Consider the following 129,211-nt stretch of genomic DNA (forward strand, 5'->3'; position numbering starts at 1 on the left):
GGGAGGGGGAGAGAGAGAGGGGAGAAAGAGAGGGAGAAGAAGGAGAGGGAGAGAAGAGAGAGAGGGAGGGAGACAGAGACAGAGAGACAGAGAGCAGACAAGAGACCGACAGACAGAAGACAGACAGACAGACAGACGACAGACAAACAGAGCAGACAAACAGACGCAGACAACAGACAGACAGACAGACGGACAAGACGGACAGAGAGAGAGGAGAGAGAGCTACAGCCGGTATGATCGGGGCCCAAACCGTCTGGCGGTCCGGTCGCCGGCTGTGAAATCTGTCGAGGAATCGAGGAATCGTCGCGCGTAGTAACAGGATGATCGGCGAAAGAGGAAGATTTTTTATGTCATCCATTGTTCGTCCGGCCGCAATCTCCCGGTCCTCACCCAATCATGACGCATCCAGTGCCGTGGTGGACCACCGAAGTGAGAACAGGTTATGGCACATCGGAACGTGTCTCCGCTGTTGTCGACGCCATCATGAGGATCCTGATCCCCTGCCCGAAATTATCAACGTGCTCGAGCTCGGTGAATTGTATGGAATGTGAAGCACCATTGTTGAAAAACGAGTATTCTGCATATCACTTCTGCTGCTACTCCGGGCCGACTATGGGGAATAGTTCGAGCCACTTTCCAGAAAATGGCCTTCCTTTTTATTGCCCATAATACGCATCAATAGCCAAGTTATGCCGACAATGCCTCTAAATCATTGTTCTGCTGTGGCTCTTGCTCAGTGTAGCCCTTTCGGAAAATGTCATGCGGGCCATCGTGGATCTTGCGAAACATTTTTTTTTTTCTTTTATATGCTAATTGCTTTGTTTCCAACAATACAGAAGAGCATTATGCTGATAAGCTAATGAAGCTCCAAAGTACAATTCGATCTGCCGGGTGACATCTCGGAAGACAATATCAATTGCACTCATCGATTGATATCGTCAGTGAGAAGTGCAATCGACAATCATTGAACCTATCGTTCCATTCCGTTCTCATGTCCCCCAGGAAGCTATTTAAACATATGATAGTCAAGCGAATTTCATGGTTAGTGGAGCGAGACCACAATTAAGGACACTACTTTTTAAGAGATTTATTCTTTCCAAACATCAATGTGGATTTCGACGCAATCTCAGTACAGCTGTACCAGAAAGAATCACCTGACTGGTCGGACAACAGAATCTGCCATAAATAAGAGAAATAAGTTTGCTGTGAGCACGAACAACGCTGCAAACACACCATCGAGTACTCACTGAGTCAGCTGATGGCAACCGGCTTCTTGATCCCTGCTCGGCAGCGACTGGAGCCGACTGCCGGCGTTGATGAACGTCATGTGCGACCGGCGCATGCGCCGCCTGCAGACCGTAAAGCGCGGGCGACGTGCTTGCAAAACGTCACGACTCGACCGCCCCCAGGTGGAGGGTTTTGCGTCATCTGAGGATCAGTTGTTTTGTTCTTTCAGTGTGATTCTAACGCTGAGGGCCCCAGTGTATTTTCCTGGTAATTTGTCCTGCTATCTCTCCTTTTTCACTTCGTGAATCTATCTCTCGTCGTCGTTGTAAGCGTCACAGACAACCTAGTTGGCATTTACCGAAAGGTCGCGGTCGCTGTCGCTGAGGTCACAGGGGTGAAGTCCCCCTCAGTCTGGAGCGCTCCTCACTAATGTGCTTATAGCGCACCAGGTTTTCTGAATGTTGCGCCTCCGAGCACTCTCTGGCCTTGGCTGAGAAAGTGCGAACACTTGCCCAGCTGACCCTTGACTTGATTGATGACGTTGAGAGTTTATAAGCGCGTAAACTACGCGACCATTTGGCGCATTTCTGAAGCTGTCAGCTGCATGCCAATGGTCAGTACTGTGTCACCAATATATTACTGCGCACCTTGTCTGCGTACCCTATGCAGTTGCACGGTCGGAAATGGTTCTGAAGACAAAATGGGTTAAGAGGGTGAAGATGCCACAGGTTCAACATCACAGCACGGGTTCAACATCACAGCACGGGTTCCGCCCCCGGCACAGGAAAAGGGCGCTTGAACGAAGCAGCGCAGACGACCCGTGGCACAGCCGCGGCACTAGGTCAGGAAGTGTTCAACATTTAGACGCACAGAGGTAAAAAGCATCTGCTCGATCACGAGCCTGGGAAACTCATACCAATCACTCCCCTTTTTGAAAAAAGACTAAAACACCCTCATTGTTCAAAGCTCTATTCAACATATTCTACGAAACGTCGGTTCGATGCTGCTGAGCGCATTACAACACTGAAAGATGAAAATATGTTTTTATGGCCAAGAGTTTTCTCATGACTGCCGTGTGGTGATACAAGTTGTGGACGACTTGTGACGACTCCGCTGTCTCCCAATTTTTGTAAGGGTTGTTTTAGTTCAGTTTGTAAGATGCTGCTCGTATTTACTGCGCTCTTTTTTCTCGGCGTAAAATTGACCAATCATTGAAGACTTAAACTCATTTTATAAACTTTATATGACGTCAGGTAAGTGTAAGCTGAGATTATGCAACAGTTTTTATCGGAGGAGTCATTTAAGTAGCTCATTTCATTAGCAGAAATTTGAATTATTTACCATTGACATAAGCGGCGTGATGCAGTAATGTTGACTTAATCCTAATGACGTCATTATTATCTTTACGCATCACTCCCTTCTCGTTGGCGCGACTTGCTTCAAATGCGCCATGACAGCATTGGGCATTGCCAATCATCTGGGTTTGATGTTTGGTGTTTATTTTCGATTATGGACATGAAGTAGTACATAATATGATGAGTGGATTGGCGCATAAGCGGAACGCTTAAATCTAAGCGCCTCTCCTAACAATACAACATATCACCACCACAGAGCCCACGACCCACCGCCCATTCGTCCGATCTGTAAGCCGACAAGGGCCAGGCGTCCGCCGCCGCTCCGGTCTACACATATAGCCGTCTCGGGCCGGCGGCGGACGCCCGGCCCGGCAACGCCACCCAGTGACCCGTCCGCTGCCCGCGCCCGCTGGAAGTTTTAGGCGAACCGTTTGGTCTGAAAATGAAATGCTTGGAAAATATTTGCTATCTGCTGCCTATCGCGACCTTGTAAATCGTTACCTCTGAGATAGATACTTAGTTGTTCGTTGTTCGTGAGTTGAGAAAAGTTTTGAATGATACGATCTGTTTTACGCAGCATCGAAATTCGGATTGCATGATAGCGTTGCAATTCGTTGGCCATCAAATGACAGTTGCGGTGGGTTACGTGTGTTACTGTGGTGAATGTTTGTTTAATTGTTTTCGTGGCATTAAACGTGATGAGCCAGTCTTTGCCGTACTCTGAATGATATATAAGTTGTGGTGGAGTGCCGCTTGTACGGTAACTTGGTAGTGTGTATAGCGTACTATCTTCAGCAAAGAACAATACGTCATTATCAGTCTTGTCGGCTAGGTCGTTAAGATATATAAGCTCAAGGACCCAGAACGCAGACCCCTGCGGGAATCCAGCATGTATGGTCCTAGGCGTACTGAAACTGTTGCCTACCTTAACTATCTACTTACGGTCTGATAGATTCCAGCCAAGTTCCATCACAGTTTCCAGCCCAATTTACGAGAGTTCGCGACAAACCACAATAGTGCTTGCACTTGAGTAGGAGGCCCTTATGCCATATTTTGTCAAAATATTTACTAATGTCCAAGTAAATGACTGTAAAGTCATGGTCTCGGTCAAAAAGCTGCACAAAGATTGCTAATTATTATACCGGCTGAATTTGTGTGCTTCGTTTTAGACGGTATCCACTTTGTTTCTCAGAGAGCAGCCCATTCTCAGTTTTATCCATTATTTCTTACTGATCTTAATTTGGGGGCTCAGTCCCCAAAAACTGATTCTAAGAAACTGGACCCCTGCTGCCAGCTGCAAAAATTGCGTCAAATCTTGGGAGAAAAGTGTTTACGTGCATTTCGGAGGCAGGTTTCAGTCATTTTTCTGCCCCCCCCCCCCCCCCTCCTTCCCCTTACATCCCTTATCATCTACATTTCCCTACATTTCCCGATAGCAAGGTTCTACAAGCACCTGAAACAATATCACTTTTGTTCTCGTGACGTCATCGTACAATCAGCTGAAAGCGTAAGCGGCCTTCATTACCTTGGCATAATAATTGCTGGTGCGGAACTCGCATTTCCTAACGTGATCCCGATTATACAGAGCAAACCCATACAACATTGGTATCAGCAGATGGAAACGACATCTTTGAACAACTCTAGCACGTTCATTTAGCTTTATATACATAAAATGACAACTGAAAGCGAAAGCGCGTATTTCATGCTGTCCAGCGATCAGTGCAGTGATCAGATCAGATCAGATCAGCGATCGTAACAGCGATAAGTCTGCGATGAAGCGGGCTATGTAAGAGGCCTGCACAAGCGATGCTCGGCCCTCCTACCTCAAAGCGCTGTTCCTCTCAATAGTACGAAGCCAGGATGAATCCTTGGCATGTGTCGCTCAACAACCTCCGTTATTTTTGAAGCTACAGCTCAGGTATCCACAAATAATAATCCTAGATCGTCCGGGCTTTTTAACGCTATTTCATTAAAAACTGACGATTAGCTACGTCCTTATAGCCAGTCAGCTTCTCACGACATGAACAGCAGCCTTCAGTCTTGCACTGAACCCAACGCATTACCACGCGGCGAGCAATCAAACCCATCTGTCGTTTTCGTGTTCGAAACGGTCCGATAAAGCGCTGCCGACTCAACCGCTAAAGTACCTCCTCTCTAGAAAACTCTGAATGTAAGCACTCCTAAGGCCACATATACCACATGTCTTGACCTTCTCAGCATCAAGTAGCACTGCTACGGCGTGTCGTTTTGTAAAAAATTATCGAACAGCGGTGTCTAACGACTCCAGGCAGTCCATTGTGCTTCGGTTCTTATGGGAACCGCACTGGATGTTCGAAAGGTGTCCACGTTTTCAAGAAAGCAAATCAGTCGAGTACTCACCATTTTTCCAAAAGCTTGTACAATGCTGATGCTAAAGAGATTGGCCGAAAATGTAAGAGATCCGAAACTGTATTTTCCGGCGTTCAAAATTGCAACGACAGTTGATTATACCACGTGTTGGGAAAATTATCCCTCATTCAGATTAAGTTGAAAAGTGAACTATAACATGTCTGCAATACATGTCTAACCAAACTGACATAACATTATGAATAGCGTCGGGCGAGGGGAAACGGTCTTTGTCAGTTTTAGAGTTGGAGGTAGTTCTGCTATAGTAAAAGCAGCGTGATGCATTTAAGAACTGTTTCAGGTGATTTAACGCCCACCCGGGTGACCCTTCGCTCGGGTTGGGGGTCAGTTTGATCTTCCGAGATCTAAAAATAAATTTAAGAAAGCTAGAGACGGCAAATTTGCTGGTTGAATTACGCGGCATATGAACTCACTTATATCAAAATTTGACGTCCATAGGTCATGATCATCAGGTCAAATAAGGTCCAACAAGAGCGAACTTTTGATTGGTGCCCCAGACCACCTCAAGCAATTGCCTTGCACGTGGACACCTGTTCTTCGCAAAGGGCCGTTGGTGTTTATTCCCGATCAGTGACTGTGCATGACCTCTTGAACGTCATGGAAACCAAAACCTACGAGCAATCCTAAATTAAATGGTTCGATCGCCTGGAAAACTACTTCAGAGATTATGGCTTCGTCTTACACTCAGTTGTTGCAACAGATTGAACGATTCCCTATTTGGAATTGTATTTGCTGACAGCCATGGCCTGGATTTTACCTCCCATATGACAGGGATATTACAAGGCACATATATCTCATTTTGCACACAAAAAGATCCGCTATTCAAGAGCCTACAGATATGCAAAATTTGGCGCGGCTTCGCTGCGCCTCCCCATTTTTGTTGTAAAAACGTTTTGGGAGGGGGCTAACTTGACCCCCCCCCGACCCGTCCTCGTGTTAAAGCTGATTGGAGCAAACTCGCAATCCTGTTTGTGAGGTTAAACCTGGGGTTAGTGGAATCTACTTTGCAACGCTCGGGCAGCACCAAGTCTATATAATTTTCCACTTCCTAATGTCTTGATTATATCAAGAGCTTCCTGTAACCTTCAGCACCGGGACTGCACTCGGACACATGTTTGCAACATACGCCTCACCCGCTGTCATACTGCAGCGTGGGACCTTTGGTGGTTCAGACCACTGACGCACTCTGCTCATAAAGGACGCCTCGCCTCGCGCGCGGTAAGCTTCACGAGTGCTCCGGCCCGTTTAAGCGCTATGAGATTCTCTACCGTGGCTGGACGAGCAAAACCCTTAAACGCTCGTATTCGGCTAATGATGCTCTCGCGACATGTATCCGACCACCAGGAACTAGAATCCTACGTGGTTTAGATGATATCATGTTAGGGCAGTTTGTGCCGTAGCTAAAACAGAAGTATTCACGTGTGAGGTATAAGTGGGTGCATCCTCGCCCAAGACATGCTCGATCGCAAACGTACATTCCTCGTTAAGACGCGATTAGTCAGCTTTTTGACGCTCATTCGTCACAGCATTTCACGAAATATCTCGATTTCTCCCTTATCGCGAGATTTTTTTTCTAGATTTCTGTTGGTCGTGGCTCATCTGGGTTTAATCAACAAAGGCTCGAGCGATCAACCAGCAACATTTTGACCACCCAAAAATGTGGCATTCCATCCCTTTTTTTGTAAAGTGATGTTTCAGCGTGATTTTGCACAGACTGACTAATGGATGGGTGGCAAATGAACCTGGGCATGGGGTCGCGTAGGTCTTGTCACGACCATGGCTGCAGTTTCGACAGCAGTGTGTCGTATTCGAAGTAGTTTTCCGTTATGCCGCTATTCCCAGCCTGTCCTACGATTACTGGCGTAACCGTGCATCGAACAAATCCGTGCCGGTGACATCCATTGCGGACAGCACGTTAGCCGACGCTTTGGAATTGTATTCCCTCGTCCACCCGGTCTGGCTGCCGATTTATGACACAAAACGTGAAAAGGTGTAAAAACGCGCGAGTCCACATTGACGGCTTGTATGCCCGTGGAGGGCGGCATGTGCAATCGCCCCCGTCACACGATGAGATTCATCGATCAATTTCAGGTTGAACGGTGCTATTTCCTCGTCGATCCGACGCCGGGTTACCGTGATGGGGTATCGTGCACCATGTGCTCCGACCACCGGTGTTAGTATTCAAGGGGCATAACATTGCCTTTCTGGCACGCCCCACACCTGAACCATGGACTGCACAGGCTCGTGACCTACTTGTGAACACTGCCTCCCGCTCCGGCGGGTCGTGTCCAAATATCAACAGTCAGCGAACCACCGTTCGGCTCGGGCACTGTGCAACGTGAAATGGGACAGACAGACAGGCAGACGGACGCACCCCAAGCAAATAGTGCATAGATTTCAAACACCTGCCGGCTGCAGCCACCTTCCGTAAATAGCATTTTTACCTCATTTGCCGGAACAAAATAAACATTATCTATATACATATATACATATGCATTTAGTTTTATCGTTAGTTTGTTTTCTGCTAGAAAACCGGTATTGTGCGATACGCATTTTTTTCAAGTGCCTTTTGGTTTTTGAAGTGATTTTTGCCCTGAACTTTAAGTTACCTCTTTCTTCCCTTATTTCCGAGACTGTTATGCCAACTTTATGCACCTCATATGCTGTTATTTTGCTTAAGCTGATCCATCCATATTTCCTTTTCAGTCACCCCCGGTCGAAATGATTTAAGTACCAATATCTTGGATGGAGATTGGTTGCCGTGAGCCGGCCTTTGTACCAGTGTCATTTTCATGGGCCCGGGATGACTTAGGCTCCAGGCGCCAGCGTGTCCTGCTTAGACGCCAGCGAGTTTGCAATCGAGATTGTTTAGAAAATCCGACCTGGGCGACTCCCGGTCAACTCATGGCATCGTTATAAGTCTGACGGCGTTACGGCAGCTGAGTGATTTGTTTGCAGTGTACGCGCCTGCACGGTGTCGTTGGGTTTGCGTCGTTATCTGCACGGTTGTTGAGGTCTGATGTCACTCGTGAAGAACGCTCGAAACACTGTCGAGTCTGCGGTTTGCGCACGAGCGCACGTGCGCGTCAACACGCGTCGATTCGTGCCTTTGCCTGCACGATTGCCTGTTCCTTCCCGCGAGTAAGTGTGTCGATTCCCCAAGTGACGTGACGCTGACCCAGTAGCCGTGAAGAGGTCCCGAAGTCGCCTCTGGGTGGCGGCGCTCGAGGCGACCTCCCGCCGGATCCGTTACCTCTATGTGACCCCGTTCCGGCGCTACACGTTGCCCACGTCGCTCTCACCACCCGTCGTGCTTTCCCCAAGCCGCTGATGGATGCCAGCTAATAGTGACATCCCGCCATGGACCTGGCGAATTAAAGAACGTTCTCACAATGTGTCGTCCGGCGGACACTCGATCTATCTCCATGCTGACCGACGTCCGTTCTGAGCATTCGTGTCTGCTTCTGCGCACGACAAACAACAATCACGTGCTTCGCATGTGCCGACCGCTTCATAGTTGTGGGAACGAGTCTAGGCCGAGGGTCTCTTAGTTTAGCAGCGCTTCAGGCTCGGGCTGAGAGGACGGCAAGGGGAGTATGTAGGGCGGCTTGTAGGCAACACATACCTGTCTAACCTTGTTCACGTGCATTTGGTACGCTTTCGGAAAAGTTGGATGCACTTTACGACTGCATGGCTTCACGACTCGTCACGTTAGCACAACGTCACGACTCGTGGGACGCTGAGGCTGTGCACCTTAAGCAACTCTGCTCGGAAAAGTCATGTGTGCGCCGTGAGTACGGCCGCCAGCCGGTCAGTGACGTCCTGGCGTCCCCTCCGCTGTTGTCGCCCGGCTGTCCCAGAGAGACCGTGTCGCCCCAGCTAAGGGGACTATCGGCCGGGGCCCTAGGCCCGAGAGTGTTGTCAGACGGTCTGGAATGCAGCGGGGCTCCCATGGACGCCAGAACGACTGGGGAGACTCGGAGAGAGAAGGTCGTTCTCTGCGTATTCCACGGTGCGAGGGGAGACTCGGAGAGAGGAGACTGTTCTCTGTGTACTTAACAGTACGAGGGGGGAAACTCAGAGAGAGGAGGCAGTTCTTTGCGTATTCCACAGTACGGGGGGTGACCGGGGAGAGGAGCCCGCTCTGTGTCTTTCACAGAACGAATTGGAGGCTCGGCGAGAGAATACCGTTCTCTTTGTATTCCACAGTGCGAGGTGGAGACTCGAAGAGAGGAGATCGTTCTCTGTGTATTTCACAGCACGAGGGAAGGCTGCAACCAAGACTGATCAAACATCCAATCTTGAGGGGTCAACTCAAATGTTTCTGCAGTGTCCGAGACCGTGCGGAGTTCGGAGGCCGTTCCGCGCCCCGCGATGCGCGGCCGGAGCCGGCGGATGTGCTCGGCGGCACAGCGTGCTGCAGGGGAGCACCGTCATACTGAGCCAGTGAGCGGGCCGCCAGCGTATGGGTGACCAGTGGGGCGGAGCGAGCTGGGTTGGTCTGGGGCGAGTCGTGGGTGGGCCGAGGGCCGAGGAGGTGCGAGGTAGCGTGTTAAGTGTTGCTGTGTTTCTTTTGCTATACATTACGCTAAGATGTCGCGCGCCATGTCAAGCTGTTGCGTTTAGCTGAGGCATGGGAGGACGCGGAGCTGGACGAGGAAACACTACGTAAACTGGCGACAAGGACCAAGGTTAACTGCTCCCGCGGCTGTCATGGAGGGCATTCGGCCGCCATCTACCTTTGCGGCCGTTCCTGGCAAACCGCTGGCGCCGTGGTCTGTTTGGCTGGCGGACTTTGAAGTGTATGGCATGGCCATGGGCTTGTCGGAGTGAGGAGAGCAGGAGTGTCAGGCCCAGCTTCTACATTGTGTTGATCACGAGGCCAGACGGCTGCTCAGGGTGGAGTGTCCCACTGGAGTGCCCACGTCGGGAGGCGGGGACGAGTGTCCCACTGGAGTGCCCACGTAGGGAGGCGGGGACGAGTGTCCCACTGGAGTGCCCACGTAGGGAGGCGGGGACCCGAGGCCGTAGGGAGAACCAAGATCGTCATTGGTGCATGTATCATTGCCACTCTGGAACGTTTATTTGATCAGAAGGCAGATATCATCTCTGGAAATATGATCTCATGGAAGTGTCGACAAAAACGGGTAACAACTTGTACATGTTTGGCCAACTCGCGCGAGCGGAGTCACGTGGGTTCGGTTTCCTGGAGGATGAAATGATCAAGGGTCAGTCTTTGATTGCTGTTGGTCGGGTTGCTTACGTGAGCGTCTGTGCTTCAAACAAGGTCTGATCCTACATCGGCTGCAGACCATCTCCTTTGCATCGGCTTCGAACCATTGAGAGAAAGCGGTCACAGAGAGAGGTGCTTCCCTTTATCAGCTCAACAGCATTGAAATTCTCAACTGGAGGTAAAGCAGTTTGTGACTTAAAAAATGTATAAAGGTCTTGAGAATGTATTCGACTGTAAGGAATAGTGCTATAAACATATAATGGGAATTCAGGGTCGGATCAAGGATTTTGTTTGGGGGGGGGGGGTCGGTGGGGTATGCAACATTATTGGTCCCCTTGAGCTTAGGTCCCCAAAGCGTTCTTGCATTTTGGCCATTAGATTGTAAGTTTCCTAGTATTTTGATTGGGGACCTGTCTTATTGTGCGTAGTCCTATAAAACAGGCGCGCCTACGCATGAATATACATAGAGTCTATCCATCTTGTCCACATCATGGTGAATCTCGTTATTTTGACGCTACGTTCTTCGGAAATACGGCAAAATTAACTAGAGTTGGCTGCTAGATACCATAAATAAACTAAGAGCTTGATTTCTGGCTTATTTACAGCTAACCGGCTGGTCGATGTGATCAGCGGTGGCTGACGATTAGTGCAGTGTTGTTGTTGCAGTGCAGTTTTCTTTCACAATGTGCTTCTGACTAAGTTTCTTTTATTGGGTGTAGCTGTGGGGCAAAGCTATCTCACTCATACAAATTTCATTTAAGCATGACCTTAAAGTCAGCTGAGCTTAACTTAGGTCAAATTCATAAGCTATCCAAATTGAGAAAAAAAGTGCTAACTCGGTCTAAGTGACCATTATAATGATTTTATGTGGTCAGAAATGGTGTGCTGTACACCTACAGGTGCACATGCTCTCATAGCCCTTGTTTACATTATACATAGTTCCTTCGACACTGGACAATGCGTTCATAACATACTGAGAACAGGCAAGCTGATACATGAAATAAGGTGCCATCAGCTTTACGAATACCATGCAGAGGTGATTACAGGCGTCGCACCCATTCACCTAGCCTCTCCGCCGCATCGATGGTCACGTCAGAGGTCATTGACCCTGGATAACTTCACATGATGTCACCATGCATGTTTCACGTGATCATTATGATTTCATTATGCGTTGAAATAAGATCACAATATGTTGTCAGATGATAGTTCGAATTCTACGCCTAAACCTATTATAACTGCCGATTTTGAGCTGAACATGTGTCTTGTAGAACACACCCAAAGAAGTAGGTCATGACCGATGCCAATGACATGTTCTCCGTGTTCATACAATGGTTGCACATGTGAATTAGTACTCCTTTCTTCATGTACATACACCAAGACTACAAAATATGTATAAATTTGCATTATTTACGTAAAATAGCAAAAGCTTTCCCTCACCTCGGATCGCTGACCTTGCCTGTTTCAAAAAGTCTGAATGATGCAAACTGCAGGTGCCATCGTGCTTTTACCAAAGTAAGTTTAAACAATGATAAATAACACGCAAAAAAGTTAAGCGTGGTCAAAGTTTTTAGAAGTTGACCTCTCACTCGACCTAGGCCACTGACCTTTGCAGTTCAAAACTTTAAGCCTGCACAAAAGATGCCAAATGGATAGATGGACAGGTACTAAAATTTCGTGCTGCTGCGAGCGTTCACTTTCTAGCTGAACCCGAAACACCGTAGAGGGGAAGTTAACCCCTTCCCCTCCCCCTCCCCCCCCCCCCGTCCGGCCGGAGACAGGTTAATCAGTAATGTGCACAACAAACAATCCTATCCGGCTCGTAGATGCAGATCAGTGCTCTGGAACAATCAATTGCACACCACAAACGAAGATAAATGGCACCTCACCACGAAAACAAAGCGGAATAAGGCTATCACTTCCGTCTGATGTGTTTAAATAATGTTCCTCGCAGATGCCCTGAACAATTTTCGAAAGTGAAAAGGCTTTAAAAGAAGGTACTGGAACCGCACCACGAAAAAAAGCGCGTCACTTCATTTCACGTGAACATGCCCGCAGTGAAGGTGGCTCACGCCTCCACATCAGCGTCCACTGTCACCGAGATGTCGCCGATCAGCACTCATCGGAGTCTTTGAGCTGAGTGACATTGAGCCGCGCCTGGCGCAGATGCCCCACCAGAGAATATTCTACCTTAGAGTAGCCTGTCGGCACGATCACATCTCCGCCGGCCAGGAAGGCCGACATGTAGCCGAATGTGCCGTAGGTGACGATCGTGTGGTTGCACATGCCGAGCGTGGCCATGTCGAACGCCTCCGACGCGTCGGAGCCGACGAACATCACGTCGTCGCCGACGATGTGTGTCCGACACCAGGCCATGTCGTCACTCGACACGAGGAAGGCGGGGCGCGGGTAAGTACGCCGCGCGTGCCTCAGCGCGCACCGCAGATACGCGGGCGAAACCAGGTGGCCGTGTATCTTATCCCGCAGCCACTCGGCATAGTCGGTGCGTCTCACGTGCACGCCGATGTACGTGCGCGTGCCGTTCGGCGCGCGAGCGAGCCGCCGCTCGGCCTCACGTGACACGTTGGCGCGCCACACCAGCTGCGCCAGCGCCTCTTCGCGCCGCGCGTAGAAGCGCGACACCGGGCACGGTCCGCCCGTCACGTGCAGCGACTCGCCCGCCGCCAGTCGCGCTCCAAACGTCTTTTCATCACCCATTGACACTTTTTGCCAAGAGATGGCAGCACTACACCGATCCGACAATAGAGAAACCTGCCGCCGATCCTCAAAGTGGCGCCGCAGTTCTTCGTACATCGGTGACAGGATGCGCGCCTGGACGCCGGTGATTGCTTCAGACAGCACCCAGAGTGTGAGGTACTGGCAAATTTTATTGCCCAGCCGGCCACGGGGGTTCACGACGAGCAGTGGACCTTGCGGGCAGCCGGCTAGTGGCAACTTCGTGGAAGTGCTGTTGTGCGATTCCGTGGAGGTTTCTCTTGGTGGCGAAGGCTGCACGAGCTGAACGCCTTTGTATCCTACAGAGGGCACAGGCCGTTCGCCAAACCACTGGGTGTTCGTAAGCCTGTCACTCAGTGGCATGCACCATATCAGCAATAAAGCAGTCGCTGATAGCACCATCAGTGTCTGAAAAGGAAGAAAAGCTGCGTCTGGGGCACGCCCTTGGCACGACTACGGCGGCAATCCATGACGCTTCCCATGCATGGTAAGCGTCATGGCTACGTCAGATTAGTTTCATCTACTAGTTCATCAGCAAATTGCTTTTCATCAACCAAACGTCAAATTAGCTTCATCAACTAGTTCATAAAAAATCAGGTTCATCAGACTAAACGTCAAATTAGCTTCATGAATTAGAGCATAATGGCAAATAGCTGGTTTCTTGCGCACTAGACCAAATTATTTCTGGAGCTGTTTTTATTATCTTGTATAGTGCATGCATTCTATCTCTATTTTTTTCATCGCTTTCTGTAGGATGGACTAGTAAACTAACATCTTGATGGCCATGTGATACCCATTGTTGCTAAGCTTGTTAGCCTGAAATACAGTTTATACATAAATGAACACACTGGCACGCTGGGAGCGTCATGACATGTGACACCATAGAAAAGTTATAACACGTGACACCCTGGGAACGTCATGACACGTGACACTGGGAAGGTCATGACACGTGACACTCTGGGAAGGTCATGACACGTGACACCCTGGGAAAGTCATGACACGTGACACTCTGGGAAGGTCACGACATGTGACACTCTGGGAAGGTCATGACGCAATTATGTACAGCGGACGTAGGGAAGTATTCAATCATGACAACAAATTATGCTGAAAACGGGCCTTGCTGGCACAGAATATAGCATGGGTAAATCGTGTTAGCCAACTTTCGAATCTAAAAAGCTGGCTAAGGCTCTGAACAAATTTAAACACACGGACTATCTTCGTTTCCATGCCGTCCCGCAAAATAAGCCGGCGGCCGAAGCACTATTGTCCGTCGTGTTTGTCAAAGGTTTGTTTTATGTTTTCTCTCGGAAATTGGGAAGCATGGTCAAAACCCCAAATTCCGGAGAGCTAGGGAGAGCCAGAGAGCTGTCAAGCTGTTTCGGCAGAACCGCGAGGCACAGTCACCATTACAGACTGTGTTCACGGCACCAGTGCTGGTGCTTCTCGCGTGCTCTATATGAGGTAGGCAAAAAGCGTGCAGAAACATAAGCATGTAAGGGTGCATACAGAACTTCCGATATAGCGAATCAGTCCATTGTTTCCTGTTTTGAGAAAATTTTAGTGTTGGCTTGATTTTGCGCTTTTTCATCGCGGGCACCCCTCGCCTCTTGCCCCCTTGTTGCAATACATGTGTATCCGCGAGGGGACTAGTGGCTTGACGCTTAAGTAGGGAGCCTGATGTCCTCCGCCGGATGTTACCTTGCGTCGAGTTTGCATTGTCGTATCTTTCGTTTTTCAACGTCAGTTGTGCATCTTCAAATTTGTTGCACACACGCTGACGGATAGATCTCTGAAAACAAAAGACAGGGAGTTAGCTTTGTTGCCTCTTCACATCAGACTGGAACCATAAATGTTGGAGCCTCAGTTATACGCGAGGAAATTCTCCCCACGTACTTTGTGTCAGAGAGTGAATGGCTCATGGGTGAGCATACGATGAGGTTCCGGCCAGCGAAAGGTTTGATATTTGCCTACGATGCCATCAAATCGTCCAGTTTCAAAATGGTTCAAGTGGTGAAGTTAGACACCTTTGGACGGCAGTCATTCTTGAGCAGAATGGTTTTCGCGCTACGCGAAAAAATCACGAGCACGTGAAAAAGCGCGATAACCAGTAGACACGGAATCTGTAAAGGCAGAAATGGGAACAACGGATAAAATCCCAACGCATGTTTAAGACAGCTGATCGACGTGCCAATCCTAGATCTAGCAGTCGTTCACGTCTGCCGTTGGAACAAAACAGCAGATCTGCTTGTGCGGTTGAGGGCATCTAGCACACCGCCACCGTGTTCGTCGAACCGCGGTGCCTCTGCTCTGCGGATAGGCAGATCTCTTATCAGATCCAGCCTCGGATATAGGAGGCGCTCCGAATGGTGAAGCGTGGCGAATGTCCAGGGACGTGACAATCTAGCACGACAACTGTAGTAGCAGACAACTCATGCAACTTGGCAATTTGTTCATTCAATGGTTGTGTTGCCTAAGAAAGTATCTCAGTGATATGTATGGCTTCGTCTAACACTCCGTTGTTGCATCAGATTGAACGATTCCCTAGAAACTGACTTCGCTAAATGCAAAGCCTGATTTTGAACTGTTGTGGGTCAGTGGCTTTTCGAAAACCATTCCCAAAAAACCTTCGGGGGTCAAATTGCCCTTCACCCGAGCGTGTGTTAATACAAATCCATTGGTGTTATCCGCTAAGATATATCTTCGTTACTTTGGAAACGCTGGGGATTCACGTCCTCCCCCCCCCCCCCCCGTGTCAGTCCGCGTCATAGAAAATGGCGAATCAGGGCGAGCACTAATTAGGAGCCAAAGGAACATATTTTTAGGCTACATGCCTTCGTCGATGCAGTACAATACATGGATGATGATGTGACCGAAAAATGTAATGCCCATCCATTTATTGCACTGGTTCTACAGCGGTCTGCGGCCGAAAGTTCAACATCGGGTCATTTTGTCACGTTCTGTTCACGTTTGTCACGTTTACTTAAAAGAGCGAAAGAGGCCAAAACATTGTTTGCACGTGCATGGAATCTTCCTCGCAGCTGTAAGGAACAGCAGCAGGCTAAACCTTATAGGTTAAGATCTCGGTTCCAAAGCACAAACCAAATCCGGTGTATAACATTGCTTTGCAAAATCCAAACCATTTCCGCACGTGCTAAAACTGTATGGGATAAAAATATAAGGATTTGAGGGGTTGTCGTTGGCGAGATTTTGGCATTAAGAATATATATTTTGGGACTTCCATCTAAGTTGCGCATTTCAGGCTCTTTCGCCACCACTGTTCCTCCTAGGAACATACTAGGCGACCACTTCCCTCCCTCCTCCCCTTGGCTACGCTGGGTACGAATCGTAACGTAGGGTACGAATCGTAATCGAGATATTTGAGGCAAGTTTTGATCCTGGCTCAAATGGAACAGTTCACTTTTCTGCTTGGGTGAGGGGCTTATGATAATTTATGAGCTGGGCAGTCTTCAAAAATTTGTGAATGATCCAATTTTCTCTTACGGATGTAGCAATTAGTCCTGCTGCTCCAGTAAGGGTGTGTCGCAAGCGTACTGAATTAATGATTCAACATTCTGAAGTACGCAGAAATGTTGCCACATCTCAAACATTTAAGAATTAATCTAACATTGGACAATGTCAACATGATCTCGTGGCTGTGAAGCCACCATGCTGACACTGGCCTACCTATTGTCTGTTGTTCGTGGCTGAATTATCAGTTTAGCCAAGAAGTGGAAGCTGGCATGGGCAAAATTTCATTCACGCTTGCCAAGATTTTTTGTTGCCTGATCACCTGAATTGAATTAGTGGAACTCTGACTGCATGGTGGCAAGTTGTGTGAGCAGCCACGTCCAGAGCCAAATTACATTTGTGATATATGGCTCTTTTAATGCAACAATGGGCTTATGTCCATCGATTTTACACCTCCTTACATAAAACTGCTTTACTGCTGGACCCAGGCTTGTTTGGTGGAGCTCATTCTGAATTTACGATTCCATGTTTTGCTTTACAGCTTTGTTACTAAATTTACAGCGTTCGGAAATACATCCAACATATTGTCATTCAGGCCATGCAATACTGTTGATTTGAAGCTGCTGCAGGTTTTCCAGCCTATTTGGGTCACTGTTTTATCGGACCATTTCAGTTAAATTGGGGATATTAGCTGCAGCGTAAATGCATGGGGTGCAGCTGCATAAAGGGCCGGGCAGAATGATATGGGAATGGTAAGATAGCCAATATGCAGGTAAGACAATTACCCTCTGGGTAGCCATCAGGCTGTGGCTGTTTCAATCAATTGTCACTTTCGTTTTGCATGCAACCGGGTGAGTTTTCTGGTGCTGCATGATCTGTGCTCCAGCTTAGCACCTGCACCTAGGTGCCATACATTGCTTACAAATTATGAGAGCCAAGCCAGCTGTGAGGAATTCATGCTCCAAACTTAGATGCCAAGCATGAATGGTCAACATTAGGCATGCAACTGCCTATCATTCAGGTCTGTCACTGAGATAACATTTCATGCTCAGATGGTGCCAGAAAAACTTGCGTTGTTGCAATGTTAGAAATCCTGTCCACAGCACACAGTACACAAATGCAGCAACTCATTGCATTTGTTACAACTTTTGGTTTTCAGTGATGTGTTAGCCAGCTTCCATTGTGAATGGCTTGCCTAGGTACGCATGAGGGGCATCCCAAGAGAATGGTCTGGTCTTTAGATGATTCACTAACACTTTAAAAATTGTCAATAATTTAGTATCATGTAGCATAGGACGGATGCCATGGAGATGCGTGTCCATGTTTGCCATGATTCCATGTTTTCATGAAATCCATTACTGTAATTTTCCGATTACACAGTTTTGTGCACACAGTAGTTCTTTCACCCAGGAGATCACGGAAGTCCTAGGAATTGCATTTTCTTAAATGATGACAGCCATTGTTGCCGTCAGTCTTGGCACTTGGAGCAGGGTTGTGTGCCCGAGGTTAAGGGCCTGTGTGCCTCAGTAGCCCCGTTTACATTGGAAAATAAATGGTTGCCAGATTGAAACAAAAGTGCACCAATGATGGTGATCTCGGTTATTCTCCTGCGCAAGTGTCAGAAATCATCCGAATTTGTGTTAAAAGTGCGTTTGTGCCTTTTGCTTTACAACCAGGCTACGCAGCTGACTGCAAAAACTTAAACGCCATGTACTATATTGCTAAATATGGAGAATATGGTAGCTTGAAACGAACCTGTGCCAAGCTACCATATTTGATATTGTAGTCTGGCCGTCCCAGGATAAACGGCCTCGCCGCCATTTTTATCGATCTTGATCTTTGAAAGCTCTTCGCTGATTGGTCAGGTTTAGTTTTCGCTGACAGGAGGTTGCTGGAAGCTGTGTTTGCACGAGGATTAAGCCGCAAAAGTACCACGTTTAAAGTGACGCCGGCTATTACTTTGTTGCTGTTGGTATTATTGTGGTGTGCCATAGTATTGCTGAAGTTGTAGCTGAGAACATAAAATCGACACGGATTTCCCAGAAGACAGGTAAGGTTTTTATTATAGGTACTTCAATGCGAAAACAAAACGCTGCACAGCTTGACTCAAGAGTGCCACGTTATCAGCACCGCGGATGCACAAAAATTAAAAAAAAACCTTGCAGCTGATCAGCTTTGGTGCCAATCTGGCAGCGTTTCCAATTATCTATGTGAACGGGGCTAACAAGCGCTTGCACGCTTGCTTCGCTGCACTTAATGAAAAATTGAAAATTTTAATTGTGTATTTTTGGCAGTTTAAATCACGCTTTTAGGTGCCCTGGTTGCCGAAATATCGCGCAAAATATGAAAAAGACTCGGCCACGGGCCGCGCGGTGTTAGCGACCTCTGGCGGCTTGCGGCAGGAGAGAGCGCATTTCGCCTGCGCTCTCTGCAACACAGCCGAACCTATCCCATGGGATCGGCGATTCATCGCGGGGCATGGCCGGTGATTTTGCCCCTTCTACCAACGGTCAGACTTTTGAATGATGGCAGCACGCACTGCCTTGTATTAAACAGCATTGTACTGAATCGAACAGCGAAAAACGGTCGGTGGCGGCCAAATCAATTTTCCTGGCTCGCGCACACGTGACACTACAATCTATACCACGTGATTTTCCCCTCGATTTCCCATCAATGCATGCTTCTCCCAAGTGCACCCCGTGCCCCGGATGTAGCGATGTGACACAAAACGTGTAGAACTGTGGAAAAGAGCAAAATCCAGTATTCTAAGTAACATCCGTCCATCATCACGCTTTTGAGTGCCCTGGTGGCCGAGATGTGGCGCAAAATGTGAAAAACCGCCAGTAATGGCCAAATCTATATTGCTTGCTCGTGCACGCCTTATACGTATTCAAATATTTTGCGGCGTCCCGTGGCTGATATCACGTCCCGTCAGGGGCGTGTGAAGACGGGGGCGGAGAGGGCTCAGCGGCAGGAGCGCGTCACACTCCTAGCCTCACAAATCGGGACCATAGGCGGATCGGAGAGGTGTGTTTTACCGGAAATGCAAACGTGATGTGGTCAAAATTGAAAATGCTCACTGGTGTGCAATGCTACGTCTCGTCCCGCCACCCCTGGCTGGTCAGCCACCTAGTACCTTCCGAGCCGCAACGCAAGGCTGTCCCAACCCCCCGCCTCCTCCATCTCCCTCTCCACAGTCAACAGTCAAGTTCTATTCCCCAGAAATGCGCATTGCGTGGTCACCCGTCTCTACCCGCAAACGCCGGAACCCCGGCTGGTCACCAGTCGGAATCGTGTCAGTCGCTCCCACCTCCATCCCCCCCCCCCCCCCAACCTTTCTTACCATGTGATTGTCCAATCCCCCCCCCCCAAACGGCCCGCTTGATCCACCCCTGCTGGCGGGCACACACTGGCTTGTTAATCCGCCAGGCAGCAACACTGCGATTTATTCTAGACAACTTGTCGATTGAGCTGCCGTGGAACGCCGATGACGGTTGTTCGCGTGCGACCGGCTCCTTACTATGATAAATCTCCCGCTAGATGGCAGAAGGTTCGCACACGGTCCCTGGGAACAATAGCTGAACCCGGGAGTCGCCAATTTCGAAGTAAGTTGATCCCTGGTACTACAATAGGACACTTCCACCGGCTGAGAGCAAGTTGCGCCATTTCAAGCTAAGAGGGGGAGGCTGATAGCCATTTGGGTCACTTATTTCCGGTTAACGCCCACACGGGCAAGGATATCATTTCGGAGAACGCCAGTTATTAGACGCGTCATCTCTAATTCATTTTTAGCTCAAATGTTATGAAGATCTCCCGACCTCCTCCCACCTCTCCTACCAAAAATTTTGGGTTTTTGGTGACGCTACTACGACTGATGTAAAGACGGATGTAAAAAGTAATAATCCAATATAATATGATAATGCCTTATCCAAAGCAGGATGTTTCCGATAAGGGGTCGGGAACTATATTTAAGTTGTCAGGGGGTGGAGGGGGGACTCCAAAAATGTCACCAAGGGCCGATGTGATAGCGGACCCCTACGAGCCTCAATGGTCACCAAACAAATCTCTTTGGGGGCAAAATTGCAGCCGACATGTGGCAAAATTCACGGCGTAACCAGCCATGGGCGTAGCCAAGCACGAGAGGCCCGTGCCCCACCTCAGACCTCGTTCTTACTTGATAAAGAAGACACCACTCCTACTTGACTAGATTTTACAATCTTTCACTTCTACACCACAACCGCAGCCCCCCTCGCTAGGGAGACGGTGACCTAGCCTCATTAAGTTATCCTGGTTGTGCCCCTCGTCACAAAATACCACGTAACGCTCTTTTACTTCACATCCTCCGTTAAATTGACCCGCTAATTATAGCTTCAAAGATGCTATTTTACTCACCGCACGCAGTGCCAAATTCATGCTTACGGAAGAGACTAACAGAAACGCAGGAAAGTTTTTGCAAGGAAGAGTTCGAATCCATCTTACAGAATGAAAAGATAAACAACCATAATTCGAATCTCAACCTCATCAACATCACGTCAACTTATGCTAATGCAACGTACATCTCACCAGTTGATTGAGCTGCAGAACTACCGTAGACGGCAAACTGATAGAGACCTTGTTTTTTGGCCGATACTTTCAAACCCACTATCTGGCAGGGAGCAATTTTGGCAGAAGATGACTCAGACCCCCCCCCCCTCGAACTTTTGTCTTCAACTGCGGGCAGACGCCACGCTGCCTACGGAGGCTGTGACACCGTACGTTGTGGTTTTTGTTTCTACGACATGCGAGCGCGCCTGTTCAAAAGTGTATTTCGAGGTTTTTCCATTGGCCAATTCTGAAGTAAGGATCGCTACGTACGTACGATAACGTTTACGTCACGGGTTACGTCCAGATGGTTGGCACTGACCAGACATCACCAAGTGTGTCGTGCCTTCTGCATAAGACCAGCTATTTTAGCACTACACATTTATATACTATCTACTTAACGGAACTATTTCATTTTATTACCGAAACCAATGTCTTTTCTGATAAACCAGGAGTTGGCTTGCAGGCGTATTCCTAGCAACAGCTTTTTCTTAACGTCATACACTGCTACCAAACGCCGCTTGAAGGCGTCCTCGGTACTCCTCAGGAATTCAGGTTAAAAGTCAGACATGGAACGTACTGTTCTCATCTGTGCAGAGTTCTGCCCCGTCACGATAGCCTCCAAATACAGATGAATTTCCCTGTGCATTTTTTAGTGCCACGCCCAAGTGGAAAGTGCCCTTGACTTTCGTTTGCATTAAACGAAAAACAAGGACAAAATTTGCAAAATGATAATGTGTCTCAAAAACGCACCTTTGAACGCTTCACGACAAAATTTGTACGCTTGGCTTGCCTGTGTTATTTTTGTGTTGATATCAATAATGGTTTAGCAATGACAGCAACGCAGACTTGTAATTAGTCTAGTCGGGGTGGAACTGGAAAAGTAAATGCAGAACCTTTGTGTTTCGTATCGCTGCAACGTTTAGTCCGCTCGGAGGATAACGTTTAACATTCTGCAGTTGAAGTACACGTCCCAGTCTAATCTTCGAACGATACGCATTTATTTCGAAAGAATTTCTGAAGCATTATTTGAAAATGGTCGTTCTCACACGCTCGGTGCCCGCCGCCGGTGTTACCTGCAGCAGATCATGTCCCCCGGTTTCACGTAAAACTTTTACTCTTGTCTCCTGCCTGCAGGCAAGGGGAGAGGGAGCGGGGGCAACTGCGCCACCCCCCCCCCCCCCCTGCTGCGGATCGAGTAGGTTAAGTTCGACGGCCCCTGGTGGCCGCCGTTTTACGTGGATTGAGATGTTTATCGCTGTGGAAGTATTTATGTCAGGTCTGTAAGTTGCGGAAGGGAGATTGACATTTTCGCCGTAACATCGGGCTGAACGGCTCGTCCTCTGCCATCTGGCGGTAGAGTGATGCGGCAATTTTCCATGGCCGCTTTTGTGGCAAGAACCAGTTGTGAAAACGTATGACATTGGCAATTTCGCCGTGTACACAAGCTCGGTTAATTTCATGGGGGTATAGCTCAGTAGTAGAGCATTCGACTGCAGATCGAGAGGTCCCCGGTTCAAATCCGGGTGCCCCCTGACGGCCCACCGTTTTAGGGAGGTTAATTCGCGTCCACCGCCTGGTGCCCCGCGACCAAACGTCGCGCACTTGCAGCGTGCAGCTGCCTGACACGTGACTTAACTGCCTAATCGTTCGGTCGCCACTCTCTCACCGCTTCCTCCTTGCCATGCCTCTGCGTGACGCGATGCGTACACCAGAGCCACGACTGGAGTCAGGGTCGATACAGAACCTGCTCCCCAATGGCCTCATTTCAGACGGGAGGAAGGACGAGTTTCGCTAGACCCTTCGACTCCCTCTCATGCGATCCCTGGACTATAGCGCCAAATTCTTTAAAAAACTTGAAGCCTCAGTTCTCTTGACGAGGTCCACATTTCTAAAAAGTGCATTGTGATCCCGCCACTGCTGTCGAATTTGGACTTCCCTCTGGCATAGCTTTACCATCCTGTTTCTTGCCCCCGCCCTCCAGCAGGAGCAGGGGGCGGGGTCCTGGCTCCCCTGTCCCTTCTGCCTCCCTCCTCAGCTGCTACACCACTCCTGTTCACCACATATCCGGCGGGCTGCGAAACTTTTACGAGTGTAAATTAGACTCGTCTAAGTGACTTGACGTCACCAGTTGACCTCAACAGCCAATAACGGAGCACTCATTGCTTCCTAGTGCCGGAGCAAATAATAACGCAACCGCCTGCAGGGGCGCCAGTCTTCGCCGCCGAGACAGTCTGACGACGCCGTGTCAAAAGCGGACCGTAGCGCGGGGCGGGTCTCCGGCTACCGCGCCGGCTTCCAGTGGACATGGAGGAGCATCAAAGCCGCGCACAAACTGAGTAGAGACCGAACGAAAGAAGACACTAGACGTCTAAGACTACATCAAAGAAGATACTATGCTAGAAGATTACCGAACCTCAGAAGATACTAGATTCGACATGGAATATATATATATATATATATATATATATATATATATATATGTGTGTGTGTGTGTGTGTGTGTGTGTGTGTGTGTGTGTGTGTGTGTGTGTGTGTGTGTGTGTGTGTGTGTGTGTGTGTGTGTGTGTGTGTGTGTGTGTGTGTGTGTGTGTGTGTGTGTGTGTGTGTGTGTGTGTGTGTGTGTGTGTGTGTGTGTGTGTGTGTAAATATATGAATATATGATATCATAAACTGGGCATCTGAGTCAACGGGTGATTCATTCACGTGGCTTGTCGGTGCGTTGTTTCAATGTTATACATTGAAATATTGGCACGTCAAATAGCGATAAAAAACAAGAATAGCGATAAAAAGAGCAATCAGAATGCCTTACCTTTGACTTCAAATTATGAAAGCTTTAAACAAGATAACTTAGATGCGACTATGAAGAACGCCTCTACCAAGTTTCAATTTTCCTCGAGCTTCAATCCGCTATTTGTAACAACGGCCGAGCTACGGCTTGGAACGCAACGAAGCGCATGTTGCCCGTGCCCACGTGCTCCCGACTCGCGGCAGCGTGCGGCGGAGCTCAAGTCCGCCGCCGCTGCGCTGCCACGGGGTGGCAGAAATTTGCTGCGTGCGGCGAAGCCGTGCTTCCCTGCGCTATCAGTTAACATTCGAACATTGCGTTCGGCCCGGCCGTTCATGAGGTGAGCCGGGGTCAGTCTTCTCCTTTGGTTAACGGTTTGCCTTTGGGAGCCTGGTGCAAGCCGGGTCAAAGGAGTATGCTTTCGCTTTGTTTGACTGTTTGACTGTTTGTACTGGCGGTCTGTGTGTGCGTTTGCTGGCTGCAGACGTTACTTGGCACTGTTAGCCCGTGGAGTTCAAGTGTGCCGGTTGTACAAACGCTGCATACGAGCAAGCTTCACTGCAGATAAGTCGTGGAACTGCTATGTAGGTTTACGATTCGCGATTACCTTTCGAGCACGCTCTTGCAGCGTGCACATGAACTTAATAGCCGTTAAACACAGCACGAACGTCGTGGAGACCCACGACAGTCATTCGACAGGCTGCGCAGAAAAAAAAATATCAGGATTTTCCTGGATGCGCAGGAATGTCGACACTCCCTGAAGGCTCTGGGAGTGCACCGGCTCGTATTGAAAACATCAAAAGTTTAATCATTGCACCTCAGGACCAGACAGGACCTCAGGACAGGACAGGACCGGACAGGACCGGACCGCAGCAGCTGGGGTCAGCACCACCTGATATGTGTAATGCCGCTTAGAACCGACTTCGTTCAGCTGTGGTTCAATCGGTGATGTAGCGGCCTTCGGTATGCTGCGCGCATGCGCAAGCAAGCCCCAACACCGGGAAACTGCCGACGAACATCCCGAGACCTCGCGCGAACACCGCAGGTATTGAGGACATTTGACATTATTGGACATATTATATATTATAAATATTATATAGAGGACATATTGAGAGCAAACTGGCAGTGAGACAGTGCTAGAATGCAGCATTCAATTTCCGTCATCGCAGATGACTCAAGAGCTCGTCTCGATCAGTTCGTGCGTGAGTTCGCGACGCGTTCAATACGCTATGATGCGTTAAAGCTCCTCGAATGACAGGGACTAATTTAGAAGCATTATAAAGACATGGATCAAAGTTCCTCGAATGGCAGGGACTAATTTAGCAACATGATAAAGACGTAGACATGCAGATATCCGGCCAACAAAGAGCCACAAGGGTCCATCAAGGCTGGCCTACTTCAGGTTCCGCACATATTCTCAAAACTAATCCCCCGACCCACACCAATTAAGCGATAAATGAGATCTTTGGACCGATACAACTTATCCAAACGGTTTTTGAATGTTGCTAGATAGGGACTTCCTACAACTTTTTGTTTCACCCCATTCCAATGCTTTACTACTTTTGGACTAAATGAAATCTGTCTCCTTATAGCTCTACTCCTACCTTTTGCCGAATGAAACTGGTTTCTTCTTTGTCCCGGCCTGATTTCCAGTATCAGTAAGAGATATTAGTGAGAGAAATATCCAGTGACTGCATGGCCTCCATACTCCATACTGCTGCCACCATCCAGCGACAGCCCTGCCCAGGCTAGCCCACAGGTTACTCCGGCCGCTGGCAGCCGCGCGTTTGGATGTCCGGGCGTTGGGAGCGGACCAGGCGGCCGCAACTCCGGTGTAGTCTCAGGAAATGCCAACGGCGGCACACCGTTATGGTGTGTAAAGACTCGAGGTTAAAGTGATTGCCTCGCCTGTTTTGTGCCTTCGTATTAACAGGCTCGCTGGGCCAATCACAAACGCTCTTTTATTCGCACCAGCAAAGGTGCGCACGGCGGTTGTCATGACAAAGGCGGTCGCGACTGCGGGAAAGGTGCGTGATGTTATAAAACGTTGGCGGCGTAATTTGGACTCGAAAATCGCGTAAGTGATATCCATATTATGTTTTGAGGGTGCTGCAGTGGCGCTTCCCAGTGGTATCATTAGACGTAACCGGTCCTGAGGTTTCACTAGAGTAGGTATATTTTCCTGTCTTGCACGGTTTTTTCGCTTTTTGTGCCACGCCTCTACACTCATGTGCGACGCTTGGTTGCGCTGTGAATCATCGGACAAGTTGGCAATGTCGGGATTTCGCAACGCGACGCCGAAGACAACGCACGGGCGTCTGAACCGTCACCATGTCGGTGCGAACAGTCTCGTCACTGCGCGCATTTCCCACTCTTTCATTCATGGTTGTTCGCACCACGCCCCTCTTAATCAACATCAAATAGAGGAATGCGGTTAGACACTCAGTGCGGCGTCCGAACGGCTCGCGGCTCTAATGGAATCTGCCGACTGCAGCCGGCAGATTAGACATGGCAGGCAGCCGGCAGATTCCATTCCATAATCTGCCGACACGTAGGTGGACTGGACACTGGTGCGGTTGCGCTAACATTCGCCACCTGAAGTTTTGACGCTCGAGTTCTTCGGTGCATCGTGCAGCCTTGCAAACATCATTCACGGTGTTGGACAGCTCACGCCGATCTTCGCCCTTTGCCAAACTGCTATCGACGTAACACGGGCAACGGCAATTTGGATGGATCGTTTGTAAGCCGGTAATACACGCCATCCCGGAACCATATCTTAGCGATGGCGGCTTGGCGCGGCTCGGAAATGACACAGTTAGATCTATCGAACGGGCAATGGCGTGGTGCAAGGACTGATGTCACAATCGCCACGTGTCCGAGCGCACGAGCTGGCAAGAGGAATTTCCCCGTTTTTGACGTCCACAGTCCGTTTGGTCGCGATACCGGACCGGTATCTTGACAACGGCAGGTCAGAGCGGCTCAGACTGGCACGCTTTGATAGGAAATCAAACGGACAATTGCTTGGTCCCGGCTGAGCGGTCACACGTGGCACCTGGCACGCAAACATGAGCTTGTAAGATGGACATGCTCATTTTCAAACGATTTTTATTGTTTGCGCTTATCTCGGCAATAAGGGCAGCTAGAAGCGTGAATCCAACTGTGGAGGGGCGACCATAACAATGTGAATGTGATCATTTGACCATGTGGCCATGTGAATGCTTCACAGGGAGCGCAGCGAGGAAAGCATGCAAACGTTTGCTGTCGCTAAGTGCACCTGTTGGGCTTCACATGTCGCTGCCCATTATCATTGGCAGCGGCATGTGGAGCCTGTAAGATTTAAACCAAGATAGTCTTCCTGTTCACCAAAGTCTGGAAGTATATTCGGCAGTGCCGCGGTGAAAAACTGCGCTCTTATCTGACCGGAGGGCGGGCTATAGCCCCCTTGTTCCCCTTTTTCTTGGCTGCAACCGTGGTTGGTCCAGAAACAATACCTTCAGGTCGAAGAAAACGTGTTCTGCCAGTTCCTCGTGCAGTAGAGATAAATGCGCACACGTTTGCTCGGTTGATCAAACCGGTTTTGGGTGATTTTCCATTATTTTCGATTCAGCACAGAGGAGGTCTCATTATTACTCCTGAAACCTCTATGAATGCGCAGCATTCACAAGGGTGCAGAAGCTGCGGGAGTTATGAGACAAGGTTTGGCGGGACAAGGGGACTAAGGTCCTTTCCTCAACTAAGTTTGTGGGTGCTCGCATATCTACACCAGGGTGTCCGAGAATAAAACTTTTTTTCATTTGAACGTAAACTTAGACGAGTGCTCAGTACTAGTGGCGTTCTCCAGATCCAAGCGAGTTCGTAATGTCAGACATGTCAATATTTAGTTATGTTAAAAGGGTGCAAAAGATCTTTAAAATCGGTAGTTTTAAGATATTTCCGCTCTGATGGGCCAGTATGACTTAAAAAATAGACGCTAACATCACCTTGAACGTTTGACACAAAGCCCCTAGCCCTCTCTTGCCATGCAGACTCCACATTTTTGACCATAGCATCTAGGTGGTGGGTCACTTGAGTGAAAGGGACAAAAAATAAAGTGGTGGGAGTTTAGTTTTGCCTAGAAGTTTCAAGATTTGAAACTGCGTCGTTGTGAAACAAATCCTGGCGGTTAAAGTGACTCGATAGTGCGTCACTCTTTTTAATACTTTCCGACTTTACTTTGACCTTTCTGTTCTCTGTTCCATCTCGACCAAGAGAACAAAAGTGATAATAAAAATGTTAAGACATGTGAAACAAAGCTATATGTGCTAAACGGGCCTTTACGTTGCATCATTATTCAATCAAAGAATTGTTATGAGCACGCACTATACACTGTTACACGTCCAAGTACCTTTGGCGCATGCCTGCTAAAAGCGCTGAGCTTTTACCGGTGTGCTTCCACGTCCTGCAGAAACAACTTTAGTTAGTCCCCCTGAGCGAACGCAATGCCTGCGATGATGTCAACATTGACGCATCTTTATCCGGTAAATCATTTGTGACTTTTATTCACCGCTAAAATACACCCTGAAAGCAATAGCCGCCGCTGGTTTCTCATTCATCAGTTGCCTTCTTTCGCCACCGGCTACTTCGATCTGAATAAGCTGCAATTCTAGCCAAGTGGCCTTATCTACCAAATCCAGAAAGTCTCGTGTCAAGTTGACAATTGGTGTAGCATCTCCAAAATAATTCGCTACCGGCATCGACGACAGCAGCTGAGCCACGGCTGTTTTCTTCTTTATCGCCGGTGTCACCCGAAGCCGGACAGAACACGACCGCTTCGGGCCTTACTTACGCCAAGCGGAGGTGCATGACGGCCAACGCTGCCCGGACCCCGTCCGGTAGTGTAGCAGGTCATGGTACGACTTCAGGTCGTTCATGCCTTCGTCAGCAGACACCGGCACAGACATTCACCCGGATACACACACACACACACTGACGCCCGTAGAAAACACCAGGACCCGAGCCAGAACCTGTGCACTAGTTGGCCGTCATGCGTCAGAACGTGGTCTATTCGAGGCCTGAGATGGTCGCGTCATGCCTGGTCTCGGGTGGTGCCAGCGATAATGAGAGGGTAGACATGGCTTCAACACTGTTGTCTATCCCAGTCACAAATGATTGTGGAAATGCCGTGCAGTTCGTCAACAGCGACACACAATTCTTAGATCTGGTATCTGAACTCCTTTGGCTGGTATTCTAGCTTTCTCGAAGCGACACTAGGCGTTGCTAAGTCACCAATTCGGTCAGTGGGAAGGCGACGACGACCGTTTGTTATATAGTGGTGTTGAGCGGTGTTCAAAAGTATTCTTTAATGACGTTGCTGAAAGGCGTGCATCGGTTCCTAGGATCTTTGCAAGCATCATAGGCGGCGACAGGGATCTGCAGTAGCTTCTGCAGGAGGTGAAAACCCACCTATGCGTCAACAATTTTTAAGGGAGCAAGCGACCTTTTGTACTTTTCACTCGTTGTTAGATCATGCGCTTCCGATTTTATTGGTAAAACTGGTTTTCTCGAAATTGGTCTGGACAGCCCTGAGTTTCTATTTGAAGTTACCGGTTCTGCGGGAGAAATCTTATTGGACTCCTTGCTCATCACGATAAAAAATATATGTTTGGTTTACCTCGCGTGCACCGGCTCACTTCGATGCGTGACGATATAAAATTCATGCTCATGGTAGATACGTGACTGAGTAGCGATGCAACGTGAAGGTCTGTTTGGAACACAGGATTTTTTATTCCACGGCTTGACGTTTTCTTTCCCTTGATTGAGATCAAAAGATCGAAATGAGGTCAGATGGCATTAAAGAGAGGCGAAATATGCTCCCATCACATTTATATGCGCACGATTAAGCCACTTTTGTGACCAGGATTTGTTTGACAAGCATCTTGAGGCAGTTAACAATATTTTAAGCCTGCTACCTCCCACCCAAAAAAGTCGGATGCTCCTGCCGCCTGCCCGATGTTATGGTCAAAAACATGGAATCGGCGCGATAAAAGAATGCTAAGAACTTTTTCAAGTGCCCAAGCTGTTGTCTATGTCCATTTCTTAACGCCTTGCTCGTCCCGTATGAGCGAAAATGGCTTAAGACCACCGAGCTCGACGCTCTTTGTGCGCCCCAAAGATACACGAGTTTACCTACACCTTACCTACACCTTACCTACACATTGTGCAATGAGTTAAGGACGCCCAAAGGCATTCATCGCTAGTACTGCTCTGTGCAATCACCAGGCACCGAGCAATCGGGTGAGTTTCTACGCGTGCTAGCAACGCGTTTGATATCAAAATTGCGCTGCATCCACGCGCTTAAGGCAAGGCACTTTGCCACATGCTTCCATGCCTAGAAAAACACATGCGCTGAAAAATACCTGACTACCCACCCCTTCAACAATAGCCATTTGCAAACCACTGATATTCTCATTGTAACGTTTTGACGACCTTCGCTGGCTTAAGATCACACTTTGACCATGATCATACGATCGGCTAATGCTCGCGCTCCGAACTCCAATTTGATCTCCAGATCTCCAGATCAACCAGCACTTTATGTGACGTCACGTGGTGGTTGCGCTATGGTCAAGACCACCTACTGGCTACCTCAAGCAGCGTGGTTTCATTTGGCGCGCGGCTGCGGCCGCCATTGCCGCTGATGTGCGTCACTGCAGTGACTGGTATGTGACAGTGTAATGCCGATTTCGGTAAGTTTCTTTTGGCCGGAGTAATCTCATGCCTTTCGTAATAATTGACATAAGCAAAGTAAACAAAACGTCGTCGAATGCTGTATTCTGGTATATAACAGAGGTCAAGCGGTACATGTTGGCCTGGCTTCAGTAACCGTGTAGGCAGTTTCCAATCCACATCAACCAGCTGCCGGCAGCAGTGTCGGGCCGCCGGCTCCCGTCCAGCCTATGGACGCTGACAGAGGCAGCTCCGGCGGCGCAGGCGCGGGCCACCGGTCCCTTCGGCAGGAGCGTCAGGGTCGCGGCGGTCCCGCTAATCCGCGGTGCCCGCGGGACCGTGTCGACGCCGGCGCCCAGTCGAGCGAGCCGGCCCACGGCCCGCCCGTCCGGAACGGGCCTGTCGTTTCTGACGGACAGCGATGCGCGCTGTGCACTATGCACGGCGGGAGCCGCAGACTCGGCAGCATGGGGAACAGCTGCACCGGAGGTGGGAGCGACCGTCCGGTGTTGGGACGTCCGTGGTGGCTGGGATTGCGCGACCCGTCAGCGATGCGTGTCGGAACGCCGAGTCCCGTCCCGGGACGCCGGGTCCGTCCTGGGACACCGAGTCTGTCCCGGGACGCCGAGTCCGTCCCGGGACGCCGAGTCTGTCCCGGGACGCCGAGTCTGTCCCGGGACGTCGAGTCCGTCCTGGGACGCCGAGTCCGTCCCGGGACACCGAGTTCGTCCCGGAACATCCAGCCCACTCCGGGATGCCGAGTCCATCCCGGGACGCCGAGTCCGTCCCGGGACGCTGAGTCCGTCCCGGGACGTTAAGTCCGCTCCGGGACGCCTCCAGAGCCGGTGACGGGAGTGACTTGAGTACCCAGCTGATGTTTGTCTGTCAATATTGCCTACCTTGTGTGACCATCCGCTATTCATCTGACTGATAGATTACCCATGCTCGGATAAAAGAACGTTACATTTTTCATTTTCTTCCTAAATAAGGCATCGCAGCAACACAACTGATGTTTTCACCTGCATTCTGTTTATTTGACTCCTAGAGAGGAAATCATACCGCACATTTTTTTTGGCCCTAACAAGTGAAAGTTTTTTTGCGATGCGTACCATGTGAACGGGAAGTGTTTGTTGAAGCGCCTAAAAATCGGATTGTTTGTTCAGCGATCATCACATAATATGTTGCTCGAACGACTTCGCTGTTATGAAATGACAGTTTAACACTGGTGCTGTGCGCTAATTCGCGACAACTAAACGTTTTCAAATTGCAGGTAACAACAACTCGCCTGCTTGTTACAAAATCCACTTAACTCGTCCCATTCTCCTTTTAAAGGAGCAGACGTAAATGCGTACTTGCAAAAATATCTGGCGGTACAAAAGTGGATGATAATTCATGACAATGCTGTATTTTTGTCTTCAGTGTTATGTTGTCAATAGGTGTACTCATCTCAACACAAGATCGGAATATTTCTGAGCAATATGCAGTCACACGTAGTTAGTACCAAGAAGGACCGATGAACAATTTAGAACGAAACCCCACACAAGTAACATAAATTGGCGACAAAAATTAGCGCCTCGAATTAATAGAGAAGTTGTAAAACTTGAAAAGCTTGTAAGACAACATCTACACCTGGCTATGAAGCACTAAGCAGCATATTTTACATGCGTGACATATTTTACATGCGCCCGTTTACATGGGGTCACCGGATTGCTCCCGGGACCGGCTCTGGCTCTGACACTGACTCTGGCTCTGGCTCTGGCTCTGGCTCTGGCTCTGGGTCTGGCTCTGACTCTGACTCTGGCTCCAGCACCGGCTCTCGCTCCTGCTCGTACATCTGCTCCTGATCCTGCTTCTGCTTCCGCTCCTGCCCCTGCTCCAGGGTGGTGACTTGTCGGACGGGAGTGACGCGGGCGCAGGCCAGTTGGTGCGCACGGCCGACGAGGCCGGGGAGTAAGACGGGACTGACGGTGAGCCATTCGCAGCGGTGGCGTACGTGCACCAAGGCCGTAAAACGTCCTTTGTTCAAGCCGCCGCTGCTCTCCGCCACAAAGAACCATGAGTTCGGCTCACGCAGCTGACTGGGGCATATCTGGTCGACCTTGACAGATGAAGGAACAGAACGGCGCCAGGTCTAGTCTCTCTACACGTGCCGGTTGACCTAACGCGGGCCGAAGCTGCCCACCTCGAGCCGCTCCAGGAGCACAGTCAGCGTTGGCGGTGCGCTGAACACCAGCAGCTGGTTCCTGGCGTTCCTGGGCTCCGTAGACTGTGTCACCGCTCGACTGCTTGTCGCCAGTCCTCTCGCTGGGCCGGCCGGTGTCGAACCGGTGCCTGCCCAGCTCGGTGTGGTCTCCGCGGCCGAACCGGCTGCCGCGAGCCAGCAGGCCGGCACCGTGTACGCACCAAGCGCCGTCTGCTCACACGCAGGCAGCGTCCTTATCGCGGCTCAGCCAGGCGGGGCGGTACGGGGGTGCCGGCGCCCGGACGGTCCGACGACTCAGCGTCGCCGATCGGGACGGCTGTCCTGCGGTTCAGGTCGGCGGAGGCATTCCGTGACGCTGCTTGCCGGTCCTTCTCGGCGACAGGCAACGAGAGGTCGCAGATGTCGTTGCATTGTGTCCTGTCAATCCTGTATTACATTATGCCTTCACAGTATTGTATTCGGTCAATTTCGATCCTGACTTGTGCTCGTCAACTGCGTGAACTGATAGGCCATTGAAAGACGCTGTGTAATAACAAAACAGCCCCATGAACTGATAGGCTATTGAAACACGCTGCGTAGTAACAAAACAGCCCGCTGAGCGCTTATGCAACTAATTTCAAGCTTTTGTAATGAATACCACTACAAATATGGTCTGCCCAACACACGCCCATGTATATACACAAGTGCACGCGCTGACGCACACGCACACACACACACATACATCAGTGCACGTACACGTTATTAACGTAATACACGTAGTACACGTAGTAGAACTGGCATTCATCGAGGAGCATTCGTGTTGGCCAAGCAGAGGATCTGCGGCTAAATTCCGACTAACCTGAAGTGCACGCCTTTGAACTAGACAGTTAAAGACTGCACCTGCAGACGACTTATCATGAGGCAGAAAAGGAAAGACGCCATAAATTATGTACAAATATTGACTTCGACGCACGTCACGGGTCAGTGACCGGGAGGCCGGTGCTTTAAGCAACTGAGCTACCGGGAACGGCTTGTCGTCACGGACTTCGAAGATCATAAAACACGAAAATTGAAGGGTTTATCATATGATCTTGGACTAAGTGGCATGAGCTGGACGAGAAAAACACAGTCGGTAGAAACGTTGAGAAAAAAGAAAAAGGAACTAGTTGAGAAGATCTCTTCCGTACATTCAGGACGGTGCCTACTTACAATAGGTAAGCAAGTGCGATTTCAGGATGAATTTTGAGACAGACGTGGGTGATGAAACTGCCTTATGCTGTCCATTTAATCCTAATAACATCACTAACACATTCAATGAGACTGATAGAGGTGCCTTGAAACACAACCTTCGTTTCAAGAATCAACCACATCACTTCAAGTCTTGAAAAAGGTCAGATCCAGGGCACCGATGGGTTTTCCGTACACTTCTTCCGACGTCTTGGCATGAATTAGAACACGCGTGTACCGGGTGTTTATAGCATCTACCCAAACAGAGATAATGGCTCCTGGTTACAGAGAAAGTGTCCAACGTCAATGTATTCTCGAACCAGGTATTTGTTATGTACGACTAATGTCAATACCTGAACCAGGAAAACCTGCACCCATCTCAACACGCGTCCGGTTAGCCGGTCGCATATCCTTCGCTCTAGTAAGGGGTCAATATGTCCCCCCCCCCCCCCGAGATCTGAGAAATTAAGAGATCTATCAACACCAAATTCACATGGTGTGTTGGCCTGCTTGAACTTAATTGTGTTAAAATTAGAGGTTCCTGGGCTCTCGTCTTCGGGTCAAATTAGGCTAAGCTCAAGATTAGTGTCCAAGGTGCCCTCAGACCATCTCATGTAACCACTGTGAAGCGTGAAAAAGCAAATACAACACTCGTTTACGACATCATGCATCGCAGACAACCAAGCGGCACACCCGTTGTAGTGCTGCCAGCTGCTTTTGAAGCTGCCTTTGAGTCTTCATCATGAACCAACATGCGACGTGTTCTAGAACATTTCAACTTAAAAAAACTTCAAAAAACGGCGGTTTGTTGAATTTCAGCAATCTTCTCCTGCGATGATGATGATGACACACACACACACACACACACACACACACACACACACACACACACACACACACACACACACACACACACACACACACACACACACACACACACACACACACACACACACACACACACACACACACACACACACACACACACACACACACACACACACACACACACACACACACACACACACACACACACACACACACACACACACACACACACACACACACACACACACACACACACACACACACACACACACACACACACACACACACACACACACACACACACACACACACACACACACACACACACACACACACACACACACACACACATATATATATATATATATATATATATATATATATATATATATATATATATATACTATATATATGCATATATACATACATATATATATATATATATATATATATATATATATATATATACGAGAAGAACACTGTCGGTAGAAAAAAGAAATGCGTTGAGACTTGTAATGTACTTGTGAGCGAGTGATATAAATAGGAAACTTGTGATGTTATGTGATGTATGTGTTGTGAGCAAGTGATATAACGAGCCGAAACCTGAAGAGTCACCTCGTGGATGGTTGTCGAGCAAACAAAATACAAATACATTATCTTTCATGTAGCGATCAGTGAACTCCAGAGGCTTACAGCTACATCGAATCTTAAATGAAGCGAAGAGTGAGCAACTTGCTTGAATGGATTAATGACACACAGGCAAGTTTCTGCTGCCCTGTCGGCCACCTTGTCACACACGCACGTCAATGGCGAACTTGGTATCCCCAGCGAGCATGCTTAACACGGTGTGATTAACGCCCGGGTGGCCGGCTAGATACCCTTCGCTCGGGCGGGGGGGGGGCTAGTTTGACCCCCTGAAATCTCGAGAACTAAGAAAGCTAGAGACGTTAAATTTACAGCGCGTCTTGAATTGTACGTGAACTCACTTAGTTCAAAGTTAGAGCTTCCTAGGTCATGATTTTCAAGTCAAATAAGGTCAAACAAGGTCAAATTCCAGGTTGGTCTCTAAAGTGCCTGCAGAACCTAGGCAACTGTTTCTAAGCAAAACGTCACAAGCCTATTTTAGGTCAGTGACCTTGTTTGACCTTTTGAGGGTTATGGTGACCAAAATCATGCAAGACTGCTCTGAGTTTTGCATTTGAATAAGCGGCAAAGATTACGCTAGGCAGTATGTTCCTAAAACAAAATGTCGACCCGAGTCATCTTAGGTCAGTGACTTGTTCTGACCTCTAAGAAGTCAATGAAAGATGCATAATGCGGTTGCTGCTGTCAATAAATTCGAAATAAGCACCACGAACTTTCCCATACAGCAAGCCCTAGAGAAATAAATCAGGTTGGTTTCGACCTTGGTGAAACCTTCATACCTGACCTTAGGCCAGCGTAACTTGCTCACTCAATATTTGTGGTGCCTAACAAAGCATCTCAGAGATGTATGGCCTCGTCAAACACTCTAACACTCACACAAAACACTCGTTATTGGATCAGATTGGACGATTCCCTTGAAATTGCTTTCGCTGAAACCATAGCCTGACTTTGACCTGCCAAAGGTCGGCGACCTTGCAAGATACATCTACTTTTTACGTCAAACGATTCGCTATCCAGTTGTCTACAGCTATGCAAAATTTTGCGCGGCTACGCCGCGCCGTTCGAAAACCATTTTGGAAAAACCTTCGGCGGGGGGGGGGTCGATTTGACTCCTCCGCCACCCGAGCGCGTGTTAATACTGTCGCCTCAGCGATGATTAAAGCGACTCCTGGCGATCTTGACCGTCGTTTGTCATAGTTGCATAATGCAGGTTCCGTTCCGACACAGCGACACGGACAAGGCGTCTCGGTAGCAGTGAATGCTGATCGTCGGCAATTGGCAATGCATTTCGAACTACTAGCGGTCGCTTATGCTCAAGCCTTCGAAGAGAGATGTCTATGCAGAAATTTAGCGCTCACGAGTGTAAGAAGTGTGAAATACGATAGTAAATCCATTTTTCTGCCAGTGTCCGTACGCAAAAAGTTTTAAGGATAAGACGCGTCAGCTTAAAAAGTAAAAGGCGTTGGGAGGAGATAAAGCCTCTCCAAATGCTTCTCAAATTCGATCCATACGTCAGCTGTCACGTGCTGAGTTTTACCTTGGCCTGCAACTGGGTTGCTCAATGATCCTATAAATCTGAGCCGATGCACTATCGCGTCTTTCTGTGTACGTATGTGCCGCTATCGGTATCGCCGTTCCCGCTTATCGTGACGGATTGCCCTTACAGCCCGGCTCAGCACGGACATGGCCCAGCTCAGCACGGACATGGCCCGGCGCAGACAGGCACGGCCCGGCGCAGGCGGGCATGGCCTGGCGCAGCGCAGACACGGCCTGGCGCAGAACGGACATGGCCCGGCGCAGGCGGGCATGGCCCGACGTAGGTGGGCATGGCCCGGCGCAGCACAGACATGGCCCGGCGCAGCACGGACATGGCCCGGCGCAGGCGGGCATGGCCCGGCGCAGGCGGGCATGACCCGGCGCAGGCCGATATGGCCCGCCGCAGCACAGACATGGCCCGGCGCAGCACGGACATGGCCCGGCGCAGGCGGGCATGGCCCGGCGCAGGCGGGCATGACCCGGCGCAGGCCGATATGGCCCGGCGCAGCACAGACATGGCTCGAAGCAGCACGGATATGGCCCGGCGCAGGCGGGCATGGCCCGGCGCAGCACGGACATGATCCGGCGCAGCACAGACATGGACGGACATGGTCCAGCGCTGCAGCTGCTGAGAGAGCTGTCGGGCTGCTCAGTGCTGACATGGTCCTTCCCGAAACCCGAATAAATGAAAATGTATCGCGCCTTTCTGCGGCTAGTGCGAGCCGTAAATTAAAATCGTGTTGTGTCAAGTGAGCAGTTAGAGGCTGTCTCTAAAACTTTGCGCATGCCTCTAACGGCTCGCTTAATTCGAAATGGACGTGTGCTAGATGCTAATTTAGTACAGAGACAGGATGCGCGCTGACGGGCATGGCACAGTCGCGCAGGATTTGGTGGCGACGCCGACAATGCTTATCAGGAATGGAGAAATCGCGGTATGTGACAGAGGCTATAATCTGCTACGGCCATCAAACACCCGCATAAAATGGACAGCGGGCAGCAATGTTTTTTTTCGATTAAATAGGGCGCATCGTTAAGAGGATATCAAATCTGGCGCGAGCACGAACTGCGCTGCGAAGCGCGATCGAGTACTCACCGGGTCAGCTGACGTCGCCGGAGCTGCTAGACTACCCTCGACAGCGATTGGAGCTGACTGCTGGCGCTGCAACGCACGCTGCACGACAACGTATGCCCCGCTGGGCAGCATGTGAGCTGTAGCGCGGGTCCCGCCCTCTGTCGCCCGCCCCCTCGTTTGACGGGTCCCCCCGTCTCGGTAGCGGAACCCGTTCGGGTCCAGGCCCATTGGCTATTGTGTGTGTAGTAGTAACGTAACTTGCGGATGTCGCCGTGGCGGCGCCGCTTTGTGTGTTTCAAATGACTTTCTAGAGCTTCAGGTCCAAGTTTGCACCGAACTCTACCTCATAGATAATACCGTGAGATTATGATAGCAAGACCTCACATTTAATTATACCCATTTTTCTCCCAATAGCTCCTCCATTTTTGACCAGCTCTCTAATATCTTTCCCTTGATTTCCTCCCCTTGCCTTACGCTAGGGGACTGTATTGTTCACCAACGAGCGTTGGGCTGCAATGACGCAGAACACCGAAGCACCACACTTGACACACGCGCAGAGAAATGACCACCTCATCTGCATCAACAGCCAACCACCCACATGTATCCACCATCTCGGAGGAGCCGCTGCTTAATGCGTGAATGATCTGGCTCTCCGCACTTCTCGCATTGCGGTTCACTTCACACGCGACGCACAGCCAGATTCGCTTTTTAGCGACTAATACCCATTCCACATAAAATCAGAAGGCGCTTCAAGACAACTGGATCTCCTTGCCTCTCCAGATGGAGTCTCCGCAGAGGGACTGGACATCACTCCAAAAGTATATAGGCCAGACGCACACCCCGATCTCCGCCCATTATTTCACTAGCTACTTTCAGTCTTGTAGTCTCAGCGCACCAATGTCCCACACCCATCGTCGGCCTGGGCACATGCATGCGACCTGGTGGAACGGCGAATGTCAACGTGCAGTAGCCCTGCTATGCCGGGGCATGCGAGCTTTTCGGCTGTCTCTTTATGTTGCTCATGAAGCTGTTGGCAGAACAGATTATTAGCCCGCACCCGGCCGCGTGGGGAGCTGTCTTCCTCCTGCGGTTTTCAAGCACAGGTCAAAAAGAAAAGCCCCGCAGCAACACGACATTTTAAGTGCCTGCTTATCTAAGAATTTGGTATCTTTCGTGCTAATTTGAAGCTTTTATCTACAAAGGTCATCGATTTAGGTCAGGTCAAACAGGTCAGCCTGTGCAAATATTCATAAAATATTGATCACAAAGAACTTGCCCATCGGTAATTTGGTACCGTTCAAACTTGCAATAATGAAAGAGAAATATGAAACCTGTAGTCGCACCTGCAGTCGATTTGTTTCAGATTTGTCGGAAAAAGCGAGGTCAGTGACCTGAAGTTTAGTCAGTTGTTGTTAGTTCTCATAAAAAACAAATCTGTTCGCATTTTGAGTAGTTTTGACATTTGTTTATGAGGAAAAGAGCAGTGGCCTATACAAACAGCCATTGCATAAGCTGTTAACTGCATGTGCGGGAAACATTATTCACGTAGATAAGACAGTAGTAATAGCCTTATTCCTCGGAAAAAACAGGGAAATGGAGACAAAGATGCGTTGATTTTTCGGCCGCATGCCTTTATCGAAACGAATCGCAGAGGTGCTATTCGTTTCGTTTGCACTTCACTATTGACTGCTATATTGAAACGCACTCCTGCTATTCGTTTCGATAAAGGCATGTTGCCGAGATATCAAATCATCTATATCTTCATTTTCTTGGTTTTTCTCCGAAGAATAAGGATCTTACTACTGTCTTATCTAAACAACCAGCACATGACCACAGCACAAATAACCTTGGATCAGGTCATGACCTACCCTTGTGGGTGTCCTTTGTAAGAGTACTTGAGCTCAAAAAAGGCATTTTTAAAAGACAGTTTTGAACGTAGAATTCAAACACTCCACTGAAAACATGTTGCGATAACATTTTAATGCATAATGCCTACACACACACGAATGCCACAACGAAGATTATATACACATATATATGCATACATGTGTATACATATATAACGCATATATATATATATATATATATATATATATATATATATATATATATATATTACTGGGATGACTACAGTGAATGACTACAGTGACTACTGGAATGACTGGGAAGAGTGCAGTGAAAAGCAACTAGGATGGCAAATGGGATTGGCGACTTAGAATGTAGGGATGGACTTAAGGCCCTGGATTTGTATTCACTGAAATATAGTAGACTTAGACGGGATCTGATACAGGTATACAAGATTATGAAAGGCACAGACGAGGTGGATCTACATGAACCACTGGAAATTAGACCAGAACATAGAGGAAGCCGGTTCCATTTGACAAAAGCTAGGAATAGAGCTATGAGGGTGCAAATGTCATTAAGTCAAAGAGTAGTGAACCGTTGGAATGGGTTGACAAAAAAACTGTGGGAGCTCCTCTATAGCAGCTTTAAAAAATCGTTTGGATGTGTTCTATCGGTCTAAAGATCTCATTTATAGCTAAATCCATGCAAGCCAGGTGGTAAGATGGGTTTGGAGAATGTGTATAGAACCTGAGATAGGCCAACTTCGATGGACTTTGTGGCTCTTTGTTGGCCAGATGTTTTCATGTCTTTATGTTTCTGTACACATAGAATTAATAACAAAATATCCACAAATACTGAGACCTGTCCCAAAAAAATGCGGCCGACAGGCGGGCATTCAATGCCTGAAGCAGTACAGAACGCAAGACACATAATCCATCGGTAACGAGAGGGGACGAGGCTGGTTGCCGTCAGCACCCGGGTAAGGACGGGGTCGGTGGCTGTCAGCGTCCGGCGCCACACGTCGTGTACCGCCTCATGTTTCTGGCACGCAGCCGGCTATCAGCTGCTCGGGCCCGCTGACCGCCGGTGTGTCGCCGCCGCCGTCCGGCCGGCTCGCGTGGTGCGGCGTCTCCGCCATGGTCAGCAGCAGCAGGCTGATGTGACCGGCAGCATCGTGGGCATCGCGCAGGCCATGCCCATGATGCCGCCTGGAGAGATAAGATAGACGTCATCGTCCTCATCTCCGGGCTTCAGCGGTGAGGCAGGATGGGTAAGGTCATCAGCGATATCTTGTCAGGCTGGGTCAGTACAAACCGCGGCAACAACGGTGGCTACCCTACGACCATATCTCAATTAGCCGAATGGCCAGCAACGCGCGAATGAAATATGGGAGGAATACCGCTGGACTACAGTGCCATGCAAGTGATACCACAAACCACACGGTAATCACTCACATCTCGCCAACTGCCCCATCCGGTGAACTGATAAAGACAGCCCCAACGCAAATTCCAGGACACATATCCCAAAGCACTGAAAAGACATGAAGTGAACAGCAGAGCGGGATCAACAAAAACGTGGTCATACACAACAGTACGGCAGAAAATCGATGTTATGCTTTGTTGAACCCTGGCATTTTTATTGTTGGGACACCTCCTTACATTTTGTTATAGAGGATTGTACAACAACTGTTGCACTTTTTCCTTGAAATCGTCCTGCCTGTGTGACATACGGTTGTGGCTATTAGTCATGCCAGTCGCAAACATTTCTAGGGGGAAATTGAAATGTCTCAGAGCTCTGAATAAAGCGAGAAACTCTGTCCTCCAATAGTCAGAGCTTTCAGCACATTAGGCGTGGCTTAAACTCTCCATGTTCTTCAGCATGAACCGACATCTAAGGTCATTCGTGGCAACGAATAGGTATAGGTCATTGAATTAATCATAATTTGGCCAATGGCTCAAGCGTCGTGGCAGATTTTTGCTGCTAGGTAACTCTGAGGCCGCGGTGCGATATCAAATCAGCATTCACTGCCATTTCCGGATGATTGCTGCCTGAAACTTGATTGCTTCTAAAACCTTGGCCTTTGTGAAGCCTCACTACAACCACATGCCCCTCTGGATACTCACGGTCATTTTAGCCGCACAGGTCCCATTTCGCCGCTGAAAAGTCATCAGGGTACCAAGGTGCACATCTGTTGGCTTCAAAAAAGGTTAAAAGTTATGCATGACTTATATTCCAGGCTATAGAAGCAATAAGCTAGAATGCTCCGGCCACTGTGAATGTAGAGCCAGTGGCTCTGGTAACATCCGGGAATGTGGACACCATACTTGTGCTTTAAGTGGTCGGAGGAAGTCATGTCCCACAGAATTAAACCTGGGTTGCTATGGTAATAAACCCCAGATTCTGCTTCCACACAGTGATGGCGTGTTCAAGGGTTGGATCTGGTCGGTGTCGCGCCCCATTCTAGGATCCCGAGGTGGAAAAGAGATAATTGTAATTGTGTATACACCTACAACCTAAGATATCATATTCGCAAGATCAATCGCGCGTACATGTCGCTATGCAGAGCAGATGGTTTTCATATAGAAGACAAACCACCATGATGTCGCATTCTGCACGAGGTACAATGGGCATGGCGTGAAGGTTGTTCAGTGCACAGGAATACAGGAATGGACAGGAAAACGAGGCAGATGTTTGACTTCCAATATCAATCAACCCGTGTTGATAAACGCTGTACCGTGGCTTTGAGGCAAATGAAAATTATGGTGTGCAATATCGACGCCAAGTGCATGGGTTCAGTATGGGAGCCTTGGATATGGCTGCATGGCATGCAAACATTTATATGGGGTTTTGAACTGAAATAGCCATCTTGAAGATCTTCTGGTGCTATTTACAATTCTGCCCTTCTTAAGACACAAGTTCCTCCAGTTTCTGAGGTACGCGAAAATGGGGAAATGTTTTTTCAGGAAGAGTATCTCAGTCGCCTTGGCATTCATGGCGTCATAACAACGTCAATTCAAATCTTGCCCTTCCATAAGCCATGCCACGAACAGGGCAAAACATCTATAATTGTCGAGGCGTTCATATCTGGCGTTTGAGAGCGCAATTTCCAGAGACAACAGCCGTCAACTAGCTCTCAGTCAATGTGCAAAGTACGATGACGTAATCCAACCATGACGCATTGTGTGGGATGTTTACTAATAGATCATGTTTGATAACAGAATCGTGCTGCTTAGAACAGTCTTTTCCGCTGTAAAAGTATCTCAGTAGTCATAAGTAAGCTCGTTTCATGATGTCTGATGCGTGCTTCAATATCTTCGGGTGTAAAACATTCTTTTTAATTCCGGCTTTTTTACCAGGTGGTGGGATTCCTGCTCCAGTGGATGGGGATGAATGCTTGCCATTGAAGAGATTTTTGCCTTTTATTCAAGATGGATGCACTGCGCTGGAAGCGCTGCGCGTGCACCAATCGCCTCAAACACACTGAATCAATTAAAAATGAACCCTACCACACGAAACCGCAACTCACGCAACGGAAATGACATCGCACTACGCACGCTCACCAATGCACCTAGCACGCAGACCCGAACACTTCCAGCAGCCGACTCAGGCGAGCTGGGAACCGGGCCGACAGGTCTGCTGACTCCGGGTCTGGCCCGGCCAGATCTGGCGGCCTGCGGGCCGGACCGTTTGTCCTGCGCGCTAACCTGTTTGGGGAGCACAGCCACTTGTCTCGGGCCACGAAACGCGACGGGCCAAACGGCGGGTGGCCGGGCCGGTATTCGGCCGGCCTGGTTAGTGTGTAACCGGCACGGCCGGCTGTGTTCCTTCCCTCCGGGAAATCGACCACTCGACCCTGGCCGAAGTCGCCCGTGCGGGCCAGAGTGGTCGCAGACTTGGGCCAGGGGCAGCCGAGTGCTGTTCTGTTCGAGTGTCGCCTTTTTGGGGCATGTGGGCTCAAATGAGGGCGTCTGTGCAGGTCCTAACAAAGTCCAACAAGTTGTTGAGTGGCCACTGCCGAGAAAACAAAAGGACTTAGCAAATTATTTGGTCTGGCATAATTTTTCTTAAATATGTTACGCTTGGCATTTTCAGCTGCATTAGTTATAGCAAAGTTGTTGACAACAACTAACAGCTAACTTAGAAGTAAGTTATTTCAACGGTTCGCTGTGAAATCGAGCGAGGTTCCTGTTGCGCATATCCCTGTTGTGCAATGGCATTAAACGGTAGAGCGCAAGTCTCCGGGCCGCTGTTTGCCATGATGTCCAGCACAATTGGCTACATGTAGCCCATGTTGACATGAGCCCAGCTTGCTCACATGTGGTCCATATGGATCTCATCAAGGCAAGCTTAATGCGTCCTCGTAAATTATTTCTTATTGTCGTGATGAATTCCCATAGGACAGAACAAGGCACGAGCATTTATGATGCATGCGAAAATATGACGTAATGTGAGCGCCCCATTTGGGGCACGGCTGGAGCCCAGATAATAGCCCACCTGTAGTCCATGCCCACCTTAGTATGGTTGCCCCACGTTTAGCCAAGGTGGGTCCCATTTGGAAATGCTCGCTGGGCTGTGAGGATCAGTCTGCTACGTTTTAAAAGTCCCGGGGGCGTGTCTCCCACGTCTCCCACGGCATCGCCACCGTGGAAGCAGGGCTGTAGTTCCCTGTTTAGTTGGGAGCTGGGGTACTAAATTGGAGGAAGAATTCGTCTTTGGTGGTTTGCCATTTCCCCATGCAGTACACGACAATCAACGGGATTCGCTTAGTCATTTTTCCGTTGCAGTACACCAAAACTAAGGTGAAAACAGACCCTGAGTGGTAGGCTGCCGTTCTTGTGGTTGAGTGTTGTAATTTCAGGGCTGAGACTATGTCTTGAATCAAAGACAACTTTTGCCATCCGCATGCGTCATGTTAAGTGAAATGGTCCATATTCTAAGCAAAGCAGGGAACATGTTTCTAAAATCATCCAAGCCTACAATTTTAGCAGTAGATTAGTAGCATTCATGGGACTTACCGTTTTATTGCGCCACCTTTATGGCGCGATAAGCTCAAAACTGGAACTCGTACGCCAATGTATAATAACCCACACGTATCCACGTGGTATGTGAGCGGCAAGTGCCAGTGTGTTATGCCCAGGATCTAGTCTGAGTGGCAAGAGGTAGTTACGAGAGGGGCTGCGAGCTATGTAAGTTTTACTTGAACTAAGAAAAGAATGCAACGTTAAACGTAGGGGGGTTCATCCGGCCCATATCGGCTGTTCTCTGCCAACGAGGATGTCTGTAGGTTTGTATTTATTGTGGGTTAATTAGTGGATAGCATCCCAGTTTTCCTACATACTTAACCACGTGATATGAACAATATCATAAATCTTCAAAAGAGCCACAGGCCAGCACAATTGTGTGATGCGCAGCTGCTGCCACAGAGCCATGGACGACGTGGATGAGCCACCGCCTGGACCGGAGCTCTTCGAACGTGGTCTGCTGACAAGAATGCAGCAACAACTGAAAGGCAACAGTCATAAGCTGCAAAGATATACCAAAGCTTTGGCTGCCTTGGACTGGGATGAGGTACAACCACATTTTTAATTTCTTTTTATCACCCTTCCATTACTTATGCTAGTCACTGATCATGACTATATTAGACTTCCCATCAACACAGCATTCTCACTGAAGTGAGGTAAAAGAGCCCTCATCACTTTTGTAACTAGGTACAACCACATTTTGCCATATCCTTATCTTTCCTTTCCATTGCTTATGTTAGTTGCTGATCATGCACATTTTGAACTTCCCGTGACCATAGTGTGCCCACTCACACATTCAAGAGATGCTGCCAATCATGGTTTCATTATATTCACAGCAGTAAGCTCAAGATGTAATGATGTTAAGGCATATGGCTGTTGCATGTGCTATAAAATGAGCCAGACATGGCTCTGGTTATGAAATAACCACACAGCTTATGAAGATGACATTGGTAGTTGCAGGCATAGATTTTATCAGCTTTGTAAGTGAAGGATTCCTCAATAAATTTTGAGCTTATTGTAGACCTCTTTCACATCTGAAGGGGTCTTTAAATTTTTATGGAGCATCATTATCTTTAAAAAAGAAGTCCTGAATTTATGAATAAAACTTGCCTCATTTCAAAGAGATCTGTTAACTTGCAGAGAGGGGCCCAGCAACTGGATTTACCATATGGCTTGTAGAAAGCTCGAACACTGACAAGATGCATTGCAGTTTCCACATGCTTGTGTATGAAGCAGCCATGTGCTATGTACTATTGCAGCTGCCAACAGGTGGATGTGTCATGGTTATGCTACCTGCATGACCACCATTTGTGCTGCAGTGTCTATGGCCACAGGCAGGTGACATCCACAAGGGCTGCCCCATCCCAGCTGGCAGGTGGCTACTGATACTGCAGCTTCTGTGGCCACCAACATGTGGCAGTGACGCAACATTTCCTGTCGCCAGGTGGCATTTGATGGTCACTCGGCGGAGGAGTGTCAACAGCGCTGGGGGGAGATCCAGTCCCGGCTGCGGCTGCACCGCTCATTGCCTGAGCTTCTGGATGATGCCCTCGCCTCACGCTGGGACCCAAACCGTCTCCGGAAGTGGGAGCATGTGAGTGTGCCCATAACTTTTCATTCCTGATGGTGATGAACAAGCAACCATGCAACAATATGACTGTTTTGCAAATTTTCAAGGGGTGTTCCGTTTGGGAGGTTATATTTAGGCCAGCATCAAATATGATGGAAAAGCTTTCTTCTCAATGATGGCATGCTTAAAAGTGTAAAAGACTGCTCTATGCCACACAATCTCACTGTTGGGTGAACATGCTTTTCCATATGCCATTGCTTGATTATGTTTGTGACGTTTTAGGACATCAGAGTTACTGCCAAACTGGCTGCGTCAGAATTGCCTGTAGCAGTGGACGGAAAACTCAGTTTGATTACTTCCACTCACTGTAAGGTGGCTCGTTCATTTATACATATCAGATCCACCGATGATTCGTATGTGCACGTGTTTTGGTCCTTTCCCGTGTTGTTGTTGTATGCTCTTCATTGATGGCATGTTTCTTCGCACATTTGCATTTTCGGTTACAGCGCTGTTCATGAGCTTTTCGATTGTCATCCTCATGTCTGTTATGTTTATGGTGTGTTTTATTTGAATGCCAATTGCAAAAAGGCTGTGACATGTAGCGAATAACACTCTAATAAGTCTTTGACGCATTAAAAAAGAAAAAAATTGCGTAAAAATTTCCACGGGCAGATAATCTCGGAAAATTGTCCGGAATGTGGGAAAATGTTTCGGATCGAGGGACAATCCCGGGAAATTTTCAGAGCGTGGTTAACATTGAGAATCTTTTTCGCTCTGCATAGCTATGAACGTTGGCTGTGCATGGGGTCTGGGAGACTTATCTCAGGATAATTTCCGGACCTGTCGTGGGTAAATGGGCAATTTCCGTGGGTGATTATCGGAGAGATGTTAATTCATCGAATGATTTACCATCGGCCGAACACACTCTTTTGTACGGAAATTTTCAACAATACTTGCCAAATGGCACTTGCTTGCCTTTTGTAAGTCCTAACCTGCACTTTTGAAATTAGCATTCCAAGTGAAACACCCTGTAGTAGAGCCGGCCAAATGTTTGTATTTTGTTCCGCAAGACCTGGCTCGTGATAGAGATTTGCATTTAGCGCGTTAAACAAGGTGATAGCCAACTGTTGCATGTTTGTGCGAAGATTCGTGCTGGCCCACTCCAGACATAAATGAATGAATGGTCCTATCTATCTTGACCTTGGGCATAATATAACCATTGAGGAGGCGAAATTTGTGTGACGTTTCTATGACGTCACACATCTCGGGTTGATTTCCAATTACGCGGCGTGAAAAAGTATGCAACAGTATGCGTGCGGCTAGCCGGAAAGCAAAGGGATTTAAGGCCTTGAAAAGGGCATAACTGTGAATTGCGGTGAATAATCTTGAAAATGGTTGTATTCATTCCTCCATGCAAATGTTGACACCCCTGTAATGTAGCAGCGGGGATATTTGATATGCTTGTGTGCACGGGTGTGCACAAATTATGTCGTTCACTATATGCTTATTTACAGCACAAAATAGTGAAGACTGGTACCTGAACACTATGTCCCATATCCCACACAATAGTGAAGACCGGTACCTGAACACTATGTCCCATATCCCACACAATAGTGAAGACCGGTACCTGAACACTATGTCCCATATCCCACACAATAGTTGTTTGGTTTGCTACTTACATTATTATGCCATACACACTAAACTGGTTTCCTTTTTGAGCTCTGTTAATATCTCCACAAGACGTGTTGGTCCCATTCGTGTTAAAACCTATCAAAATTTGTTATCTGAAATGTGAGCTTTCAACCCGAATTCGGACGAAATTATATCACAAATTTACCAAGACAGCCTCAAGGCATTCATCCTCCGATCAGAAAGTGTATTTTATTGTCAAAGATTATGAAAAACTTCTTTTTTGAATCATTTGAATCATATCAGTTTGGATACACATGTTAAGCATTGCTACCAGCTTGGATCGTCGGGGTTAATAGACTTCGGAGAAAACAGTGCCCTGCAGACCTTGTATAGCTTTGCCAAATGTATTAGTGTGTGTGCAAACAATGTGTCTGTGTTATTCAGTTTACAAGCACGTAGGATATTTCTTATTAGATATAGGATATTATCAGATATAAGATATTATTAGATATAGGATATTATTAGATATAGGATATTTCTTAAATCGATTTAGTATGATTTTTTACAACTGACGCTTAAGCACATGGAAATGTTAAGCTGAACATAAGCCTAGATCATTCACTGTAATATACAGGCATTTCTGGTGTGCTGGACATCGATGAAAGGATCACAAAGCATACCGTCCAACATATTATGACATGTCACTCATAAGTTTTGGTTCAAATCATGCAGGCCTATGCAAAGTAGTCATATCATGAGCTATTCACAGCAGTCCTAACAGCCTACAATGGCTGAGGCATGGTCACTTCGGCAGATAGCATATGCCATGGGTGTTTTAGGACAATGTCATGTGCATGCTTTGACCTGCAGTGATAGAATAAAATGAAAAGTGTTATGCTTGTATTGACGTACACAATGTGAGGCCCTTTCATGTCATATAAGTCATGCTAGAATATATATATATATATATATATATATATATATATATATATATATATATATATATAATGCTCAATGCAACTTTAACCACCAACACTTCCAAAACAATTCAACAGAAGGTCGGTGGCGTGTTCTGTATGCCCCACATTCCAACCTCGGCATGCTCCGTGTTCCAAACGGTCCTCGGCGTGCGGGGCGTCCAGTCTTACCCATCCTTCCCCCTTCGCAGGACAAACTGTGCCTGGAGGGTGGGCCAGTCAAGCCTAAAACGCCCTTCATCATGTTCATGCACGACAAGCGCCCCAAGGTGATGAAAAAGCACCCGAACATGACGGCGCAGGAGCTCATGGGGTACCTCGGCCGCAAGTACTCGAACGACCCCGCGGTCAAGGCGGCGTACACGGAGAGGTACCAGGCGGCCATGGAGGAGTACCGGCAGCAGGAGGCCGAGTTCAGGTGAGCGACCGGGATGGCTGGCGCGCGCTCATGCCGCGCTGTTGAGTCATGGTCGGCACGTGGTCGTACCGAGTTGCTCCAGTTCGTGAGCGCGTGGCTGTAAAGCATCGCTCTGTGCCGGTCGGCGCGCGGTGATCTTGCAGTGCCGCGCGGTCGTGCACCGCTATGCGGTATCGGCACGTGGTCGCGTGGCATGACGCCTCCCATCAGATTGTCGCCGCGTGGCCACGTCACACCTCACTGCGCTTACTTATCAACAGGCGCGCAGGCGCCGCCAATAGGAGCGTCAGGTCCGCGTCAGGTCTAGTATAGTCTGGTCTGGTCTGGTCTGGTCTGGTCTGGTCTGAGCGGTCTAGTCTGGTCCGGTCTAATCTGGTCTGGTCTGGTCTGGTCTGGCCCTGGCCAGGTCAGGTCCGGGCCTGGTCTGGTCTAGTCTGGTCTGGCCTGGCCTGGCCTGGCCTGGCCCAGGCCCAGGCCAGGGTCAAGGTCAAGGCCAAGCTAAGGCTAAGTCCGGGCCGGGCCGGGCCGGGTGATGTCAGGTCAGGTCAGGCCAGGCCAGGCCGGATCCGGTCCGGTCCGGTCCGGTCCGGTCCGGTCCGGTCCGGTCCGGTCCGGTCCTGGCCGCCGAAGCGGAACGCGTGCCAGGTCCCGACCGCGCTGCGCAAGGCGGCGGGCGGCGGCCGGCGCGGAGCTCAGGCGTGCAGTTTCTCTGAGTTATTGGGGAGGTCTCGGCGAGGGGTGTGCGCGTCATTGGTATGCAAACCAGACTTACACGTAAGCTCACCGCACAGCTGGTAAATTGGGACACCTCTGCTGACTTGTCCTCCATCTCGTGATAACGCTGGGCCGGCAGTTAGTCAAGGGCTGCAGTCTGCAGCAGTGACGCGGACCGCGCGTGTGTGACATTAATGTGATTCGCAAAGGCTCGGCGATGTTTGTAGGTCACATGGCGAAGTGGCGGAGCGGTGACGACGCTTGGCTCCACACCGGGAGGTCGGGGTCTGTATGGTCCGTGGGATACTAACAACGCCCTGGTCGCCATGGACCACGACGACGGTGTTACCCGAGGTCGTTAGACACGTCCATCTGGCGTGTAAAGTGATGGAGGGGAGGATGCTCTCGGAGTTATGGCAACAGCTACACTCATTTAGTTTGAAACAGACCCGGCCTGGCAAACATGAAGTTGTTGTGTTGTCAGCGTCGCATCCCGTGACGTTGGTGGCGTGGGTCCGGGTTTTACGGAAGTTGGGAAGGTCTGCTAGCCTGTCAGCGTGACAGTCCTGCCTTTGTTATGAATCCACCAGATATGAAAAATTTAGACTCACGGCTTAGCAACGTAACTGAAACGTGTCGAAATGAGGTATGCACGCCAGGGCTGTTGAATCCGTATTCGCGCTGTTTACATCACATACGGCTTAAAGCCGGTCATTATCTGAGCTAAGATGCGTGGAGGTGGCGTGCGCTCGTTAGAACATACTTGAACGCCTGATAATACAATACATAGTCTTGTGTTATCGTATGCTCATCTGAAATACTCCGGGGTATGTGATTCGTACGCGTAACGGTATCAGCATGTTTTGTTGTGCGTTGTTTGGTGAAGCTATGCGAAGCATGCCATCGGTTTAAGAGCACTTGCTTTGACCTTGTGCCTCGTTAGTAGTTAAATAGAAAGAATTATTGTTATCTATTGATGTTTCAACCAAAAGTTCCCGTCGATACAGTTAATGCAAAAATCGAATACTTTAACGGAGTGTCCCACATTTGTATGCGGTTTTGAACTGAAATAGTTACCGTGAAGATTATTCGGTGAAGCTCACAGTCCTGTCTTTGTTAAGGCTTAAACCCCTCTAGTTTCTAAGCTGTACGCCGGTGGATATGTGCGCACTATTTCGGCGAGACTATTTCAAGCCCAGGTATCCAAGGCGCCATGATAACGTCGTTCAGATCATGCCGTTCCATTAGCCGTGCTGCAGTCAAGGCCAATACAAATATAATTGTCGAGTCGTTCACATCTGGGGTCTGTGAGCACGATTTTCAGGTAAAACGGGTGTCAGTTGGCTCCTTATCAATGTTGTGCAAGGTACGATGACGTAATCAGACAATGACGTATGGAAGAGCACATTTACTAAACAGACAAATTACGTTGTCCTGAGCAGTTTTTTTCTCACTAAAAGGCGTACCAGTAAAAAGACATACCTGATTTCATCATATATGATCCGTGCTTCAATATCTTCAAAGGTATAGCATTCCTTCAAATCGAAATATAAATGATTTGACACAGTTCACCTTCTCAGCTGCCAACGGGGAGCCAAACCAAGACTAGACCTTTGCTTTTTTGTTCATAATCAAAGATGATCTATTGCATTTCGCGATATGTGCGTTACATTTGTGAACGCCACCACATGCGCACGGTTCACGTTCGGAAGGTCCCTCGCCGCTGAGAGGAGGGAGCGAGAGTGCTCTCGGGCGCCCCCCCCCCCCCCCTCGAAGCCGAAGCCCTCTGCGACTTCTGCATGTCCCGCAGGAAGCAGCACGCCGAGATCATGGTGGATCAGCCGCCGAAGCGGCCGCTCACGCCTCTCCAGTGCTTCCGCAAGAAGAGGCCGGGGCTCTCGTACGCGGAGGTGCGCGTCGAGTTCGCCAAGCTCTCGGCGCCAGAGAAGGGCCGCTTCATTCGGCGGGCGCTGAGATCGCAGGAGAAGTACGACGCGGCCGTGGAGGCGTACCAGGCGAGTAATGGCGTGCCACCGCGGCGCGACGTGGCCCGCTAGTGGGAGGTCGGCTCTGGGCCGCGCTCAGCTGGGCCCAGGTGATAGGCTGCGCCGCCCGACGTTTGCCGCGGTCGGTGTGGCGGAGGTGGTGCGGCGTGCGAGGACGGCGGCGCGGTGGGAGGGGCTTAGCAAAAGGGGATGAAACGCAAGGTGACGCGTATCCTTAAACACATTGCTGACGACTCCGTGGTTGGTCATAGAGGCCCAGTTTACACGACTTAAAGGCACAAAATGCCCAGCATAAAGCCGCGTGCTCATCTGCACATTCGTCCCACTTAATGGGCTTATCTGGGCCAGGACACGGGGCCGGCGGGCGCGGCGGCACGAGACGTCGGCGGGCGGCCGGGCTGTCGCCGCGCTCGCCGACGGGCGAACATTAATCAGATACTAACGCCATGCTGGCTTCTCCCGCCGCTTGACCGCTTAACACTGCTTAACTACATGCACGGGCTAGCATGCACAAGTGGGGTCACTGACATCGCTACCTCGTCGACTGCAGGTGGTGATGGGGCCACTAATTTCGATCAGGCCTCGGGTCGTCAACACGGCACTTGGTCACGGGACAAAGGGTCGAGGGCGTGGGGCGCACCCACCGGTGTGTCGTAACCCAAACGGTTGGAAAGCGTGCCGCTCTCTGGAAGGCGCCCCCCCCCCCCTCTGACCTCCGCTGACCTGCCCGCCAGGAACGGTACCCGGGCTGGAAGCCGCCCAAAGCCAGGCGCGTCGTGAGCAAGCAGCAGTCCAAGATGCTGAAAATCGCGGAGGGAAAGGTGTTCCGACTAACGTGAGCGCGCCTGTTGTGGAGGCCGTGGCGCGCGCGGCTGGCCTTTCCGGCCGGCCAGTAACGGGTGTCGCCACATCCTGCAGAGTTTATCGCGCTGTACTGGACTTGGCGGTGCCGTTGCCCTCTTGCGCGATGCTGATAAAAGTGTTGTGAATAGTTTATAAGTAAGTCATTAGGCATGTGACATGCAAATGTGCACCCATACCAGACAGAGCCAAGCACGGTTTGTTTCCTTTATTCAGAGGCCATCGCCCGAGTTCCGCTACCTTCGCTACCTTCGTTAGAGGCTACCGCCCAAGTCCTTCGTCAAATCCCGCTCTCAGCCTTTTTGCCGGACGAGGTCGGGGAGAGATCGTGATCGTGTTCGCGGCGGGCAGTGACGGCACAGGCGCCCTGTGCCGACCGAGCAAGCTGCCGCCCGCCGGGGCGCCGGACGGTGCGCTCGGCGGCGGCGCGGCTCCGCCGGGCCCGCGCCTCACGCCGCCGTGCCTGCCCGGCCCCCGCAGGCGGGCGTACGACCTGTTCCGGCGGGACATGTTCCCGACGTGCGAGGGCTCGGCCAAAGAGCGCCTGCAGCGCTGCACCGCGCTGTGGCGGGAGGCTGACAGCGACACCCGACAGGGCTACCAGGCTAGGGCCGACCAGGTGGGCGCGGCACCGGCCTCCGCGCCGCGGCGGGCCGTCGCGGACGCGCCCTGTGTGTGATGCACGGGCCCAGCCAGTCTGGCCAGTTGGGTTGGTTGGTCGTGAGCGCTCGTACTACTGGTGGGTTTGGGGCTGGGTTAGGACAAGCACTGCGGTTTGGAACGCCGATGTCACGTGTAGCTATGATGGGGCGCCGGTTCCTGACGTGTGGGCGGGGACTAATGATGCAAGTTCAGTATTGCGTGGTTTCGAGGTTAAGGATATTGTCAACTGTGCAGATTGTGAACTGTTGATCATATGAACGCCCTCCGATCTGGAGAAGCGCGCTAATAGGATTTTGTTGTGTCCTTACGGGAAAAAAAATGCAACCGAAGTGTCTGTTTCGTGTTCAGAAAGAGGCTGAGTAGCATGAGTAAATCACGTGCTCAGAGTACCAGAATACCAGAACGAGGCATCTGTCATGAGTTCGACGTAAGTTGACGCGACAGTTATCATGTGGAGTGTTCGGGAGGACGCCGTCCGATGGCATTGGCACTGTGCCAGGCACGCAGGCCTAGCTTCGCACCCGGCGCGTTCGTCGTGTGTCCAGGAACAGGCATTATAGCGGAATCCACGATGTGTCCAGGAGAACGCGCACTTCCGGGACTCGATGCCTCCGCATCTGAAGAAAAAGGCGGCGCCACGGAAGCGACGGCGCAAGATTACGGCCAAGATGGCCTTCGTCGAGGAGAAGATGCCGTCCGATTTCAGCACGCTCAGTGAGGCCGAGTGGCGCCAGTTGCTCTCACGCAAGTTCAACAAGCTCAGCCAGCAGGACAAGGTGAGCGACATGTGGGGGAGGGGGTGGGGGGGCCTGGGGATCCGTCCGGACCCTCTCAGTCCGGAACCGGGGGGGGGGGGGGGGGGGGAGCGCGGCTCTGTGGCTCTGGGCGCGTAGAACAGACGGGACTTTGTCGTCGCTCGCAGAGTTCCACGCCTCCTGTCTCAGACGTTGGTTGGCGCGTTGTTTTCACGGAACGCGAAGGGGTGCTTTACGTGCCTGTCCGGGTAAGGAGCCGGCTTTAAAATAAACTGGTGCATTAGCGGCCTCACCCAGTTATCATCATCACCTGATTAATGACCGTCACTATCATGATTAGGAGTGCGGGCGAGGCCTGCACCGCCAGCGCACAAGCGTGGACCATTCGTATGCATGAGCACGGAACCGTTGCCAGGATTGTACCCCACGGCCATGGAAAGCCAGCTGGGACGATGGCTGACAGACACTTTATGCCCGGGGGGCTGTGAGATTGCCGCTGTCGTCCCGTCCCCGGCGTCGCCGTCCCCCACCGGCGGTGGCGCTGACACAGCCCACCCGCCCGCAGGACGTGTTCGAGCGCCGCGCCGTCGAGCTGCAGGCGGAGCAGGACCGGGAGGACGCCGCCGAGCGGGCAGCGGCGCCGCTCGCCAACGGGCCGGCGGCGGGGCTGAAGCGCGAGCACGAGCCGCTCGACTCCGACACCGAGCTGGAGGAGGAGGTAGGGGAGCGGCGCCGCGCGCTGCTCCGCTGGCCGCGAAGCTGCAGCTCGCGGAGTCGCAGCTGGCGGAGCTGCAGCTGGCGGAGCCGCAGCTCTTGGGGCCGGCGGCCGCACCGGCCGTGTTGGGCACGCGCGTGGTCGCCTGTGGGGCTCTGGACTGTGGCTGGCGGGCCGCTGCTGGCCGGGTGTTGCGCGGCGGGTGCGTCTCTGGTCATCCCTTCGCGTAAGCTGTTGCCGCCCGGTGACAGGTGGGTTTTCCACCGACCTGTCGTGTGGCCCCTTGCCATGCATTTTCGTCGGGTATTTCGTCTCCCCCCGCCCCTCTGACCCGTGATCTCCCTCTGATTCGTGATCGCTCCCCGAACCGTCTCCCCGTCTGACCTGTACTCCTCTGACCTGTCTCCCCGTCTGACCCGTGATCCCCCTCTGACCGGTGATCCCCCTGTGACCCGTGATCCTTACCTGACCTTGAGCCCTGTGCCGGTGTGTTCCCGTGTGACTATCACGGGGCTTTGTGCCCTGTCGCCGTCCCGTCTGAGGCACCGTTCTCCTGCGCAGGAGACGCTGTCAGCCCCGATCCAGGGGTCCGAGTCCGCCGCGGAAGAGATTTCCAGCCCCCGCACGCCGCGGAGGTCACGGGACAACAAGGTGAGCCGGCTGTCCCATTCGCGTATGTCCGACCACCAACCGCTGACAAACTTTGACCCGCCCTCACCTGACCTATCAGCCCCTCTGTGTGATCGGTCTTGTTCCCGTCTGATTTGTGGACTGTCCCTGGCCTGTCTCCCCCTCGCCGACCTGTTGTCTCCCCACCCGACTTGATGCCTTCTTCCGTACCTGCCCACCATCGGACCTGGCACCGGCTTCCTGACGCGGCGACTGTCCTTGACCGAACGCGGCCCTGCCTGCCCTGCAGACTGGCCCTGCCCTGTCGGCTGGCGGTGGACACGACACTCCCCCCGATGACATGTCATCTCCGCTGGACCGATCGGCTGCCCACGACATGTGGGCCAGCCGGACTTATCCACTGCCTCAATCGCCTGCCGCTTCCCTGTCTCACCCGTCTTCAGCGGATCTGATCGGGCAGATCGATAGCCTGTCGTCTCCCCCATACCACTCGCCGCGTCCCCGCGTGACCTGTGGCCGTGCTGCCCCCTCCCCCCCCCCCCCCCTCCTCTGGCTGACGTGCCGTGCGTCCCTCGGCAGACTCAGTCAGCTACGGTCCAGGGGTCTGGCCCTGCTGAAGACGCGGGTCTCAGCTCCGACGCCGCGCCCACGCCGCGGGTCAAGAAGGTAAGCTGGCTTCCTTCGGCCGTCGGGCGGTCGGCTGTCTCTGGCCCGACCCGACCCGACCTGGCCTGGCCTGGCCTGGCCTGGTGGCGCGTCTGTCCCGCTCCAGACCGCTCAAGCGAGTGAAGTACGAACCGTACGACTTTTGATGATTTGGGAGCTGAGACAGCTGTTTTTGACACATGGGGCAGTGGATTGTGTTTGCCTTCACGCATGCGCAGGCCGTGTGTGAGGACAGCTGACTTATGATGGATGTAAGGGAAGTAACAACCATTTGACACTTCGGGAAACCACTGCATGGGTATCACTTGTCTTCCGTGTAAGCATTGGCAGCTTCGCTCCGGCTTTTCATCGTAGGCGACTCTGCACTTCCAGGCTTTGGCTCTGGGTCGGTGTCCTGGCGCGGAGAGCTGTGTGACGACCCCTCAGTAGCGCCACCCGCTGCCGGGCCGTTACCCCGAGACCGCGTCACACACTTCCCCCGTGGGAGTCCCCTCTGGCCGTGCACGGTCGTGACGTTCCGCCGCGTGACGGCCCGCCGGTCCCGTTGCAGCGCAAGCGCCGCGCCGCCTCGCCGCCGCCGCCGCCGCCCGAGACCGGCCCGGCAGACGCTGGCGGCTGGGGCGACGGCGCGGACCGGGAGCGCGGTGGGCCCGCCGAGCCGGCCGCCGCGCCGCCGGTGGGGGAGAAACACCGCAACGGTCTCATCGTCGACGCGCACGAAAGGAGCGTGATGGATGTTGAGGGGGAGGACGAGGAGGAGGAGGAGGACAGCCAGCCCAGGTGCGCCCCGCGCCGGCCGGGAGGAGGTCGCGGCAGGAGTGGCCGGGCGGGCGGGTCTCCGGCGAATGGAGAGCAGTGTGACGCTGGGGAGCCTTGCCAGTGGGTGCGGGGAGTGAGCTGGTGTCCTGCTCACCCCCGCCTCCGTCCCCCGACACCTGCTTGGCCTCTGCCTGGTGTCTCGCGTGGTCACCGTCTGGGACAGCGAGTATCCTGTCGCTTTAACGGGTTTAGTCATTTAATAATAGGTTTTGCCCCCAGATGGCACCAGTGTGCCGTTCCCCAGTCGTCATTTGGAATCCCAGACGGCCACGGTATGTGTCGCCCGTGGTTCTGGCCGTGCGGCGAAGTCAGCTGTTGGGCACGTCAAGTCCTGCCGGTTCGTTGCAACGGTTTCGCTTCGTTATCAGTGACGTCATTTTCAGCACGCCGTTCGATCTGTTCGTCCAGACGTTTGCAAAACGGCTGGACAGCACAACACCGCAGAAGAAGCGACAAAAGAAAGCGAAAAAGTGAGTAAGAACTGTTTTGATGTACTCGTATTATATTTTTGGCATCGTGTTCAGTGCACGCTTGTGGTGTGTTTGATGTGGTCTGTTCCAAGAGACCCATATAGATTTGATGTTGGTGTGCTCGATATTTGGATAACCCTATCCATATGTGGCTTCCATTCATCAAGATTTGCTAGTGACTTCCATTGACATGCTCGTGCTCTCAGAATGCAATCGACGGATGGCGTGCGACGTCGGAGGCGATTTCAGAGAAATTCGTGGTCTTTTTTACCGATTGATGAATCTTGGTCAGACGTGGCGTGGCTTATGGGAGACTTGAGGCGCAGTTATCACTGACGTCATTATCCCACATAGGGCCCGCAACGCGCCACTGTGGCGTGACTGGAAGCACGCCAAATTTCAAAGTCTTTGTCGTCATTGGTAACCACAAAGTTGAATATTCAACGTTTCGGCATTAAAGCGTAGAAGCAAGCGAGTTCTGTTGTTCTGACCAGCACACCATTTCCCGGATTAGACACGGTCGGAGTATATTCAAAGGTGTCCCCTTTTGGTTATTGTTTAAAATATCGAAGCAATCGGTATTTTCTCAAAGAATATGATCTATTCATCAAGGTTGAAAACCAGCTTGTTGTTTGTAAACTACGGCTTGGACACCGGAGGAGGAGTCCCGATCTTCTAGCTTCTCCTTTTTTCCTTTTTTCAGAGATTCCTTTTAAAATTTAAAGACCTTTTCAGAGATAAACCGTCAGCGAATGGCGTTGGATCTACGTCCGGTATGCTGTTTGTGCTGTGTATCTGTCTCTCGCAAGCCGGCAGAAAGTACGGTTGTGTACGTTTGTGCGGACGCACCGCTATTCCTGTTCAACCGGGTGGGAACTCCTTCCATCTGGCCAGAACTGTTTTAAACCTCTGAGGCCACCTCACGATGTGATTTCAGGAGTGTGGTTTGTGTAAGCGATGGTGCAAATGTTTCCGTACATATTGCATTGGTATCTTACCCAGCCTTTCTACACGCTCAGACTCCGTCTATTTCTTCAACGCATCGTGTTTTTTTTTTCAACCGGCGGCGGAGCGTACCGACGGTCGGGCTTGACGTGTCGGCGTCACCCGCAGGGCCTGGACAAAGATGTCGGAAGAGCAGCGTCGGATAGTCGAGGACAGGTTTGACCGCCAGTTCCCGAACAAGGCCGGCTAGAGGCGCGCCGCCGCCGTCCGGGCCGGGCCCGGGAGTTGGCGCCGAGGGCTGCGGTCATCGCCCCCGCCGCGGCCGCCCGGGCGCCGCGCGGTCGGAACCGAGCGCCGCTGCCGTGCTGCCGTCGCCGACCTGCGGCGCCGGGGAGCCTGGGGTGGCCGCCGAGCGCCGCTGCCGCGCCCCGGGCGGCGCTCGACGCACCGTCGCCGGCCTGCGGCGCCGGGGCCTTGAGTGTCGCCGAGCGCCGCTGCCGCGCCCCGGGCGGCGCCCGACGCACCGTCGCCGACCTGCGGCGCCGGGCCTTGAGTGTCGCCGAGCGCCCGCTGCCGCGCCCCGGGTGCCGCCCGACGCACCGTCGCAGGGACAGCCACGCGCGTGACGTGACTATGACCGGGACCGGCGTCATGTCGATATCATCAGAGTTGCCTTGTCGCTGCTGCTGCGCGTGCGAGGAGCGGGTGTCCGCGTGCTGAGGTGATCATGCAGTGGGCGGTATAGATCATGTCCGCGGGATTCCATTTGAATGACGGACGGGGGCTGTACAAAGTGGCAAAGGGCCGATTTTGAAGTAGTTTTCTAGTGTGCCCTCACGCATGGACCGGATTTGACCAGAGGTGTCCGAACTCAACATGACCCAGAAAAGAAGCTCAGCGACGCGCTCATAGCGTGCCCCGGTGCGCTGCGGTGCCGGTCAAAAAACTCTGTATTTAATGACGCCGCGGGCGGGTTCGTCTGAGTGGTGGTGTTTTGCCATGGAATTGTTGCATGGTTCTGCACTCCGACGTCTGATGTCCGTTGGGCCACATCTCACTAATACAGAGCCCGTTCAGGCGCCGCTTGACGTGCTTTGGGATGGAGGGAGCAGCGCCAGATGGCTGCCGTTGCCAGTCTGGGTCCGCGTCCTCAGCTCAGTCACCAGCCGCGATCCTCATGTTCGGAGGTTGAGGTGGTAACGGATCTTACGAGGTACCAGGCTTTCAGGGATTTTCATTGTTTGCGTTGTTGCTGGTACTCTCAAGCGTTTTAAAACAGGACGGACTCTTTCGCGAGGCCGCGCATGCTCCACACAGCTCGGGCACGCTGCTTGAACCAAGTAATGATCGAGACTGCTCTGAGCAAATATGCACAAGTGACTCTCCAGAACATCTTGAAATATTCTAGAATGTAACACGCAGTGTAAGCGGGGAAATGCCGTCACACTCGCCGCGGGTGCCTATGTCTGGGTGCCCAGACCCAGTACCGGGTGCCCATGTACTCGCGCCCAGACACAGCACCGGGTGCCCATACCTAGTACCGGGTGCCCATGTCTGGGTGCCCAGACCCAGTACCGGGTGCCCATGTACTCGCGCCCAGACACAGCACCGGGTGCCCATACCCAGTACCGGGTGCCCATGTCTTGGTGCCCAGACCCAGCAGCGGGTGCCCACGTCCCCAAAATATGGTGTAGAACATAAACGCATTGCTCCCGCTAGGTTCCACCGAAAACTGATGAAAGCGCAGAGAGCTAAAGGTAAGGAGCGTTTCCAGGTGTGTGTGTGGGGGGGGGGGGGGGGGGCAGGTGGCACATGTCCCATCTCCACACAAGCAAAGGTGAGCTAAAGGTAAGGGGCGTTTCCAGGTGTATGTGGGGGGTGGGGGGGGGGGGGGGGGAGGCAGGTGGCACATGTCCCATCTCCACACAAGCAAAGGTGAGCAAAAGCAACATATGTCTGGACTTTGAAAGACAATCTGGGCAACTTTTGGCCTGGGGAGGTGGTACTGGCACTGCAGCGGTTAACACACGCCCAAGTGGCCGGTTGGATGCCCTTCCCTCGGGTGGGAGGTCAATTTCAACCTTACCCTGAGATCTCAGGAACTAAGAAGCTAGAGACACTAAATTCGTGGGATGTATTGGCCTGTACCCGCACTCACTTTGGTCGAAGTTTGATATTCCTAGGTCATGACCTTCGGGTCAAGAAAGGTCACGCAAGGTCAAACTGTAACTTGGTCTCCAAAGTGGCGCGAGAATCTAGATACCTGAAGCAAAAGGTCGCATTCTCGTTTAAAGTCAGTGGCCTTGCTTGACTTTTCGAAGGTCGTGGTGACCAAAATCATACAAGACCGCTCTGAGTTTTGCATTTGAATAAGCGAGAAAGAATACGCTAGGCAGCATGTTCCTGGAAACGATATGTTGATCTTGGTTATTTGAGGTTTGTGAGCTATTCTGACCTTTAGGAAGTTGTCAATATTTTCGAAATGAGCACCAGCAACTATCACACAGCAAGCCCGAGAGCAATAAAGCAGGCTGGTTTTGACCTCAGCTTGACCTTCATGCCTAACCCTAGGTCAATGTAATTTGGCCATTCAATTGTTCTGTTGCCCAAGGAAGTATCTCGGAGATGTATGACTTTGTATAATACCCCGTTGTTCCACCAGATTACAGCGGTTCCCTAGAAATTGATATCGCTGAATCCATGACCTGACCTGACCTGTCGTAGGCCAGTGGCCTTATAAGGTAAATCTAATTTGTATACCGCACGATCCGCTATTCAATCATCTACAGCTATGCAAAATTTGGCGCGGTTACGCCACGCTGTTCGGTAACCATTCCGGAAAAACCCTTAGGAGGGGGGCAATTTGACCCGCCGAGCGCGCGTTAAGCTGCGCGTCCAGGGGACCAGGGGCACCGGGTTCGATTCCCCGTGGTGCCCGCTCTTCCCGCCAGGGTGAGGCGCAGGCGACGTCACATAGCCTAAGCAGCTCAGTGGATTCTAAATCCCAACAGCATACACACTAAGCCAGGGAAGCTTGTTTCAAAATATTCACCGCGATAAAAAACGAATTCAGATAACCAGCCGCAGGAGAGCGCCAACATGGCTTGGACGCGGGCCTCTTCAGTCAGAGTTTGGCACGGGGTTACCGGTGGACATCCGTGGTAGAAATGCGCACCTGGTTATCATCTTCTTCATCTCAAATCGCCATCAAATCAAATCATCATCTCACACCCGAAGCCCGCAAACTTCTTATCCAGGCCTATGCTTTTCCCATATCCTGTAGTGCTCCTCAGTCTGGGGCGGGCCGCCGCCCACTATCTCGGCGAGTGCAAAAAGTTGTGAATTTCGTGGCCAGGATCGTATCGGGGGCGCGGGGCCGAGATGATATCTCACTGGTCATCAGGTCGCTGGGCTGGCGCGGAATCAGCGATCATGTTACGCGTCGCGCCCGCATTGGCGTCTCTAGGGCCCCAAATGACCCCTGCGCCCCGGTGGCGGTCCGGTCGCTGCCCACCCCTCGGACCGCTGTGAGCGCATCACGAGATCGGCGGTGGCCGGCGTATTCGAGCTGTCCGCTTTCCGGCCATGTCGCGTAGGGTGTTTTCATGTTGTGCGGCCTCGTCCTGGATGCACCTGCCGCCGGCCGTTATGACCTCCCGGAGCCATGCTGCGTCCATATCCAAATTTGACCGATGTGAAGGAGGGTTTTATTCGATTTTGAGGGCCTCTCAAGCGCTTGACGTGCCATGATCGTCGTATCGTTGATATGAAATGATTCGTGGTAAATACATGACAGAAGTGACTCTCCTTTTGGGTTAGCGGCCCGTCGTGCGATGTACTCGCTTCTCATTAGTTAATAATCACATCATTTCCGTGGCACGCGACCATAACTCGTCTCCGATTGGAGCTAGAATATGAGGCGAACCATCGTCTCCGTGGGCGCCGCATGACCTACAGAAGTCGATGCGCCCTAAAACCCCAAATCATCATCAACCGTCGTCTCCGTGCATGCCCATACGTTTCTGGACTTCAGGACACAAGGAATACTGGCGCGAGCAGGGCTGTCACCGGTCTATCACACAAATATAAATCTGCTATACCCTGCGGTTGGGGCGTTCATCTTTGCATGCGCGGCTCAGTTCGGTCGCACGGGATGTTCCTGTTGTACCGTTGACCAGAAAGCACGTCTTAGGCGCGGATCACCCCGTGTCCACACTGAAGAAAATTTTGCGTGTGAATGAAAATGCTCAGAGCGACCCGGGCCAGAGGAATCTGAAATGTGGCGCACTTGACCTCTGGATGACCCCCAGACGCGTCAGCTATAATATGAGTCGACCAATGTCTGCGTGTTAATCGTGGCAGGCACTCCACATGCACACGAAGGTTTTCGGCAATGTCACAATGTGTGGTGTGCCAATCATCAGTTCTCCGCTGTGCAAAGTCCATGAAAACTGGGATCTGCAAAAAGGTCAGAAGTCCCTTTTCATTGTATCTTTCACGTGTATACACAGCTCCAAATCTCAGATACACAGAAGGGCATGGCACTCGTATTCAGTCATTTTCGCAAGTAGGCTCGGCTCCTGCCAGCTGACAGAGCGCCGAGTTCCCTGGGCCCTGCCGGCGGCGGGGCCGCTCCGAGCGCCATCTGGCGTCAGCGGCCGCCTCGCCGTCGGCGGTGACTAGGAGGGTCGCACGGCGCGGCTCCTCGGGGCTACGTCATGGCAGCGTGCAGCGTGCAGCGTGCACACGCGGGACTACGCAGCAGCGCTCCACGCGCTCATCTCAGGCGGCGGCGGGACGGTCACAACTGTTCACAGCGAGTATCGGCAGCGCCGCCTCCGACGCGGCGCCGCGGCGCCGCCGGCCGGCCGCCGCGCGCGACCGGCGCCGTCCGCCGCCCGGCCGCGCGCGAGTCACGTCTCAGCGCGCCGAGCTGCGCGGGCGCGGCCGGACCACGCCGGCGGCCCGGCGGCCAGCCGTCCCGGTGCGGCGTATCACGGTGGTGCGCCAGGGCGGTGCGGGGTGTATCACGAGGGCGCGGCGGGCTGGCTGCTGGGCGCCGCCGGCGGCAGGCGGAGTGTGGCGCACAGCCGGTGGTCGCGCGGGTCGCCCCAGCCGCCGTTGCCTTTGACCAGCTTGAGGCGCCGGCTGACGGTCAAGAAGGCCGTCAGTCGCGCCGGGAACAGGTAGCGGCTGGCCGACTTGAGCGTGGCCGACATGCGCTTCAGCAGCGAGTACTTGTCGCAGTTCTTGCCGCGGTGGTGCACCCCGCTGTGGACGGACGGGGTGGGGCGTTATGGTCGCACCCGGTCCGGGTGCGCGCCAGCCAGACACACCAGGCTACAGCGGGGCGTGACACTGACACCGGTACTGGGGACGACGAGACACGAAGCAAAGCTGCGATGCTGGCGGCGTGTACTGTTCCTCCCGCTTAATGCAGCGGCACTGCACTGTACAGTGGACATCCGGCTGTATGCAGCAGCACTGCACCGTGCAGTGGCCATCCGGCTGTATGCAGCAGCACTGTACCGTGCAGTAGCCATCCGGCTGTATGCAGCGGCACTGAGCCGTGCAGTGGCCATCCGGCTTCACAGCGAAATACGGACACCTCAGCATGAATAACCAATTTCGCAATCAGATGAATGCGCAATAGTACGTTCACCACGTGCGACCAAACCTACGCAGCCCGCGTAAACAAAATAAGCGCCAGTGCGATGACCTTACCCTCGTCACGGACGGGCTTTCAGTCCTGGGGTGACAATCCACTACTGACTTTCAGTCCTGGGGTGACAATCCACTACTGACTTTCAGTCCTGGGTTGACAATCCACTACTGACTTTCAGTCCTGGGGTGACAATCCACTACTGACATTCCGGATGAGCCCATTAAATCTCATTCCCAGGTCCAGCGCGCAGAGTAAAGAGTAAAGAAGACGAAACCCCGAGCACAGCACGGCGAAACGGATCGAGGCGGTTATTCCCCGTCCGGCAGGGACGTCCACGCACCACTCCCCGATGTGGAAGACGCGTGGCGCCTTGGCCAGCATGACGTGCAGCTTCTGCACGGTGCAGCCGCTCTGCGAGATGTACTGCAGGCTCCAGTCCCAGTTGTAGTCGTCGAAGGCGCAGAACATGGCGGTACAGGACCTCACCATTTCCCATGTGGTGCGGTTGAACGCCATACCCATGTTGTGCTTGGACCCGTACCACTGGGTCAGCTCCACCTGCCAGCAGTGAGGTCAGGTCACGTGGGTCACAGGGTCAGCGGAGGTCCGTGAAGCCACAGGGTCGGGGGAGGACCCGCGGCGCTGGGTCAGTCCCGTCCGGCAGCGGTGATCATAACGGGTCACGGGGTCAGCAACGGGGGACACACCCTTGGGTCACCTCCACCTGGCGGTAACCCTGCCAGTAACCAGAGTCCAAAAGGGCGCCCGCACTCGTAGTCTGTTATGGTTACCCCAGGACACACCGGGACATGGCAGCAGTCGCTTGAGGCCTTCTGAACGCTTGCGGGCACGAGCGCCTGAGCGTGAGAGGAGAACCGTGTCCGATGCGGCGAGAACTCCACAAACCTTATCTGGGCCACTGTATACTCAGTCCACACGAAGCTGAAGCGCCACAAAACCTATACAAAGCCGACGTCCACACTTTTTGTGAAACATGGCCTACCGAACGGACAGGTTCGCTGATAAGGTACATCGTCACCAAAGTACACAAGTCGGGGCCATTCAGGCTGTGTTTCTCACCAAGAAAAAGCCTCTCGGACCCATCGACACCAACTCGCACTTCACACAGCAACACGGATAGCGACGCAGCAACCCCGCGGATACCAACGCGAACAATCGCAAGAGCGCGAGCACCTCGTCCGGCGTTCGCCGCCGGACTGTCAGACCGCTCCGGCGATGTGGCCACCGTGGGAGCGGCCTGCCGCCCCTGCGGCGGGTCGCCCGACCTCGCCGCAGCTCCTGGCCGAGGCCAGCACCGGACGCACGGGCCCGGCGCCGCGCCGAGCGACACCAGACTGGAGCGAGACGGCGCGAAGCCGGCGCGTGGGAATCGCCGGGGAGCCGGCAGCTGGGGACGAGGACGTCAGCTCTCCGCGGGACCGGGGACGGGCGCGTGAGGTCCGACTCAGCCCGGTCCGGCCACCGACACACACAGCTCTCCCGCCCGCAGGCACCGCGGGGGCCTGTGTGCGGACCCAGGGCCGGTCGAAGGTCGGACGGCTGGAGCCTGCCAGACACCGCTTCTGCTCGGCTTGCGTCAATGCCAGACGCACGGGGAGCTCACGCGTGGCGCAAATGTTATGGTTACTTGCTGGAAACAATGTCGGCGTCGGTTTTACATCCGGACTGGACTTGTCTGTCACACCCAAGCTGCGCAACATTCGAATTTGTCTTCGACTATTGATCAAGTCTGTCACCAGCGCTAGATCGTGTAGCATCGCACTGGACCACCCGTAACGCGTGGCAAACGCCACCACACGACAACCTGCGGCACCCACACGGGTTCTCGGCATGTCTGGGAAAAACAAACGCCTTCAGCTCTCTCTCCCTCTCCCTCTCCCTCTCCTCTCCCTCTCCCTCTCCCTCTCCCTCTTCCCTCTCCCTCTCCCTCTCCCTCTCCTCTCCCTCTCCCTCTCCCTCTCCCTCTCTCCTCTCCCTCTCCCTCTCCCTCTCTCCTCTCCTCTCCCTCTCCTCTCCCTCTCTCTCCTCTCTCTCTCTCCTCCTCTCTCCCTCTCTCTCTCTCTCTCTCTCTCTCTCTCTCTCTCTCTCCTCTCTCTCTCTCTCTCTCTCTCTCTCTCTCTCTCTCGAACCTACGGGTCTCCAATCGCTGTGGACACGAGCCGGGCGCTCCACGCCACGCACGCGCGGGACGGCAGACCCCGCTTCCTACCCTGCAAACCACACCATTGGTAGCGCGGCACCACGCAGATGGCAATGCGCTGCCGGCGCGCGCGGCCTGCAGAGCTATTTCGCTCGTGGACGAGGCTGGGCACGATGAACGTGACGGTGCCTGCGGCCGTTGCGACGAACGCGGCAGGGCCGGGTGTGAATAAGGTATAACGAGGGGCGTAAATCAAACGTCAGCCGTTTTTTACGAAAGATTAATGTGCAAAATGTGCAAAATTAATGTGCAAAACAACTTTTTAAAAGCTTTGGCGTTTATTTTCTAACCATACCACTTTTACGAGCGCTTTTCGACAAGAAATGTTTCCAGATACTAAAAACATGCTTTTAAAGACCCATCATGTCATCAAAAGGTGGTTAGCTAGCTACAACGAAGGTCATGCTTTTAGGGACAGGCATGATGGCATGACACCACAAAACAAACTCCTGCATTCTTGTAGTGTACCTGTTCTTAGATATGCAGTACTTCACTTCTTTCACGTACTTAGAGTTTACAGGACTTACATACGTCAACATGATCCAAGATGAATCATCCTTAAATGAAATGATCACCAAAGCCCGCCTTGCTCCACACAGCTTCGATGTAAACAATAATGGAGCAGCCGGCATCCAGCGCTATCGACCGATGCACATTACTGATTGTCCTGGCTGGTATTTTCCTAAAATTTGGGTGGCCTACAGACGTGTGCTAAAAACATGCCTATAAAGGGTCTCCTTTAATAAACAAACTCATTCTTAGTTGGACACATGACGGAGAACTGTTGCACGTTGATGGCATTGCGTGCAAACCATATCTTTATTGCCAGAGTGCTTAATGCATACTTTATCTCCACATAAACATTTTAAAAGCTTTTGCCAACTTTTCGGTGCATTTGTCCGTCGTGAAAACGGCTATTGTAATGCGTATTTAACTGCGACTTAATTTTTCGGCCTCAACGACGAGTTGGGTTCAGATGCCGTCAATGGTCCGTCCCGATGGCTCATGCAGTAAGAGCGCCTGCCTTCCGACTCCCCCACCCGTGGCGGGGTGAGTTCGAGTCGCTTCGAGCGCTCGCCATTTGCCCTTGACAGGCATGGCCAGCGGCCCCGATAAAAGGCCAGCTGACGTCAGGGGGCAGCACGGCCGAGCTGTGGAATTACGCAATCGGACGGCACGGGCCGGGACTCACAACACGCACTGCCTGATCCCAGACGTCCATCCATCAACGTCAGGCCTGATCCCAGACGTCCATCCATTCAGAAGCTTCAAATCAAATCTTAGAAAGGTGTACGTGGGATTGGTTCGAAAAATGCGACACGACATCCAGAATACGCCTTCATACGTGGCGCCGAAAAATCATGACCATGAGGAACTGCGCGTGCCTTCAGGCCATAAAGAGAATATTCCACCTGACATGGCTAACAGCGCATGACAACTCGAATTATTCGCAGGACGTAACCGGACTTGGAGGTGTACGCTGGACGATGTCATGCTATTTACCGTTGCCAAAACGACTGAAAGCATCATAAATTTACAACCGCAAGTGTTCGGCACGCCGCGTTGCGTTGCGTCAGGCGCCTTATCTAGCCAATCACCGACCAGCAGCGGCGGCTTGCAGGCTAACCGTTGGATGTCGGCGCTGGCATTTCTAACAATAACATGACATTCCTGTTTCCACGTGATACTGTGTGGAATAGTTCGTCGGACAAATGGCCTATGAAGCCGGGCCCAGTAACTGGGGGGTTTATGTCTTCACTGTATTTCTTGTAACCGCAAACACGCTGTGTGCTTCAAGCTAGCATTCTCAACTCAAAACTCCATACGACGCGCGACTTCTCCTTTAACCGATGCACATTCCCGTTAGGAATTGAGCCATCTGGCCCACGTTACCGTCGACGCTTTGTCAGCGTGGCGCCTGTCGCCTGCTTTCCTGCACAGTGTCAAAGGCGGTGTGTAACTAAGCCCGCTCCGCCAGGCGGCCGCCACTGCACAGACAGGGGATCAACACTGGCCGCGTCGCTTGCTTATACAAACATTAGATAGGGGGCCGGACAGAAGCTCCAGCACAGGGCCTCTTCGGGGAAATTGGATGCCGACTCTTTTTAGGTTCATTTTGAGCATAATCAGCACACAACACACCGCAGGACAGGTTGCTTATTGCGATACCTTCAGACTTTTGACCGTGGCGCCATCACAAAAACCGTGCCACGGCGAGTTTTGTCTAAAAATCGTTAGGGGCGTTGCGGGACCGTTCGTGAAGCCTCTGAACCTGTGTTTGCTCTCATAAAGCCAATATTTATCCACGTCGTTCCTGAACGTCCCCGAGACGAATGCGACGCGCCAGGCGGCCGACAATTTTCGGCTGACGAAGCGTGCGCTGCTTACACTAGGCCGGCGCAGCACGTCGGCGCTCGGCAAGCCCAGGGGCGTTTGTCGCCCGTAACCAGATCAACACGACCCTGGCAGAGGCACGCTCCGGTCGCGAGAAGGCCGGCCGCACCCGAGCCGCGCCAGGCGGTGAGCCTGCCCACCGCGCCCGTGACGCGACGCCGCCGGAGGACGAGAACGAGAGCAAACGGAGAACGACATCGGAGAATGCTCCGACTGGGTCAGGTGACGCCGCGGCGACGGTCATCACGTGACGCGGCTCGCCGGGCGGCGAAGGAGGGGAGGGGGGGAGGGGTCGACCGGAGGTGTACGCACCCGCGCCGAGTCGGCCTTGTAGTTGTAGACCTTGAGGTAGGTGCCGAGTGAGAGGATGTTGCAATGATGGCAGCGCTCTTCCCGGCTGGCCGACATTAGGTCCAGCATGTGCAGGAAGTCGGGCGCCACGTAGTGGTCCTCCTCCAGGAACAGGAACAGCCCCGAGTGGTTGCGCGTGAATTCAAGCTGGTCGAACACCCTGCGGGCACGAGCCGTGTCAGCACCGGACGCCGGCAGCCAGCGCGTGACGGTGACAGCGGGCTTCGAACGCGATCAATACAACCACGGTGGGTTGGTGCGTGACAGAGCGCGTCCGCAGTCGACACAGCAATACCAAAGTTATCCGGGAGAGCTGCGCCGCGCCATCGGCCAGCGCCGCCCGGCGGTCATCCCCCGGCGCGGCGGCCGTGTGCCGACGGCGTCACTTAACGACCCGCCGGACGGCCGGCCGGGCCGCTCGTGCCGGCCGACACGGACATGCCTGCCGTGACCCGGAACAGCCCCACTAAGGAGCGCCGGTCACGTGACGGGAGCGGCCGGCGGCGTGCAGCATCGGCCAGGGGGAGAACGCCAGCGCGACGGCAGGACCCGAGGGCTGCGGCCGGGACGGCGGCGCGGGGCGCTTCATGGTGCAACGCGCGAAAACTGCAACGCCAGCTGATGTCTCTACCTGTCGTGCTGGCTGTGGCGGCAGGGGCCGTGTTACAGCTAGTCGCACGCGGCTCTCTATGTTACATAATGGGTCATTGCGAAGGCAATTGACGTTCCAGTCCCTCAGCCCGGTGGCGGCGACGGAATCCATACAAGCGCTCATAACATACCACTGCGTTCAACACCCGCACGCTAACAGCGGCGGGTTCACGACAGCACGCTGCTGAACGGTGCCGTCCCTCAGGAGCGGTCCCCCAGGGAGCGAGCGGACGGAGGCGGCGGGCGGGGGGGAGCGCTGAGCGGCCGCCTGACCTCCTGGACTCTGGGTTATTAATCGCAGGGGAGGTCGGTAGCGGGTCGATACGGACCGTGTGCACGGTACTTCAGCGGCTGCCGCTGACTTGTCGGCGTGGTATGGCCGGCCGGGCGCGACGGACGCGGAGGGAGGCAGGGCAGAAGGACGGGCGAGTGGCCTCTCACCTGGCTGTGTGGCGCGGCGAGTGGTCTCTCACCTGGCTGTGTGGCGCGGGGAGTGGTCTCTCACCTGGCTGTGTGGCGCGGGAAGTGGTCTCTCACCTGGCTGTGTGGCGCGGGGAGTGGCCTATCACTTGCCTGTGTGACGCGGCAAGTGGCCTCTCACCTAGCTATGTGGCGCGGGGAATGGCCCCTCACCTGGCTATGTGGCGCGGGGAGTGACCTCCCACCTGGCTGTGTGACGCGGGGAGTGGCCTATCACTTGCCTGTGTGACGCGGGAAGTGGCCTCTCACCTGGCTGTGTGGCGCGGGGAGTGGCCTCTCACCTGGCTGTGTGGCGCGGGGAGTGGCCTCTCACCTGGCTGTGTGGCGCGGGAAGTGGTCTCTCACCTGGCTGTGTGGCGCGGGGAGTGGCCTATCACTTGCCTGTGTGACGCGGCAAGTGGCCTCTCACCTAGCTATGTGGCGCGGGGAATGGCCCCTCACCTGGCTATGTGGCGCGGGGAGTGACCTCCCACCTGGCTGTGTGACGCGGGGAGTGGCCTATCACTTGCCTGTGTGACGCGGGAAGTGGCCTCTCACCTGGTTATGTGGCACGGGGAGTGGCCTCTCACCTGGCTGTGTGGCTGTGGCTGGAGTGCATCTCTCCCGGGGAAAAGACGGATGGCGCGGGACGGGAAGGCGCGCGGAGAGGTGGCGGCAGCGGGACGGCTCCGACCCCGCCGGCCGCGACGGAACAGCGGCGCTCCTCGGCCGGCCGGGAGAGGACTGGACAGGACTGCTCAGAACCCGGACCAGGAGTCTGGAAGGATAGCTGTGCCACATGAGATACTCACATGGGATCGGGCCGTCACGTGTGACTTGAGTTTAACCAATGGCGGATGTGAACCGCCTCACATCGGCGCCATCACGAACGTCACACTGCGCTCAGACAGAGAACACACCTAAAGCCGCATGCCATTTGTTGTTGCGTGTGCCATCAGTCACTATACTATTCGTGCCAGACATCCCCATCGCTAACCGTTCCTGTAACCCATTTGTCACATAGAATGTAAACATCACATTTCTCGTTCCCACGATGTAGCAAGCATCTCCACCAGTTTCCTCGACCGCGTGTAAGTTCGTGATAAACTTCAGGGGGGGGGGAGGGGGGGGGGGGGAGTGGGCTCGGTGTCCGAGCCACCTGTTCGGACCACCTGTTCCGCGAGTGAGGCCTAAGCGACCACCAGGACGAGCAAGTCCCAAACAGCAGGGTTCGACGGTCCAAAAGCTGAGCACGAACTGACCGAAGCGAGCGACCCGCCCGCGCCGCGCCACAGGCCGAGTCAGAGGCGGCCAGCCGGTGTTGGCCTGCGTCCGGGTTAGCTCCGTCCCACCTGGACCCCGGTCGTCCCCCGCGCGCGGCCCATTGCGGGACAGCCCCCGCAGGCGTCACACCGCCGGTCTCCGACAGCTGACCCACGGACGACGCGCGGACCCCGGCCGTCACCCGCGCGCGGCCCATTGCGGGACAGCCCCCGCAGGCGTCACGCAGTCAATCTCTGACAGCTGACCCACGGGCGACGCGCGGACCCCCCCCCCCCCCGTCACCCGCCGGGTCGGCCCACTCACCCCCGCCGACAGTCACGGTCACGTGACGTCACCGGCGTTCAATCAGCGGCGCCGAGCGGCGCCGCCGGCGCACAGGAAATCAATGGCCGCCGCGGCCAGGCGGCAGGCGCCCGGCTGACCGCCGCGGGCGGACAAAGGGGCGCCGCACGGCCGCGGCGCCGCGGACGGCATCGGTCGGCAGCACGCGAACGGCGCGGAGCGCTACCTCTCGATGGGGAGACGGCGCGGCAGCCCATTTCTATGGAGATCACAGTGGGGATATGCTCAGACAATGTGAGGAACGAAGGAGGCGACTGCGGACGGAGTGGCGGGCAGGGAGAGCGGTGGAAGGAAGGGGAGCAGTGGAGAAAGAGGGAGAGGGGACGGAAACAGAAAAGGTGGTGGCGAGGCGAGGGGGCTGGTTCCGGACACCCCTCTCGCGTCACCTCGGCCCGGCGTTGGTCACCCCGGTCAGAGGTTAGGCAGGCTCGCGCCAGGCCCGGCTCATCGCCGACGGGACGCGCGTCACGACCAGTCCCAACCACGCCGCCTCCCAGACTCTCCGCAGACGAGACTGGGGACTGCCCAGCGTGAACAACACACACGCTGCCAGCCGGGCAGAATTGGCAGGACTCGGTCCATTAAAAACACGGCTCGATCTACCAACTACGTCCACTGGATGTCCCTCGGCGCCGCCTGTCATAAAGACCGCACCACAATTCCACTAATGCCGACATTCTGAAACATTACAGCGACCGCCGCGCCGACGCTCGTCGAAAACATCGCCGCCGGGCCGGCGGCAGCGCTACCACACGTGACCGCCGCGGTGCGACCTGGCTCGCGGGCGGGTCCGCGCCGCCGCCGGCCCGTCACACCCGAGAGTGCAGCTTCCCGTGCGCGTCACGCCGGCCTCAATCCGAGTCGGACGCGCCGAACTGAGCGGCACGTCCGGCCAGCGACGCCAAGGTCGACAGGGCGGCCGCATCCCGGCCAGGCGCCGTTTCCAGCCGGGCGCGCCCAACTGTCGACATCCTGGCGACGAGGCGGCTGTCCGCGGCGGCCGCGCCGCCGGCGGCGCTGTTCCGACGCGCGCCGCCGCTGGCTGGCCGCCGGTCATAGCGCGGCCGCGCCGACCGGTGACAGACGCCAGGCCGCGCGCCGGCGGCGAGACAGTCCATCCACGCGCGCGCGCCGGCAGTCTGGCGCCGCGGACGAGACGCAGACGCGGTGGGATGCAACAGGCGCGCGCGGCGGTGCCCGACCCGCGACACCCGCGCTCGGGTCGGAACGAGCCGACGGTGAATGCGATACGAGCTCCGAATGCCTGCTCAATGTTCACGGCCGCCTTTAAAGCCCCAGGCAAACACTCCGGGCGGCGTTCGGAATCAATGCCGGCCATTGTTCCCAGCGCGGCTGGGCGGACGTGGGGTCGCTCGGTCGACGGACGGCGCTCGACTGCCGATCCTCTGCCGCCGCCGGTTCGGCTAGGCGGATCCTCCGGCTCGGCGGTCGGCAGCCACTCACCTGTTGGCCTTCCACCACCAGTGGTGCTTGGTCTGCGTGAAGCGCGCCTCCCGGTAGTGGCCGTACTTGTCCGGATGGGCGGCGTTAACGCAGCCCGCCTTCAGTGCCCTGCCGGCAGCGCCCGCGCACCGCGTCATCCCCTCAGCGCCGGGCACAGCGCGGGCAGCCTCCCGTGTCCGGCTCGCGGCGCGACAGGCAGTGCCACGTGTCGCACATCGCACGCACACCACGCACCGTGTGTACCCGTGGCGGCCGTCCACCGACGTCGACCGGCGGCGTCAGTGTCCCACCCCGACGCAGCGCCTCTGCTGTCCCCACGCGTCTGTTGCCCACCCCCGTTACACGTCGGCCGCGTCCCGTCAGCGTTCTCCGCCCGGCGCCGACCTCACCCGTCCCGTCATCTACACCGCGTCGGTCTCCCCGCGCAAGCTGTGCAGGGCACACGCCCGCGACGGCCCGCTCACCGCGTGGGCCGCCCGCCCCACCGAGCTTGTCCGGGGACGGGGCGGCGCGCGCCAGGAGCGGAGCCGCTGGCAGCAGCGGGACAGGGGCGTCACGGTCGTGACGGGATGCGGACGGCGGGGCTGGGCCGTCACGCGCAGGATCGGGCTGTGGCGGGCACGGCGGCGCGGCAGCGGATGGGGCGCCGCCGCCCTCAGACGGAACGTGGCGTGACGCGCCGGACACGGGCCGAGGAACACGGGCCGAGGAACACGGGCCGAGGACACGTGCCGGACACCGTCAGCACCGCAGTCTGAGCTCTGAATGTGCACATGATATCACCGGACTCGCCTGTATGCGCACCACCACTCTGTACTCTGTACACTCTGTACACTCCGTACAGTCCGCGATGTCGGCGCTCCCGCGTGCCGCGGCAGGGCAGGCGGGGCCGACATGATGAGGCATGCGGGTTGTACCATGCAGTAACAGCGGAGAAGGTTGCATGCCATGGGGTTAGAAGGTCCTTCTCCAGTTGTTACAGTTTGCCACAACAATGCCGTTAGGTTCAGATGCACAGCTGCCACCAAATGCCATCCTGAAAACGCTCATGTTTACGCCGCGATCCAAACGGCTGCCGGAGAAGCGGTGGTGGTACGGTGGTGAGACGCTCCGCTCTGGACCTGGCGGTCTCGGGTTCGAGTCTCGCCACGCCACCATCGCATCCCCTGGCGGTCGGCTGCACGCAAGGCCCCCGGTCTTTGTTAAACGACTGCCGACTGAGGAAGTTTGGTGCTATATCCTGTTAGGAGAGACGACGAGCAGCATAAACCCTTCACCAGGCGCCGCCACCGGATGACTGCAAAGATACGCGAAGGGAAGTGGCTCGGCGGCGGGCGTCTCGCCACGACCGACGGCGGTTCGACGGCAGGCTCTGTAGCCCTCCACCGAGACCCATGCCACCTGACGCGTTAGAGGCAGCCAGAGGCGGCGGCGGCGGCGGCGGCGGCGGCAGAGGTCGGCGAGCCGGCCTGACCCGCTGGGAGCGGCGCCGGAGCCGGTGCGGCCCGGTCAGTCACCTGCGGGACGGTACACCGGCGGCCGCGGCGTCCACCTGGAACGGAGCCGCCGTCCCGCCAGCCACGCCTGCAACAGAGACGGCGGCGCCGGCCGGCCCGTCACGTCGGCCGTCCACATCGCCCGCCTCCACCTCCGTCGGCCGCTGGCCACGTGGCGGGGGCGGGCGCGCTCCGGCAGGTGTTCCACACCGCCCACCCCTGTCTCCGTCTGCCGTCGACCACGGGGGAGAGGCGCACCCGGGCCGGCGGGCGCAACACGCGGAGAGCCAAACGCAGCGCATTGCAACCCGAGCGGGGCACGTGGGACGCACGTGGGGCACGTGGGCACACACACACACACGCGGCACGAAATACCTCGTCAGAAAGCCTCACAACGTCAGGTCAGAACAGCCCAGTTACAAGCGGAACGTAAGGCCACGCTCCGAGCAGGGACGCGACACGCAAACGAAAAGCAAACCGACCGAGACCAAGAACAAGCACACCCGCGTGCAATCGGCGCTCCCACGCCCGCCCCGGACGCCGATAGCGCCGTGGTTAAGTTGCGCGTCCGAGAGTCCCGAGGTGCGGGCTTGGCTTCCTCGCGGTGCCCGCCTTCTCCGCCAGGACGGCAGGCGACGCCAGCGCGGCTGAGCGCGTCGTGCAGCCCCGGCGACGTCAGCAACCACCCACCTGGCACGCGTCATGTCCCGCAAACAGTCTCCCTTCGACTGGCCGGGGAAGCTGTGCTGATGCAGCTGCAGCGAGAATGGGTAGAACACCTGCGTGACGCGACAGAAGTCCACCTGCTCCACGGCCGCGTTGATGTCCTCGTTATACACGTCGTGGCTGAAGACGAGCAGGGCGCGCTCGATGCCGCGCGCCGCGCGTAGGCTCTCGATCAGCTTGCGCAGGTAGTCGAGGCGCGTGTGTACCTGCACCACCACCACCACGTCCGAGGCGTTGAGCGGCTCGGCGACGCCGCCGCCGGGCGCGCGCACGTGCTGACCGGCGTTCAGCTGCGCCAGGGTGGCGGCCAGCTGCGGCGGCGGCGGTGTCGCCTCGGTGGGCGGCGGCGTGCTGGCCTGTGGCGGCGGCGGCGGCTGCTGTGCCGGCCGCTCGCCCGGCGGCGTCACCGTGCCGGCCGGCGCGTGCAGTTGCAGCAGCAGGAACACCAACAGCAGCGCGAACAGCATCAGCGTCTTCAGCAGCCGCGCCAGCAGCCGGGGCAGCATGGCGGCCGGCGGCGGCGCCCACCTGACGGCAGCGCGGCGGCGTCAGGCACGTTCGGCCGACCGCCTCCGACCGCGGCCGCGCTGCTCGCGGCCGGCCCGCCGGGCGGACGGACGCCGTCCACGCGCCGTCCAGCCGGATGTGGCGTGAGCGGCGGCGCTCTGCAAGCGGCCGATCACGACACCGCACGTGGCGAGCGGCCGTTTCCGACCCGCCGGCGCGGCGGCGCCCTATCGTGGACGCGGCACGAGCGCCGGCCGGCGCCCGACCCGGCCCACGGAGGCGCCGCCGGACCCGCTGACGACGACTTCCGCGGGAAAGTGTTGGCACACGGATCACAGACCACGCCGCGGCCGACAGACCGCTACGCCAGCACGGCACTCTCGACAGATAGTGCACCGTATCAGCTACACATCAGCGCCGCATATCAGCAGGCCACGCCCGATGAAGTGGTAGCTATGGTCATAACAGTGCCGTGCGACGAAACGACTTCCACAAAAAATTACGTGGAGGTCGTTACATTCGCCATATGGTATGCATTCGCTATGTGGCCGCTGACAGCTGCTGCCAAACACGCCGACTACAAAGCAAAAGTCGCGTAAATACGACGCATGTTGGTAATAACAGCATGTATTCAAGTAGGAATACAGACGCTAAAAACGTGCACTGATGGCGTGGATATAGCCTCCAAGCGCAGCGCGTCAAAACAGCCAATCATCGGCGACTTCACCCCCGACGTGGATGCACCCAGGGTGGGGGAACGGTGGGCGGAGGTGGGGGGGGGGGGGGGGGGGGCTCGGGCGCCAGGCCGGTCACGTCCTGAAGCAAATCAGCACTCCGGCGCCAAGCCAGCTCATCTGGCCGTGCGCGACGCGGAGATCCGGTCGGGCCGTGCGCGAGGCGGGGATCCGGTCGCAACAGTGGGCCGCGCCTCAGGGCTGCCTCATGACACGCCCCGCCCTAGAGCAGAACGCCAGGCCACGGGAGTCCAGCTAGTACACGAAATGCACAGGAGGGGCCGACAAAACCTCTATTCCAGTCTTGGAGCGGGGCCAACACCGTGTATTTGTTATGCGAAGAGATAGCGGCTTAGGGCCCACGCCAGCGGAGTAACGCTATGGCGCAAGGCCGAGGCTCGTTCGTCATGAATTGCTAAGCAGGTAAGTTGTGCCATATCGCCCAGAGACTCCCGTCAAATAAAGTTTCGGGCATCACACACACACGCACGCACACATGCACGCATGCACGCACGCACACACACACACACACACCGCGTTTCGCATGCTGCAACGGACACGACTGTCGAGCCGGCGGCCCATGTCGTGGTAATGAGCACGCCGCCGCACCGTTCTTAGCACCGTAACCAGTAAGCGGCACCAGCACACCACCAGTGCGCCATTGCTCTAGTCCCTCCGCCCCCCTCCCCCCCCCTCCCGCACACAAACAACCACTGCGTGCGGGCTGGCATTACAACAGGTCACCGAAGCACACAGACTGGCGTGCCCAGGCCGCGGCGACAGGGAGAGTATGGGGAATGGGGAGGAAAGAGAGGGGGGGGGGGGGGCAGACGCTTGCGAACAGCAGCCGGCAACAGTCCATACGGAAAACAGGGAGGGGAGGCGCAACAGTCCGACGGTTCGTGGACATCAGATTCGTATGCCTTCGGCTGCGGTGTAATGTGACACAGAGCCTGCCCGGGGATAGCGTATGATGCGTGGACTTCCAGTGACGGTCTCCTCCTTCGATGCGGCCCTCGGGCCTCCCAGTGAGCGCAGAACAGCTCCCAGCCCGACGGCTGAGCGCACGAAATGCGTTAACACTATCGCATTTCATCTTAACGACCGCGCGGCATAGGCAACCCTGAAAACACAATCCACTCGCAAATTTACAGCCCGACACATGCTAACCCTCGTCCTGTCATCAGAGTCATCAGAAAAACACACATCAGCAGCGAGCAGCGTTCTCCGAGCCCCGACAAAGGCGCCCGATGCGGCGATAACGATGTGGTGCCGCCTCAGCAGGCGACGGCGCTTGGCCAGCTATTGTTCGAAGCCCTCGAGAGCCGGGCGGCACTCCGAAGCTCGACGGTACGCTTCGCCTCTCTCTCTCTCTCTCTCTCTCTCTCTCTCTCTCTCTCTCTCTCTCTCTCTCTCTCTCTCTCTCTCTCTCTCTCTCTCTCTCTCTCTCTCTCTCTCTCTCTCTCTCTCTCTCCTCCCTCTCTCACTCGCTCGCCCTTTGGGGGTCCCACTGTTTCCCTCTCCTTATCCCTCTGCCTCTCCCTTTGATGGGCCCGCCTGCTGAAGGACCCCAGCAGTGATCAGGGGGTCCCCCTGTGCCCATCTAGGGACGACACTGGACGGGCGCATCGGAAAGTCCCGTAGCGACCACCGACGGACGACACGAGCCGACCCACCTCAGAGCCCTCCAGCGACCCCCGCCGAGCCTTCGGCGCTTAACAGCGGCGGCGCCGGCGCTCCGCCGACAGCCCGCTCGGCACCGGCCCGCCGGGAGCCGTGAGAAGCGAAGTGGACCAGCCGAGCAGGTCGGCGCCACGCGGTGTGAACTGGGCTCGCGGGACCCGGCCGCGCTCATCCGCCACCGGCCGGCCCCCGCATCGATCCGCCGTCCGGCTTCGCTGGGCAATAACGGCCGAGACAAGGAGCGTACTCCAGTGGGGCACCGCACCGCCGCCAGCCGCGGGCCGCCGCCGAACAGGCACCGGCGGCCGCCGCCCGGGTCCGGCGCCTGACCCGCCGGTGAGCGAAGTGTCCGCACAGGCGTGCGCCGCCGTCGCCACACAGACGCGTGTCAGGATCGTCACGCGCGCGCCCGCGATCCTCATCGACGCTGGTCAATTGGCATCGCCTCGGAGAGACGTGCGCCAGGATGGGCTTCACGTGGACAGGCGCTAGCAGAGCCGTTCACGTATATAGCTTCCACCAGCGCAGGTGCTCAAGTCGCGGGTCCGTGCGAATCGACGGCAACAGATGCGCTGGATGGACCTGCACGCTCTCAAAACGTGCACGACTTACACGCGCCAGTACAACATAACCGCGATCGGCTGCACAAGACCTCGGTATCAGCTCAGCACGAAAAGACATCCCTGCAAATGGATCGAGCGCACACGTCTCGCACCAGTTTTGCGTGGACACAGGCGTGCTGTAAAGCCTCGCGCGGGCACCCGCCGAACGTGCGTGTTGTATGGTGCGTTACATGCAAGCACACACAAACCTCGCGCACGTAGACATGCTTGTGCTTCTTCACGGCGCCGAAGCATGTGCACTTCTCAATGCACTGCATGCATCGGTATAGCATAAATGCCAGCACTGGCTTCCCGATCACACACAATGGCCAGCATGAATGCCCCTGTCGCAGCAAAAACTGACATTGAACGCTCAGAATTCGCGACACGAAAGGCGTAATTCGAATACCAGCACAACACCTGCAGAGACCGGCACCGCACCGACAGAGCCCCGCCGGCAAAGCACGCACCACAAGCCTTCGACCTCTGGCATTCGCGACCGCACAACTCCGCAGCACGCAGGTCGGCGAGCCGTTTCCGATTCCGGGGCGTATCCTGCGGGGCACCGGAAACCGGACCCGCCCGGCGGCCCGGCGTCGGGACCGCCGACGTCAGACCTGTGGCTATTTGGGTCCCGCACAAAGAACCCGACGCTGAACCGGATGCGAGACGACGATGATTGTTGTTTTTCACTCAGCCCACAGCCGACGTGTTCAGTGATTCGGGAGCGGGCCCGAACGCGCCGACAGCGTCCGAGGCATGCGACGCCAATACCGCCGTCGGCCGGCGATCGGCTCACACTGGAGGCCGGGATTCGCTAAGGACCGCTCGGAGGCTGTCGGGCGCCCGAACAACAATCCGACCGGCGGGGGGGGGGGGAGGGGCGACCGGTGGGCGGCAGGCGACCAGTGGGGGGAAGGCGACCAGTGGGGGCGGAGTGACCGGCCGCAGTCGAGTGGCCACCGGGTCGATCTAGTGATCACCTAACCGCACGGGAGTCGTGTGTCAGCCGTACGTACTGACCGTTCGCTAGTACGTACGGCCGAGCCGCGCGTACGCCAGCCGCCCGCCGCGCCGACCAGCGCGGCCCACTGCAGCTCGTCGCAGACGGGGCGTCCGCGCGGGCCGGCCGCCAACTCCACACGGCGGCCCGCGGCGGGCCGACCTCGGGCGCGGTCACCGACGGACCCGGCGGCGGACCCGGACCCGGCGTCTCCACGGCTCGGGTCTTCCCGTTCCGCCGGCTGGCACGAGCCCGCCGACGGTCCCGCGCTCAGCCGTCTCTTGGCTACGGGCCGCGGTGTCGCGCCTCAGACGCTGGCGCCGCGAGCGCAACGACAGCGGCGGCCTCCGGACCGCGGATCGTTGCGGAGCTTCCACCGGGTGAGCACATTTGCCGGGCCGCAGAGTTGTACCGCAGCGCCTTGGCACACGGCCGGTTAGACCCCTGCGGTCAATGCGTGGCTCAAGCAGGGCGCAGCGTGGCAAGCATCGCTCGCGACACGCACACGTAAGGCTCTATTGCTGCCAGGCGGTACGTATGCCGAGGGATGTTTGTGTGAGCCGTTTCCAGCCAACCTGACAGCGAGTGCCACACTGCAGCACTGTACATGGCGAGCAATGAGCGAGCGCGATGAATGGTTTGATTACATGGGCGCTTCCTTAGCGCGCACGCGGGCGCGTGTACAGAGCTGTCGTACAGCTATCGCCGCTGCAAAAACTTGGGTTTCGTCTTCCTTCTTCAGCCTGGTCACGCTGGGCGTCCTACCATAGCAGCGGGGCTTAAACATTTCGGTTGCATGTTTGAACGGCTGGCGGGCAACTCATATTGATAGTCGTCTTGATAGACTACGGAATGCAGGTCCACGGAATGCAGCGTTCTTCAACATCCCAATATTTCAGACGATTCCACCGGACATTGGCACTTTAAATGTGACTTAAATCGCGACGAAAAACCGTCCTGGATCTTAATTTAAGCATCATCGGGTACCTACATGACGTCCCAATTTGTTCCATGATGTTACCGGTTTCTAAAACGCGTCCGACGCATGCGAAAAAAAATGTTCGCGTAAATGAAACATAATAAACAATGGAACAGCCACGCGAAGTTATTTCAATGTTTGTCTGCCCGATGCTGTAACATGACCTTGCTAATTAGTTCAGTGCCCTAGGCCGCATTGGAGTTGGCATCTACGACGGTCTCGCAGTGTTTTTTATATCGGAGGTCTAGTAAATACGCGAAATGTTGCAAAGCTGACGAACTGTACATTTTCTGGCAGCATGTGAGTGTAGTCCACGAGACGTTAATGAACGCCTCTCGCAAAAAGACTACAATCGCTTCATTGTCTCTCGTGGTTTGTGTACATGCCTACTGAAGTGGTTTTGGCCACTAAATACGACCTCCAAGCGAACGACTTGGTACGGCAAAACTCTTAAGTCATGCCAAGGAGCGTTTGCTACGTGAAAGAGTAGGAACAAAACGCGAACCATCCATCAGCCTTACATTACAAACACCTGATATCTCTGAGCACAAAGACCTGGTAAAAATAGTTCTACCGCATCACAGGATGACACTGGTAGCCACGCTCCGCTTACGACACTCCCAACCATGCATAATCATCTGAACGGGCTTTTTCGGAGACCAACAAACAGGGTCAACAGCTTGCCATCAAATGCGATGGGATCGCCGGTGCGAAACGGGCGGAAATGCAAGGCGTGCGCAACGACCACTCCCATAATAACTTCAAAGGTAACGACACATCTCCGCATGAGTGGAGTGACATCCTCGCGCATGAGCGAAATATAAACAGACAAACATGCTGACGAGACGAGGCCGCGGCTGGGTCGCGAGACGCCGCACCTGGGTCTCTGACGTCTGACGTCCGACGTCTGACCTGGGTCCCTGACGCCGCACCTGGGTCTCTGACGTCTGACGTCCGACGTCTGACCTGGGTCCCTGACGCCGCACCTGGGTCTCTGACGTCTGACGTCCGACGTCTGACCTGGGTCCCTGACGCCGCACCTGGGTCTCTGACGTCTGACGTCTGACGGTGGCACTGACGTCGGCAGCGTCGTCGATGCCAGGGACCAGGTCAACCCCCGCGACAGGGTCACGGTCCGACCCGGCCAGCCACCGCAGCCAGCGACGGGGACGGACGGCGCCGCTGAAACCCCTCCGAGTAGGAAACACGCGAATTGGATGGGACGTAACCAGACAGCCAGACGTCCAACTCAGGCGACTACTTCTGTGACCGGAACATCTTCCGCGCGGCTGGGGGAACCACCCAAAGCCCGACCATTTCATCAATTCCTGCGGCATGTCACCACATCCAGCTCTCCATCACTCCCAAAGACAGCGGCGGACAACTCACCCCGTTCGCTTCAGCTCGCGCCTTCCGGCCAGCCCGCGCCGCGCGTCGCCGCGTCCGTGGCCGGCGGCGCTCCCTCCGCCCCTGCGTGTTGCGCGCCCGCCGCCCCACCGACCACTGCCGAGGCGGCCGGCATCATCAGCGCGGCCGGCCCGCTCCAGGTCGACGTCAGCCGAGGAAGGGGAGGGGAGGGGGCGGAGGGCGGGGCGGCACCGGTGTAAACCAGGCCCGTGCCGGACGGCTTGGTGCAGCGGCCCACGCCAGGGCGCCGGCCCGGACATGCTGCGGAGGTCACGCAGCGCCGGGCCCGCGGCGGGAGCACCGCCGACGCCGGCGAGCGGCGGACGGCGTGGCAGACGTCGAGCGCCTGCAGAGTGGGCAGCGCCAGGGCGGCGCTCGTCTGGCACCAGACACGGCCAATGCGATGGACAGCAGCGTGACAAAAACAACCGCAAAAAGGACGGCTTGCTGCTGCAGCTGGCGTATCGAAAGCGCACGTGCCTGGACGCTGGGCGTGATCGCCCGAGGTGCCACAGCAGCCGCCGTCCGTGGTGACGCGCGCCCAGCAACCGCCGCCGGCGCGACCACAGCCGCGCGCCAGCGGGGCGGAGGCGGCCCGGCCAGCGGAGCCGCCGGTGCCGTCGCACGGGTCGGCCATGCGCGGGCCCGGCGCCAGGCGCTAGGACGCGGCTCGCGAGCGCCTAACCTCTCCCGGCGAAGGCGTCAGCGACGTACGGAGCGCAACCGTGACTGATGGCCGGGCGGCGCGCGGCCGGCCGCCGGTAACGAGACGCGACACGCGCGCACCGCTGCCGGGCCGCCGCCGCCCGGTCGGGCCGCCACACAACGCCCACTGCACCGCCCCCCGACCCACCGCAGCGGCACGCGACGGGCGGCCGGCGCCGGCGGCAGGGTCCCCTCGCGGACGCCGGATGGCCGCGGGTCAATCGGAGCTGTGAGGCAGGCGGGACGGGACGGTCGCGGCGAGTCTAAGACACGGCCGCAGTCGCGGCGCAGGACTGACGGGGGGGGGGGGGGGGGAGTGGAGGTATGCGTTTGACACTCGCCACATCCGGTGGGGCCGACCGCTCGCTGCTGATCGCGACCCCGCGCGCCAAACACGTCACTGTTCACAGGCCGCACGCAGCTCCAGATAACGCCATGCTCCTGTCCTTGTCAGATATATATATATATATATATATATATATATATGCTATACTATACTATACTATACTATACTATACTATACATGCACGTGGAATACTACTATTTGAAAGCCCACGGCCCATGGTCAGGGTCGCCGCGCTGCATCTGTCGCATGCAGCTTGTCGAAACTTTAACACGAGCTCACGTGGGGGTTGCTTTGACCCCCCACCCCCCACCCCAAAGGCTTTCCGAAATTATTTATGAACGACGCGGCGAAGCAGCGCCTAATTTTGCATACCTGTAGACAACTAAATAGCAGATCGTTTGAGTAAGGTCACTTACCTACGCTAGGTCAAAGTTAGGACATGAATTTAGCGAAAACAGTTTCTAGGGAATCGTTCAATATGATGCAACAACGGAGTGCCAGACGAAGTCATACATCTATGAGATAGTTTGTTAGCAACGCAACTGAATTAACAAATTGCAATGGCCTAAGGTCGGGTATAAAGGCCAAATCAAGCACAAAACTAGCCTGTTTTTTTTACTCTAGAGATTGCTGTATGGATACTTTCTGCCACTCATCTAGAATTAATTGATAACAGGAACCACATTACACATCTTTCATGAGCTTCTTACACGTTAGGATACGTCACCCACCAACAATGCCCCAAAAACGTATTTGTTTTTTTTAAATACTGTCCAGGGTATTCATTGGCGTTTATTCAAATGCAAAATTTAAAAGCAGTCTTGTATGATTTTGGTTATCATGAACCTCAAAAGGTCCAACAGGGTCACTGACTCGAAATCAGCACCAATTGACCTTTTGCTAAGAACAGGTATCTAGGTTCCCGGCGGTTGCATGAAAAGGTCTGGGGGACTTGGGACCTCAATCTAGAGTTTGACCTTGTTCGACCTTGTTTGACCGGAAGACAATGACCTAGAACCTCAAATTCTGACACAAGTGAGTTCACGTGCAGACAAACACATCCTGTGAATTTGGTGTCTCCAGCTCTCTTAATTCATGAAATCCCAGGTTAAAGTAACCCCCCACCCCACTCGAGCGAAGGGTACCGAACCGGCCACCCGGGCGCGTGTTAATGGCTTCGCCACGGTGGACTGGAAACGGCGTTTCATACATGATGGACCGACGACAGCAGTCGTCAACGTGCATACTGATAATACGAAACACAGCGGCTGGGTAAATAATTACCGCAAGGCGACCTTCTACAAAACCAAGCATGGCATGCGGCGCCGCCCATGGCAGCACGACGGGTGGAACAGCGGCGGGTCCGCGCGAGCGGCCTCGGTGAATAAAGAGCTCAGGCCGACCAGCGTGCCCTGTACCCAGCACTTACGTCGTCATTGGAACCCACCAACCCAAGGCTAATGGACATTTTCCGTGTGGAGCTGTACGAAAGGCCGTCTCGCAAGACGCCGCGACCTCCATCGAACACGTTTAATTGCGGACGCTTATATTCGCGGGTTCGAAAACGCGGCTCCTTGATATGGCCTTTGCTTGGCAAGTATGTGGCTACCCCTTCCCCCCCCCCCCCCCCCCCAGGACTTTCTAGGTGAACTGAAGAGTAGTGGACAAGAGCATTGTTGCATGGTGATAGTCGGCGCCAGACTTGATGCAAGCTTTTCACCAAAAAAGCAGCCAGGTTCTGTTTGGTCAAAAGAGATGTACCATGCCGTTTTTCAAGCAGTTCTACCGATTTTTACGCAGAAGGTTGGGGTTCTGCCGTTCATGGCAACGCACATGCGCGGCGAGATGGCACATCAGGTGCCTGATTTATGCACATATTTATTATTTCCGAAGTGGAGGGATGCCTTCCGACCACCGGCTCCGAGGAGGATGGTGACGGGACGGCCTCCGCCCTATCACCAGGAGCTCGTCCGCACCGCAGCGGCGCCGGTCGGTCGCAGTGGGCCGTCGACTCGCGCGGCGTCGTGCCGCACAGCCATAGTCGCACACGCCACACCGTCGGGGACCGCTGGACGGGCGGCGATGTGTGGGCGCGGCCGATGGGAACGCGTGCCACACAGCCACACAGCCGCACACACCGCTCGCGCCACACCGTCGGGACCGCTGGACGGGCGGCGATATGTGGGCGCGGCCGATGGGAACGCGTGCCACACAGCCACACAGCCGCACACACCGCTCGCGCCACACCGTCGGGGACCGCTGGACGGGCGGCGATGTGTAGGCGCGGTCGACGGGAACGCGAGCGGTCCCCGACGGTGTGGCGCGAGCGGTCAGGCTCACGCAGCTTTTCTGCTCTTGCGACGAAGGCTCCCTATTGTGGTCAGGAGGAAAACCACAGAGCAGCGATGACGGCTCCAAACCATACTTGAGCTGAACCTGGTACGTCTCCTTCCATTCGAGGAGAAACAAAATGGTCGAAAAGTTAAGAGACCTGCCAAGTCATCATCTGAAATGAAGCCTCACTTGTATCCAATTTACGTATGGTACACTATTGCTCCAGGCTGGGAATCATGAGTAATGACTGACCATTCGTGTTCTCGTAGGATCGTAGAGGTAAGGACGTCGCCGGCCATCGCAGGGGCAGGGACCATTCCCGGCCCTTCCACTGCCTCCGGGCGGCGGCGCCGGTCGTGCAGTTTGGTCGGTTCCGATCTCCAAGCCCTCTGTTTGGGGAGCTGGGCGTTTTGGGGTGTTTGGCGGGCCCGAACACCGCACCATCGGGCGGACCCCCGCGTTAAGTCCGGTGGGACCCCCGCCTGGACGGAGCGAGCCGGGATGAGCTCCCACAGCCGCCATACAGTCGCGGTACGCAAAGCCCTCCGCACATCCGCGCCCCAAACAGGCCTTATCAGTCTTGACTTCGAGGATATTCTTCCGGTCTTCCGGTCCAACAGAGCTCGCCGGTCGGTGCTGCCACTCCGCTCAGGCCATCCTCACGCCGACTGCGGGCACGACCGAGATTGGGGCCCACTGTGGGCACGACCGAGATCGGAGCCGACTGCGGGCACGACCGAGATTGGGGCCTACTGTGGGCACGGCCGAGATTGGGGCCGGCAGCGGGCACGACCGAGATCGGGGCCCACTGCGGGCACGACCGAGATCGGGGCCCATTGCGGGCACGACCGAGATCGGGGCCCACTGTGGGCACGACCGAGATCGGGGCCCACTGCGGGCACGACCGAGATCGGGACCGACTGACTGGCCGCACCGACACGCCCGCTGCTAGGGCGTTTGTTCTCCACCACGCTGGACGGCGGGGCACTTGACGGCGATGGGCGTACCACAACCAGGAGCGATACGATCGTCGTCAGTGTCTGGGCCATCTAGCGGATAAAACTAAAGTGATGACGTGTGGGACTGCATGTCATGTGTCATATGAGCAGATATCAATGCGGGTGGTGGTGGGGGCTACGGGCTAAGGCTAAGTGCAGATGTTTTGGACTACCTTTGACAATACCCTACAACACTGCACAAGATTCAGCTCAAATTTGGCAATGTTGCTAAAATGGGGGGTTGAACAGCCAGTTCTTCAGCCAATTGTTCAGAGTGAATTCTTAAGTGCAATCACAATGGGAAGAATCTGGCTTTCAGATGACTTTCTTTCTCTTTTGGGGACACTTTTGCATTTCTCATGTGGCATGATCCTATCTTTGCACTTCTACTAAAAAAAACTGCTTAAAAGTCTAATATAATCAACATTATCAATACATTTTACAAAACCATATTATCAAACATTTAGTATGTATCTAGCTTTACCATTAAAGCAGACACATTTTCAGCATAGCCACCCTCTTAGACACATAAAGCTTAAACTACACAGATGGCACCTGGAGAATGTAAAAAGATGAAACAATAACAAATAAATAGTAGTCAATAACTATAATACATAACAACTATCAATATCAACTAATAAATGGAAACACATATTGCTATGATTAATAATCACACAAAAACAAAATGAATACAACTTTGGAACCCAGTTTGAGCTTTGTAAGATCAGATGTGTTAACACTATCAAACTGTTTTCATGCCAGTGGTAATGAAACCCTTTTGGTATAAGTGCCAGGACACCTAGATAACAATGAAAGCATCAGACATGTGACATTATTTGCAAAATCTATTATTATTTTTCAGCTTTGCAAATTCTGTAAAGCTACATAGGTTTTAGAATATATCTTAGGACACACGGGGGGGGGGCAGAAGACAAGGATACCTGAGGGCAGCCTGAGACCTAAGATAAGTTGATTCATTATAGGTCATAGAGACCTTAGATAAGCTGGTCACCTTTAATGCTACCACATAGGTTGCAGCAAAGCAAATGTAGCCTTCATAATCCAACCTTGATGATGTACATAAATCCCATAGTCAATTTGGTTCAGGGTTCAGGAGCTTTATCTGCTGAGGTGATCATGTCAAGGTCATCCAGTGTCCACAGGCAGATTCCAAAGTCCAGTGAGATTTGAGATTTTGCTGCCCACTGACCAGGGCCATACAATGGCATGCAAACAATGCAAAAATGATGCAACATATACTATAGCTTGCATTTACCCTGTTTTACTGAAACATAGCAAGCAACCAGAAAAGGTACGTAGTTTTATTAGTTAACTTGTACACTGGTAGATATGGATCATCGGGCTTGCCTAATTCCATGGGAATACAAGCTGCTATTGGCATCCCAATTGACCATGTAAGTCTTTGAAAACTCCTCTTCCTGTTGGACCCATTAACAGGCTGCCCACCTGCCCAGGAGGGGGGAGGGGGGGGGAATGCCCACCTGCCCAGGAGGGAGGGTAAGGCAGTGGCATATCAGCTGCCTTGGATCCACCCATGCTTCCTCTCTAGATATGCAATATGTACTTTCTTGTGGTGCCCAGATGGCCTTATCTTTCTTCCCACTAGCAACTTTACCTTTTTTGCAAAAATAGGTGTGATGATGCCCCATCCATGTCTCTCGACCGTGCAAAACGATAAAAGGCTTCACTCACCTGACAAAATAGATTGAAGCCGCGACAGCCAACCCTGGCAATACCCTTACACTTGTTGCCTTTGCACACAATGCATAATGCACCAAATCAACCCCACCCCGACCCCCACACCCCTCCCACCGTTGTTTACCCCTGTTTACAGGAACCGAAGTTCACGCCAATCAATGCTGCATCAAAAGCAAGGCTGTATAAAAGTGGTAAAGACATCCTGTGATTATCGAGCCTTCCGTTCCTGACGTCACTGAAATGGAAACCTCAATGCGCTCTGAGTCGCCAGACAAAATAGATTGATTACTCTGACAAAAAAAACAACTGATAACTGAATGGATTGATTGATTGGTATATTGATTACCCAATTGAACAACCAGGCAGGAGTTTCATTTTGTCTACTTTTGGAGGGGCCTGCCCTCCCCTTCCATGCTGATTTTGAGCCCCATCATGTCACTGAATCTTAGGTTTCAATGCACTGAGCGTCATTAGAGACAAGGCATAGATCCGGACAAAGGGGCAAGGACGTCGCTTTATATACTTTTTATATACCTTGCTGATTTGACTCCCCACCTCCGATGCTTCTCTGATCCTCATCGATGCACGCGGGCAAAATAAAAATAAAGAGCTTAGAAAACCAAGAAAAACATCTGTGAATTGCTGGTGCAGGTAACTGAGCACGTCGCTAGGGGTTTTACGCTCATTTCGCACCACATAACATCAAGAGGTCCATTTCACTTAAGCCATATTAGATCGCTCCGAGACAAATTGTCGAATGGTGTTCAACGCAAGCTCGGGCGGGAGGGTCAATCTGCCCCCCCCCCCCCTTCAAGGTTTGCACAAAGTAATATTCGAACTGCGCGGCGTAGTGGCGCGAAACTCTACGTACCTGCAGGCAATTGAATACCAGATATTTTAATACAAAACTGGATGTACCTTGTGAGGTCACTGATCTATAGCAGGTCAAAGCCGCTCTGTGTCTGTTAGTGGAACAATTTCTAAGGAATCTTTCAATCTGATATGACAACGGAGTGTTAGATGAAGCCAATGGATTTATCCAATTTTAGGGAGTTGTAGTAGTATATAGTTTTAGGATCCTAACTTTATAAGAAATGCATGCATGCATTTCTAAGGCAATTTCTTAGGCAAAAAGACAAATCAATTTAAGATAGTTGAACGCCATCGACCTACGGTCAGGTATGATTCTAAGACTGAGGTAAAAACCGGCCCGTTTTTTACCGGAAAGCTGGCGTAATGGGATAGCTTCTGATGCCCAATTCGAATTTTTTGACAACACGATCCGCAACAGACATTTCCTTTGCAGTTCTGATAGATCAGAGTAGGTCCATAGCCTAAAATTAGTAGGTCAGCCGTTGGTTATTGGGAGCCCACCACCGAGCGTAGTCTTTAAAGGTTCTTCGAGTTCAAAAATCAAAATAATATCGTAGGTCTCTGGTCACCATGGCCCCTTAAACGTCAAGCTAGGTCACTAACCTAAAATTAACGCCAGTGGCCTTTTCAATAGAGCAGGTATGAAGGCTCAAGGCAGTTGCATGGGATGTGTGCGGAAGTTTGGACACCAGTATTAAGTTTGACCTTGTCTGACAAATATTTGACCTGAATGTCAAATGACACAAATGTCATTTGACAAAGTTAGTGTAAGGAATAGTCTGTGAACCTCGAATGATGACCCAAGCTAGTTTACACACCGACCAACCCACCCTGCGAATTTGGTGTCTCTAGATGTTTTCATCTTTGAAATACCAGGAGCCAAATTAGCCCCCCCCCCCCCCCATCTCCACCCGAGCGAAGTGTATTCAGACGGTCACCCGGAGGCGTGTTAGCTGAATGCTATTTCACGGATGAAGATCACTAGAATGTTTTTATTTGACCGTGAAATTTTGCCGCCATGCTAAAAGGGCGAAAGGCGTATAGAGGACATGACTTCTGAACGATCTGCAAATTGTCGAACTGCAAAGATTGAAATGCACAATGGTCGAGAACTACTTAGTCGAAACGTTAATTAGGCGAATGTAAGTGAACACAAAGGAATTTAGGTGAATGGTAATTGGACGAATGGCAAATTATCCAAAGGATAATTGACCGAATGGCTTTTTGACTAAATGCAAGTTTAGTGAATGGCGACAGGAGGAACAGAAAAACGCTCAATGGTAAATCAACCGAATGTCTTTTTGCTGAACCGCGGATATGACAAACGGCAATAAAAGAAAAGGAAATCATTCTTTGATCGATCAGCCGACTTCATTTTATCAAAATCTGAAGCGGACGACTGAAAAGGCTATGCGATGAAAAGTGAAATGGTTGCCATTACTTGAAACGCTGTCGTAATAGAGGTAGTGCGTAGTCGTATTGGCTTCTAGTTGGCCATGAATTACGTCAAACAGTGAACTGAATTATTGAAGTACAAAGAGTGAGGCATTGTTCAAGAAAACAATTTTAAAAATGGCTTAAGTTAAGCGCCGCTTCCTACAAGTTTAGTAAAGAACGACTTCTTCTGCAGGTCCGTTTAATCCGATCCTTCAAACACTAAAAAAATTAAGTCAAGCCTCGTCTCTGTCCGAGTTACACGCGGTCGGACTTGAATTCACCGCGTCGGTCATGGATTAGACGAATTTTACTTGCCGCAATGTCGGACGCTACCGTTTCCCGGACAGTTTAAAACACCTGGGAGCAAACGTCGTTTTCGGGTTCGGAGATATCTGACCATGAGGCTTGCTACTTGCCGGCTGTTTCTACTTTCGCCACCGCTGCAAAGTAATGACACCCAGCCGGACGTCCCACCACAACAGGGGCAGCTGCCCGACCGGCAACACATGACGTCACTGGAGCGGAACAGCCCTGACCGGGTCAGAAGCAATGACCGATGCGTTGTGAGCAGCACAAATTTTGGTTTTTGTGATTTGCATTGCGCGTAATTTCCAATTTGAAAGAGCGAATTTTACTGGATGGGTGAAATTGTAAAGGAGAGTTTAAGCAATGAACCGAACCATTCAAAGGCGAAAAGTGCCGTCCCTGGTTTCATGAAAATTTTGAGTTACTCGTCATATGCAATGCAAGTGGTATGCGACATTCACCAGTTCGTTGCTCCGTTGATAAAGGAAAGTTTTGGTCCAAGTTTTGGATCCTTTTGAAAGGTGCGTTCATCGAAATGTCTACAAACCCAAATTGTACTGATGTGCTTCGGTGGACATTGAGCTAATACAAGCGAATCGGCAATTCAAGGGCACCGTTTTGCGTACCTGGTCTTCGGCGATTTTTACAATCCTTCCAGTCGACACATTTATTCTCATCAGGTGCAGCCGTGTCACAATCTGTTGCCTCGCGGTAATTGATTGACAAGAGAGTAAGCATGCCGATTTATGTTGTTATTTATGTCTTGATTTATGGCATGTCTTTGAAACGTGTCCGCTGCTTTCACACAAAACTTTATATGTTGATGCAATATCCAAGCATTTCCAGGTCAGTTTGTCATAACTGTCTGATGGTTTCATCCTAGAGCTCCGCAAAAGCTCAAGAATCATCAAGTTTCGTTTGGCACCAACCAAGGGCAAAACCCCCATTGCGAGTGGCTGTGCCGAGCATGTTTTGCTTCTCCGTGATGTGAGAGACAAGACAAAGTGGACAAGGTCAATTTGTAACTAAATATGTCGAGACGGGGCAGGAAATGTCCGTTTAGACCACGTTTCTGTTTGATACAAATCATTTATGGGGCCGGGGGTTATCTGGGCAAAACTTATATACATATATATACATATATATATATATATATATATATATATATATATATATATATATATGTGCATGTATATATACATACATATACACACACATACATACATACATATATATATATATATATATATATATATATATATATACGGTGCGTCACATGCACGAGCGGCGGAGGGAAGGCCAATGAAAAATCCGTTCTCAATACGCTAGCTTTTCACAGATACCTCTACAGTCAATCGCGGAGCGGAGAAGCCAGCCTATCGTCAGAAAAAAGGCTGCACGTGCGACATCCAACTGCTGTTTTCTTCCGATGAGTAAGTTAGCAAACACAACTTGATGAAAGATACATGCCCGCTTTCATTTTCGTGCCTGGGCTTCCACAAGCCGCATGTCAAAACCCCATCTGGTGGCCTTATGAGACAGTCTCCTTGGTATGATTTCAGTTATTTGTACGTCATAACTCAGGTCACTTGGTATAAACCTACGTGCTCGCTTCGGTGCCGGTACGTTTACCAACACCAGCACTGCTGTCAGGAACACTAGGGTATTTTACGTTATTCGTTCATTAACGCGGGCCCGGGTGGCCGGTTGAATACCCTTCGCTCGGGTGGGGGGGGGGGGGGGGGGCAATCAACCCCGTCGAGATCTCAGAAACTAAGAGAGCTAGAGATGCTAAATTCGCATGGTGTGTTAGCCTGTACGTGGACTCACTTTTGACATAACTTGAGGTTACGAAGTTATGACCTTTGTATAAAATAGGGTCAAACAAGATCAAATTGCAGATTGGTGTCAAAAGTGCTCCCGACCTTCTCATCCAACCTCCCTTGACCTAGATACCTGTTCTAAGCAAATGTCGTTGGTGCCCATTTAATGTCAGTGACCTTGTTTGTCGTTTGGAAGGTTTAAGAACCCCCTGGAAAATGTACATATAATGCCGTTCCTGTTATAAATGAATTCAAAATGAGCACCAGATACTCCATACAACAAGCTTAAGGGAATAAAACAGGTTAGTTTTCATACTCCATACAACAAGCTTAAGGGAATAAAACAGGTTAGTTTTCACCTTGGTCTGACTTCATACCTGATTCCAGGTCAATGGAATTTGTTCGTTCAGTTGTTGTGTTGCCCATCAAACCGTTTCAGAGATCACCACGCACTCGGCGGCTAGTGGAGCAATTTGAGCCCTGAGATCTAGAAGATACAAATCAAAAGCTAGAGACCTGAATTCTCAGGGTGTCTTGCTGTTCATGTGAGCTCACTTCTGTGATGATTTAAGGCTCCTAGGTCATGAACTCCGGATCAAATAGGGTCAACAAACAGGATCAAACTCCAGGTTGGTGTCCAGATTGACCCCAGATTTCTTTATTACAACCGCCTTGAACCAAGACACCCGTTCTAAGCAAAGGGTCGTTGGTATCAATTTTGGTCAGTGACCTTGTTTGACCCTTAGAAGATCATGGTAACCAAACACGCACGAGATTGCTTTGATTTTTGTACTAGAATGGTATGCAAATGTCAAGGATTACGCTAGGCGGCGTGTTTATCATTTTATGGGTCATTATTATGAGTCATTATGGGTCATGGGCCATTCTAAGTCAGCCATATACTCTAACCCCGAACACCTTCATGGAAGATGTCTGTTGCGGTCCCTGCTGTCAATAAATTCTAAATGAGCATCAGAAACTGCTCCCTCCCCCCCCAAAAAAACTACGTCCGCCTTAGTAAACGCAGGCTGGTTTTGACCTCGGTCTGACCTTTGCACCTGACCAAAGGCCAATGAAATCAGTTGTACTTAACTAAGTTATCTTGTTGCCTTAGAAATTATGCTAGGGATTTATGGCACCGTCTAACACACTCCATTGTCACATTAGATTGAACGTTCCCTGTACGTTGTATTTGCTGATGTTCACCGCCTGACTTTGGCGTACCATACGTCAGCAATTTTGCTATACCGAAATATTTTCTATTTGTATACAGTCATGCAAAGTTTTTGCCCTGCTACGCCGTTCCGTTCGGAAATTATGCTGGAAAAACTTCGGGGTAGGGGTAAATTGACCCCACCCGAGCGCGCGTTATTTCATTTGTAATTTTAATTGCTTCTCCGGGTGCGTTTCAGTGTGAATCGCTTTATCAGTGGGCACAATCAGCGACGATTATCCGCAATCTCACCCTTTCGAGAGTTTACAAAAGTGGGCTGAGAAGAACAAGTACCATATATCTGAAGAATAACTAGACTGTAATACGATAATATGGCTGTAATAAGAATATAGACTGTAAAGAGCAGAGTAATGTGTTTCTTTCGTCAGAGACACACCGTGACGGTACTCAACTTGCAACTTGCAAGATATGACGCTTTTGCTAATTACACTCAAGGAACTGGCCATTTGCAGACAACCACCGACCAAAAGACGGTAGTTTCTCTGCCGCTCGAAGTGATTGATGTCACTCATTGGGAAATACCCGGAAGCAAAATTCCATTGAGCAGGGGCGGATACAGGCCCTGGCAATTTGATTTTTTTTGGGGGGGGAAGAATTGAAAGTTTGTGGTGAATAACGCATTGCACCGCACCGTAGACGCGCGAGACTTGCTGCATGGCGTAAAATGGCATCACACTCGGCAAGAATTCGATTATCAGGTGCGTGCCTCCAAAGGCCATTATGCGAATGCACCTTTGCCATCGTATGTTGCATCTTCTGTCAACTCCATGCTATAAGCTCGCCTCATTAGCGGGACAACACTGACCAAATAAATCAAGTAAATCATGTTCGGAGTGCCAGATATCCTCGACAGCCGATCCGCTCGTAACTTAAACTCAAGGGCAATGCTGTGAAAGCTGAGCAAATGCGGATGGGGGAAGGGAAGGGATAAGCACCGTTTTCATCTGGTTCCTTACCATTTCTAGTTTCAACACACCATAAGCTTCATTCCTGTCCAAGAAGCGTCTGCTCCACGCTTTTTAGGGTCTTCACGTCTGACTCCTTTTCTTTTGCGCCGTCTTTGGACACTGCTGGTACAGCAGACATGACAGCGATGGAGGTACGGCGAGCCCGGACACTAGCGGAGGCGTCTGACCAGGCCACCGGTAGCGATGTGGCAGACCCGAGAGGTCGCCGGTGGCGATGTGGCAGACCCGAGAGGCCATCGGTGGCCATGTGGCAGACCCGAGAGGCCACCGGTGGCCATGTGGCAGACCCGGGAACTGGCCGCGTCAAGGCAGACCCAGACAACGGCTTTGGCACAGCAGACCCGGTAACTGGCCGCGTCGGGACAGACCCAGACCCGGTAACTGGCCGCGTCGGGACAGACCCAGACTCCGGCTATGGCACAGCAGACCCGGGAACTGGCCGCGTCAGGGCATACCCAGACACTGGCTATGGCACAGCAGACCCGGGAACTGGCCGCGTACTAGAAGTACTAGAAGAGTACTAGAAGGAGAGTACTAGAAGGAGAGTACTAGAAGAACAGCAGAGCTGGGCACTGCACGGTGCCGAGCTAAACGACCTGGACAACGGGGTTGATGTGGCAGGAGACCTGGACACCGGGGGTGAGGTAAAAGGAATCAATTTATAATTCAAGGCGGCTGATTAGAGGCGTTACGTTCCGGCTTAAGTCGACAAAATAGTTGCAAGCACGACACCAGTAGGCGATCCCCATTGTGAAAGAGCAATCAGTATGTGCCGCCACCTATCTTCTAAAAGTCTCCGCTATTAAAAACGCTCCCTAGATGGTGTCGTCGAGTGAGCAGGGACACCTGCGTTATCTGCTGGGGCATGACTGGACCCGTTTCCAAGCAAGATTGTGTTTCACTTCAGGAGAGTCAAAATCAGTCACGAAACAAAACCGTGTTTTATTGAGTCGGGCCGAGTCAGTTCCCTCGATTTTGTGTGGTGAGTCTGGATCAGAGATGCGTCAACTGAATCACCGTCGTAGTCAGGATTTTTGGCAGGGGAGGTGGAGCTCAGCTAGAACGTATTGCACTGACTTGCATTCTTCCGTCACCAGCCAGCTATGACGAGCACCGAAAAACGCGGTATTCCCGACTCGGCTGCAGCTAACAGCTGCCGCTGACTCGACTGACCGCCTGTCTCTGGCTTTTCCATGGCAGGCTGACCGTGACCCGGCTGCCAGCACAGGCTGGTATTCGACCACCGGCACCGACAGGCACCGTCGTGGTGGCCGCTTCCGTCCAGCCGAGTCGACACCAGCGGTCAACAAATGCACCCCGATCTCGTGCTGGTGCTGACACGGCCGCCACCGCCACCTGGAGCAGCGTGCTGGAAGCACTAGTGCTACCAGTTGCGTCGGTGTGGCGGTGGCGGGTGCGGTGGTCAGTTTGGGGGCTCAGGATGACAATTGGTATGACAAAGTGCGTGTGCATAAAGCACTTACGCAACTAATCGTTAACACTCTTACATGAGGCACAAAGCTCGTATGCAGCATTGCGCGCACAAAAGCTGGCACTTACAGGTCATAATCAAATGTTCAGACGCAGAATAGAGCACAGTTGTAGGCAAACAAGTCTTGTTATAACTAAAGAATGTGTGTAAAAACGCAAAACGCGTTGGAAAAACTTCTTGAGGACATAAGTTGGTATGGAAAAGCTTGTTTGCATGGAACGTGCGCAAAAAGACTTGCAGGCAATCGCACTTAAACAAATCTCCGTAGGCGATGAGGGTCATTTCAGAAAATTACTCACACAAAAGCATTGATAATAATGGAACAAATTAACGGATAATACTCCCATGGGGAGTGTTCTAGGACACATCAATCTCCAAGTACTAGATGAACAACATTAGCAACTAGATAGAACAACATTAGCTTTTAGATTAGGCAGAGAGGGATAATCTATGGATAGGGATAGGGATTGGGATAGGGATCTCCACGGGACAATCTAGGGCGTGGAATTCATTCTGTCATTTCTAGATAACCGGCGTGCCATGGTAATAGCCTCAGGCGATGTTAAGTACATGCAAACAAGGTCCTGATGGAAGCGAGCACGTGCGTATCTTTCCCTCTGGACTTAACCCGCCGTATTCCACAAGCGGGCTGACTCCCGCCGCGACCGTCAGGTGGCGTCAGTGGCGCGTTCGAGGGGCGTCACGGAGTCGTCCACAGAGACGCCGTCGGGGTGATGAATAAGGAGGGAACACAACAAACAAAGTAAGTTTTGGTAACCTGAGAACCGGTATCTTTCATCTCAGGCACGTTTTATACGGATGATGGGTCAGGCCGATGATCACAACATCCGGCAGGACCTATGCATTTATCGCTGTCTACCGTCATCTGCTACCCTTTCTCCTCCTAATGGATGTCGTAACCTCTGTTGTGGCCATTAATCCGACGCTTGGTGACAGGAGGGGACATCTGCATTCGAACTTTAAGTTTTGAGCTTTTGCGTACGTACTTTGTTAGACAAACCATGTCACATATGAACATTTGTGTACGGATTAGGCGCTCTTACATGACACATCAGCATATAAACTTTTGCAGAAGTGCTTTTAGCTCCCAAAGTTTACCCTAGAGGAGCATTTGTGTGCGAACTTTGCATACTTGCATCCTGCATCCACATGCAAACATGTTCTTACGTACGTTCATGAGAGCTATATCCCTGGCGAAGAATTGAGTTAGAAATTGTCTATGCTACCTTTGTTCGGATAAACATTTTCGGTACGAAACTTTCCGACAATTTACCATCCAAACTTCATCTCTTAGAAAATTGTGCTACGAATTTCTGACACAACGGATTTCATAACCTACGTACTTTGTCCTTATGAGCATACGGTACAGATCCTTATCGTAAGATGAATTTTCATATCAAATTTATAATATGTACTTTTATCCGCACCACGCGCCTGAGAGGCCCGTAACGAGCCGCTGGATTCCCGCTGGTGACCTGGGGGCATAGACTCCGACTGAGATCCAAAGAAGGAGAGCCTGAGCAATTTTCCAAACGGTTTTTCGACGCAACATCGACTGCGGGGCGTATTGAAAATAGCCCTACGATGATTTGTGTCCGTGCTTAAACATACACCAAGCACGCTCAAAAAGAATGCTCGTAAACTTTCCGCCCACTCTGATGATTTCTCCAGGCTTAGGCCTTATGTCATTCTTGTCATTGGAACTTTCTGACGCAGTTAGCTGCCTGAAGCAAAGTGTTTTCGGTGCTTGTTACGTTATGGTGTGGTAGCTGCTGGTGCACATGACCAGAACAGATGTCAACCAGGGCTCTTGTGCGAGTAGGCGGTCGGTCCTTTAAACAAAGTTACAGCGTTTTCTTACTAAGCGGGGACCATGCTCAACGAATGCCAATGGGAACTCAGGCTGCAGGACAATCTCGTGATGCTGGTAGCAGTGCAAGCAAAATGTTTGGCAAAGAGACATTTGTACGGTTGAAACCTATTAAAACCTATCGAAAAATCGTAAAGCTAAACGTAAGAAGTTGTTCAAGTGTAAACTCTTGTCTTGATAGGAAAGTAAGGCAACCTCTTAAGGTTGTTTTGAGGATGCTTCTGAATGTTGTGCAACGCGTCCGAATTTTCAGAAGTCTATGGGGTACGTATTTCGCATATTTTGACAGCCAAAGCACGTTCTTAGCTCCTCTGGTTTCGGAGCAGTGGCAGTTTTTAAGGAGCGTTGCACGGCAATCTACAGCCTGAGCGGGGGGGGGGGGGGGGGGGGGGGGCGGGAGGAGGCGGGCGGGCGGGCGATATCCGAAGATGTCGCGGAGCGTGTTTTTTATATGTGCGTTTTTTTACGTGGCGCCGCACGTTGTTTTTTAACGTGTGACGAGCTGACGCTGCTGCATTTAAGGAGCAATATATCATAACTATGCTCCAAACACATGAAAATATACACCACTGTGTTAGAAATCGAACAACAAACACGCTGTTTATGTTTTGTGCCGCCAAAATCTGTAATATCGTAGGAATACGTAAAGTAAAACTGAAGAATGCAATTTTCTGGAAAATTTGACGGCTGACCTGCCATAATGACGTCAGTTATGAACCTAGCAAAACAAAACTAGCATCAACTGCGAGGTCTTTTTCAGACTAATCTGCTGGTGCTGTCCGTAAAGTTCTCTCTTCATTAATTTGGAAACGCCAGGGGAAGTCGCACCGATCCCAGCCCGCATCACTCAACGTCAAGAAAAACGGCGAGTCAGGGCGAGGGTTAAAGATGAAAAATGTGATGTAGTCAGTTGCTGAAGTAAAGTTAAGGGGACACCTCGGTTATTCAGTTTAGGGGAGAACTGAGCCTATAAGGTGCATTTTGCTTTACTTAGAATCTCATTTCTCTTCTGACTTTCCCAATCTCAAGTGACTGCCCCACATTTGTATGGGGTTTTGAACTGAAATAGCTACATTGAAGATCATTTGGTGCAGTCCACAGCCCTGCCTTTCTTAAAACCAAAACCCCTCTAATTTCTGAGCATCACGCCCGCGAATATGCACATACTTTTTCGGGGACACTATTTCAAGGTCACCCCGGCATCCATGACGCTATAATAATGTCCTCAAATCCTGTCATTTCATAGGTCATGCGGCGATCAAGGCCAATAAACATATAATCGTCGAGTCGTTCCTATCTGGCGTCCATCAGCATGCTTTCCAGATATAATGACCGCCAATTGTCCCTCAATTAACGTTGCACAAGGTGCCATGTCATGTCACATTTTAAATGTACAACATCCATAATTTAGTAGCCAGTTCCCCCACGTCGCTGCTGTACCTTGTGCGCCACCGTACCTTGGCGCAATTCCGTTGGACTTCGTGGGGCTGTTCGAATACAGCCGCCAACTGTGGGACGTCGTGTGTGCGCGATCCTGGACTGGGAAGGCTTGAAGGAACAGATAATAAAACACAAAGTACGATGACGCAATGAAACAAGGATGTGTAGAGTAGCACATTTACTGAACAGAGAAATTATGTCGCCTTTAACAGTCTTTCCCACTTCAACTCGTGCCAATAGCTATAAGTGAGCTGAATTCAACATATCTGATACTTGCCTCAGTATGTTTGAATGTGGAACACTTCCTTTAATCTGCGTTTCTGAAGCAGCAATTATAAGTTTAAACATATAGATTATATATATATATATATATATATATATATATATAACAAACACCGAAAACCAAACCAGTGTGCTGGGATCCGTATCCCTTCTGACTTACCATCATGAATCGAGCACCAACAAACATTCAAGGAAATTCTCTTGCAAATGTGAGCCCCCATGGAGCGAAGGTATACATTGCCGTAGAGTTATGCGTGTGCAATGGTCCCTGAGGCACCTGAGGCAGATGTCAAGACACCTCTGTTTTCGCATGACCACTCAAAAAACGTCTTGCTGCGATTTTGTCCAGATTCATACCAAAAGTAGTGCTTGAAATGCTGATAATGATGGCCCTCGTCGTTTCCCGACACGTTCTAAACTATGAAATGCAGAGGTCTACAAAGTTCAAAGTGCTTGTACCCGGACCCGTACGATTTTTCTGAAATGCGTCTCAGCGGTAGAGCTTGACTTACTAATTGCTATGGTACATCTCGCTGCGAGCCACTTTTTCAGAAAAATTACCGTCTGAAGCTCTGTCGTTGATAAGTTTCAGAAAAACTTAGGCAGGCCGGCTTCGATGGCTTTGAAATTTGCGGGCCTCTAGAGTTAATAAGTTTTCATTAAAAAGTATGACCGATATGCCGCACCATAATCTACGCATCAAACACTCCCGTTAAACCGAGTTTGAGACAAATCGTATGGTCAGACACAACAACCATGGACTTCCCACTCTTCTGACAGTCAAATTTTGGATGTGCTCGATACGATATGCACCATCTCGGGAACAGAATGTCAAGCTCTATCATTGGTATGCGTTTGAGAAAAATCGTAAGGATCCGGGGTCGAGAGCTTTGAAATTTGTAGAGCTCTGGGAGTCTTAACTTTAAATGTGGCTCTATCAGTATATCCGCATCGCGCTATCAGCATATCCGCACCCTTTCTGCGCAAAACACTGAACTGAGACCAGAGAAGATCCGGTCCCATCCATGGCCATTTCAACCGCAGCGTTATATACTGAAACCTCTGGCGCTGCATTTTTACTTCATCTATTCTCAGTTAACTTCACTGGCCCACAATAAAGACTGGGACTCTGCTTAGGGATTCTTGCATCTGGCTTGGTAGCATTGCAGTTCAATAAATTGACAAGAAAATTTCCAGCACTTTATGAGAAACACCATCGGCAAACTACACGAACGAAAATGCACCAAGGTAGTGTATGAACTCAAATCAAATCTCGGACGCCGCGAACTTTGTCCTGTACACTACATTGGCGTAATCACAACGGCACCCTCACATCCGATAGCGCCCTTACGCGATCAGGCAACTTTGGGGAACATGCGACACGAACATCACAGGACATTGACACGGCAAATAATGATTGAAAACACTGACATCTTCCAGAACGCCATAACAGATGTCGCCTTCTAATTTAGGAAAGTATAGATATCAGTAAAGTCTCCCGATGCCTAAGCGAGCAAGCGCATTCTTGCACAACTCTTAAGTCATTAGGTGATGTGCAGTGGCTAATGTTCATCTGACGTGGCTATATGTCTCCGTAGTGTTTCCATGACGGATGCATTTTATGTGCATCTGACCAACCATTCAGGTATCTGTCTTCTCCGTATATCTCTCTTTTCCGTATATGAAATATATACTAAGAAAGCGGTGCCCAACTTTGGTCCTTATAAGTTCAACACCTATCACTTATGCCGTTTGTAGCTCTCTAACGATGAGAAAATGTCTCGAAACGTTGGAATGTAAATGCATCCACGACTGTATCAATGATTTTGTACGAGCGATATTTTACCTTTACGATATTGCTAAGTCGAAAGCCTGGAGCCTCGAACGACGCATCAAGAAGCTTATTAATGCGGACCAACGGTAGTTTGCAGTCAAATATATACATACATACCTATATATACATATATATGTATATATATATATATATATATGTATGTATGTGTGTATATATATATATACATATATATATATATATATATATATATATATATATATATATATTCCCGGATTGTCAGAGGCAATACCAACTTGACGGTGAGCACAGCAAGCGCTATCATTTATGTAACTTGACAACGTTTCTTGACAACTTGACAATACAAGTGTTTATCATCATCAGCATACAAACCATAAAGCTGCAATGAAATAAAGGTGTATTGAAGACATCGCTAGACATGGCCATGGTCACAGCAAACACAATCAAACACAACTTTCCTGCGCACAAACAGGACAGTTTGAGTATACATATATATATATATATATATATATATATATATATATATATATATATATATACGGCTTTAACACATACACTGAAGGGTAATATACACTCACACGCATACATATATGTATACAAAATATGTATAATGATGTATAATATGATGTATATAATATGATGATGTATATATAATATGCAATGTATAATGATAAAATATGTATAATAAATATGTAATATGTATGTAAAATATACTAAGTCAGAAGCACATCGTGAAAAATATCGTTCTTGTAGGCTGTTGGTAGACCAATATTGAGCAAGTTTGATGACAACATATACAAATATGTACACCATATACAAATATTGGAGGAGACATGGCCAAGAAATCAGCACAACAGCCATCTAATCACGATATAGAGGGGATACATACGATTATTTTTGCCGGAGAAAAGCATATTATCGCGCGCACCAAGGATGACAGGATCAGTGCTTTAGCTGGCGACGGCGGGAGTAGGCGAGCTGATGAGAGCCGCCAATTCCCTTACATTTTCGCATGTCATAATCTCGTACGAGAATACGCATCGTGTGCAAAATCGCCGCCGGCTGGTCGGCGTGCGAGCCCTAGGTCAGTACTCTGGCGGTCTCCGAGCACAGCACAAGACCTATTTGCGTTGGGCCAGGCGCAGGCGGTGGAGGTTCTCGTAGCGGCGCGTCTCGCCCTGCCCGGCGGGACGTGTCTCGATGGGAGGCCGGGTGGGACGTGTCTCGATGGGAGGCCGGGCGGGAACGCCATACGCTCCCACATTCACGTACTCCGGAAGCCAGGTGGGTGTCTCGTACAGATGTGACGATTCCCTGCCAAACAGTCCCGCGCGTGACGAGCCTGTGCCAAACAGAGCTCGCGTGCTCACGCAGACGGCAGGCGAGAGTCCTGTCATGGATCGAGGCCGACGAGTCCGGTGGAACGCTGCGCGCATTGTGCATGGGACGATCCGGACGCGGCGCCTAGATGATACCACTGTACCTGGCACCACTGCACGAGAAAAGCTAGAAACTGCACCCGCTAACATTACACTTAAATCGGGCGTAAAATCGCGTGTAGCCAAGTTAATTACAAACATGCTAATTATTATGCTAATTACAAACTCACCTGTCGGGTTCAGCGTAAAGGTTGTGGGCATCCACCGCAGTTCCCAGCGCATCTGGCTGGGCAGCTTGCGGTGGAATGAAGGACTTCGCACCGTCTGCGCGCCGGTCAGAACTCGCCAGCTGCAAGGTCTCCGCATCCGTCTCCGCCGCCACCGCTGCCTGCTGCCTGCGTCGTCTGCAGCTGACGCACAGCCAGACGCCGACCAAGTTGACAACGCTGGTGAGCACGGCGGTGACGGCAGCGACAATCGCCGGCAGACGCCAGCGCGGCTCCCGCTGCGTCCTCTCGGGCTCCGGTCGTGCTGATGTGGACGGTAATCGAGCCAGCCGAGCCGAGTCGACTCTGTCGGTGGTGTTCAAGTACTGCCACACGGGCGTGCGCGGCGTCGGTCCAGCACACACCGATGTCTGGCGGAACGCGGCGTAGTCCTCTCGCTCAAACTTCGGGAGCCAGCTGTCGTCGGACACCCGCAGCCAGTCCAGCTGAGGTCCGCAAGTCAGTGTGTTAGCAGATATTTTGTAGGGAATTCTTCTGAATTTCGAGAGGCTCCGTTCCCTTCTACAGGTATCGTTTCCAAAAAAGATGGAGTGGGGCTCCAAAGTTTTGATAGCGTTTTGTCTGAAACGTACCTGTTTGCTGCAGACGCCAGCAAAAGCTGCAGTGTGTATCACTTCGATGGTGTTTTGTGTCATGCTAAAAGTGTGCCCTCGGTTTAGTTGTACTGCCCTATTTTCCAAACTTTTTATTCTACACCGAATCATGTCCAACCATGCCCAGCGCTCCGCCCCGCGAAGATCAATTGCATTGCTGTTCATTACAGCAATCGTAGAGGAATCAAATGCAACTCTAACCAAAGTGCTACGCGTAAGCAAATCAAAAAAATGTGGATCCACCAAATCCAGACCTGCAAAATGTATGCCACTCGTGTGCAGTTCCATGATCGTGCTCCTGTCGAAGCTTATGTATCTAAAGGAACTAAGGTTATTATGTCTCCAGTGGTGTATAGTGGTGTTTGCGATCCTCAGCATCCGCAGCCTATGGTGCAAAAGGAAGACGTCCTCTTCGACCTCTTTAATGTTGCAGTTGATTATCTCCAGTCGTGTCGCCTGAAAACATGTACCCACATCAGGGGAACAGACGCAGGTTCCGTTTGGGGGAAAACAAAGTCAAGCCATCTTATTTGAGGCTTTAAACGACAGTGTGTCCAAGTTGAACTCCTACTCGACGGGTTATGCACACAGCATTCTACTTTGCACAGAGGAGAGACTACAGCAGAGAGAGAGGAGGAATCTCTGCGAGAGAGAGAGAGAGAGAGAGAGAGAGCATAGGAGATACTAGAGAGAGGAGAGAGAGAGAGATAGAGAGAGAGAGAGAGGGAGGGAGGGATATATATATATATATATATATATATATATATATATATATATATATATACGTATATGTAATTATGTTCATGGGTGCGATCACATCTTTGAGAATGCATAGAAACCAAATTTTGGGTAGTCAGACCAGAAGCTGGAGGATATCTTGGTTAAAACCTGAAATTTTGAATACGAAAACGTGAAGAACATGCCTTGTTTACAAGTTGGAGCGAGAGAAACCCATTTTGGGCAAACAGGAGGAATGTTGTTGCACACCTCGTAAGTATGACATTTATATATATATATATATATATATATATATATATATATATATATATATATATATATATATATATATATATATATGTGTGTGTGTGTGTGTGTGTGTGTGTGTGTGTGGTGTGTGTGTGTGTGTGTGTGTGTGTGTGTGTGTGTGTGTGTGTGTGTGTGTGTGTGTGTGTGTGTGTGTGTGTGTGTGTGTTCACCCGAGCATTCAGAACAATTTTCACAACATACCTGCAGGAGTAGAACTAGCTTTAAAGAGGCTGCAGAAGCTTTGTGTATTATGTGTAGAATGCTTATCGATACATCCAGAATTAATAATGCCCAATGGTCAAAACATCCAAAATCGCAGCATCCTGCGTTCATCGCGTCCAAAAATCGTCAAATGGTAGGGAGAGGAGACTCGCAACATGCAAACTTGCGACATCTAATATGGTGACATTCAAAGTTCATAACATTCAGCGCTCATGACGTCCAAAACGTGCAAAACAGTGTTTGTTACATCCAGGGCAATCTTAAACTGTTGGTTTGGTTCTTACACGACGAAGGGACCCGTGGCCGATATTGTTTTGCTATGCCAATGAAGGGTATGCTCCAGTATAGTGCCGCCCAGTTAATGCCACTATGCATGAGCATGAGCGGCATTTTGTGCATGCACGCGAACTTCACGCGGTCAGCACGTGTTCGGTAGCAGGCAAATCTTAGAATTTAGACCTGATCTTCGATGTATGACCTGTAAGATCTCTGGTTACTTGGGAGCAGCGGCACGCGGACTGTGGATAAAATCCTCCGCGGTGTTGGTTCCCTTTTTATTGCATTGTTAATGATTCACAACTCATTTTCCTGATGGGAGCGATGACCTGAGGCGTATCTAGTTTGTGAAAAATCCGCGCGTGCTTTTGGTGATGATGCTGCATGTTGCAGGGGTCGCCACTGAATGATGGAATACACAATTCCTAAGAGCTTATGTCGGCGCAGCTGTTGGCTTCTTTCATTATTGCTGTTTTCATGTATATGTTTGGGTAATGAAATACGGTGGAAAATGTTACGCGCGGAGAACCCAATGACGGATATGTGTCATGTTGATGCAGTGCTCAAGTGCACCACCGACGCGAGCCCAATCAATGTCACCCACCAGACAGACATTAACTTTGTAGTGATTTCCATAGCAGTAGAGTATAACTTGTGTCCAAAGCACAACATTTATATGATATGGACGCGATAACAATAGTTTCAGATATGCTTGGTGTCTTTTATCTGTTTGTTACGCCTTTGGCAATGGAGGTAGGGGCACAGTGTGCGCTTACCACAGCAGAGACCAGTGTGCGGTGCATTTTACAAATAACCTTGAAAGGAGATTCGCGATAAAGTAGGCGTTGTATATTGAGTATCATGTTAAGCATCCTGACATTGGCGGTGTTGAGCGTGATACGTTACGAGAGAGAAAGACACTGGTGTGTACCTATTGATTTCGACGGAGGATACGCCTAGGACTTGCTACGGAGGCCCCAGACATGTTCGAGCGAAAAGCTCACTGTACATTAAAAATACACTTTGTGGAATCTGACATGGGGATTTGCAGCCGTGGACCGAAAGTGGCACGTGGTCAGATCTACGCCGAAAAAATGGCATGGGGGATTACCGCATGGAGGCTAATAACGCATTCCGAAAAAAACGAGCCACGCATTATAGCGGTGAGACGTACTTTGTCACCCGACAATGACTGCGATCCATAAGCTTGACTTGATTTCTGGCAGGCAATTGTGATTACAGATTGCACATCACGTGTCTAAAGGGCTATTATGCACGATTAAGAATCTGTAAATATTGTGATGATGGTTGTTTGACTGAGGTGTTGCAAAACTGCGTTATATATGTATATATATATATATATATATATATATATATATATATATATATATATATATATACTTAAATGAAGAATTCATTGATTCGCAGAGTATAATGATTTTATCCAGAGAAGCAATTGGTGGCAATGGCTGATTGGAGACAATGTTCGGCCTTTGAACCAAAGTAAGGAGGCGGCATAGATGGGGTTTAGTTAAATGATTGCCTTGGGTGAAGTGCTCTAGGCCTAACGATGCATCATGAATAAGCGGATGCCAGCGGGGCATAGGTTCACTCATGGCACGAAACCTATGCTGAGACAGAATGTAAGACCACCAGCTGCCAGACACTGCAGTCCCTTTTTGGAACCGTGTTTATTGCACCTATCACACAGTCACACTTTGAACCCCGGGCTGTTCAAGACGTCTGTTGGCAAAAGAGGCACAAACGATAGTTTGTGCCTCTTTTGTGCCATCTAGCGGCGTAAACCAAAATTAAGTTTGGACGTCGTGTTCGCCGGGTGTTATGGGCATTGGCTTTAAGAATTTGGGCCTTGCGGATTATATGCTTATGAGAACCACCAAGGGGCAGGAAATTGGACGTTTTCAGAATTGAACATAAGGCACGTCTTTTTATATTTTATGTTTGCTACGAGTCATGGTCTCGTACATATGAGCATGTAAGCCTGAAAAGTTTGACTTCCTGGAACATTTGACATTTGACCTGGCATAATGGGTTCAACTGCTGGTCTAGGAACATGCAAGTTACTGTCAATCCCAGCATTTCGTTAAGGCCAAACCACTTATGTTTTTTGCTAAGCTCTATTGTTCCTAGTTTGGAAACCGAAGAGGTGGCGCATCGGTCCCCTCCTCTATCATTCCGCGCTATCAAAAGGTGAATCGAGGCGAGTATTAAATTACCGTGTTCTACACACATATTGCATAACTATCACGATAGTTTCATGGCGAAAATAAACACTGTTTGCAGATATCAAGGCCGGACGGCTGCGGAAGACATATTGACTTTGATATCTCATTTCCAAACCTCTTCCATGCCAGATATGCTTGGTCCAATGCTGGATAGCGTTTTGTTTCCAATCTTGATCAGATCGTCAGCTGCCTGGGTGACAGCCACCAGCGGCAGCAGTAGGATCAATGAGAGTAGCTGACTGATCGGTACACCTGAAAGAAATCGCCCAAAAATCACGAGCGGCGATGACACACGGTGTGTGGATGCACGGAAATCTAGCTGAAAAGAACAGCCTGATTACCATGACTGGATGTTTCGTCATACAGTCCAAATCTTTTGAATGGATGAATGTCTGGGATTAGAGTTCACGCTAAACGATACTCGTCACGTGACCCCTGATCCCATCATGCGATCGTGAAATTCCAAGTCAACGGCAGAATTTGGCGGCGAAAGTTTATTTTACTACAATGTTTGGCATAGTCTGGCCTATCCTCTGTCATCTTTAAGCGTGGCTGATGCTAAATGCCGCGGGACATCACAGTGAATAGAAAATAGCGAACGCTTCAAGCTAGTGGAAGTCATCCGCCACAAGTAGGTTGATTGAAAAACAGACGCTCACACCAGCTGAACTATCTGATCTGACATCAGGGTTGCATGTGAAACCCGGGAACCTTAGTCTGCAGCGTGTAACAAAATTTGGGAGCCTATCATGCATGTGCATATCTGTGACAGGTCGCCGACACTCGCCAAAAGTTACTGATGGGAGCGATCGCAACGATCACGTGCGATGCAGAATACGGTGGTGTTACTGGACCGCACCACTGATGATATCGGGCAATCACGCACCGCACTATAGATCATGAAGTGGCAAGACTGGAGGACCACGCTACACATAGTCAGCTGAGAATAGCGCAGAACCTATCGCAAATGACGGCTTTGCGAATTCGTCCTGTGTTTCAGGGTCACTTCCCTGGACAAGTCGCGTGTTGGGCGTGAGCTGGTCATGACTATCATGCAGTAGCGGCTGCTTAACACCGCGCGGTGCCTTACCTGCCATGGTTGCCATGTTGGCTTCCAGCACTAACGTCAGTGAGCACCCGTCTCCGACTCTCGGCTGCCCAGCCTGGCCTCTCGGAGGATGCGCGCACAGCCGGGCACCTCGCTATCTCTGGCGGTTCAGAGCCGTCCGCACCGCTTCCGCTACGGGCCGAGCATTCCGTCACGTGGTCTAGACGCTGACGCTACTTTTGCTTGGCGTTGTTCATTCGTGACCGTGAGCACATCTTCGCAACGTCATGTTTGCTCAATGTGATAAACGCCTGCTTGGTAGCGTCGTTTAGCCGGTACGGCTTTGTATATCGGTATATCGATTATTTGCAGCATAATGCCGAAAAACCAGGGGCTCAAGACCTTGCTACCAAGTGAATTTGATGCAGTTGCGACCAGGACCGCCATTTTTCGGTACTCACGGTACAATGCAAGTCACACAGAACCGATGGCAGTTTTGCAATAATTTATAGCCTTCTGTGTTTGTAACAGAGGACAATGCGGGACTCCGCTGGGGCAGCTCGTGGGAGACAGCGTGTTCGTGTCGCTACACAAATGAAAACATCTGCACCGTTGTTGGTTCGTAGTTAGCGCCAGGGCAGTTTCATGCCTCGTCATTACGTGACATGTTGGCATTACATGACATGTACATGCTCATTTCCCAGGCACCATCTTCGACGCCGTTCGCTGATGGTGAAAATGGAAAGCATTCGACAGGCATCGATTTATTCTATGTATCTATAAAAATGTTACAAAGGAGTTACAACGATGAAAAATAGGTCCACATCGTACGACCTAGAGTTGCAATGAAAGACTTGCCCACGGGATCAGGTCCATTGTCGTGACAACGTGCGTCCCAACACACGGACGACCTCAAAACTCACACGACATGAGTAAACGTTTCATGTGTCCCATATGTGTGCGTATGCGTCAGGACGAGCAAAGCAGGTTTCTAGTACAGCTTTACGATGACAAAGCTCATCCCTGGAGAAGAAAATCGCTAGGAGAAACCAACCAGAGCGCTAGGTCAACTCTTCTTTCCAAGAGAGGAGCACTTCATATGGTGACAAAAACGAGGCGTGAAAAATTAAATATGAAATGAATGACTGCGTAGCTCAGCTCCTATGGTAGCAAATAAACTGAATCAGTGCATCAATACTCATACCTTTAGGTCAACAAGTTAGGTTAAAATGAGTTACAAGTTGAAAACGGATCTTTCGAAACCCCGAAAATATATTTCATAGACATTATTATGTAGAGATGGCTGCCAACTTAAGCATGATTTTGTCTATTAAAAACTTATATTTCTCGTTAAACCCCTTCCATGGCGCTCTATATCACAATACCGTTTTTTCGACAATTGCCCTACCACACTGACGAATGGGATTTAGGGTACTAAGGAGCTATGTGAGGGTAAGGAGGCGACCCCAAAATGTGGTCATGACTGTTTGGTGATAGGGAGACCATCTCCCACCAGGTGTGGGCTTTTTCATCTTCGCTTCACTTCACAGACCTTGCTTACTTGAAAACTTCCGTTCTATAGCCAAAAAAGAGAGCATCATCGTATGGCCCACGTATGACGCTATGACATCATGACCCGCGTATGACATTATGACATTATGACCCGCGTATGACATCATGACATTAGCGCCACTGAAATACCAGTACGGGTCGCCTTTGCTGGGTCATGCCAGAGCAATGGAACGCAATTAGTAAATTTGATCCCTTCCCGCTTTCAGACATATTGTCACTTATTGAGTGAGGAAACAGCATGCCATGCTCATTGGCACAATGAGCCACATACAATCGTAGGCCTGGTGAGCTCGTGGGTGAGTTGTTACAAACGTCTGTGGTGATTCCAAACCTGAACACAAGTCCAACGTGCCATGTCATGGGTTAAATTTGAGTAAGGGCTTTGTACCCAAGCTGCCGTAAAATTACCGCATATTTACAACTCACACGTGAGGGAAAATACGTATTCTGGAATGTTTCGTCGGTACAGCAGTGGTTGATGGGCACAAATTGCCAAAGGCAACTGCCCCCGACAAGACGCTAAAGCAGGAAATTGAACAGAATCAGCCACGCGCTCTGCTGATCCCTTGACCTACTCGTCTCAACAGCAGCATAACGACCCGACCGGAGTTTACAGAACTGTTTCCCATTTCCATCGCCTTCTGCTCACTGACATTTCGTATGGGGTGACCGGCACGTTGTATGCCAGGGCGATTAGGGAACACTTGCCATAAGGCATTCCTTTACTTTACAGGGATGTTTGAGCGTAAGTCAGTCCCAGGCTGCATGATCATTTGGAAACATCCCACTGTTCAGATGACAACACCACTGTTAGGTAATGTCAGCTTTCCCACGGCGAGTTTGGAAGAGCAATGGCTATTATATATTTGAAGGAGCTATCAGCTTCCAACTAGAGTTTTTGCATGATATTCACTCTCGGTTTCTTGAACTGGTCAATACAAAACCATAAATGTCATTTGGCTGAGAGCGCAAGTTTAGATACACAAGCCCGTTGCAAAACAAAGGCTCATAAGACACACTGTCATGTGAAGTGTTGTATACACAATTTGGGCCGCCTAGGTTTCATGTCCTTAAAACACTGCCGCTTTTTAAAGCATGTTTGCAGCCAGTGCACAATCACACCTATCCTTCTATCGCTATCGCTTTTGCTTTTTCTTTTACCTCTTCATCCCTCCATTTTATCTCCTGCTCGCGCGGTGACTATCTCTTCTCTCTATCTCCCCCACTCTTCATCTCTCTTTCTCCCTGTTCTTCACATCTACTCTTTCTTTGTCCCCTAACCATTGCAGTCATTCGTCACATCATAGCACATGGCGTGATTGTGGTAAGGAAGCGCATTGTCCTCAGGCGATGCTCTCAGATGACGTCATCATCCAAGAAAAAAACAAAATTCACAAGTGCCTGAACCACTTACTCCCGACTAGCATACACAGACAGTTTCCCATGCGTGCTGAGCCGCACACGTTTCGCTAGTCACTTTTTGGGTGATCTGGAAAAGGGATGGAACTGCTTGAACGACGTACACCGAAGCACGCGCCGGAACCAATCGTGCCGTCTCTGACACGTAGAAAACACCGGAACAAACGCATCAGATGCCCAAACAAACGTGTCACTTCACGCCTGCCAAGCACCAGAGTTGCGTCACCTCACGCTTAGTCATCGCGCCAGGCTGTGACGTCACTACTCGACGCTTTGCCACAGTTTTGGTCGCTGACTGGCCGCTGTTCCGCGGCGGTCTGAACTGTGACGTCATGTCCAGGGCCGCGTACCGCGGACGGCCGTCTGCCGAGCGCATCACACCGAGCGCATCACAACTCTGTGCTCTTCGGTGCGCGTTTGCTGAGCGCCTCGGTGAGGTCGTAGCTGCAGCGGGCGGCGCTGGAGAAGAGCAGCTGGCGGGGGTCGACGCGCTCCTCGCTGGCAGTCACCTGCTCGGCGGTCATCTGGCGGCTCACCTGTCAGTGAGGGCACGTGGCCTCAGGGCGGCGAAACGGCCGAATGGTTAGAGCCGGTCTCCCACGTGAGGGCCCAGGTTCGAATCCCGGTTGTGCCATGATCTCAGAGCGCTACCATGGCGATTACAGACACACGATCTTAGAGGGTTGACGGGGCGTAGAGGGCTCACCGATCCCCAGAATGCTCCTGGCCTGTTAGCACGAACCCGGGTCGGCGGACGCCATCGGGTCACCAGACCATCACCGTCATCATCACCAGAGAATCACTATCACCATCACCAGACCATCACTGTCATCATCATCAGACCATCACCATCACGACCAACACACCATCACCATTATCGGACCATCACCATTGACATCACCAGCCATCAAGGTCATCATCACGAGACCATCGCCATCACCATCACCAGACCATCACCATCACTAGACCATCACCATCACCATAACATTGCCATGACTAGGCCATCACCGTCACCATCGCCAGACCATCGCCATCACTAGCACCAGCACCATCACCATCATCATCACAAGACCAGTACCAGCAAGAGACCATCGTCGTCATCATCACCAGATCACCATCATAAGACCATCGTCATCACCACCACCAGACCATCACCGTCGTTATCCTGGTTTCGAGTCATCTCAGACTGGTCTGAGCCACTATAGAGGCTTCGGGTCATCAGGCAGGGTCTGGGTAGAGGTTTGAGATTATCATCACAGGTACAGTCGCGCAGATGCACGGGAGGTAGCAAGATCGAACGTAGCGAAAGCAAAGGGACATCCACATCAGCTTGTTAGCTGCAGTGGCGGTGCTTAGGAATGCGATCATTCAGTACAAAACGTACCACGCTGACGAAATTCTGGTATGATCCGTTGAAAACAGCCCTTTCGTAGAAAGGCGCAATCACTGACTGTTCAAGTCATCTCAATTAATGATCTGTCTTCATTTCAGCCAGGCGGTTGAGGCCATGTGCATATCTCAACAGCTCATAACCTTAAATTTCGTTTCATGTCACAGACTGATTATCATATGATTGAATTAATCGCAAAAAGGACCAATGCACTGCGTGGCTCCACCACACATAACTTCCGTGCGCCGGCGTAGGAATCATCGTAACTCAGGTGGAGCAGATATATATTGCTCAGATCGCCGAGATTGAAACGCGAGTGGTGACTTTTAATTTCCATTTTCGGAAATCAGTAACTTAAACTTCTAGCCATCCTGACATCGATATCTTCATCCAAATAGCAGCGATGGAACGCGGAACCTTTTTGCTCTATAAATTCTCTCAATGAAGCCGGCGATTACGTTTGGAAGGCTTCGGCGAGAAACGCAGTCTATTATGGAACTATTATGGTCGGGCCAAAAATCTCCGCAGAGAAATGGGCTCCGAATGATGAATGTGAATCTCCAGTTCCTTTTTGCAAGAACGTTTCTATTTTCAAAGACCACTTCTGCCCGTCGAAGATTGGCGTTCAGCGCAATAGCGATATCTTCTCTACGAGCTATCAAGGAGTCGCTTTTACTTCCGCTGTACGATGCTTGCATGTCCGCAAATTAAGTCTGCGTGATCGGAAGATTGACGCATACTGTATTTTATAAATCAGTTGTGATTTAATTCCCGATGGCCCTTTCAACAAGCAGGCAGAGTCGGCACAGAGCAGTCATGGTGAGTTAGTTGTCAAGGCCCTACCTCCTCCACCTGCCGAAAGACCCGAAGGAAGTTTAGTCCTGCCAGCTTCTTGAGGTCCATCTCCGTCCAAGAAGCGTCCATCAGGAGCTCAGCGAACAGATGCGGGTACATCGAGACGTCCTCCAGACCGCGAGGGGTCCTGCACGGGTCATGGCACGAGCATTAAGGCCACCTCAGCTTACCGGCGCCGCGGTCTGAGGACGATGCTGGGTCCACATTCCCTGCCGGCAAAGTGTGCGAGCCCCACGGACGCACACTTTTTTGGCGACGGGCAATGGACAGCGTAGATGACAGACGGCCGAGCAAGACCGGTCTTGTGGCCCTTTGGTAGTGCTGCGCTTTGGCTTTGCATTATATATATATATATATATATATATATATATATATATATATATATAATCTGTTTATATATTTTTAATATATGCATATATATATATATATGTGTGTACATATTCATATATCTAGTTCTAGGGATTGAAAGGCTCATGGGCTGGCACCTCTTGTATACCCACGCCATAAAGATCATACAATACCAGCCATCGCCATATCACTACCTATCCATAGCATCACACGCAGTTATACATTGTTTACAGATAACCGTTCTTATGAAAGCCTGTTGCTCCAAATGTCTTACAATATCGCAAAAATATTTGCACATGATTTGTTAGCATCAATGCTCCGAAATGCCTAAACAAACATAACTGATTTTAAAAAAACAGTCGTGTGTGGCAAACGAACCAAATATCACCACAAACTACATCACAAATTGAAATACGCGGCTTGTCGACGCATATTTCGAAATGCTTGATTGATTTGATGGATGTTGTCTCAGTGCTCACAACTGCCGAGTGTTTTTTGGACAAATCACTTGCCTTTTTCCGAAACATTTGAGGTGCTTTGAAAAATTGTGATTCAATATTCGCGCTTGACGTTGTTTCAGCTTCAAATTCAAGCTGTAAGCAGCTTGTTTGAGTCACAATACCACTTTGGAACAAAAGAAACCTTTCAAAGCGATATACCACGAGCATTCCCACACAACTGGCCGACACGCCTTTAAGCGTTTAAAAGCAATTCACATACATTTAACAAATGTTTTCAAAAGACCGGTTCCAATCAATAAGCTGAAGTGGCTTTTGGAAAATATTTGGCTCTCACGTAAAGGACTTCTGATTCGTGGCGTCCCAAGCTGCATTCAGCACTCACCAGTTGATCCCGTCGTAACCAGCACCCAAACCGACGTGGTCGATGCCCGCTACAGCCCGTATGTAGTTAAGGTGAGCTGTAACACGGAACCACACCCGGAGTTAACCCGCCCCGCGGGGGTTCTAGAACCCCCCCCCCCCTCCCGCCAGGTCTTTCGATGATAACACGAGAACACACGCCTGTAAGTTAGTGAAACGCTCAGTACATGTGTGTGCATCTTTTTGCATCCAGAATCATACAGAGTCAGTATCACTGCAAGTCTTCACCCTGACATGGGTCCATGAAGTTCGCGTTCCAAAATATGCCGAGTGCCGCCGTTCATTGTGATCACAATCGATCGGTATCACGCAAAGATCATGGCAAATAATTACACAGTTGCAGGAAGGAATGCCCAAGTTGAAGTAACCACAGTAATTTGCGACAAATTTTGAGATGCCTCTAGATTATTAGTCTGAGGCCATGCATTCTTTCTGCCCTGTCCGATTCTTGCGGGAAACGATGAGACTGCTGGGATCTTTTGATTATAGACTGCATTGGAGGCGTCTGAAAAATACTTTGAGATATGACGCATATTTCCAAGGTCATTGAATTGGCCAGGTCAAAATGACCATGAACTTTCTGTCCGCTTTTGTGAGCATTAAACTGCCGTTTCATAAGAGCGTAGACTGAAATAATTCTAAAAATATTTGCCAGTACTTAAGGGGTCACAGCGGTCACCTATAACATGCTGACCTTACTCGACCTTGTTTGATCTGGCATGTATTGAAATTGTCAGAAACACCGGTATTTCGCCTTCCAGACGAGATGTATTATTACATGAAAATTAAATGTGATCTAATGTCAGGTCAGCAAAAGATAAGCGGACATGACTTTACAATAAACATTTGTTGCCTCATGTTTGTCCACTTTTATGATGTGTGTGCACATGGCATGCATTCGTGTTATCCCAGCATGAACAAATTTCTATTTTGACCTGATCTGTTTTGGCCGCATTTGCAGTTACGCTTGTTTGTCATACCAAAAACATAAGTTGGGTCGCCTTGAAGTCTGCATGAGAATGCTTATAGGGTTGCTACAAACAATTTACACACAACATGAGGTCAGGTAAAAAACAGCTAAGCTACTTCATCTTGACACAGCTATCATCAGTTTAGGCAACAAGGTATTAGGCATCGCTACCGAACAGCGTGCGTGATTGGTCTCTCCTCCCCGATTGTCGTATCTGTTCCGAACCCTTTGTATTGCCCCGCTGTCTGATCTTATATGACTTCAGATGTGTCAATGTATCGATAGAAATTTGCTTTAATGATGTATGTTCTATGCAACAACCTTGAATACACATGATTATGTCATTACGTACCATTTGGTTGCTCAATTGTAAAGTCTACTATTTGACCAAATATGCCACAGGTGGCCTTGTTATTCATCAACAATAAAGCCAAGGTGGAAACGGGTGCTTCTCTCTATAGGCCGTGGTTCTCGCGATCAGGGGGACTCCTGAAAGTTCGCCCCTCCCCCGTGCACACACACACACACACACACACACACACACACACACACACACACACACACACACACACACACACACACACACACACACACACACACACACACAGCACAGCACACACACACACACACACACACACACACACACACACACACACACACACACACACACACACACACACACACACACACACACACACACACACACACACACACACACAACACACACACACACACACACACACACACACACACACACACACACACACACACACACACCACACACACACACACACACACACACACACACACACACACACACACACACACACACACACACACACACACACACCACACACACACACACACACACACACACACACACACACACACACACACACACACACACACACACCACACACACACACACACACACACACACACAGGCCGACTCAGAGCATCACAGTCAGCAGAGGCAACGATGTGGATGACCTCACCAGCTCGGTGGAAGAACCGCCGGAGAAGCCTTTGCGATACGCGCAGTGGTGCAAAGGCTGTAATATGCAGTGCAGAGTGCGGTGGTTGTTGCCATTTTGTTTTTTCTTCTTCAGCCATTACCCAAGATCAGGAAGCCAGCTGTGCCCCCCCCCCCCCCCCCCCCCAGGGCGGCGCCACTGGATTTTGTCCGTGAAGGGGGGGGAGAGGTTGTTGCACTTGAGAAAGAGGCATAGCCGGGACAAAATACAGCCCAAGCCACGGCCAAAGCTGAAAAGTCCTCGGATCTCAGGCTCTTCATTTTCAACAGGCAAATTATTTTGCTGCTTTTTCACCTCGAGGACAGTGAAATTGTGCTATTAAGCACGATGTGACGGCCTGAGCTTGGTTGACGAGTAACGCTGTGTACAAAACACTCACATCGGCCACACCACCCGCATCGACGGGCTCAGCCATCCTGCGCACAACTCGGTGAAGGCACGTTACGGTGCTACCACGCTCGTTCTAAACGGAACATGGCGGTCACTTAATGATTGATTTGCAGGCGGTAGTTGGTCTCGCGCGTCGCCACTGGCACCCGCTGCTCCGTCCTGCAGATCAACCCGCCTTTGTCCGGCTGGCCGCTCCACCACCACCGACCCAAAGATTTGGTGGAAGTGTAGCAATACAAGGAAGCGATGGTGTCGAGCCATGCCCTCAGACGATGTATCAGTGCTGAGATCATATGCTGACTACTGTGCTGCACCAGTTCGGGTGCAGATGCGAGGCCCATTGCCATGCTCACCTCCAGACCACAGACGCCAGTGCGCAGCGCGATAACGCTACATTGCTGGGCATAATTATATTCCAAACCGCATCGGTTCCCCCCATGCCCTCCGGCATCGCTGTCGTGACATCATCAGGGCGCAGGGATGTTGACTCACCAACCACATCCAAGAGAGTGGCGTTGTGGTCGCAGCTGATAAACTCCGAGTAAAAGTTCACCATGACCAGTCCGCCGTTCCGTGTCTGAAAGCAGGGCACAGCGTCTGACGTGTCGGCATGCTGTGCGCTACGATCGCGGATCCCTGTTCCGTTGGCAGTGTTTGGCTGATATATATTTAGAAACGGCACCAACCTGGCCACATCGCCCGTGAATCAAATAACCGCTATCTCTAAATGAATCATAAACGTTGTGCTGCTACAAAGAAATGCTTCTATTTATGTGACTTGGAGACCGTGAGAGATATCCACCTGAAGCAAAAACATGGCGTATGCTTTTAAAATCGCTTTTACCTCAGGTTTTCTATCGAAAGTGGCGCCCATAACGGTACAGGCATACTTGGAGCCACTTGGGGGGTTTGACGTGGTCTTCGCAGAAAAAAAGAAGGCGAACTGACTCGAGCCAGACTTTTACAGCTGTCTCCAGTTCGCTTTCAGAGGAGTCTTGCACTTCCAAAGACGCTTGTTCAGCTTGAAAACAGGTAGTAGCCACACGCAGCCAGAACGGTGGCGTAAAGCAGAAGATCAACCACCTGGATGTTAAGCTCCCTAAATGCTACCGTTGTCTGCGCTCTTATGCGGGGTCGCGCGTTGCTGCGACGGATGATGATCTATTGTACAATGATGGGCGTTGCGGTGTTGTAGATAATCTACAACGCACAAGACTTCATCAAGCCTTTTCCTCAGCCTCTTTGGGTCTCAACGTACCCAGCAGAGGTGCCTGCGGCGCTCTTAGGCGTGCGCCAGGAATGAAGCATTCCCTTTGCGTTCCAAGGAGCACTGACCATGATTTTACCGGATAAGCAATTCTCCTCTTTTTTTAATTGCTTTATTGGCTCGCGCGATGCACGCAAGCACTCCATATACTTTTCTTGGATTCTGACTCGTGTTGGCTAGCTCACATTCCGTCTCCGGTAATGAGACCGTGTACAAAATCGGCCTCCCTCGTGCTTACGTCACAGAAATATCTGTATTGAAGCTTGCTGCCGACTTTCCTTCATTTCGTCGACCAGTCCTTTTGACAGCGGCTTGACGCGAGCCTACAGGTACATATGGTGTGCAAAATTTTTACTTTCAGGTATTCAACACAGCGCAAAATTGTCTTCACCCGCCCCCAAGCAACATCAACCATTTCACCCAATGCTGTCTACACCATCCCTCGGATCTGTCGGATGGCCCGGTTGTAGCGGCTGTGGTTCTACTCAGCTGTCGTGCGAGATCTGCCACCCCGCTGGCCGTTTCACAGCTCGGTATGGCCACGGTCCCCGCTGGCGTCAGTACCATGCTCCGATCAGCGTCGAACTCAACTGGTGACAACGCATTCACCGCCGGGAGCACCTTGTTAATCGGACGTGAGTATCGACAGGTGGGGTCTTCTCGGCTGTTGGCGTCTCGATTGCAGCGCAAAGTTTAATGTGAGCCGACAATGCGCACTTGACTGGAGTGTTTCACTGCGGTGTGGGTCATTTACCGTTCACCACGCGTTCTTGAATATCTCCTGAACATTTAAGGGAATGAGCAAGCATACAATGTGCATGGTTAAGACAGTAGTAATAGCCTTACTCCTTATAGAAAACCAGAAAAAAGGAGATAAAGAGGCGTTGATATTCCGACAACATGCCTTTACCGAAACGAATAGCAGAAGTCTTCTACTATTCGTTTCGATAAAGGTATGTTGCCGAAATATCAACGCATCTCTATCTCCAGTCTCCTGGGTTTTCAATGAGAAATGGGGCTATACTACTGTCTTATCTATGTGCATAATGTTCCATGCAAAGGCGCCTAACAACTAACATAAAATGTTAATCAAACCCTGCTGCCTCCTGCTTTTAGCGCCACTACCATAGCCCTGGGAAACAGACACTCAAGAGCGCATCATTTCCCGGTAAGACTGGCGATCAGCAGCGCAGGGACGACGGCTAAACACGCTGCCAAGGCCCCCGCTCCACCTTTCCACCTCGCCATCCGGTCCCACCACGGCGCCAGCAGACTCACCACCTTCTTCAGCACATCGTCCGGCACGTTCCTCGACGTGTTGCAGAGCGCCTGGGCTGACGAGTGGGAGAAGATGACAGGCGCGCGCGAGGCCCGCAGCGCGTCCATCGTCGTCTGGCGACTCGTGTGACTCAGGTCGACGATCATGCCGAGCCGATTCATCTCGTGTACGACCGCCTGGCGGAGCGGTGCGCTCCGTGAGCCTGCAGTGGCCTGGGCGGCGCCCAGCAACCAACTGGTGGAGACGGGCGCCCCTCGCCACATCAGAGAGGAGAGGTGGGAGAAGGAGAGGGGGAGGAGAGGCAGTGTGAAAGGCAGGGAGTGCAGTAAGTAGAGGAAGGGTGGGGTAGAGAGAGAGAGAGGGGAGAGGGAGGGAGAGAGGTGGGCGAGAGAGAGGGGAGAGAGAGGGGAGAGAGAGGGGAGAGAGAGGGGAGAGAGGGGGAGAGAGGGGAGAGAGAGCGAGAGCGAGAGAGAGAGGGAGAGAGGGATAGAGAGAGAGAAAGAGAAAGAGAGAGAGAGAGAGAGAGGGAGAGAGGGAGGGAGGGAGAGAGAGAGAGGGAGAAGAGGGGAAGGTCATCCGAAATACGACAGTACTGGCTAATTTATTGGATGCTGAACGGAGATCTAGGTTTAGATTTAAGAACAACAAGGCTCATGGAGCATGACGATCCCTCCTTCCAAATATCTGGGGAAACAAATATCGGCACAAGTCGATCTAAAATAGATTGGAAAGGCGTCGTATCATTACATTCTGTTATATCCCTTGCTTTGACAGCGTCGAGTGGCGAAAAAGCGTGGAGGCGGCAGTGTACCTTTCCGAAGTCGTTTAGGCCCCTGGCTACATGTTCTCCGTCACCCTCAGTTGCGGATGAAGTTGCCCTGCAGAGAGATAATACAAACGGCCATATGAGTTATATTTCCAACAAGATAGTCAGGTTGCCAGCCAGTGGTCACCAGCGGGATCCACACGAAGTCGGTCGGTCAGGTTACCAGCCACTGGCCATCAGCGGGATCCACACGAAGCCGGTCGGTCAGGTTTACCTACCACCGGCCATCAGCGGGATCCACACGAAGTCGGTCGGTCAGGTTTACCTACCACCGGCCATCAGCGGGATCCACACGAAGTCGGTCGGTCTGGTTTACCTACCACCGGCCATCAGCGGGATCCACACGAAGTCGGTCGGTCAGGTTATCAGTCACTGGCCATCAGCGGGATCCACACGAAGTCGGTGGGTTAGGTTACCAGCCATTGGCCATCAGCGGGATCCACACGAAGTCGGTCGGTCAGGTTTACCTACCACTGGCCATCGGCGGGATCCACAAGAAGTCGGTCGGTCGGGTTACCAGCCACTGGCCATCAGCGGGATCCACAAGAAGTCGGTCGATCAGGTTACCAGCCACTGGCCATCAGCTGGATCCACACGAAGTCGGTCGGTCAGGTTTACCTACCACTGGGCATCAGCGGGACCCACAAGAAGTCGGTCGGTCGGGTTACCAGCCACTGGCCATCAGCGGGATCCACACGAAGTCAGTCGGTCAGGTTATCAGTCACTGAGCACCAGCGGGATCCACACGAAGTCAGTCGGTCAGGTTACCAGTCACTGGCCATCAGCGGGATCCACACGAAGTCGATGGGACCAACAGCGCTCTCAACACGACTGAGCGGTTCGCATCGCGGACCCGCTATAGGCATCGCTACTGCTTAATAATTAAAAATTCACACGTGACCATAGATTAACAATTTCCCGACAAGGCAAGCAAATTCGTGTTAGCTCTCGTACCGTCATTCAGGCCGTTATCTGTCCAGAAGCTGAATTCCATACCGCTAGCGTTTTCCTTCCGTGTTAGTTTATTTAGCCCAAGCGGCCCGTCTGAGGGCTCATCCAGAAAGTGGGTTCTTCCGGTCGGGAATAAAACCGCAGATCCGCCCGCCGGGCACGGTCTAAACTTCTGCACCGCCGACAGCTTCTAGCCCGTTGACATAGTCCAAGTACTTGTGTAAAAAGCTAATCCCGAGAGTGGCCCGACGCGGAATGAACGCCTTCCATCCGACCTCCGTCTCCATCAGCACCTCACCCTGAAGTCTCGCAACGCGCCGTCTGCCCAACCGAGCCCGTTCGCCATGGGTGGGGTTCAGTGCCGTCCCGGCGGGGGCCCGCCAGGCGCCCGCACCGCCCACGGGCCCCGCGCGGGGTCAGGCCCGGCGGCGGAGCGGTCCCAGAGGGTCGCGTTCTTGCCCAACGCTCGAATCTCTCCGCAATCCCTGAGGCCCAGAATGGTCGCTGCCCGTCGAAAAGGGTGTAATATAAACCCAGCCAAACCAAAAGGCCGTACTGCCGGGTGCCGGCCGATGATGAGCGCCGCCCAGTGGCGGGCGTCCGTCCCCGGGGCTTGGCTACAGGTGGTCGTCAGCAATGAGAGATGCCCTCGGGCGTCCACAGAACGGGTAGAAAAGGCCACACATGGCCAGATCATAGCCAATAGCCGCATAGACATTGCATAGGTAAATCGTAGCCAATGATTCGCACGCATGGTTAAGCTCTGCTGTATTGATCCATGTTAAGATAAGCCAGCAGGCTGCAGCACGTTATTTAATAAGACAGAACCACGGTGCTTTCATCACATACTTACGCGCATGCGCAGGGTAGCCCAGATGCAGCAAAAACTCTCACCATGGCAAGTCGCAGTTGTGTATCGGTGCGTCAAGGTAAGGTTAGAGCGTGACTCTCACCATGGCAAGTCGCAGTTGTGTATCGGTGCGTCAAGGTAAGGTTAGAGCGTGACTCTCACCATGGCAAGTCGCAGTTGTGTATCGGTGCGTCAAGGTAAGGTTAGAGCGTGACTCTCGCCATGGCAAGTCGCAGTCACGTGTCAGCAGGTGAGGGTAAGGCAAGAACATGGCTTTCACCATGGCAAGTCGTAGTCATGTGCCAGTGCGTCAGGGTAGGGTTAGAGCGTAGCTCTCACCACGGCAAGTTCCAGTCATGTGTCAATAGGTCAGGGTAAGGTTAGAACATGGCTCTCACCCTGGCAAGTCGCAGTCATGTGTTAGTGCGTCAGGGTAAGGTTAGGGCGTGGCTCTCACCACGACAAGTCGTACTCGTGTGTCAGTAGGTCAGGGCTAGTTTAGAGCAGGGCCCTCACCGCGGAGTGTCGCAGGTGTGCATCAGTAGGCCAGGGTTAGGTTAGAACATGGTTATCACCGCGGGAAGCTGGAGTCGTGACCGGTGCATCAGGGTAAGGTTAGAAAATTACTCTCATTATGGCAAGTCGCGATCATGTGTCAGCGCGTCAGAGAAAGGTGAGAGCGTGGTTCTCACCATGGCAAGTCGCGGCATTATGTCGTGTATCATGGCAAGTCGCAGTCGTGTGTCAGTAGGTCAGGGTTATGTAAGGACATGGCTCTCGCCACGGCAAGTCACAGTGGTGTGTCAGTAGGTCAGGGCTGGGCTAGAACATGGCTCTCACCAGGGCGTGTCGCAGGTGTGCGTCAGGGTGAGGTAGCGCACGCCAGACTGGTAGAAGGTGCGCAGGACAGCCAGCCGGCTGCCCAGGGAGTGGCCGCCCTCCACCCCCAGCAGGCTGGCTATCCGGCCCCGGCGGTGCGCCTCCACGATGTCTGCGGACAGCACCCCGTCAGGCAACAGCTGGGCCTTAAACAACCAGACAAGCGTGCGGTGAACCTCCATAACGTCTGGGGATAACGGTCAGTTTAATAAACAGAGGCAATAAGGCAGCCATGTTGTTGTGGAAAAATTGTTTTCGCGGCAGAAATGCTCAAGCACGGAAAAATGCTACTCTGGACGGGACGTCAGAAGGAAATGCAAAACGTGTTTTAAGGAATGTGAGCACGTATGCAGTTAAAAATAGATAGCGGACAACGCATAAATCATACGCACTTACGCGCACGCACGCGCGAACGCGCGCGTGCACGCACCACGCGTGCACACACGCACACACGCACATACACCGCGCCATCAAGCGTCATAAGCCTAAAGTAGCGTCCATTTCATGAAAATATCCACGTCACAAAAAGAGTGCGTGTGTCGAGGGGAAAATATTTCCATTCGGAAGTCGGTGCTTGCCTTGCTGCACCGGAGAGTAAATTTCAAACTCCCCATGAGTGAGAGAACCATGTAAACCCATCCCTCTTTCCAACCTGAACTCTTCTCGATTTCTGGGCCCATGCTCTACTGCACGCCTATAGAAGTAGTCATATCGCGCAATTGCAGAGGCCAACATATTTGCAACACAATTCTGATCCACGCTCCCGGCAGTTCGAGTGCTCCAATGCTCGCAAAACAATCCCTTTTCGCGTTTAATGAAAACGTGCTAAGTATACAGGAGGTCTCGAAAATGGTTGCATGTATTATGTCCGGAGGACACACGATCAACGGTATATCAATCATTATTCCTGGGAGATTGGAACAAGCCAAAATGAACAACGAGCTTTCGGCCCCAAGCCAGCTACGGATCAAACAGAGGCAAAGCAGCCCGATAGAATGTTCTCTTCGCCGAGCTTTTAGAGTAGCAATGCCCATCACCCGGCTCGAGCCGGCAGCTCGCCCCATCTTCTAACCAGGAAGCGCTTGAAGCCGAAACGGTTGGAACGATACACCAGAGGGCGCCGACCGGCTACAGCGGCAAAATTTGCTACGACTTTTATCGGCGCTAGTCGCTTGTAAACCCCCCGGGAACGACCGCAGAATGGCCAGGTTAGCCGGGTCAACAGCTTCCTCGTGGCCTGAAGTCGCGCCGTTCCTTTCGGCGCTGTGGTCATGGCGAGGTCACTGACTACGTGCTGATGAGGACTGTGCCGCGCTGCTGGCGCCGTAACGACGCGCGCTGTTCTGCCCTGTTCCGTTGCTCACGCTTACCTGCTACCTGCATCGCGCCCACGTCCATGCCGCAGCAAACTATTCTGTACCGGCCTGAATGGGCAACGATGCCGGGGACGGCACAACGACCGTCGGGTCTCACGATAAGATTCAAGCCAACTTCGTGGGCTCCATTTCCGGAAATGGCGGGGTGCGGAGTTCGTGGCTGTTTATATAGCCAATGGAAGGCTGCGACACCAGATTAAAGCCTGAGCGTTGTTTACACTAGCCTCGGCGCTGTGTGCGGACGAATGGCCGCGAGCCGCTGCGAGCAGTACACAACGTGACGCGCAAAATTCGCCACGTCTGGCAGCAATGCGTGTTGCGCGACAAGCCCGAGAACAAAACGCGAGCATACAAACAAGAAGAGGGGCTCTGCTTCGTACAGGTAAAAAGCGAACGCCTTACCTTTATGCGGTTCGGTCGTCGTTTCACGAGACCAATCGTGGGACCCCAGCTTTTATGTATGCTATGCAAACACTTGCTCGGGCACTTCAGTTTTTAAGCTCTGTAAGACTGTTAACTATTGCTGGAGGTAATTTCTCCGAGCTGGGGAGCTGGCTGCAGCCGGAACCAATTTCTTTAGACTACTCAGCATAATGAATATCCCTGCAGGGCTTAACAAAACAGCTTTAAATGGTGGGCTTTAAGGAAAGCGCCACTGCTCGCCGACTCGTTACTGTTCGCCATCCTCAGCATGTAACATCGGCATTTTGATCAAGGTAGTGAGGCGAATACGGCGCGATAAGCTTCAGCCCCGGCACCGTGTTTCACCAGCAAGACAACCACCTATGCCTCGTCACACCAGCTGCGTAGAGAAACAAGTGTTTGTGCTCGCGCTTGACCTGCATTTGTACTGAAACCTTATGTTCCTATACACACATGATAGGTTCTAATGATACGGTCAATCCCCGTTAATGGCCTCATCTTGGTCAACGGAGGACAATCTCAGGCATTAAATCTCATCTTGAGCGCCGGCAAGCTCAGGTTGAGGGGGTGACGCCGAACACCGGAAGCCAAGCTCGGAGGGCGTGCCTCACCTTGCGCGCTGGTGGCTAGGCTCAGGTAGTGCGGGTACTTGTCCACCAGGCGGCGCACCACGTCTATCTGCTCCACGCTCATGGGCACGGCATCCAGCCACTGGCTCTCGCACGGCACGTACGCCGCCCAGAACTGCGGAACAGCACATCCGCCCGTTAAAGGCAGTATGGTAAACTGTCTGTAGTTTCTCATTATTGTTGCATCACACGCGTACGATTTGGTCAGTAATGCCATCCTTATGAGTTGCTTAGATTTTCTATTTGAATTAGCCAACTCAGCGGGAGAAATCACGTTTGGCTCCCTGCTCGTCACTATGAAAGTGATAAATGTGATTCGCCTCGGTTCTTCTATGTGTGAAACACGGTAATGTGTCACAATGTTTGTGCAATAAGTGTTATGAAAGCTTGAAACACTGATTAGACAAACGCATATGCTAACATGTAGGTATCATTCCGCGAATTCAACGAAACGTCATACCATGGCTTTGATTTCTTTGCTATGATGCTTACTACAGTGGCTCCTTGCGAGGCGCACTTTGGCTTCGGGAATGGGCACATCACATGTTCCATGTGACGCACTGGTTCAAACTTAAACCAATGCGCTTCTCGGTAACAGGTCTTTGCCCGCCGGGCAATCGCAAACGTCCTTTTATTCGCACTAGTGAAGGTACGCTTGGTGTTCTCATGACAACGGTGGTCGCGTCTGTAGAAAAGAAGCGTATAGCTGTCTCAAAGCGTTCACGGCGAAATTTGAATTCGCAAATAGTCAACTTAATATCATTATTGTGTCTAAACGGTGCTGTAGCGCCTCCACACAGTGCTATTATAAGACAAACCTAGTCCTGGGCTTCACCAGAGTGTCTTTTTGAAAAATGCCCCAAAGGTACGTCACTCCCTTTAAGAGCACAGCTCAATAGTGAGAATCACTGAGTCTGGCTTCGAGGTACCCAGGGCGTGCGAGATCCAGGCCACATTGGCGTGACCCACAGCGCATTATGTTAACAGCATGATGCGGTCAAGAACAAAGACAAAGACAAAGACCGCCGTCGGGCAAGCAATCTAGCTCTCTCGGAAGGACCACGATCTTCGCTATTAGACTCCTGTTGCGCTGACCCGGCAAAACGGATGTCGTCAAGTTCCCGGTGCGCTGCGCCTGCAGTCCGCGACCGGTCGGTCGCCACGAAAGCTGAGATGGCGGGCCGGGGTGCTCAGGTTCGGTCCTCCTAAGGCCAGTAATGTTCAGGTTCGGTGCACCGAGGGTCATTAACGTCGCACCAGACTCGGGAGGCTAGCTGGGACGGACTCGACCGCGCCGCGGGCCCAGGCTGGGACGGACTCGACTGCGCCGCAGGCCTAGGCTGGGATGGACTCGACTGCGCCGCGAGTCCGGGCTGGGATGGTCTCGACTGCGCCATGGGTCCGGGTTGGGACGGACTCGACTGCGCCATTGGCCCAGGCTGGGACGGACTCGACTGCGCCGCAGGCCCAGCCTGGGATGGGCTCGACTGCGCCGCGAGTCCGGGCTGGGATGGACTCGACTACGCCGCGAGTCCGGGCTGGGATGGACTCGACTACGCCGCGAGCCCAGGCTGGGACGGACTCGACTGCGCCGCGGGCCCAAGCTGGGATGGACTTGACTGCGCCGCGAGTCCGGGCTGGGATGGACTCGACTGCGCCGCGGGCCCAGGCTGGGACGGACTCGACTGTGCCATGGGTCCGGGCTGGGACGGACTCGACTGCGCCATTGGCCCAGGCTGGGACGGACTCGACTGTGCCGTGGGTCCGGGCCGGGACGCACTCGACCGCGCCGCGGGTCCGGAAGATGAGATGGGACGTGATAAACACATTTGCTCGATGGGTTACATTGGCGCCGACAGGAAACAGACAAATAGCACACCAACGACACAATTATCATTTTAATGGGCAACGTAAACACAGCCAGTACCATGACTCTGAGCTGACAAGCAATCTGTACCATCCGATTCAAGTCGACCAAGACAGCTAGCTCGCTCCCGGCGTAGCCCAGTGTGCCCCAGCGCGCCCCAGCCTCAGTGGCGCGCTGGCTCGCCCCCCCCCCCCCCCTCCTCCTTCCTCCGACGTCCCGTGGAGGGTTGCTGTGTTCAGCCGGCTCCCTCGTCTTTGCAACTGACGCGCCGCCGCGGAAGCTGCGTCTAAACTCAGCGAGCCTGCGGTGAGCTTGAATCAGGCGCGGGCGTTAGGAGGGGGGGGGGGGGGAGGGGAGGGGGGACCGACGGATGAGTGATGATGCCAGGGCGACCCGTGCAGCGTCGACCAAGAAAAATCAGCCTTGCCGCAAGGTCATTTGTATCCATTGAGCGGGCACGCAATATGCGGACGAGCACAACCGCCTGAATATCCGATCCTTCGCTGCGCGCTAATACACTCCGTCCAACTCATACATATTCCTCTCTCTCTCATCCTCTTCCTCTCCTCCTCTCTCTCTCTCATCTCTCGTCTCGCTCTCTCTCTCTCTC

The 129,211-nt window shown here is 52.2% G+C and overlaps 5 protein-coding genes, 1 long non-coding RNA gene and 1 other non-coding gene across 7 annotated transcripts in view; 3 read left to right on the top strand and 4 right to left on the bottom strand.

Annotated features, from left to right (window-relative positions):
- Positions 1–12,330: 12,330 nt before the first annotated feature.
- Positions 12,331–12,936, bottom strand: LOC119090217 (galactoside alpha-(1,2)-fucosyltransferase 2-like). The gene has a single exon (XM_037213003.1). The coding sequence runs from the start codon at positions 12,934–12,936 to the stop codon at positions 12,331–12,333; it is 606 nt and encodes a 201-aa protein (XP_037068898.1).
- Positions 12,937–22,466: 9,530 nt separating this feature from the next.
- TRNAC-GCA (transfer RNA cysteine (anticodon GCA)) lies at positions 22,467–22,538 on the top strand. Its single transcript has one exon. It is a non-coding gene; the product is annotated as a tRNA-Cys (tRNA).
- Positions 22,539–45,101: 22,563 nt separating this feature from the next.
- LOC119090218 (nucleolar transcription factor 1) lies at positions 45,102–56,241 on the top strand. The gene is made up of 9 exons (XM_037213004.1): positions 45,102–45,107; positions 46,293–46,442; positions 49,219–49,445; positions 51,970–52,174; positions 52,900–53,000; positions 53,507–53,645; positions 54,271–54,465; positions 55,721–55,810; positions 56,233–56,241. The coding sequence occupies exons 1-9, from the start codon at positions 45,102–45,104 to the stop codon at positions 56,239–56,241; spliced, it is 1,122 nt and encodes a 373-aa protein (XP_037068899.1).
- An 860-nt stretch (positions 56,242–57,101) lies between these two features.
- LOC119090631 (uncharacterized) lies at positions 57,102–59,013 on the top strand. Its single transcript, XR_005093275.1, has 3 exons — positions 57,102–57,235; positions 57,658–57,744; positions 58,858–59,013. It is a non-coding gene; the product is annotated as an uncharacterized LOC119090631 (long non-coding RNA).
- Positions 59,014–63,662: 4,649 nt separating this feature from the next.
- Mgat2 (alpha-1,6-mannosyl-glycoprotein 2-beta-N-acetylglucosaminyltransferase) lies at positions 63,663–88,850 on the bottom strand. The gene is made up of 6 exons (XM_037212439.1): positions 88,754–88,850; positions 75,707–76,270; positions 73,521–73,628; positions 69,282–69,480; positions 64,695–64,912; positions 63,663–63,960 (listed from the first exon to the last, which is right to left on the bottom strand). Exons 2-6 carry the CDS (start codon positions 76,246–76,248, stop codon positions 63,717–63,719), a joined length of 1,311 nt encoding a protein of 436 aa, XP_037068334.1. The 5' UTR covers positions 76,249–76,270; positions 88,754–88,850; the 3' UTR covers positions 63,663–63,716.
- A 13,871-nt stretch (positions 88,851–102,721) lies between these two features.
- On the bottom strand, positions 102,722–109,533 carry LOC119089678 (uncharacterized). Its single transcript, XM_037212473.1, has 4 exons — positions 109,438–109,533; positions 108,463–108,599; positions 103,928–105,033; positions 102,722–103,632 (listed from the first exon to the last, which is right to left on the bottom strand). The coding sequence occupies exons 1-4, from the start codon at positions 109,451–109,453 to the stop codon at positions 103,440–103,442; spliced, it is 1,452 nt and encodes a 483-aa protein (XP_037068368.1). The 5' UTR covers positions 109,454–109,533; the 3' UTR covers positions 102,722–103,439.
- A 630-nt stretch (positions 109,534–110,163) lies between these two features.
- The window catches only part of LOC119090219 (dipeptidase 1), a 41,781-nt gene continuing 22,733 nt past the window's right edge, over positions 110,164–129,211 (bottom strand). Inside the window, exons 4-11 of the mRNA XM_037213005.1 lie at positions 126,717–126,849; positions 124,268–124,418; positions 121,612–121,678; positions 120,800–120,976; positions 118,747–118,831; positions 115,823–115,898; positions 114,620–114,758; positions 110,164–112,922 (exon numbers count right to left, since the gene is read on the bottom strand). Of these exons, the coding sequence (XP_037068900.1) occupies positions 112,776–112,922; positions 114,620–114,758; positions 115,823–115,898; positions 118,747–118,831; positions 120,800–120,976; positions 121,612–121,678; positions 124,268–124,418; positions 126,717–126,849 (975 nt within the window). The 3' untranslated portion in view covers positions 110,164–112,775. The remainder of the gene's footprint in view (positions 112,923–114,619; positions 114,759–115,822; positions 115,899–118,746; positions 118,832–120,799; positions 120,977–121,611; positions 121,679–124,267; positions 124,419–126,716; positions 126,850–129,211) is intronic.

Source organism: Pollicipes pollicipes, unplaced genomic scaffold (assembly GCF_011947565.3).
Source record: "Pollicipes pollicipes isolate AB1234 unplaced genomic scaffold, Ppol_2.1 Scaffold_3087;HRSCAF=3621_pilon_pilon_pilon, whole genome shotgun sequence".
Classification (NCBI taxonomy): domain Eukaryota; kingdom Metazoa; phylum Arthropoda; class Thecostraca; order Pollicipedomorpha; family Pollicipedidae; genus Pollicipes; species Pollicipes pollicipes.

What these genes read in the sequence shown, in the direction of transcription:
- LOC119090217 (XM_037213003.1), bottom strand. Translation starts at nt 12,936, where the DNA reads ATGGGTGATGAAAAGACGTTTGGAGCGCGACTGGCGGCGGGCGAGTCG.
- LOC119090218 (XM_037213004.1), top strand. An exon ending in CGGCCGTGGAGGCGTACCAG is followed by an intron (nt 52,175 to 52,899) that starts GCGAGTAATGGC and finishes CCTGCCCGCCAG; the next exon opens with GAACGGTACCCGGGCTGGAA. An exon ending in ACCAGGCTAGGGCCGACCAG is followed by an intron (nt 53,646 to 54,270) that starts GTGGGCGCGGCA and finishes CGATGTGTCCAG; the next exon opens with GAGAACGCGCACTTCCGGGA.
- Mgat2 (XM_037212439.1), bottom strand. Translation starts at nt 76,248, where the DNA reads ATGCTGCCCCGGCTGCTGGCGCGGCTGCTGAAGACGCTGATGCTGTTC. An exon ending in ACAAGGCCGACTCGGCGCGG is followed by an intron (nt 64,913 to 69,281) that starts GTGCGTACACCT and finishes CACTGCTGGCAG; the next exon opens with GTGGAGCTGACCCAGTGGTA. An exon ending in GTCTTCCACATCGGGGAGTG is followed by an intron (nt 63,961 to 64,694) that starts GTGCGTGGACGT and finishes GTCCGTCCACAG; the next exon opens with CGGGGTGCACCACCGCGGCA.
- LOC119089678 (XM_037212473.1), bottom strand. An exon ending in GCATATCTGGCATGGAAGAG is followed by an intron (nt 105,034 to 108,462) that starts GTTTGGAAATGA and finishes ACATGTTTTCAG; the next exon opens with GCGACACGACTGGAGATAAT. An exon ending in CTTTACGCTGAACCCGACAG is followed by an intron (nt 103,633 to 103,927) that starts GTGAGTTTGTAA and finishes ACTGTTTGGCAG; the next exon opens with GGAATCGTCACATCTGTACG.